This window comes from Nicotiana tabacum, chromosome 3 (assembly GCF_000715075.1).
Source record: "Nicotiana tabacum cultivar K326 chromosome 3, ASM71507v2, whole genome shotgun sequence".
Lineage (NCBI taxonomy): Eukaryota > Viridiplantae > Streptophyta > Magnoliopsida > Solanales > Solanaceae > Nicotiana > Nicotiana tabacum.
In genome coordinates this window covers 187690175-187834353 of record NC_134082.1, presented here as the reverse complement: position 1 = coordinate 187834353, position 144179 = coordinate 187690175, and the positions used below count along the sequence as shown (strand labels likewise).

At 38.7% G+C, this 144179-nt stretch overlaps 7 protein-coding genes, 1 long non-coding RNA gene and 2 pseudogenes across 9 annotated transcripts; 4 read left to right on the top strand and 6 right to left on the bottom strand.

Moving 5' to 3' along the window:
• Positions 1-1722: 1722 nt before the first annotated feature.
• Positions 1723-2650, bottom strand: LOC107827079 (SKP1-like protein 1). The gene is made up of 2 exons (XM_075248004.1): positions 2412-2650; positions 1723-2115 (listed from the first exon to the last, which is right to left on the bottom strand). The coding sequence occupies exons 1-2, from the start codon at positions 2493-2495 to the stop codon at positions 1723-1725; spliced, it is 477 nt and encodes a 158-aa protein (XP_075104105.1). The 5' UTR covers positions 2496-2650.
• Positions 2651-59733: 57083 nt separating this feature from the next.
• Positions 59734-62669, top strand: LOC107827081 (uncharacterized). Of its 2 annotated transcripts, none has more exons than XM_016654143.2 (3): positions 59734-59898; positions 61094-62252; positions 62339-62669. In XM_016654143.2, exons 2-3 carry the CDS (start codon positions 61323-61325, stop codon positions 62342-62344), a joined length of 936 nt encoding a protein of 311 aa, XP_016509629.1. In that variant the 5' UTR covers positions 59734-59898; positions 61094-61322; the 3' UTR covers positions 62345-62669. The 2 variants fall into 2 exon arrangements, with proteins under 2 accessions (XP_016509629.1, XP_075106409.1); XM_075250308.1 differs by having other exon boundaries at positions 60981-62252.
• Positions 62670-71820: 9151 nt separating this feature from the next.
• On the top strand, positions 71821-75896 carry LOC107826143 (uncharacterized). Its single transcript, XM_016653125.2, has 2 exons — positions 71821-73788; positions 75520-75896. Exons 1-2 carry the CDS (start codon positions 72032-72034, stop codon positions 75524-75526), a joined length of 1764 nt encoding a protein of 587 aa, XP_016508611.1. The 5' UTR covers positions 71821-72031; the 3' UTR covers positions 75527-75896.
• Positions 75897-76124: 228 nt separating this feature from the next.
• On the bottom strand, positions 76125-80399 carry LOC107826056 (uncharacterized). Its single transcript, XM_016653029.2, has 5 exons — positions 80258-80399; positions 79388-79686; positions 79139-79261; positions 78268-78558; positions 76125-76730 (listed from the first exon to the last, which is right to left on the bottom strand). The coding sequence occupies exons 2-5, from the start codon at positions 79649-79651 to the stop codon at positions 76524-76526; spliced, it is 885 nt and encodes a 294-aa protein (XP_016508515.1). The 5' UTR covers positions 79652-79686; positions 80258-80399; the 3' UTR covers positions 76125-76523.
• An 858-nt stretch (positions 80400-81257) lies between these two features.
• LOC107825971 (beta-galactosidase 6-like) lies at positions 81258-90630 on the top strand (annotated as a pseudogene).
• LOC142179563 (uncharacterized) lies at positions 89570-95829 on the bottom strand. The gene is made up of 4 exons (XR_012708070.1): positions 95755-95829; positions 95481-95543; positions 94512-94572; positions 89570-89695 (listed from the first exon to the last, which is right to left on the bottom strand). It is a non-coding gene; the product is annotated as an uncharacterized LOC142179563 (long non-coding RNA).
• A 3427-nt stretch (positions 95830-99256) lies between these two features.
• LOC107826123 (uncharacterized) lies at positions 99257-100858 on the bottom strand. The gene is made up of 3 exons (XM_075247988.1): positions 100429-100858; positions 99767-100296; positions 99257-99616 (listed from the first exon to the last, which is right to left on the bottom strand). The coding sequence occupies exons 1-3, from the start codon at positions 100856-100858 to the stop codon at positions 99257-99259; spliced, it is 1320 nt and encodes a 439-aa protein (XP_075104089.1).
• Positions 100859-120697: 19839 nt separating this feature from the next.
• Positions 120698-124556, bottom strand: LOC107826126 (glucan endo-1,3-beta-glucosidase). The gene is made up of 3 exons (XM_016653075.2): positions 123245-124556; positions 121022-121346; positions 120698-120898 (listed from the first exon to the last, which is right to left on the bottom strand). Exons 1-3 carry the CDS (start codon positions 124280-124282, stop codon positions 120870-120872), a joined length of 1392 nt encoding a protein of 463 aa, XP_016508561.1. The 5' UTR covers positions 124283-124556; the 3' UTR covers positions 120698-120869.
• An 872-nt stretch (positions 124557-125428) lies between these two features.
• On the bottom strand, positions 125429-126021 carry LOC107826124 (aquaporin PIP1-1-like; annotated as a pseudogene).
• Positions 126022-134325: 8304 nt separating this feature from the next.
• On the top strand, positions 134326-134712 carry LOC142178453 (uncharacterized). The gene has a single exon (XM_075247983.1). The coding sequence runs from the start codon at positions 134326-134328 to the stop codon at positions 134710-134712; it is 387 nt and encodes a 128-aa protein (XP_075104084.1).
• Positions 134713-144179: the final 9467 nt, after the last annotated feature.

Genomic DNA, 144179 nt, shown 5'->3' with positions numbered 1-144179 from the left:
AATAAATTTGCATAAATCATGTCAGATTAGGAAAAGTATTCTTACATAAACCATATCAAATAAGGAAAGGGGAGTGTTTTTCTTTTATAAACATTTTTAAAATACAGTTTAGATGTACTTCGTAGATTTTAAAAAAACAAATAAATACTTTTAGAGTTAAAACCGCCAAAAAATGAGATTGAAGCAAAAAAAACATTGTTTGTTTATTCCTAGTAATTTAATTAGCACAAATCTATCCCAATTCATACGATTCTGGTTCCATTTTATGATATTTTAAAAGTGCAACATCATATTATTACTAATATTTACAGGAGTGTTATGTTTTACAGATTTACGTAATTTAGTTAAATCTATTTAATTCACAAAATTTAAATTTGGATATGATGTTTTTCTTTCAATTACTACTCTCTTCTGTCCATAATAAGTGACATTTTGATCTCTGGCACACCCTCTAAGAGAATACCAGCTCCAAGAAAAAATAGGCATTTTAATTAAATTACTCATAATTAAAATTTTGTATATTATTAACTTTAATACATTGGGATATGTAAATAAGAATAAATTTTGAAAAAAAACAAAGTTAATTCCTTAGTTATATAAAAAAAAATTATTCATTTTAAACTAAAATAAAAAGGTCAAAAAGTCACTAATTATGGATGGGAGAGAGAACTATTTTACCTTTAATTTGCTGCCGGCTTCTCACCTCTGTTCATGATTCCAAGACAAAAACACATAACACTCTGTAATATTTATTTGACTGACGTATACATTATTTTCGATTCGTATATTAAGTCCCTTTGCTGAGATGACCAATTTAATCCTTAAATTGAAGAGCACAAAAAGGTCACAGTCTTCTCCCTATGAAATCCACGAGTAAAATTTCTTTATGTGGCGTATATTATGATTCGGTTCGGGTTTCAATTTTTTTTAGTGAGATAATTAATTTAATCCTTAAACTAGAAAGTTCACAGCTTTCTCCCAATTGAAATTCATGAGTAAAACTTCTTTGTGCATCAAAAAAGCACCCCGCGTAATGTAATAACGACGATTTAAGTCTTTTTTTGGTCATTATTGAGCTAAGAAACTTTTGTTACAACGATTCAAGTCTTAGCATAGTGCAAGTTGTCCTGATTTATTTATGTTAGGAATTCAATGAATGCTTTTTTCCAAAAATCTCATGTAGGAACTGAACCATATTTGCTTCGTTATAAAAAGTTTCTGCCGTAAATAATTTCAAAATTAGTGTATCTTCTTTTATCTTAAACTTATACTACATTACAAGATTATTGCATTCATTAGATAGCAAAAAGATTTATTATTATCATAAAAAATATGATAGATATAGTTCATTAATTATTTTATCTTATTTGATTTTGTAATAATGCATAGTAATACACATACCGTAGTGTATATACAAATAAGGAAGAACAAACAACGTAGAAGCCGAAGCAGATAGGTACCGTCGATTCTCTTTGGCTATTCATAGCATTTGCTAGAACAAAATAAACTAAAAAAAATAAAAAAAATCATCAAAAACGCATAAGCTACAATGACAAAATAAGGTACTTAATTACTAGATATAAATTTAATCATTAAAAATTGTTAAATCAATCAAAACCAAATTCTAATAACAAAATATCAAGAACATCGAACTCAAAAAAATAAAAATAGCTTAGACAGTTTTACTTCTAAACAAAATAAATAGTAAACACTGATATAAAATCAAGCGTAGGCCCAAGCATTCTCTTGACGGATTTGCTCCTCTTCTTCAGGGGTAAAATCATTCTTGATATTAAATGCTTTACGTATTTCCTCTGGCGTCTTCCCTTTCATCCTATCAGCAGTTTCTTGACACAATATATCCAATAGCTCCTTATCATTAAGATAATTAGCAGCTAAAATTAGATCATACAACTCCGTGTAATTCAGCACCTTCACATAATTCTTGTCAAAATCCTTCAACTCGTCGCCTTCCTCGGAGTGTCTTTTCCAGTATTCAATCACTTTGGTCATTGTTTTGCTGTCGACTTTAGGCAGAGGAATGGTGTTTGAAGCGCAGTCATCTTCCACCATGTTTTTTGTGAGACAACCGTATAATTTGGTATTGGGTATAACCTAGGACTCCTTTAAACTCTATTCCTAGCCGTCATATATTATGTAGTGTTTGTATATAACTATCCTACTAGCCTTATATTGTGGAAGGATAACTTCTAAGAGATATAAGACAGCATATACATGTAGTTGTGATTAACATAATCACTGGTAGATAGAGATACAATAGCTAAATATTAGCTAGAAGGAACTCTTGTCAAGATGTATATATACATCATGTAACTCTAAGTGTGAAGGTAAGCAGAAGCATTCTCAACTTCTAAATCATCCTTATTCTAAATTTCTTCATTTGTAATGGCTTCTGACCTCATGGCCACTGTCTTGTCGAGTTCGAATTCCTCGCCGTCGCTTGTCTTTAAGACCAAGAGCTTTTTGGAAGACATTGTGAAGATGAAAAATAGAAAAGGAGTGTTTTGTTGAGATTAATGAGAAAGAATATGAGAGAGCTTTGAATGATTTTCAATGCATGAGAATTGAATGGCTTTGGTGTGTTTTTATAGAGTTTGAGGCTTTCAGTTTCCTCGTTGAAGTAGGAAGTAGTAAGGGGAAAAGAATTACTACTATAAAATATGCAAGGGTGGCTCTAGGGTAGGGCAAGTGAAGCTTTGCCTTAGGCCCCCAAATATTTAAGGCCCCAAAAATATAAAGTACTACTATATCATTATATAATATATGTAATTTATATTTATACAATTATTGATAAAATATTTTAAATTCTAATATTTATTTAAATTTGGTAGGATTGAATGAGTTAAAGAGGATAAAACTTTTCTCTCACTAAATTAAATAATAGTATATTTATCTTCTCATCAATTCTATTTTTCTTTCTTTCTTTTTTCATATTTTTTACTTTCTAGTTTTAAATCAAATTCTCTAAATTAGCTATTCCTTTTTGTCACATTTGATTGATCCACATATCAGTAAGCAAGTTCTTTTATATCTAATTTTTTTAATTAAGAAATCCAGAGACAAGTATCATAAGGTTCAAAACACGATCGATAATATGTTCAATCCTTTTACCAAATCATTTAATGCTATATGTATTTTTATAGGGAGTTCAATACCATATGACTTACGCCTAACCCCCATATTATATGTTGTTCTCTCACCACTTTTTTTGTCTCAATATTATATGGATTTTATGAAAGAAATTTCAGGATCTTTTAATATATTTTAGTTTTAAGCCACCAGTTCCGTTGAATCGCCCTCATTAATGATCAACAATTATTTATAGACCACTGCAAATGAACGTGTTATTCAACTAGCTTCATTCACATTTGGTAACCAAATAACACATCCACTGATTGTTGTCTTATCTTATTTGAGACTCTATAAAATTTGATTGAGAATAGCAGAGGGGTGGACATGTGGCTCGATTAGGAGACTAGTAAAGCTTTAATTTAGGTCCCCAAAATTTTTTAATAATGGATTTTATGATTTTATTTCAAGTTAGACAATATTAAAGTTTGCAAGAAAGAAAGACTATCTACTCTTTGATACTAAAAATATTTTAGAACTTTGAATTAAATTAATTAGATCTTCATATTAGTAACTATATTTTTTACAATAATATCAAAGGTACATATTGAAAAAACATGTCTTACATCCAATTTATTTAAATTACCTCTTACTAATATAAATGACAATACTACCATGTGAAGTTAAATGTCTTATCATTTAAGCATGTTATAATATAAATAACAAGTATGAAAAAATGGCAACACTATCTTTTTTCTGCATATGTGTGTATATGTACTAATAAAAAAGTATACGGTCTCTTATTAAATTTCGCTTTAGGCCATTAATTTTATAGAGCCGCCATTGAAAATATGGAAAACTTTTCCTTTGCAGTTGGGAGTGAAACGGGAATCTACATAATCCATGTTAGATTTGGAAAAGGGCAAGTATCTTTTTTTCCATTTTTGACGAAAATAATGACATGAAGAATGGAAAATTTTAGAGCTTAGCTTCCTTTTAGTTTCCTTTACTCTCCTAATTTCTTTATTTTTTTTGTGTGTACAAGGAAATTAACAAATTAGAGCTAATTATTCATATTTTAGGATTTAATATTGACATATAACTTAAAGTAATTAATCAAAATTAGCAAAAAGGAAAAAAAAAAAGGCAAAATTGACATTTTGGCATTAATCACAAAATGAAGATCGACAATGTTAAGATGTTTTATGTTTTTTCTTACCAAATAATACTTCTTGAATTGGCCCAAGCTAACTTGTGAAAAGTGCAATGTTATTACTAGTCCCATTCGGGATGGCTTGGTTGGTTTGGAGGGCAGTCATCCATACAGTTGATCTGGGATCGAACCCCTCAATGCCTTTTTGGGTCGAGCCTGTTGCACAAGACTTGCCTAATGCGGTTTACATTTCCTGTGTAGTTTGCTGGCTATTACACAGTGGAGGATTTACTCAGAGTGCTAACTCGAAGGGCAGAGGCTGTAGCGACTGCAGGTCTTCCTGGGATTCCAAAAAAAAAAAAAACTTATTACTAATATTAAATGTTATTTTCTTGAGTTTTAAATCAAATTAAAATAATTTAATTAATCCAAACTAATTTATATTTGATTCTTTTTTGATATATTATATTGTTTAGCCATTACTTAATGAACTCTATATGTACAAAAAAAATGGTAACTGATTACATTGAGGAAGTAGGAAATATAAGAAGCGTACCCAATTCTAGTGTAGAAGACTTGTATCGATACCACTATACTATAAATCTCTTTGTGGTTCTTTTATTGATACTAGTCTTCGATTACGCGTGTTGCATGTGTACCCCTTATCAGTGAATACAAAATTGTAAATGACATAGATATTAGTTATAAAACAATCAAATATAAATTCCTGAAAATGATAAGTTGTTCATTCTAGCTAAGTCAAGAGAGGAAGAAATCCTACCCTATATGTGAAGTCCTTTGGATATTCCGATCCATAGTGTAATTTAGTTTGTTGATTTTTGTATGTTTTTGTGTAGAAGTTCGAACCAATAGGAAAAATATGTTGGCTTATATGTAATTCTAAAATTTGTATCGATTAAGATCAATGGGTGAATTCAAATAAGTGGAAGTTTAAAAATCAAACTCATTGCCGAAGTGCAGAAAAAAATGTAAAGGAAATTTTACCAACTAATTAAAAATATTTTAACAGAGGCAAATTTTTCCAAAAATATGAGTACTAATTAATAAGTGTACAAGCACTATCATTAAGAGCTTGCAAAAAAGCATCAAGTTATAGGACAATTACCTTTTGGAATCACAGTGTTTGAAGGTAAACATCCTAATTAAACAACCCAAAATTTACTGATAGATTCATGCTACATATAATTCTGCAGAGAATATTTTTCCGAAGTATTCTATATTTGACGTACCAGCAAAGAAGCAAAATTTGGTCAAAATATCACCCTTGAAAAACTTAATATACCCGAAATCACCAAAATAAATCAATGACATTGTAAAATATTTGAATTATAATCCACAAAAAATAAATAATATTTTACATATAGTCCGAAAAATAAACCTTGCAAGATGAATCACAAGGAATAGTCATAATTGTTGGCAAAGTGGGGGTAGATGATTGAGTTCTTCCAGGATTGGAAGAGGAAAAAATAGTCGGCGATGTCTATTGTCTAATTATAAGACATAACTAGGAAAACTTTTCGCGCTTCGCGCGATTACACAAAATTCACTAATTTAAAAGTTATTTATTACAAATTTTAGTAAATGGGAAGAGAAAAAATTCTTTATATATATGCATACAAAATATAATACATATTGGTGTAATCACAACTTAGTATTTTTCTAATTAATATATATATAGTGTGTGTGAGTGTGTGTGGGGAGGAGGGGGGTTATATATTAGAAGCATGAATACAGGTAATTGTCATTAAATAGTAGTAAAACTGTTTCTTTTTTCTTTGTAAAGCTCTTCTATTTAAATAAAAGAAACATGAAATGTAAAGGGAAAAAAAACTAATAACAAAAGGAAAACAAAATAGAAGACCTTTTCCCTATTCTTTATCTGTTTTAAAAAATTTCTTTTCTTGTTAATTTGTCTTTTCCACTTTATTCATAACCTGTCATATTCCCCATTCCCCATCCCCAAAATAAGCTACTACTTCCTCCGTTTCAATTTATGTGAACCTATTTTCTTTTGGGTCTGTGCCAAAAAGAATGACCTCTTTCCTTATTTGGAAACAATTTACCTTTATGCAATGACTTATAGCCACACAAAATATATGTGCTTCATTTTACACCACAAGTTCAAAAGTCTTCTCTCTTTTCTTAAACTCTGTGACCAGTCAAATGTGTATATCATAAAAGTCGCATTACTTCCCTTTTCTTCTTCCTTTTTTTCTCACATTACTTCTTTTATGATTCTTTTCCTCTTGTTCTCATTTTGCTCCCTCTTACCTATTCACAAAATTCATCAAAATGAAACTGTAAAATAATTTTCTACCCTAGGCAGGTCCGGAAAAATAAGAGAAAGAAGAAAAATCATCTCAGGAATACTCAAAACATACTTTGACAATTTTGACATTGAATGCCAAATACTATAGAAAACAAATAATAGAGACATCACAGAGAATGTCTTCTTTTTGTTTTCCGCCATTTCTAATATAGATTGAGGTTTTTTATGCAACATGTCATGTATAAAGTTCATTAATTCAGTCATAAGTTTATTAGATGTCACTACTTGTAGACATGTAATTTTTTATCCTCCCCGATATTTTATCTTTTAGCGTTTAAATATTTAGTTTAGGTCTTATATCGTTATTTTAACTAGTTTTAACTCTTTTACTTTATGCTTATCACAAAATTGAAAAATACAAAAATAGTTTCATTTTTCTCTATTTAATTAAGGTATTAGATATTATTAGAAAAATATTATTGTTAATCCATTTTCATTTTTAGCATAATCCTTGAAAATATCAAAAATAGTTTCATGTCATAATATAGTTGTTGTAGTTAATTAGGATTAATTTTACATTTTTATTGTATTATCTTAGAAAAAAAATAATATTTTTAGTCAAATTGCCAGAATTATGAAATTAAAAGTCAAATTTATAACTCAATTCACCAAGCCCAATATGTTTGGCCCAATTGACCTATTAGCCTAACCCTAATACCTAAGATATCCTCCCATTTCATGGATCTCTTTCACTTGGACAAGGGTCTAGAAGCAATCGGCGCCCCCACCCCTGACCCTATTCTCCAAGAACTTAGAACCTAGTATACACAAAAAAGGCAGCCTTAGATCTTCATCTCCGCCATTCCCGCCGCCAACTTCACCCTCTCTAAGCATCCAGCGACGACCACCCTTTTCCCTTAACAAAACCAGCAGCCGCTGCTGCTTACCGACCTCACTCCACATGCCACCAACCTCGGCGAAGAACTAGCGGCAGCACTACCCCACCAAAATTGCGTCGCTCACTACGTCCCATATGCAGCCAGCTTCTCGCTTGTCATCTCAACTTCCAATATAGCAGCCAATCGACGCCGGAAAAGTTTCTGCTGGAAACGAAAAGCTACTGATCTTAAGAAATTTTTCACTGTTAACTTCGAAAATAAAAAAACAAAACACAAACACTTTAGCTTCTTTCTCCGTGATTCTGGCTCCCAACTATGGAGTTTGATTGAGCGAAGTTTTTTGAGAGCCGAGGTTGCCGTTCGAGGTGTCAATTTTGAATTCGCGATTTCTGCCCGTCTCTCATCGTTGTCCTCTCAGTTGAATTTGTGGAGCCAAACTTTCTGTATTTGCCGGTTTTTAATCTATTGAAAGAACTCCAACAGGTCCCTCTAAACTTCCCTCTCTTATTGTGTTTGATCTCTCTTTTTGCCATGTTATTTTGCGTATGATGATGAATTCTCCATGATACATGTTCATAGAAGAAGTTTTGTATCGTTGCAATTTGGGGCTAGGAATCTTAGACTCACTTAGTTGTAATTACTTTTTTTTTTGTAGAAAATGGTGTTGATTACTTGATTTTAGTGTTCGTTGGTCTATGATGCATCTTCATTTGAACTAAGCTTGAGGTTTCACCTTAAAGGGAATAATCAATTTCTTTTATAGTCACATACTTAAATCAGTAGTATTAATATTTGGTGTTAGTATTCTGCATCTTTCCTTTTAAAACTAGAATTTAAGCTTTCAATATATCAGTGGTGGATTTTCCAACTTTGGGTTGAGTATGAATTGTTAACGTTTATTAGATTTATTTGGAGAATTGATGTTTATTAGTTAAACATTTTTGGTATTGAAAATACGTTAGAATGGCATCCTATTATGATTTGGTAAAATTTCTTTAAATCTTTTAGTGCGTTAGTCCATTTCTTGTCCCCATGTAGATAAGTTAATTTGTCTCTTATTGACTTAGTTTGTTAAATAAATATGGCAAAGTAAGTTGGTTTTGATTTAAGTTGAAAGAGCGTTAAGGAATCTTGCAGCTCAGTTGTGGCATAGTTGGTTTAAATTGACTTGGGATCGGGGCTTAAATATTAAAAGACAACGAAAAGAAATATTCTTATTGCGCGTGTTTTATTTTATTTAATTGGCCCGCTAGTAGCATGTTTAGGCCGACCACTTGGGTAGGCAATATTAGGACGCTTTATTAGTTTTCGAGGCGAGAGGTTGTTCCTTTAGTTTATTATCTGGGGAATGCCCTGCGAAATTTGTATATATTTTTATCCGGGGTATGCCTCGAAGCATTTGTATTTGGAGGCCGAAAGTAGAACTTGTAGTATTTTTATTTTATTTTTCATTTTTCATTTCTCTTTTATTAGGTAGGGACGACCTCGAGCCTCTTGTGTGTTTATCTCATTTTGTGTGTTTTGCCTCAATTTGAATATTCTAAAAGCCAACTAGATCGAGTACGCAATCGTGACTTTCACGGGACTCAGGGGAATGCTTAACACCTTCTCCCCTAGTCAAATGAACCCCCTTACCTTGAACTCTGGTGCAGACTTAGTTTTGGGAGTCTAAAGTGTTTTAAAAGGCAGAAATCATTTTTAAAAAATGGTGACCTGGCACACCGAAATCAATGTTAGGTGGCAACTCCGAGAAGAATCCTTTTGAATACAAATTTTGTCACTTTCATAATTGAAACCCTTTTCGAGCTTTACAATCCTTTATTTATTTTTAGAGGGGTTAAGTGAAGAGGTGAAAAAAGGGGCGTGACACCACTCTCCTGCAATGTGTTGAGGTTCAACAATTAGTATGAAAGCACAGTTAGTGACACTATAAAAATTGATCAAAAGAAAAATTCTAGGACAAAAGCTGTAACAAAAGACTGACTCTGAGAAGTGGTCGTCTTTGCTTAGAGGCAGGACTTCTTTTGCCTCCTAACAAAATAATACAAAAATGTTAGAACTATCACAATATTTGTAGAAAAAATCAAACTTTATAAGAAAAACAGAATAGTACTCTTCAGAATATTTGCTCTGATTATTTGTATCGGAACCAGCAAAACAAAAAGTAAATAATAGGCAATACAATTCAATGAAGAAAATGAAACATAGATTCAACAGAGCTAATAGCATTATCACAAAATATATCTCTAGAAGAATCAAAACACATAAAGATAACATAATTCTGTAAGTTTAAAAATATTTTTATCTTATCATAAAAAGAAGGAAAAATATTGCTTTGTCCTACAAATAATAGGCAGTTGACCCAAAAAAGAAGAATAATCACAAACTCAATACCGGCATAAGATGAATCACAAGTAACAATGAAGCAAAAAGTAATTTGTACTATAGAAGAAACAAACATGTAGCTGGTTTTAAAAAAAAAAAAACTTTTCTGGATATACTTATGTTCCTTGGAGTATTGTGAAGAGGAAAAAGGGTGAAACATCAATTGTGAAGAGGAAGAGTTTCTATATTGCTTTACTACTTTAATCCACAATTATATTGATAATTGTCGTAACTTGTGGCCGTTCATATTCTGGCATCCTTAGAAGTTGCACTTATTAGTATTAATTGATTGATGTAACCGTTGCAAAATTTTTGGAAGAACGTGACTATTGAGAAAATAAATCTATATATACTATATTAAAAGCACGAAGGCCCTTAGCGAAATGTCGTTCGTCTTTTTTACCCTTTTAAAAGAGAGTTCGCACTAGACAAAATAGTCATTTAATTATTCCCATAATATTTACAATTTTGAAGTCAATTAAAACTTTACTTATTAAAGTTTTTCTTACACAGAAAATCATAATATTTAGGACATCAAAATCAATTAAATTTACCCTATAAAAATCAAATAATTAGTTTATAATTTCCTTCTTCTTATTCTACGTGCATAGAATATTTTAGGAACGTGCAGAGCTCCATTTCAATATAGTACACTTTTCTTCCAATAAAATATTTAAACTACTCTATATACATCAATTTATATTATTATTTACTTGAAAATATACTTATGTAATTAATTGTAGTTTTCTTTTCTATCTATAACTTTAGCCCATTCTAACCATCTAAAAATCATGAGTACTATGAAAAACTTAAAATCGAAGTTTTGAAATAATACTCGACAACTATACAAAAAAATAATGAAAAATAAATAGTATACAATTCAGTGCAGTTGAAAAACAAAGTAAAATACTCTTAACTTAGCCACTGGATAAAGTTATAATTTAATATTTAAAACTTTTAAATCAACTAAAATTTTAGTTATTAAACAACTCTTTATTATAACTATATACAAAATTCTAATATTTTAAATATTAAATAAATTATTTACTTATTTGAAGTGTGTAACACATCTATAATATCTTTCATGTTAATTTTTTAATATCTATAATTTTGAAATCAACTAAATTTTATCTATTGAACTTTTGTATAATAGTTGAAACTACACTCAATAATTATTTCGACTTCCAAACATCATTTATTCTCAATGTGTAGAATCTACTCACTAATTATAAAACAACATACAATCAATTATTATTTTTTATTAATTTATGCAAACTTAAAACAATAAAGATAAAATAATAGAAGAAAAAATTGATTCTACATGAGTTGTCGATAATTATCTTTTTCTTTTTGCAAATATTTTAATAAATGAAAGCTTCTTATATATATATATATATATATATATATATATATATATATATATATATATATTATTTTTAACATTTTTATTTTCACATATCAATTTTTTTCAGGCCAACCTCGTCATGATAAAAATAATTAATTTTAATTATTTGATCATTACCAATGCATAAAATAACAATAATTATCGTAAGATATTCTTATAAAACTATAAGGACTTTCATTGCGTTGAATATAAGATCAATATATATAGAAAGTTATACATTTTATTTTATTTTTTATTTTAAATCAAAACATTGTTTAATATTATTTATGTAATTTTTAAAGAAGTTATTTACTTATTGACAAGGGGAACACGCACAAAGTGGGCACCATACTTTTAGCGAAATATAATTCGTGTTTTTACTTTTTTAAAATAGAGTTCACACTGGATAAAATAGTCATTTGATTATTTCTTAATATTTAGGACTTTGAAAAAAACTAAAATCATTCTTATTAAATTATTCCTTTTTGAAATAAGTATGAAGTTACAATATTTAGGACTTTAAAATTAAATAAACTTTTACCATATATATAAATTATTAAAAAGAACGAATAATCACCAACGACCCAAAATTAGCAACTAAATCACAAAATCTTTTCCACGTTTATTCTGCCAATCTCCCCAATCCTTCATTAATAAAGATGCCGTACCCTTCATATTTTCAATTCCAACAATATCAAGAAGAATATTATTAATGAGTTAATATTTACCTACAATTAATAAAAGACTAGAATTAAACCTTTGAAAATCTATATATATATTAAAGCAAGAAAGTTACCATATATAATTGACATTATGGTTAAGCCAAGTGGCAAGTTAATAAATGTCAATAGTATATGGTAACTTTATTCTATATTTGACTATTTTAGTTAAATACAAATATAATATAACACACACACACACACACACATATATATATATATACACACACACACACACACACAGAGTTTGAATTAAAAGATAATTTTGAATTTATAGATAAAGTTTTAAAATTTGAATTTAAATTAAAAATAAAATTTATCTTTTTTTATCATGTTATCATACTTAATTCGGTTAATGGTCATATGCAATCATGTTAGGAACTTTTGTTATTTTTTCTAATTATTTAAATACTACTTCACCTCTAGCAACAACAAAAAACTACTCCATATAACTATAAAACTCTTTCACATTTAAAATCTTATAAGTATAGTTGTTTGAAACACTGTAGTTAGATTTGAATAAAACGAATTTCTTTTAAAATAAATGTAATATATAGGGTACACGTCTATGTTTATCCAAATAACAAAAAAGAGTTTACAAAACCAAATAAAAGTTTACTTACATATATAATAAAGTAAACATACATGCTGGAGAAAGAAACGTCACAAAATCAGTCAATATTAAAAAAAAAAAATCTTCTCGAAAAATATTTGTTTGAAGAATCAATTTGCATAAATGGACATCAAACAAATAACAAAACTCTGGTTATACAATTGCTATCATTAATTTCAAATTGAAGGGTATAAGCTAAAACCCCTTCATTTAGCTGTAGTCAAGCCAATATTGCAAGGGAATAATATTTTTTTCGTTGAAGAATATTAGTTTTGAATCATTAGATTATGTGAAAGGTTTTTTTTCAAACTCAACAAGAGAAAAATTGGTTTCTAATTGATAGTTTCTATAGCGACTTTTAAGTGTAACAAAGAGTATATATAAAGAAAAAATTGGTATGACGTAAATTTTTTATTAAAATGGAAACAAATTATTTCGAAAAAACTCTTTACTTTTTGTACTTCAAAGATAATAAAAAGATAAGATATTTTTGAACACTAGTAGTTTGTTTTAAAATTATTATAACAGAATTTATATCATGCATAAACTCAAAAAAACCAAAATCTTATGGAATATTTACATAATATCCGGCCATATTTATTGTTTACTTTTTATAGATAATATAAATAGATGATATACCGACAACACACGATTATACATATATTATATATGGATTATATATAAATTACACATCATTCAATTTTTTAATTTAAGTGGTCGAGTGAACATCTATTTAGGTTGATTAGATAAAGCCAAAAGGAAAAATATGAAATAACTTCAACCAAAGACTAAAAATATAATTAAATTTCATATGTAAACAATTTTTATTAAAACTCATCCTTTTATAGTGTCACTCCGGATTTTCCACCCTCGGAGTCGTGATGATGCCTACTAGTGTGAGCTAGGCAAGCCAATTATTGAACAAGTTACCTTTTTACCCGTTTTATACTCTTTAACATTTGTAAAACAATAACGTGTAAATAGCGGAAATTTAGAATAAGCGGAAGAAAAGCAACAAAAATATCTAAACATGTGCTAATACAAATGTTTAAGCCTTAACCACCCAGAACAGGTGTCACAGTGTCACAGACGATCTAAGATTTACTACATACAAAGTCCGAAAAAAATAAATGATACATTGTTTCTGAATGAAGGAAATGAAATAGGGATAAAGGGATAGAGGGATACGCCAGGGCTTGAGGACGCCTGCAGGACTACCTTTGATCTCCGCGTGGACTGAAGGTAGCCACCCAATCTATGATCCAAAAGCTACTCCGGGATCTGCACATAGTGCAGAGTGTAGTATCAGCACAACCGACCCCATGTGCTGGTAAGTGCCTAGCCTAACTTGGCGAAGTAGTGACGAAGCTAGGGTCAGACCATCACATAAACCTGTGCAATTCAACTATATACAACGGAAAAGAAGAACAGAAATAAACAGTCAAATATGGGAGGGATAGCATGTTGCGGGGGAGATATCAATTCAGAATAAAAAACAACAACAGGTAATTGAAGGAAACAATAAATCTCGGATATCAACAAAGAACCAGAAATCAATAAGTGCGTGGCATCACCTTTCGTGCTTTTATTCTCGTCCTTACCAAAGCAATCAATTAATGAAAATGTGTACGACATCACCCTTCGTGCTTTTACTCTCGTCCTCACCATATAATCAATATAATCGCACGGAATGGTACATCGTGCGGCACGAAATCACCCTTCGTGCTTTACACTCTTTCCTCACAAATCATACACGGCATCACCCTTCGTGCTTTAACACTCTCTCACCAAAATAATACATGGCATCACCCTTCGTGCTTTAACACTCTTCCTCGCCCAAACAACAATCACAAATAATAGGGTAAGGGAATAAATGGAATTATAATAAGAATCTCATCAAGGGAATAATAGTTCAACAATCAAGTCCCGGCAAGGGAATAATATCAAAAGAAGCATCAACATCCCGGCTAGGGAGATAATCATCAAAAACAATAAATTCCCGGGAAGGGAGATAATATAGTGATTCTCTTCTCTTTTTCACTTTTACTTCATAACTCACTTCACAACTTTGAGCCAATGCTCTAAAAGGTTCAATTTCCACTTATACTTTCACATTTCATTGAACAACTTGAGCCAACGCTCCTCAATACTCAAATGTCACAATTACTTCCACAAATTTTGCCCAACAATAGAAGTCATCATCAAAGCATGAATAATACAACGAAGCCATAATAATCACAATATAAGACTCACAGGCATGCTTGACACCAACGTATAGATACTCGTCACCATGCCTATACGTTGTACTCGACAAACACCACGTAGCAAATATGACTCGACTCCTAATCCCTCAAGCTAAGGTTAGACCAAACACTTACCTCGATGCCACGAACACAATTCACGTCTCAACTATCGCTTTACCCCTTGATTCCACCACCAATTCGTTCGAATCTAGCCACAAGTTACTTAATTACATCAATAAACGCTAAATGAATCAATTCTAATGCATGAAAATGAGTTTTCTCAAGTTTTACCCAAAAAGTCAAAAATTGCCCCGGGCCCACATGGTCAAACCCGAGGTTCGAACCAAAACCCGATTACCCATTCCCCCACGAACCCAAATATATAATTTATTTTGAAATCGGACCTCAAATCGAGGTCCAAATCCCCAATTTTTGAAAAACCTAGGTTCTACCCAAAACACCCAATTTCTCCCATGAGAATTATTGATTTTGAGTTGAAATTATGTTAAAAGATGTTAATAATTGAAGAAAATGAGTTAAAATTGACTTACAATCGATTTGGAAGAAGAGTTTTTCTTGAAAAATTGCCCAAGAGTGTTTTGATTTTGAAAGAGTGTGAAAAATGGGAGTTTTTTGGCTAAGTATAAAAATTGCAGGTTGTAGATATGGGAATTGCGAATAGGGTTCGCATTTGCGAAACCCGACCTCTGCTATGTTGGGAATTGCAAACAGCCTCTCGCATTTGCGAGCTAGGACTTGCGAAGATCGCGTCGCATCTGTGACTACTGGCTAGGAGGGGAGGCATCGCATTTGCAATAGATTTCCTCGCAATTGCGAGATAGCTGGCCTAGGCCATCGTTCGCATTTGCGATAAGGCCTTCGCATTTGCGAGCCAGGCTTCGCATGCAGGACTGCATGCACAGCTGAAAGTCTGCAATCCTCAAGTTCAAAAATTCATCACGTGGCATATCCAAAACTCACCCGAGCCCTCGGGGCTCCAAACCAAACATGAACACCAACCTAAAAATATCATACGGACTCGCTCGTGCATTCAAATCACCAAAATAACATTAACAACTATGAATTTAGCATCAAAATCATGAAATTTTCTTAAGAACTTCAAATTTCCAATTTTCTAAAAAATGATCCGATTCACGTCGTTTCAAGTCCGTTTCTTACCAAATTTCACAGACTTATCGTAAACCACATATAAGACCTATACCAGGCGCCGGAACCAAAATACGAGCTCGATACCATCAAGTTTTAATCACAATTCATTTCCAAAACTCATAAACAATTTTAGAAAATAATTTTCTTTAAAAAATCATTTCTCGGGCTTGGGACCTCGGAATTCGAACCTGCCGGGTATGCCACCCGACAGGGATATTGACTTCTGCATTGATTTGGCTCCAGGCACTCAGCCCATTTCTATTCCGCCATATCGTATGGCCCCGCCTGAGTTGAAAGACTTGAAGGAGCAGTTGTAAGACCTGCTTGAGAAGGGCTTCATTAGACCTAGTGTCTCGCCTTGGGGTGCACCGGTATTGTTTGTTAAGAAGAAAGATGGATCGATGCGAATGTGTATAGATTACCGGCAGTTGACCAAGGTTATAATCAAGAATAAGTATCCATTGCTGAGGATTGGCGATTTGTTTGATCAGCTTCAGGGTGCCAAGGTATTTTTGAAGATTGACTTGAGATCTGGCTACCATCAGTTGAGGATTAGGGCATCCGATGTCCCTAAGACAGCTTTCCGCACTCGGTACGAGCATTATGAGTTCTTGGTGATACCATTCGAGTTGACAAATGCCCCAACAACTTTTATGGATTTGATGAACCGAGTGTTCAGGCCTTACTTGGATTAGTTCGTGATAGTCTTCATTGATGATATTTTGATCTATTCCCACAGCCGGGAGGAGCATGAGCAGCATCTGGGAGTGGTCCTCCAGACTTTGAGAGATAGTCAGTTGTATGCTAAGTTTTGAAGTGTGAGTTCTGGTTGAGTTTAGTTGCATTCTTGGGTCATGTTGTGTCAACAGAAGGTATTCAGGTAAATCCGAAGAAGATAGAGGCAGTCAAGAACTGGCCTAGACCAGTATCAGCTACAGAGATCCGGAGTTTCTTGGGATTGGCAGGCTATTATCGTCGGTTTGTAGAGGGGGTTTCATCTATTGCAGCCCCGATGACCAGGTTGACCTAGAAGGATGCCCAGTTCAGGTGGTCGAACGAGTGTGAGGCAAGCTTTTAGAAGCTCAAGACAGTTTTGACTACGGTGCTAGTGTTGGTTTTGCCCACAAGTTCAGGGTCATATACAATTTATTGTGATGCATTTCGTATTGGACTTGGTGCGGTATTGATGCAGTATGGCAAGGTTATTGCATATGATCAGTTGAAGATTCATGAGAAGAATTATCCAGTTTATGATTTGGAATTAGCAGCCATTGTTCACGCGTTGAAGATTTGGAGGCATTATCTATATGGCATGTCATGTGAGGTGTTCACGGATCACAAGAGTTTGCAATACTTGTTCAAGCAGAAGAAGCTAAACTTGAGGTAGAGGAGGTGGTTGGAGCTATTGAAGGACTATGGTATCACCATCTTATATCATCCGGGAAAGGCCAATGTGGTGGCCGATGCTTTGAGTAGGAAGTCAGCCAGTATGGGCAGTCTTGCTTATATTCCAGTCGGTGAGAGACCACTTGCTTTGGATGTTCAGGCTTTGGCCAATCAGTTCGTGAGGTTGGATGTTTCTGAGCCTAGCCGCGTGTTAGCTTGCACAGTCGCTTGTTCTTCTTTACTGGAGCATATCCGAGATCGGGAGTATGATGATCCTCATTTGTGTTTCCTTAGAGACACGGTGCAGCACGGAGGTGCCAAGCATGTTACATTAGGAGATGATGGAGTTTTGAGGCTGTAGGGTCGAGTTTGTGTGCCTAATGTGGATGGGCTCCGGGAGTTGATTTTAGAGGACGCCCACAGTTCTTGGTACTCTATTCATCCGGGCACCACTAAGATATATCAGGATTTATGGAAACATTATTGGTGGAGGAGGATGAAAAAGGATATTGTTGCATATGTGGCTCGGTGTTTGAATTGTCAGCAGGTTAAGTGGGAGCATCAACGGCTTGGTGGTCTGTTCCAGAAGATTGAGATTCCTGAGTGGAAGTGGGAACGTATCACTATGGACTTCATTGTTGGACTCCCACGGAATCAGAGGAAGTTCGATGCAGTGTGGGTTATTGTTGATAGGCTGACCAAGTCAGCACATTTCATTCCTGTGGCAGTCTCCTATTCTTCCGAGAGGTTAGTTGAGATCCATATCCAGGAGATTGTTTGTCTTTATGGTGTGCCCGTGTCTATCATTTCAGACCGAGGTACGCAGTTTACCTCACATTTCTGGAGAGCAGTTCAGTGAGAGTTTGGCACACGGGTTGAATTGAGCACAACGTTTCATCCTCAGACGGACGGGCAGTCTGAGCGGACTATTCAGATTTTGGAGGATATCCTCCGAGCTTGTGTCATTGACTTTGGAGGCTCGTGGGATCAGTTTTTGCCTTTAGCAGAGTTTGTCTACAACAACAACTATCAGTCGAGCATCCAGATGGCTCCTTATGAGGCTTTATATAGTAGACGGTGTCGGTCGCAGGTTGGATGGTTTGAGCTGGGAGAGGCTCGATTGTTGGGTACGGATCTAGTACAGGATGCCTTGGACAAGTTCAAGATCATTCAGGATAGGCTTCATACAGCTCAGTCCAGGCAAAAGAGTTATGCCGACCGTAAGGTTCGTGATTTGGCATTCATGGTCGGTGAGCGGGTATTGCTTCGTGTGTCGCATATGAAGGGCGTGATGATATTTGGGAAGAGGGGCAAACTTATCCCTAGATTCATTGGCCCGTTTGAGATTCTTGATCGAGTGGGAGGGGTGGCTTACAGACTTGTGTTACCGCCGAGCTTATCAGTCGTGCATCCAGTGTTTCATGTGCCCATGCTTCGGAAGTATCACGACGATCCATCCCATGTGTTAGATTTCAGCACTATCCAGTTGGACAAGGATGTGTACTATGAGGAGGAGCCAGTAGCTATTCTAGACCGGCAGGTTCGTTAGTTGAGATCAAAGAGTTTTCCTTTTGTTCGTGTTCAGTGGAGTGGTCAGCCTGCTAAGGCATCGACCTGGGAGTCCGAGTCCAATATGTGGATCCGTTATCCTCATCTTTTCCCCGATTCAGGTACTTCCTCCTTATGTCCGTTCGAGGACGAACAGTTATTTTAGAGGTGAAGGATGTGATGACCCGAAAGGTCATCACTTATTTTAGAAACAAATAATGTGTTCCGAGGCCTTAAAACCTCCTTTTTATCTCACCTAGATTTGTGTGCATGATCCGGACGTATACCCGAAAAGCTTTTATATGAGAATGTGAGAAATAGAAATTTCTAGAGTTAAATTTGATTATGGTTGACTTTGGTCAATATTTTGAGCAAACGGGCCCGAATCTGTGTTCCGATGATCCCAGGAGGTCCGCAGTAAAATATGGAACTTGAGCGTATTCCCGTAAAGGAATTCCGAGGTCCCAAGCCTTAGAAATCAATTTTTGAAAGAAATTGTTTTGCTGAATTATTTATGAAATAAAAAAGAGAATTAATGTTTGAAACCATTGGTATCGGTCTCGTATTTTGGTTTCGAAACCCGGTACAAACTTGTTAAAGTATTTAAATGATAACTGTGAAATTTGGTGAAAAATAGAGTTTATTTGACGTGATTTGGACCTCCGGTTGAAGAGTTATGAACTTTAAGTGTTCTTGATGAAAATGATGAGTTTTGAGGTTTAATTCATAGTTTTACATGTTATTTTCATGATTCGATTGTATGAGCAAGTCCGTATGATGTTTTTAGGTTGGTGTGCATGTTTAGTTTGGAGCCCCGAGGGCTCCGGTAAGTTTTGGATAGGCCACAGAGTGTTTTGAACTTAGGGAAAAATTGTTGTGTGTTGCAGGTCTGCAGGCTTCGCAATTGTGAAGTCTGGCTCGTAATTGCGAAAAACCTATCGCATTTGCGAAGATTGGGCTGGGTAGGTAACCTTCGCAATTGCGAAGCTTATGTCTCAATTGCGACCTTAGCAGGCACCGCATTTGCGACCAATGGTTCGCATTTGCGAAGTAAGTAGAGATAGGCATCCTTCGCAATTGCGAGTTCGCATTTACGAACATATTATTGCAATTCCGATACCTGCGCTTGTGTAAATCATAACTTAGCCGAAAATTTCTCATTTTTCAAACTTTCTCAAAACCTAAACATCTTTGGGCGATTTTTCAAAGGCAACTCTTCTTCCAAATCGATTGTAAGTCAAACCTAACTCGTTTTCTTCAATCTTTAACATCTTTTCATATGATTTCAACTCAAAATCAAGGGTTTTTATGGGAAAAATTGGGTGTTTTGGGTAGAACCTAGGTTTTTCAAATTTTGACGATTTGGACCTTAATTTGAGGTTCGATTTCAAAACAAATTGTATATTTGGATTCGTGGGGGAATGGATAATCGGGTTTTGGTTCGAACATCGGGTTTTGATCATGTGGGCTCGAGGGCGATTTTTGACTTTTTGGGAAAAACTTTAGAAAACCTATTTTCATGCATTAGAATTGATTCATTTAACATTTATTGATATAGTTAAGTAACTTATGGCTAGATACGAGCGAATTGGTGGTAGAATCAAGAGGTAAAGCGATAGTTGAAGCTTGAATTGTGTTCGTGGCATCGAGGTAAGTGTTTGGTCTAACCTTAGCTTGAGGGATTAGGAGTCGAGTCTTAATTGCTACGTGTTAACTGTGGAGTACGACGTATAGATATGGTGACGAGTATCTATACGTCGGTATCAAGCATGCCCGTGAGTCTTGTATTGAAATTTTATGACTCTGTTGTGGTTTATTCGTGTTTCATATGAGAATTATATTATTGTTCCTTTGCCGGGATGTTGTTGTAATATTATTGTTCCCTTGCCGGGTATTTGTTATTATATTATTGTTCCCTTGCCGGGATGTTGTTGTTACATTATTGTTCTCTTACCGGGTTGTTGTTGTTATACTATTGTTCCCTTGCCGGGATTCTTTTATGATTGGTGTTGATAAATGAAATGGGAGCGAGTTGCACGCCTGCAATGGTAATATATGAAATGAGAGCGGGTTGCACGCCTGCAACGGTAAGATATGAAATGGGAGCGGGTTGCACGCCCACAACGGTAATATATGAAATGAGAGCGGGTTGCATGCCTGCAACGGTAATATGTGAAATGGGAACGGATTGCACGCCTGCAACGGTAATATGTGAAATAGGAGCGGGTTGCACGCCTGTAACAGTACTATATGAAGTGGGATCGGGTTGCACGTCTGTAACGGTATTACATGTGTACTTGTTTCTTATTTCCTTTTCTTTTGCTGATATTTGATTTATGGCGTTCTTTACATTTTTCTACTGTTATTCTATTGTTACCTTTTACTCCTCGCAGCATGTTTCCCCCGCCCAACTTTAGTTGCAATTATCTGCTTTTATTTCCATTGTATATGATTTAACTACACATATTTATTTGGTAGTCTGGTCCTAACCTCATCACTACTTCGCCAAGGTTAGGCTAGGCACTTACCAGCACATGAGGTCGGTTGTGCTGATACTACAATCCGCAGTGTGTGCAGATACTGATACCGGAGCGTTTGGATCGCAGTGAGGGTGTTGTCTTCAGTCCATTCAAGCGACCCGAGGTAGTCATGCAGACGTCCGCGGGCCTTGGCGTCTCCTCCTATCATTTCTCTTTCTGTTTTTACTTATTCAGAGACAGATTTATGTATTTTCATTCAGACCTTATTTGTAGCATTCTTAGATAGTCCGTGACTTGTGACACTAAATTCTGGATAGTATTGTACTTCAGATTATGTAGCAATGTTTGGCTGAATTATTAAGTTTTCGTTTTCCGCATTTCCAATTATTTAATTTACTCCACTGTTTAATCCTTATTATTTTAAATTGTTGAACATGTTTAATAAAAAAAAGGGTAATGATTTTATAATATTCGGGTTGCCTAGCTTCCACGAGTAGGCGCCATCACGACTCCTGAAGGTGGGAGATCCGAGTCATGACAAATAGGCTAAGATTCAACATCCAACTTTAATTTTTTAAAAAAAATTGCTCAAGCTTTTAAGTTAATTTTCGAATCAGTAACTGTGACTCAAATATTAATTCAACAAATCAAATCTATTTGGGTGGTGAAAATTAGATTTTTAACAAGCTTAAATATGTGGATTTAAATTTCGAATTTGATTTTATGAGAAATTTAGAATGGGTGTTATTTAAACTTGTTAGAAATAGTATAAGGAGGTTGTATATAAAATTTGAAGTCATTTAGGGAAGATTTGGACTGGTTTTGAACAAGAATTGCAGCTGAAAATCGTGAAAGAAATTCATCTACATACGTTTGTATAAATGTGTATAAAAGTATATAATAGTGTATAAGATGTGTTTATACACTATTTTACAAGATTCTACATAATTATATAAAAAAATTGATTTCGTCTTCTTTTTTGCGTCTTTTCTGAAATTTAACTCAAAACTTGCTCAAATCTACTCCAAATCACTTCAAATTTAAACTTTGAACTCCTTTTGATATTTTCAATCAATTGGAACAACATCCAATCTAAACAACTAACAAACTAAAAAAATTCTATTTTCTAAAGCAAGGCTTTGAATGACCTTCAATGGTGGACTTCTACTCTTTAATTTTCTTACATTGCAACCAGGTGACATAGGGGGAGAAGCAGTAATGGCGGACGGCCCTTTGAGGCATATGTAAAAGATGTGAGAAGAAGAGAGAGTCAAAGCAATAGTTGTGAGAACACATATTTAACTCCATAACTTTTAGAAGCAATGGTTATAAGAATAAAGATTTTGAATTTGCAAGAGCTAATGTTTTCAAAATATGTACAATCTAGTGTTAGGGTACACACTTTGCGCGTGTATCTTGTCTTAATAAAAATTATTTTTAAAAATAATAACATAATATTATTAAAAAATGTGAATTGTAAAATAAAAATAAAAAGTCAAAAAATCTGAATTTTTTAAAATCATGAAAGTTGGTCATATTTAACTAATTCTACAAAGAAAGAAACCGTACACCAAAAGTCTCGGGATTGCCAATAATCATACAACATTAGAAAAAAGCAAAAACTACTAAATTACATAACTTGAAATTTAAAGAAATTATTGTCTATATGAAATTTAAAGGGAAAGCGACGGCAGAGGTGGGAACTAAAAGGTTGAATTCGTCAATTGTTGCAGTTTCGAACAAATTGACTAAGAGCGTGTTTGTATCTTTGTATTTGCATAGCTATATGTGTGTTTTTTCCTTTTTACGTAATTATGTTTTGAGTGAAATGCTGATGTAACAACTAAATTTTGTTTCTCAAAAATAATAATGAAGACAAGAAATATAGCGATAAATATTATATTCGATTTTAAGTGATGAGGTTACAATCTCTAAAATATTTTTAAATCTAAAGAGATGTAGTCATTTGATTCTTCTCCTCATTGATGATGGTTCAAGAGCTTGAAATCTTGATCTTGAACTTGACGGATTTCATATTTGTAGTACATCACGAACAATTTAAAGGTCGTCACGAATCAGGATTTGGTGTCGGGTTATCACGAACGGAAGGTCTAAAGCTGCCCGCCTATGACTTGAGTTCGCCTTTGGAATTTGACCAAAGACGATGATTGCAGATATGAATGGAGACCTTGATGCAATTCTTCGGAGCTTCTTTAGCCTTTCCTTCTGCTTACTTGTTTATCCCTTAGCGTTCTCCTTTAACCCCTTTATATAGGCGTGGGGTGGAGTAGTCTCCAAAAAAAATTCTAGTGGATCATTGGGCTTGAGGCTTATGGGCTGACCCATTTGATAGAAGATCAACTAATGGGTTAGTCCAATGGTATATTGGATCTTTATTTAATTGGATTTAAATAATTGACCCATTTATATTAACCCATGATATTTATTTGGACTAATATATATTTAATATGTGATAAAATCCAAATTACTTGTGGATTCAAATTTAATAAAATTTTAATTGTCTACGGCTGATTAAAAATTGGTGTCTCGTAACCTTAATTTGGTATCTTTGGCTAATCGTGTGATAACATGTGAATGTTATAGGCGTGTTTAGAGGTTTTATCTCGGTATACGACTTGGAGTATTTAGGTAGTTTTTGAAGGGATAATGAGTCTATTCAACATGGTAGATTAATAGAACACTTCAAAGTCCTAAATATTAGTTTAGGTAAATTTTTGATAGATGATAACAGAACAATTCATAATATGTCAAATGAAAATGAAAAACATAGAATTTTGACATAGTAAAATAAAATAAAAATGAGATAGAGTGCCACCAAAAATCACATTATCGATAATTTTAGAAAGGTAGATTAACCTGAGCTATCGCGCATCTCTTAAAAATTTAGCCTTTGCCCAATTTGATGGGTTTAACATATTAGTTTTATCTTATACTGTAGTTAACAAAGCTAATAAATAGATTCTAAAAAGCTAAAACGTTTAAAACAAAAGGCTGCCTTCACCAAGCAAATATTAAGGCTGGCAAAATATTTGCATTTTGCTAACTCGTGTTTCCCGAAGAAAGCGGAGCACCTGATAACTTTTCGGAGTACGGTGGTCAAGACCCAAATTGACTATCTGCTTCTCCGGAAATTGGATAGAGGTCTATGCACGGATTGCAAGGTCATCCCGAGTGAGAACCTTATGACCCAGCATATGCTTTTCATAATGGACTTAGAGATCAGGTGGACGAGGAAGAGGAGGGCCATATCTAGTATTCCAAGGGTCAGTTGGGGTGCATTGAATAAGGACAGGGCCCAGGAGTTGGGGGAGAAGTTTTTGGCTCTGGAAGCCTGGAGGAGTAGCGGGGACGCGAGTTGTATGTGGTCAATTATAGGAAAGTGTATTAGAGAGGCGGCGAAAGAGGTGTTAGGCGTCTCAAAGGATTTTTCTGGTAGCCATAAAGGGGACTGATGGTGGAAAAAAGAGGTGCAAGGAAAAGTGAAAGCAAAGAAACCGGCATATTTGAAGCTAGTAGAGAGTATAGACGAGGGGCATAAGAGTTCCAACATGGAGGGGTACAAGAAGGCTAGGAGAGAGGCGAAGTTGGTAGTTACGGCAGCTAAGGCCGCGGCGTTTAGTCATTTATACGAAGAAATTGGGGTTAAGGGCAGGGACAAAAAATTGTACAGGCTAGCAAAGGTGAGGGAGCAGAAGACCTGGGATCTGGACCAAGTGAGATGCATAAATGACGAGGAGGGAAGAGTTTTATTGGAGGGGGCACAGATCAGGCAGAGATGGCAGGCATACTTCCATAAACTCTTGAACGAGGAAGGAGATAGGGGCATCGCGTTGGGGGAGTTGGAGTACTAGGAGGGGCAGCGAGATTATGGGTACTGTAGACGCATACGAGTGGGGGAGTGGAAGAGGTTATGCGCAGGATGAGTAGGGATAGAGCGACTGGCCGGACGAGATCCCGTTGGAATTCTGGAAGAGTGTGGGCAAGGAGGGCTTGGAATGGCTTGCTAGGTTGTTTAGCATCATTTTTAGGACGAAGAAGATGCCCGAAGAGTGGAGGTGGAGTACGATGATCCCGTTATACAAGAACAAAGGAGATGTTCAAAACTGCAACAACTATAGGGGTATCAAGTTGTTAAGCCATACGATGAAAATGTGGGAGAAGGTGATTGAAGGGAGATTGAGGATGTGTGTGTCTATTTTCGAGAACTAGTTTGGTTTCATGCAGGGGCGGTTGACTACTAAGGCCATTCACATTTTGAGGAGATTGGTAGAGCGGTATAGGGCGGTGAAGAAGGATTTGCATATGGTGTTCATTGACCTGGAGAAAGCCTATGACAAAGTATCGAGAGAGGTTCTATGCAGATGTTTGGAGGTGGGAGGTGTGCCTGTAGCATATATTAGAGTGATTCAAGACATGTATGATGGGGCTAAGATACGGGTGAGGACAGTAGCAGGAGGAGACTCTAACTATTTTTCGGTTGAGATGGGGTTGCATCAGGGACCAACACTCAACCCGTTTTGTTTTCCCTGGCAATGGATTCTTTGACGCGTCACATTCAAGGGGAGGTGCCTTGGTGCTTGTTATTTGCGAATGACATAGTCCTGATTGATAAGACGCGAGGTGGCGTTAATGAAAGGCTGGAGGTCTAGAGACATACTCTAGAGTCTAAGGTTTCAAGTTGAGCAGGACCAAGATAGAATACTTGGAGTGCAAGTTCAATGGTGTTACCCAGGAGGCAGACGAGGATGTGGGACTCGATATGCAAGTCATTCCCAAGAGAGAGAGTTTCAAATATTTGGGATCTATAATTTAGATGAATGGGGAGATAGATGAGGATGTTACTCACCGTATCGGAGCAGGATGGACGAAGTGGAGGCTCACTTCCGGTGTCTTGTGTGATAAGAATGTACCGTTAAAACTTAAGCGTAAGTTCTATAAGGTAGTGGTCAGACCGACTATATTGTATGAGGCAGATTGTTGGCCAGTCAAAAAGTCACATGTCCAGCATATGAAAGTAGCAGAAATGAGGATGTTGAGATGGATGTGTGGGCATAGTAGATTGGATAAAATTAAGAATAAAGTTATTCGGGACAAGGCGGGAGTGGCCCTGTGGAGGCAAAGATGCGTGAGGAAAGGTTGAGATGGTTTGGGCATATTAAGAGGAGAAGCACAGATGCCCCAGTCAGGAGATGTGAGAGGTTGGCCTTAGGAGGTGAGAGAAGGGGTAGAGGTAGACCTAAGAAGTCTTAGGGTGAAGTGATCAGGCGGGACATGGCGTAGCTTGAGCTGACAGAAGACATGACCCTAGATAGAAGGGTGTGGAGATGGAAGATTAGGATGGAAGGTTAGTAGGTAGTCGTGCGTTTCCCTTTGTCTTCCCTAGTTCGAAAATATTAGTGCTAGTATGGTACCCTTTTTTCCTTAGTTTGCTATAGCTGCGTGTCTTGTTCTGTTACTACTTATCTTCAGTAATTCCGCAGTTTTCTAGTAGGACTTCGTCATATTCTCATGTGCTGCCTTGGACTTATTTGTCTAAATATACTATCTTGCCATTACTTGTTATCGGCACTCCTTCCATATTCTTTGTTGTTATCTCTGATTTAGTTTTCTAACTATTTGCCTTGCTATCAATTGCTATCAAGGCTTCATTTACCTTCTTTATCCGAGAGTCATTCGGAAGCAGTCTCCCTACTCTGGAAGGGTAGGGGTAAGACTGCGTACATCCTACACTTCCCAGATCCCACTTGTAGGGATTATACTTGATAGTTGTTGTTGTCAAAGTAGATTAATTGTTTTTTGACAAAATAGGTTGTTTACAACTTAAAGTAACAAATCGATATGCTTTTGAAGACACTATATTTGTACCTGTATGTTTTACCTCACTCCACATTCGTTTCATCAAATTAATCAATATTATGTTTACCTTCTCATTACCCTTTCTTAAATTATTTTTACCAAGAAATATTCAATATGATAAAAGAAAAAAACAATAATATTTATGCCAATATAATTAAGCTACAAATATAATAAAAATACAAAACAAAAGGCTTAACAAAATAGAGATGTGTGTTTCTTAGACTGGACAATCTTGTTTGTCAAAGAGATCTTGTGATTACAACTCTACTTGACGGCATAAACCCCTTCACCAAACCTTACTAAATACTAACATAAAATCTATTCATCATAAGATTTATTCAAAGTGCTTATTGCCAAACTATAGTGTTACGATCAGAATAAAGTGAGGATTAATACACAGTCACGTGAGAGGCACGTGAGCAGCAGTTAGTTAGTTTCCGAAAATTAGTTACAGTTAGTTAGTTGTTGTTAGTTTGTTACAAGTTAGTTACAGCTGGATTTTCTTCATATAAGCTGAATTCACAGCTATTGTAAGCCCCATTCATTTTGTAATTAAATCTGAAAGAAATATCTCTCTTCTCTCTCTAAATTCTCGGAATATCCTCTTCTATAAGTCATCTGTTCAAGAGTAATTCTCCTTATTTGCTCTTTAGGATAATTAGATTTTCCTGTAAGTTCCTGAGTTGATATCATTGGTATCAGAGCAGACATTTTCCTTGGATCTGTAAATCGAAAATGGGGGAACATAACACCAGAATTCAGGAACTACGTCGATATTTGGATGGTTTTCGAGGATCATTCGAAGGGATCATTGGATTAGTGGAAAAATTGCGTAGAACTATGGATGAAAAGCTCACCCACTCGATGGAAGAATTTAAGAAGATTCTGCTGACGAATGGGGAAAATGCACGAACTATTATTAAAGAAGAAACAACAACACCAGTAGAAAAGGGTCAACGAAGGGAGGAATATGAACTGCCCACCAGAAGCCATCAGTTGGAATTCCCTAAATTTGATGGAACTAGGCTTCGTAATTGGCTGTATCAGTGTGAACAATTCTTTGAAGTTGATCAGACTCCTGAAGCTTCGAAGGTGAAATTGGCTTCTTGTCGATTGGCTGGAAAGGCTCTTCAATGGCACCAGGTGTACATAAAGACTCGATTGTTTAGGGATTGGCCTAATTTGGGGGGAGGAGTATGTGAGGTGCTTATATGCAAGGTTTGGATCAGAATTTTTCGATGATCCAATGGGGGATTTGTAGGACCTTAAATAGGTAACTTATGTGCAAGATTATGTGGATTTATTTGATGAACTATTAACTAGAGTTGAGTTAAATGAAGAGTATGTTCTTAGTTTCTTCCTTAGAGGTCTTAAACCTGAAATTGGGCTGCCTGTCAAAATGTTTGCACCTAGATCCTTGCAGAAAGCCATTAGTTTTGCTAGAATCCAAGAGCAGACCTTATTCATACAAAAGCAAACTCTCAAAAATACCCCAGTTCTTTCGACACCTAGACCAATTCATAAACCAATTGCCAATCCTAATTACCCACAGAACACACACTCTAACTACTCTAAACAAATTTTTCCTTACCAAAGAAACCAAGGCTCCTACTTAGGAACAACCAAACCATCCTACAGAAACCCAAGGCTTCTAACTCCTACTGAAATAGAGGAAAAGAGGGCTAATGTATTATGATTCAATTGTGATGAAAAGTATGTTCCAGGTCATGTATGTTCAAAGAGAAGGCAGTTATTTTCTATTGAGTTGATAGAACCTGAGGAGGAAGGAAATGGTGAAGAAGATATCTTGTTTGATCTTTCTGAGCTACTGAACATGGAAGGATTTGCATATGATGTTGACTCTGATGGGGCTATCCTACCTCATGTTTCTGTACATGCTATGATTGGTACTGAAGATTTCAGAACCATGTTCAAAACCATGAGGGTGACTGGATCAGTCAAGGGCAAAACAATGAAGATGTAACGACCCGACCGGTCGTTTTAAAAATTAACGCCCTGATCCCCTATTAACTATTTTTTCGTGTTTTTTCTGCTATTGTGAGTTGTTGGGAAGATTCATTTTGAATTTCGGAGTGTTTTGGGGTACTTAGTCCCTAAATAAGGGCTTAAGCTTTAGAATTAAGACCGTAGTCGGAGCAGTATGAAGACGACCTCAAAATGAAATTTTGTTGATTTCGTTAGCTCTGTTGGGTGATTTCGGGCTTAGGGGCGTGTTCGGATTGTGTTTTGGAGGTCTGTAGCTTATTTAGGCTTGAAATGCCGAAAGTTGAATTTTTGAAGTTTCCGGATCGATAGTGAGATTTTGATATCGGGGTCAGAATCCGATTCCGAAAGTTGGAATATATCCATGGTGTTGAATGTGACTTGTGTGCAAAATTTGGGGTCAAGTTCTTTAGGTTTGGATTGGAGGGTGATTCATCGTTTTAGCATTGTTTGATGTGATTTGAAGGTTGGACTAAGTTCCTAGGATGTTTTAGGATTGGCTGGTATATTTGGTTGAGGCCCCCGGGGCCTCGGGTGAGTTTCAGATGCTTAACGGAAGTGAATTTAGACTTAGGCAAAAATCTGAGGTTACTGAACCTGTCATAATCACACCTGCGTGTGTTGGACCGCAAATGCAGCACCGCAGAAGCGGTTTGGGAACCGCAGGTGCGGCACCGCAAAAGCGGTTTGGGAACCGCAGGTGCGATTTGAGGCAATAGTAGAGCTGGTCGCAGATGCAGTCCAAGGACCGCAGAAGTGAACCGCATCTGCGGGTAAATGGGCGCAGGTGCGGAGCTTGGACTTTTAATGAAAATTCGCAGGTGTGGAGTAGGAGCCGCAGAAGTAGGACCGCATATGCAGTAGGACCCTCGCAGATGCACAAATTGCGGGGGAAAAAAATAGAAAATCGAGGGTTTGAGTTCATAAGTTGGAAAATCGATTTGGAGCTCGATAGAGGGCAATATCTGGAGAGATTTTGAAGGAGGAAGATTGGGTAATGAATCCTAACTCTAATTTGGTTTTAATGCATTAATCTATTGTTAGTTTTATCATTTAATTCGGGATTTGGATGAAAAATTGGGAAAAAGTTGAGAAACATTCTTAGGCCTAATTTTGGGATTTTGATCGAGTTTTTGGTATCGGATTTGAGTGGTTTTGGAATGGTTAGACTTGTGAGTGAATGAGTGTTCATAATTTGTAATTTTTACCCAATTCCGAGACATGGGCCCGGGGAGAATTTTTGGGCATTTATCTATTTTCTTACCTTAGCTTCGATTCCTTTAGTTAAATTCGTTGTTTGTAGTTATATTTACATTATGAAATTGATTTGAATAGATTTGGGACACTCAGAGTTGGATACTCGTGGCAAGAGCGTGGTTTCGGATTGATTTTGAGCTGATTCAAGGTAAGTGGCTTGCCTAACCTTGTGTGGGGGAACTCCCCTTAGGATTTTGGTACTGATGTTATATGAGTGTCGTATGCGTGAGATGATGAGTGCGTTCACATGCTAATTGTTGAAAAACTCTATTTTCATTAAGTAAATATATGTGTTTTTCTTGTAATAGAGCAATACTTGTACTTGAAACCTCCCATTTAGCTTAGGAAAAGAATGCTTAAGTGATTTAATTGTCTTACCTACTTTAACTGCTTACTTGTATTCTGTGCAGCATGTTTAGAGTAGAATTCCTGTTTATTCTCGAATAGAACTGTAAATTCTTTCTTGAAACTGTTGTGTATTTACTTTGGGACTACAGGACGATTTCTCGGGAGATCCCCCTGTATGTTTATTTTGGGACTACGGATCGGTATTCCAGGAGATCCCCCTGCACTTTTACATTTGGGACTACGGGACGACACCTGGGAGATTCCCCTATACTGGATATTTACTTTGGGACTACGGATTGGTATTTCGGGAGTTTTTTCTGCATATTTATGATTCGGACTATGGGACGATATCCCGGTAGATCCTCTGCACATTTACTTTTGGGACTACAGGACGATATCCTGGGAGATCACCTGTTGTTATCTCTGTGTATTGAGTATATTCTGTCTGTGATTTTACTCGTTATCGACTGTTATTTTTCTTTAATTATACTATCGCACTTCATATTGTTTTACCTTATTTCATATATATATATATATATATATATATATATATATATATATATATATATATATATATATATATATATATATATATATATATATATAATATAACCAGTAGGGCCCTAACCTTCCTTGTCACTACTCGACCGAGGTTAGGCTTGAAATTTATTGGGTACCACTGTGGTGTACTTATGCCCTTTTATGCACATATTTTTCGTGTGCAGATCCAGGTTCTTCTACTCAGCCGTTCTATCAGTGAGGCAGTTGATATCAGAGATTTCGAGGTATATCTGCCGCTTCCGCAGATCCATAAGTCCCTCTCTATTCTCCCCTTTAGCTTTAGACTTCTTGTATTTAGTTTTGATTAGACATTTTGGAGTTAGAACACTATGTAATTTTCTATAGCTTTTGATTTCATGAGATCCGGGTTTTAGGAGTTTTTGATTCAGTTTTGAGAGTGTATATTTGTATATGTCGAGCGACATCTTAAACATTTTTATTATGGTTTATCTATAATTTTTACTAGTTTCGTATTTTGTTTCCTCTTTCCGAATTTGTTAGGCTTACCTAGTCGAAGAGACTAGGTGTCGTCACGATAGTTCACGGAGGGCGAACTTGGGTCGTGACAAGTTGGTATCAGAGCTCTAGGTTCATAGGAGTCATGAACCAAAAGTCGGTTTATTAGAGTCTCGCGGATCGGTACAGAGACGCTTGTACTTATCTACGAGAGGCTATGTAACTATTAGGAAAATTCCACTTCATTTGATTTCCTTGTCGTGCGAGATTTTTGATATCGAAATTCGAAACTTCTGTCTTCTATTCTCTTACAGATGGTGAGGACACGTGCTACCGGAGATGACCAGGCACCCGCACCCTCTGAAAGAGCCGTCCGAGGTCAGGGCCGGGGTAGAGGCTGAGGATGCGCACGTGGTGCAGCCAGACCACCTGCGCGAGCTGCCACCGAGGAGCCACCAGTAGCTCCAGCTGAGCCCAGGAACCTGATACGGCTACTGCTACTACTATTCCAGCTCTCCAGGAGACCCTTGCATAGTTCATGAGCATGTACACTACTCTAGCTCAGGCAGGGTTGATTCCTCTTGCTGCAGCCACATCTCAGGCCAAGGGAGGCCAGGTACACTACTCCCGCACTCCTGAGCATCGAGTCTAGGTTGATTAGATCCCAGAGGTTATACTGGTACCGCCTGTGGCCCTAGTTCAGACCGAGGACAGGGCAGTAGCTTCCGAGGAATAGCAGCGGAGGCTTGAGAGGTTCAAGAAGTATAAACCTCCTATATTCAGTGGTCTAGCATCAGATGATGCTCTGGGAATCCTCTTATATTCAGTGGTCTAGCATCAGATGATGCTCTGGGATTTCTGGAGGAGTGCTACCGTATCCTCTGCACTATGGGTATATCAGGATCGAGTGGGGTTTCTTTCACTGCCTTCCAACTTCGAGGAGCAACCTATCAGTGGTGGCGTACTTATGAGTTGGATAGCCCAGCTAAGGTAGCTTCCCTTACATGGACCCATTTTTTAGATATGTTTTTGAGGGAGTATGTTCCTCAGAGCCTCAGGGACGCATGGCGCGCGGAGTTTGAACATTTGCACCATGGTACTATGACTGTTTCAGAGTATGCTGTCCATTTCACTAACTTGGCTAGGCATGCACCAGCCTTGGTTTCTACAGTTCGTGAGAGAGTTTGCCGGTTCATTGAGGGGCTCATTCCCAGCATTAGGTCTAGCATGGCTTAGGAGTTGGAGATGGATATTTCTTATGAGCAGATGGTGAGCATTGCTAGGAGAGTAGAGGGTATGCATGCTCAGGATAGAGAGGAGAGGGAGGCCAAGGGGTCTCGAGAGTCGGGCCATTATTTTGGTGCTCGTGATCCAGCTACAGTTCTTCATGGTAGGGGTTATATGAGTCGCCCCATTCATTCAGCTTTTCTAGCAGCCAGTGGTATTCCAGCTCCTTCTAGACCTCAAGAGCCTTATTATGCACCTCTAGTATCTAGTCTGCCTCCTGCACGGGGTAAGTCCAGCAGACCTGGCCCGAGCCAGTGACAGGCGCCACGTCCTCCCAGAGCTTGTTTTGAGTATGGCGACATATGCCATATGGTGAGGGATTGCCCCAGACTTGGGAGGGGTGCACCTCCACAGACTTCTCAGCCTCAACGTGCTCCGTAGAGTTCTCAAGCTATGATCACAGCACCAGTTGCTGCCCCACCTACCCAGCTAGCTAGAGGTGGAGGTCGGGGAGGTAGAGGTCTCCCTAGAGGAGAGGTCAGGCCAGATATTATGCACTTCCTGCCCGTACCGAGTCTGTCGCCTCCGATTTTGTCATCACAGGTATTGTCATGGTTTGTCATAGAGATGCATCGATTTTATTTGATCCAGGCTCTACTTATTCTTATGTGTCCTCTTATTTTGCCCTGCATTTGGGCGTATCTCAGGATTCTTTGAGTTTTCCTGTTTATATTTCTACTACTGTGGGAGATTCTCTTGTTGTGGACCACGTTTATCAGGCGTGTTTGGTTGCTCTTAGTGGTTTTGAGACTAAAGCCGATTTATTATTTCTCAGCATGGTAGATTTCGATGTTATCTTGGGCATGGACTGGTTGCCACCCCATTATGCTATTCTTGATTGTCACGCCAAAACCGTGACGCTGGCTATGCCAGGTGTACCGCAAGTAGAGTGGAGGGATACTTTGGATCACACCCTCAATAGAGTTATTTCCTTTCTTAAAGCTTAACGAATAGTTGAGAAGGGGTATGACCCATATCTAGCTTATATAAGAGAAGTCAGTATTGATACCCCTACAGTTGATTCAGTTCCAGTAGTGAGGGACTTTCCAGATGTGTTTCCAGCTGATCTTCCGGGCATGCCACCCGACAAAGATATTGATTTTGGCATTGATTTGTTGTCGGGAACTCAGCCCATCTCTATTCCTCGATATCGTATGGCTCCTCCTGAATTGAAGTAGTTGAAAGAGCAGTTACAAGAATTGCTTGATAAAGGCAGTGTGTCACCTTGGGGTGCTTCTGTCTTATTTGTGAAGAAGAAGGATGGTTCTATGCGGATGTGTATAGATTACCGCCAGTTGAACAAAGTCACAATGAAGAACAGGTATCCATTGCCTCATATTGATGACTTATTTGATCAGTTACAGGGTGCCAAGTGTTTTCTAAGATTGACTTGCGTTCAGGTTACCATCAGTTGAAGATTCGGGAGCCAGATATCCCGAAGACTACTTTCAGGACTCGGTATGGTCATTACGAGTTACTTGTTATGTCATTTGGGCTGACCAATGCCCCATCAGCCTTTATGCATTTGATGCACAGCGTGTTCCGGCTATATCTTGGCTCGTTTGCCATTGTCTTTATTGATGATATTCTATTATACTCCCGGAGTCGGGAAGATCATGAGCAGCACCTGAGGACAGTGCTTCAGGCTTCGAGAGAAAAGAAATTATATCCAAAGTTCTCAAAATGTGAGTTTTTGTTGGATTCCGTGGCATTTTTGGGTCACGTGGTATCGAGTGAGGGGATAAAGGTGGATCCAAATAAAGTGGAAGCAGTGCAGAGTTGGCCCAGACCATCCTCAGCTATAGAGATCCGCAGTTTTCTTGGCTTGGCGGGTTATTACCGTCGATTTGTTAAGGTATTTTCATCTATTGCAGCACCTATGACCAGGCTGACCCAGAAGGGTGCTCCGTTCCAGTGGACGGAAGAGTGTGAGGAGAGCTTCTAGAAGCTCAAGACAACTTTGACTACACACATCAGTTTTGATATTGCCTACAGGTTTGAGGTCTTATACAATCTATTATGATGCTTCAAGGATTAGCCTTGGAGCGGTATTAATGCAGGACAGTAGGGTGATTGCCTACGCGTCCAGATAGTTGAAGGTACATGAGAAGAATTATCTTGTCCATGATCTCAAGTTACCTGGTATTGTTCACTCCTTGAAGATCTGGCGTCATTATTTGTACGGTGTTCCTTGTGAGATCTATACTGATCACCAGAGTTTGCAGCATCTGTTCAAGCAAAATGATCTTAATTTGCGCCAGAGGAGGTGGTTAGAGCTGCTGAAGGACTATGATATCACTATCTTGTATCTCCCGGGCAAGGCCAATATGATGGACGATGCTTTGAGTTGTCGGGCAGAGAGTTTGGGGAGTTTAGCTTATTTACTAGTAGCGCAGAGGCCCATGGCGATGGATGTTCAGGCCTTAGCCAGCCAGTTTGTGAGATTGGATCTTTCAGAGCCTAGTCGGGTTCTAGATTGCGTGATTTCTCGGTCTTCCTTGTTTGATCGTATCAGATAGCGTCAGTATGATGACCCCCATTTGTTCGTCCTCAAGGACAAGGTTTTGCATGGTAATGCCAGAAATGTGACTATTGGTGATGACGGGGTATTGAGGATGCAGAGTCGGGTATGTTTACCCAATGTTTATGGGTTTCGGGAGTTGATTTTAGAGGAGGCCCATAGTTCGCGGTATTCCATCCATACAGGTGCCGCGAAGATGTACCTGGATTTGAGACAACACTATTGGTGGAGGAGGATGAAGAAATATATAGTTGGGTTTGTAGCTCGGTGCCTCAATTGTCAGTAGGTGAAGTATGAGCACCAAAGACCGGGTGGTTTGCTTCAGCAGATAGATATTCCGGAGTCGAAGTGGGAGCGGATCACCATGGACTTCATAGTTGGACTCCCACGGACTTTGAGGAAGTTCGATGCCATTTAGGTAATTGTGGATCGGCTGACCGATTCCACGCATTTCATTCCGGTGTGTACTATCTATTCTTCGGAGCTGCTGGCGGAGATTTATATTCGGGAGATTGTTCGTCTGTATGGTATTACAGTTTTCATCATTTCAGATAGAGGTACACAGTTCACATCACGGTTCTGGAGGGCCGTACAGCATGAGTTGGGTACTCGGGTGGAGTTGAGTACAACATTTCACCCCCAGACGGACGGACAGTTCGAGCGCACTATTCAGATTCTTGGGGATATGCTCTGTGCGTGTGTGATGGAGTTTGGAGGTTCTTAGGATCAGTTCTTGCTACTGGCGGAGTTTGCCTACAACAACAGTTATCAGTGCAGCATTCAGATGGCACCGTATGAGGATTTGCATGGTAGGCGGTGTAGATCCCCGGTAGGTTGGTTTGAGCCGGGTGAGGCTAGATTATTGGGCACAGACTTGGTTCAGGATGCCTTGGAGAAGATTAAGGTGATTCAGGATAGACTTCGCACAACCTAGTCCAGATAGAAGAGTTGCGAACCGGAAGGTTCATGATGTTTCCTATATGGTTGGAGAGCGGGTCTTGCTTCGGGTTTCACCTATGAAGGGCATTATGAGATTTGGGCAGAAGGGGAAATTGGGTCCAAGGTTTATTGGTCCTTTTGAGATATTGTGGCATGTTGGGGAGGGTGCTTATGATCTTGCCTTACGTCCCAGCTTGGTAGGAGTTCATCTGGTATTTCATGTTTCGATGCTCCAGAAATATCACGGTGATCCGTCACACGTATTAGATTTCAATTTAGTCCTGTTGGACAAGGATCTATCTTATGTTGAGGAGCCAGTGGCAATATTGGATAGGCAGGTTCGAAAGTTGAGGTCAAAGAACATTGCATCAGTGAAGGTTCAGTTGCGGGGTCAGCCGGTCGAGAAGGCGACTTAGGAGACCGAGCAGGATATACGCAGTTGTTACCCTCATTTTTCACCACTTTAGGTATGTCTCTATGCTCGTTCGAGGATGAATGACTGTTTTAATAGGGGAAGGATGTAACGACTCGGCCGGTCATTTTAAGAATTAACGATGTGATCCCATATTAACTGCTTTCCCCATGTTTGTTTCTGCTATTGTGAGTTGCCGGGAAGATTCGTTTTGAATTTCGGAGTGTTTTGAGTCACTTAGTCCCTAAATGAGAGCTTAAGCTTTAGAATTTAGATCGTAGTTGGAGCAGTGTGAAGACGGCCTCAGAATGGAATTCCGTTGATTTCGTTAGCTCTGTTGTGTGATTTCGGCTTAGGGGCATGTTCGAATTGTGTTTTGGAGGTCCGTAGCTTATTTAGGCTTGAAATGTCGAAAGTTGAATTTTTGAAGTTTCCGGATCGATAGTGAGATTTTGATATCGAGGTCGGAATCCGATTCCTAAAGCTAGAATAGCTCTGTCGTGTTGAATGTGACTTGTGTGCAAAATTTGGGGTCAATCGGACTTGGTTTGGTTGGTTTCGGCATCTGTTTTAGGATTCTTGTAGGTTCAAGTTCTTCAGGTTTGAATTGGAGAGTGATTCGTGGTTTTAGTGTTGTTTGATGTGATTTGAGGGTTGAACTAAGTTCGTATGATGTTTTAGGACTGGTTGGTATATTTGGTTGAGGCCCCGGGGCCCTCGGATGAGTTTCGGATGCTTAACAAAAGTGAATTTGGACTTAGGCAAAAATCTGAGGTTGCTGAACCTGTCATAACCGCACCTGCGTGTGTTGGACCGCAGGTGCGGCACCGCCGAAGCGGTTTGGGGACCGCAGGTGCGGTCTGAGGCAATAGTGGAGCTGGTCGTAGATGCGGTCCAAGGACCGCAGAAGCGGACCGCAACTGCGGGTAAATGGGCGCAGGTGCGGAGCTTGGCCTAAAATCGCAGGTGCGGAGTACGAGCTGCAGAAGCGGGACCGCAGGTGCAGTATGACCCTCGCAGATGCGAAAATCGCTGGGCGGAAAAAGAGAAAATCGAGGGTTTGAGTTTATAAGTTGAAAAATCGATTTGGAGCTTGGTAGAGGGTGATTTCTGGAGAGATTTTGAAGGAGGAAGATTGGGTAATGAATCCTAACTCTAATTTGGATCTAATGCATTAATCTATTGTTAGTTTTATCATTTAATTTCGGGATTTGGATGAAAATTTGAGAAAAGTTGGGAAAAAGTTCTTGGGCTTAATTTTGGGATTTTGATCGAGGTTTTGGTATCGGATTTGAGTGATTTTGGTATGGTTAGACTCGTGAGTGAATGAGTGTTTATAATTTATGATTTTTACCCGATTTCGAGACTTGGGCCCGGGGAGCATTTTGGGGTGTTTATGTATTTTCTTACCTTAGCTTCGATTCCTTTAGCTAAATTCATTGTTTGTAGTTATATTTACATTATGAAATTGATTTGAATAGATTTGGGCCACTGGAGTTGGATACTCGTGGAAAGAGCGTGGTTTCGGATTGATTTTGAGATGGTTCGAGGTAAGTGACTTGGCTAACATTGTGTGAGGGAACTCCCCTAAGGATTTGGGTACTGATGTTATATAAGTGTCGTGTACGTGAGGTGACGAGTGCGTACACGTGCTAATTGTTGAAAAGCTCCATTTTTATTAAGTAAATATCTGTGTTTTTCTTGTAATAGAGCAATACTTGTACTTCAAACCTCCTGTTTAGCTTAGGAAAAGCATGCTTATGTGAATTGTCTTACCTACTTTAACTTCTTACTTGTATTCTATGCAGCATGTTTAGAGTAGAATTTCTGTTTATTCTCGAATAAAACTGTAAATTCTTTCTTGAGACTGTTGTGTGTTACACTTTGGACTATGGGACGATTTTTCGGGAGATCCCCCTGTATGTTTATTTTGGGACTACGGGTCGATATTCCAGGAGATCCCTCTACAATTTTACATTTAGGACTACAGGACGACACCCGGGAGATTCCCTTGTACTGTATATTTACTTTGGGACTACGGATTGGTATTTCGGGAGTTTTCCCCGCATATTTATGATTCGGACTACGAGACGATATCTCGGGAGATCCTCTACATATTTACGTTTGGGACTACAAGACGATATCCTGGGATATCCCCTGTTGTTATCTCTATGTATTGAGTATACTCTGTTGTGATTTTACTCGTTATCGACTGTTATTGTTCTTTAATTATACTATCGCACTTTATATTGTTTTACCTTGTTTCATATATATATATATATATATATATATATATATATAACCAGTAGGGCCCTGACCTTCTCGTCACTACTCGACCGAGGTTAGGCTTGGCACTTACTAGGTACCGATGTGGTGTACTCATGCCCTTTTCTGCACATGTTTTTCGTGTGCAAATCCATGTTCTTCTGCTCAGTCGTTCTACCAGTGAGGCGGGCGATGCCAGAGACTTCGGGGTACATCTGCCACGTCCGCAGATGTAGAAGTTCCTCTCTATTCTCCCCTTTAGCTTTAGACTTCCTGTATTTACCTTTGATTAGACATTCTGGATTTAGAACACTGTGTAGTTTTCTATAGCTTGTGATTTCATGAGATTCCATGTTTTAGGAGTTGATTCAGTTTTGAGAGTGTATATTTGTATATGCCGAGCGGCATCTTAAACATTTTTATTATGTTTTATCTGCAGTTTTTGCTAGTTTCGTATTTAGTTTCCTTTTTCCGTAATTTGTTAGGTTTACCTAGTCGTAGAGACTAAGTGCCGTCACGACAGTTCACGGAGGGCGAACTTGGGTCGTGACAAAAAATCTTGATTGATACTGGCAACATCCACAATTTTATGGACCTTGACAATGCAAAGAGATTAGGGTGATACTTAACAATGATTCATCGATTTGTTGTATCTATAGCTGATGGGAATAGGATGTATAGCAAAGCCATTTGTAAGGGGTTCATTTGGAAAATACAGGAAGTCCAATTCATGTCTGATATGCTGACTCTTCCTCTTGGAGGTTGTAACATGGTATTAGGGGTGCAATGGCTGGTAACATTGGGAGATATTATGTGGAACCTCAGGAAATTGAAGATGGAGTTCACAATTGGAAGTCAGAAGGTGTCAATAAGGGGCACCCAGTCTACTTCTATGAAATTAGTAGGACAAGGTCAAATGGACAAACTTTTGGCCAACCCTGCTGAATTATCAATGATGTCCTTAGAAGTGGTGGCTATATAGCGTGAAACTGAACCTTGCCTATGGGGGCTAGGAGAACAGGTGGACAGTACAAGGAAGGGTTACAACAATTGTTGAAGGAGTACAATGATTTGTTTGAAGTTCCTAAAGAACTACTCCCACCAAGGCAGCATGATCACATAATTGTTTTGAAGGAGGGAACTTCTCCTATCAATATTAGACCTTATAGGTATCCTACTATACAGAAGGACGAAATTGAGAAGATGGTGGAGGAGTTGTTATCTACTGGTGTAATCAGGAACAACACAAGCCCTTATTCATCACCCATTGTCATGGTTAAGAAGAAGGATGAGAGTTGGAGGATGTGTGTAGACTATAGGGAACTCAATAACTATACTATTAAGGACAAGTTCCCAATATCAGTAATAGAGGAATTATTGGATGAGTTGCATGGTACCAGATTCTTTTTAAAGTTGGATCTAAGATCAGGGTACCACCAGATTAGGATGTGGGAAGATGACATTCCCAAAATAATATTTAGAACTCATCATGGTCACTTTGAGTTCTTGGTTATGCCATTTGGCCTTACCAATTTCCCCTCCACTTTTCAGAGTTTGATGAATCAGATTTTTATGTCTTATCTTAGGAAATTTATCCTAGTTTTCTTTGATAATATTTTGGTATATAGCTCTTCTTGGGAGGACCACCTATCATATTTGTAGAAAGCCTTTCAGGTCTTAAGGACCAAAGTTCTGTTTGTAAAGCAAAGCAAGTGTGCTTTTGGAGAAACTCAAGCGGACTACTTATCACCCCTCCTTTTTACTACCCGAAGGGATATAAGGGAGTTTTTCAATTTAAGTGACAATCAAAATAGGATTATTATTTCAGATCAGAGTCGACACTTGGGATAATTTATGGTGTCCCAAATCACTGGTTTAAAATCCCGAATCAAGGAAATTTGACTCTATATTCATGTTTGCGAACACAGAAATACGGGTAAAGAATTCTGTTAACCAGGGGAGAAGAGGTTAGGCATTCCCGAGTTCCGTGGTTCTAACACAGTAGCTTTGATCATACTTGGCTTATTAAATTGTCTAATTACTCATTTTAGAACCTATGTGCATTTGTCTCTTTTAATTAATAAATTATATTAAAACGAGTCACACGCACGTGTACCCATTTGTTTTGGCACGTCAAAAAATTATGTCACGCGAACGTGTCCGCAATTAATCACGCTTTATTAATATTAAGAAAGTTTAGTCAAAGTTACGCAAACACATACTCCGATTTTGTTTTTAAGATCGTAATTATGTCACGCGAACGTGTACACAATCACGATGATTGATTTATTAATATCCGCCTAAAGTATACTAGCTGTGTATAGTTATTGAACATATAGGCCAAAGATAGTTTTTAGTTCTTGTTAGTCTCATTACCCAAATTCTATTCGAGCTAAAATGGTTACTTTACTAGGTCAATACAGCAGGACAAAGCCAAACCTCCATTCGCTCCTATTAGCACCAACTCCATAGATCCGATTTACCTAATTAAACAATTTACATTAAACATTCATTATCTTACCTAAATGATGAACAATAGACAACAGTTAAGTATTTAAACTAAACTACAACAAAGCAATTATAAAAAAAATAGAATTATAACAAAGCAATACAAGTAAAAACCATATTAATCAACAAAGGAAATTAAAACGGAAGCCAAGGCATGAGCAAACTGCAATGGCAATTTAAAAATTAGAATAAACTAACCCAGCTCTGCCTACAGTATAAATCAACCCAATCAAACAGTAATATTCTTATGCACAAAATAAGATACTCCATAGAACAAAAATAAACCCAATCAAACACAACCTTCATTTAGAAAAAGAAAGCAAATCAAATACTACTGAAAGTGAAAACAAATAGCATCCTTGGAGCATTCAATTTCCTCCTAGAATTCAATCATCGTGTGTCCATGATAACCCTATAAATAAATAGATTCCCCGTAAACTATATATGTGACATTGAAAAGAATTATAAGCTTATAAATTATAAGAGTATTAATGAAAAGTTCAAATAAATCCTATCGAATCCTAATGGAAACTTTTTAGAACCAACTCAATACCAAACCATCACACCGTTTTAATGCATCAATCACAGTTCTAACCCTCTCAAAATAATTGTCGAGTTATTCACATAGCAGAACCGATTTGAATTCTTAAGAAGAGGAACTCATTTGTTCATTACCAGAGAAACCCAATAGCAAAACCAAGCAAAATACCGAACACGGATAATTAGTTCAAGAAACTATGAGTTAATTACAAACCATAACGAGAAACAGTACCTCAGTTTGGTCCGATAAGATGACATAGATAGCATGTAAAACTGAATTTACAATAACCGATTCTTCAATATATACAATGGAAAAAAGAAAATCTTTGATGCGGCGGATATAAAACGAGCTAACGACCTGAATCTTCGAACCGGTAAAGGAACCTCAAACTATTTAAATTGAATGAGTTGGACGAACAATTTCGAGCTGATTTTCACACTAATTTGGTGTAGTTTCAGGGCATTTTTAGAGCTGGGTTTACTGCTGAGTTTGAGCTCCGTTTCGCTGGACTAACTGGGGGGTCACCGGATTAACTTTCCCGTCAGATTGAAGGTGAAGGCTGGATGCGCCGTTGGTCTATGCGGCTGTGTATCTATGTGTATGTCTATTAAGAGATGAAGGAGGATTTAAAGCCCTTTTTTGAAGGTCTGCTACTGAAGCTTTAAGCCAAAGAAAGAGCAGCCATGATTTTTGAACTAGGTTCCTTTTTTGTGTGGTATCGTGTATTATGCTGAAGATGATGGGTGGGGTCCTTTTTTGGGTGTTCAGCGGCGGATCCTTGGTCTATGGTGGTCGTTTTTTTTGCTGAAGGAGATGAATGGAGTGGGGTCTTTTGATTAGGTTAGGTGCTGCTCTTTTCAGATTTTTGCGTTAGGTAGTCTAGGTCTCAGAGTCTATCTTGTGTATTTTTGGCTGATTGTAGAGTGTAGGGATATAGGTTTTTGTAGGTTTTTTTTAGGTTAAGAGGTATGGGTCTAGGGATTATGAGCTTGGAAATTATGGGCTAGATCTGAAAATTAGGCCTAAAAATGGGTCGTTTGAGCCCAAATTTTATTCTTTCCCAACGAACGAGACTAAAAATACGATCTCATTTATTAATTAATCCTATTTAAGTAAAATAACTATAAAAATAAGAATGATCGTTAAAACAAAACTATTTTTGGTATTTTTCAAGGTTAAAAATGACTACAAAATATTAATAAAACTATTTTTTTGTAATTTTTATTTTCTTGTAATAAAATAAATTAAAAGAGCCAAAATTAGTCAAAATAGCGATATTAGGCCTAAATTAAATATTTACGTGCTAAAATATAAAAAAATCTTGGGGATGGTCAAAAATCACATGTCTACAGTTGCCCCTCTTTGACTGGAAACGCGAAGAGTTTTTAGACAAAGAATGACTAGACAAGTTTTTTGACCCGACCCTTATTTAAGGAGACCAAAAATTAAGAGGAAGGTGAATGTGTCTGAGCCCTGGTATCTGAGCTGCCTACATATCCTTGGCTATAAAGGAATCAGGCCATGTGTAGTTTAGAAGTGAGTGAGATGATGGAGTATACCGAGGTGGAGAGCCGGTCGAGGTGCTATTCCATCGAGGTTCCGGTCCGCGGTCCTGTTATTACATCAAAATCAAAAAATGAAAAAGACTAACTAAGCCTGTCAACTATGAGTTACAAGATTCCTATATATAAGTCTTTTGAAGCTTGATCTTGAGTCTTGAATGGTTCTTCATGCAGACTTTAGATTTGAACCTTGACGCTCGCTAACGGCAGGTACTAGTTTATTCTTCTTCGGATCAAGACCGGACATGCAATGCTCGTGACCTCAGTCATGTCTTGAGCAGCTCACATTTTTCATCAACTTCTGCATTTGGATTCACTTCTTGACTTTCTCTTCTTTTTTTATTTTGGATTGTGACTAACTTCCGTTGATCATCTCAGATTGTTGACTCGCATTCTTGCTGCAAGCTTTTTTTGTTGCTGACTTGAATTGCATTCTGAAGTGATTTCCCTTATTCTCCAGGTGGTGCCTGATTGCCAACATTTGAACTGTATTCCCTTGCTCTCCAAGTGGGCACCTGATTGCCAAAACTTTAAATTGTATTCCCTTGCTCTCCAAGTGGGCGCCTGATTGCCAAAACTTTAACTGTATTCCCTTGCTCTCCAGGTGGGCGCATGATTACCAAAACTTGAATTGTATTCCCTTTGTTACTTTAAACTGTTTTCTCTTGAAACCTGTATTGTCTTCCTTTAAAACTCGAACTGCTTTCCTTGTTCTCTAGGTGGGCGCCTGATTGCCAAAACTTTAACTGTATTCCCTTGCTCTCTAGGTGGGCGACTGCTTGCCAAAAGTTTAATTGTATTCCCTTGCTCTCCAGGTGGACACCTGATTGCCAAAACTTTAACTGTACTCTCTTGCTCTCCAGGTGGGCGCCTGATTGCCAAAACTTTCAACTGTATTCCCTTGATCTCCAGGTGGGCTCCTGATTACCAAAACTTGAATTGTACTCCTTTCTCTCCAGGTGGGCGCCTGATTTCCAACACTTGCACTGTTTTTCCTTGAAACTTGAACTGCTTCTTCTTGTTCTCCAGGTGGGTGCCTGATTTCCAACACTTGCAGTGTTTTTCCTTGAGACTTGAACTGCTTCTCCTTGATCTCCAGGCGGGTTCCTGATTGCTGAACTTGAATCGCCTTCCTTTGAACATTGTTGCTTTACCTTTGTTCTCCAGGTGAGTGCTTGATTACCAACATTTGAATTGTATTCTTTTTCTCTAAAACTTGAATTGTTTTCCCTTGTTTGCCAGGTGGGCGCCTGATTGCAGACACTCGAACCATCTTCTCTTGCTACTTGGAACTGTTTTCCCTCAAAACTTGCACCATTTTCCCTTGCTCTCCAGGTGGGTGCCTGATTACTGAACTTGAACTTGAGTTGTTCTCCCTTGTTCTCCAGGTGGTCGCCTGATTGCTGAACCTGAACTGCTTTCTCTTGGGATTGCTTTTCCTTGGAATTATCTCCCCTTGTTTCTCCAGGTGGGTGCCTAATTGGTGAACTTGAATTGTCCTCTTCTTGAAACTGCTTGTCTTTGAACTGTCTTTTCTTGTTTCTCCCGGTGGGTGCCTGATTTCAACAAAACAGACAAAATGAAAGAAATTTTTCTGCCCCAGTTTGATATTGGGAACATATGTAAGTGTTAATCGATTCTTGTTATCAAAATAAGTTCTAATCTAAATTCCATTATCCTAAAAATTTCAAACCAAGTCTCATCTCAAAAGTAAAACACTTTAAATGCTAGATTATACTTCCCCAAACTAGAACTTACGCTAAATCTTATTATCTACGAAGGTATTGAAATTTAACTAGGTCCCATTATCTAGGAGGGTCCTGAGAACCCTTCTTTTTATAAAACATCCATTATCCAGGAGGGCCTTGAAAATTTTAAATTAAGTCCCATAATCCATGAGGGTACTAAGAAGCCGAGAATGAACTTACTTGAGCCGCGCTCTCTTCCTGGAGGATCTCTGCAGAACAAACAAAATTTCTTGCCCCTGAATCATGCTTTTCCTCATTGAGGGTTCCCGCAGATCGAACAAATTTCTTTCCCCTTCTAAAACCGCCTTTGTGCTGACATAATTTGGGCATGACATTTGAAAAATTCAAGCTTCCAAGCTTTGATTTGGGAATAGTCTCACCCTTGTTTCAAACAAAGAAAACTTGTGAGTTTAAACATGGTGGTTGGTTTGTAGCCTTGACTTTGAGGGCGATTGCTCCTTCACTTCCCATGATAACTTTGATTTCAACTCGAAAGACCTTGCTTGTTTTTGACAAACCATTTTCTCTGTCACCCTTATCCCAGAAGATACCTTTGATCCGTTCAAACCCAACATCCTCTATTTTGCTCATGATTGGACATTTATCGAACCTTTGTATTTCACATGAATCCCAAAACACGTTAATTTTTACCAACTCGATGTGCTTGCTGTTCTTTCCTGGCCTTGGCCTTGAGGTCCATTGCTCCTTCACTTGTCATGATAACTTTGACTTCCGCTTGGAAGATCTTGCTTGTCATTGGTTAACCACCTTCTCTGTCAACCTTATCACAGAAAATACCTTTGATCCGTTCACTCAACATACTCTATCCGTTTCATTGTTCATGAATTGACATATACCAAACATTTGTATTTCACATGAATCCCAAAGCATATTGATTGTTACCAACTTAGTGTGCACGCTGTTTTTTCCTAACTTATGCCACTTTGATGTGCTAGCCAGATCCCATTTTGTGCAATTGGAAAGCTGGTGGCAAATTTTGAAGTCATTTCTCACTTGTTCTGACCAAACAGACTCAGGAATAGGAAGTAAAAAAAGAACAGAGTAAAGGACAATGGAAAGAGATGATTCCTAACAAGAAAACTACAAAATAGAAATTTATCAAATGTGGATACAAACTCTAATGACCATGACATGAACCTGTGGCCTAATCTGTCAAGCAAGTCTGATGTTCAACTCTTATTATACCCCTAAACTATAAAACTGGGCTTCAATCACGATCCTTATTCGACTTGTAGTGCTCGAAGGGTTTTCACCATTAAGCCTCTCTCATTTTGTTCTTTCTCTCAACTCACTATCGCCTTATGGTGCCTGTGAAGGTTTTCACCAATAAGGCTCTCTCATTTTGTTCTTTTCTTCTTATTTCCTCCAATTCTGCAGAGGACAAGGCATTAACCATGGTAAAAACGTCATATACTCTTGGCATGTCTAACCCGGCACTCTCAATGATTATCTGGGAAGCCTTTTTGGACTGTAATGTGGCTTTTGGATAGAGTTAGAAAGAAAGGATATTATAAAGACTCAAAATAACTAAGATAACGGGGTTAATTTATTTGCAACTTTTGGAATCCATTCTAAAAACTTTGCCCCAATTTCTAAAATAATGGAATTTGATTCTTTTATTTTTCTTTTTCTTTTGATGGAGTTACTAAGAAAGACTGCCCCACTCTCGACTTCGTGTGATTATGATATTTTATTTGGTATGATCGAACCGTAAGGCTGCCTACGTATCTTGTGGTGGCAAGAATCAGGTCAAACGTAGTTCACAAGACTATTTTTGTTACTATTTTCCTTTTCTTTTTTTATTTTTTCTTTTTCTTCTCTTTTTTCTCTTTATCTCTATTTTTCTCTTCTTCTTTTTTGACTTTTCCTTTTGGAATGAACTTTCTAAAACAAACCTATGGGGACATGAACTATTTTTTTTTCTTCCTTTCGTATGACTCTAACTTGATTCCAAAAGAGGGGAGGTCAAAGAAATCAACACATGCTCAAAGGGGTGTCAAAGGGTATAAAGTGTCTGGGTAGCTAAAAGAGGGTCTCCCAATTCCTGAAAATGCCAAGTACAACACATGCAACTTGAAATAAAAAAGGATGAGCACTAATAACTAGGGATTTTGACGTATTTTATACTCCTTCTTGCTTACGCTTTGATTATAAATTCATACAAAATAGTCCCAAAAAGGCTCATAAGTTGTGCTTGATTGCAGGTTTGATCAATAAAGTGACAAGATGTTAAAGATCAACTCAAAAGGAGTGAAACTTGCACGAGTACCAAAGACAAGACAAACTCAGGAAAAACAGGCCTAGTGTGGCCGCATTACACTTTGTGCGGTCCGCACTAGGGAGGTTCAGAGAGATGGTACTTCAGGCATTAAGGCAGTGCGGCCGCAGAAGGTTTTGTGCAGTCCGCACTGAAGGCAATGCGGCCGCACTACCATTCTGTGTGGTCCACATAGCCAATGTTCAGAAAGGGTGACGTTGGAGCTTTCAAGCCTGTGCGGTCCGTGGTCCAGTTTGTGTGGACCGCACTAGAAGCCTCCGCGGCCGCGGTCCATTCTATGCAATCCAGGGAGCCTGAGTTCAGAGAGCCAAGTTTTCAAGTTCAAGAGCCTAATGCGGACGCACACCATTTTGTGCAGTCCGCACTGACCCCGTAGGGGCATTTTTGTCCAGTTTTTCCAGCTTAGTATAAATAAAATCTTTTTCCATTTTTTGGGCATCAAACATTTTAGAACAGTTGCTGCGCTCGTGGGAACATATCTTGTAGCCATTTTGGGCATTTTTACTTACTTTTTATCATTGAATCTTTGTATTTAGCTTAGCAATTAATTAATATGTGTTCATCTTCATCTATTTCTCTATTTTTCTCTTCAAGTATGAGAAGCTAGACCCATTATCTAGGGTTGTGGCTCAACCCTAGTGTGGTAATTGATGGGTGTTGCAATTTAGGGCTAGATTGACTATAAGTGTTTTCTATTTGGGTCAATTTCATGGTTTAGTTACTGAATTAGTGGTTGAAAATACTAGTTTGTGCTAAGTTGACTTGGGCTCTTCTTGAGAAAGAGAGCCTAAGTCTCCGAAATCAATCCAACAAGGAATTGGGATGGACTCAAGATAATTGATAGTCCCAATTAAAGGGTTAAACCTCGAGAGAGTAATACCCGACTTGAACCTTAGTTGCTTGAGCAAATATGCATACCCAATTGGTTTTAAGAAAGTCAATTGGGCAAAATCATTCTCTCTACCGAGAGGTGTGAGAGTAGGTAATATCGAGCAATGGTTATAACATATTCCCCAATCATGTCAATCGTGTCTTAGACGCAATTACCCGTCAATTGGCCACCTAGGTGAAAGTCACCACCCTAGTGCCTTTTAGAATATTTGAAATCCTTGTAGCATTTTACTCTTAGCTTAATCTAGTTACAATTATAATTTATAGTTTGATAATAGTAGAATTATAAAAGAAAACCCAAAAATGAATAGAAGTGCAATTTGGAACCAATACGCAATCCCAACCTAAAAATATACTCAACTCCCTTTCTAGCTCTCTGTGGAAATCAATCCCGACCCAAAATCGGGCAAAAGCTATTGCGGCCCTCTCTCGCTACTTATTAGTGGTGTAGAGTTGGCTGCGATCAAGCACACACAACATTTCTTTTACAGCTCCAGCATTGATATCACTGATATGCTTTCCACTTTTCTTTAGCGCCTTGTCAAGTACATAACTCTCGTTGGGCAATTTCTCCTTCACAATGGATACCCTCCGTCAATTTGGAGAAAACTTTCTTGACTTTATCTTGTAACTTGAGATGCACTTGAACTCAAAGTTTCTTGCTTCAAATTGTCCGGGATGCACTCTCCTTTAACGAATCCTTATCATCCTATTAACTTCCCAAATTAACTGCCCCAGTTTCACACAGTTCGGGCTTCAAATGATCTCAAAATGTCCAAATCTGTACTTATTTCCCTCAAGTGCCGCTATCATCTTCAAAATTGTTTCATTGCTTCATAATTAAACTAACTTTTAAGACCAAGCCTAGAGTTATGCGTGCATGCCATGTCATTAGAGTCAGCATGAAAAGGACTATCAAAGGAGAAGAGAACAAAACAAAAAAATGACTACAAATAACAGAAAATAGAAAATTGCATTTGACAGACGGTGAAAGAGTTTGAACAACATAAATTGGGGTTACAATCTTGGAACAAGCCTAGATAACACTAAAAGAGTTACTACGACTAAACCAACTAGGCAAAATAAAAGGATAGAAGGGTTTGACTCACAAGACAATATCCGGATTACAACCCTGAAATAACCCGGATAACAGAAATAACAACAAAATGAACCACCAAGACTCCTCCCTGGCTAGCCAAGAAAGGAGTGTCTTTCCAATTGCCAAACTCAACATCTTATCCAGTGAATTCCACATCAATATTACCAAGACCACTACCAATTTCAATATCATTAACTTCAGCAAGTGGCTCATTGGCTCCTTTGACCAATCCTTCGTCATTGCAAACCATCCCAACAATTTGTGCGTTGTCATGTACCTGTAGAGGATTATGTGTGATACTTGGGGTATTACTGCCTTGGACCACAATTATTACTTCTTGAATTATTCTTTCTATTTCCCTTTTCAAAGCACGACAATCATCAACAGTGTGCCCCTGGGCATTGGAATGGTATTCACACCTTTTAGCAGGGTCGAAGCTTCTCGCACGTGGGTCTATATAATTTAGAGGAATAGGTGTAATCATATTGCAATGCTTTAATCTCTCAAACAAGCTTGCATAGGACCCTCCTATTGGTGTAAAATTATCTTTCAGACTTTGTTCCTTTCTACACCCTTGGCTTGAATGTGGGTTATAGTGCACTTGAAAATTTTGTGGAGACTGGTGAAGCTTTTGCGGTGCTCGTGCTCGCCTTTTGGAGTGACCCAGTGGTTGGACAGATGGCCGGACACTGTTCAGAGGATAATACTGGGGTGGATTATGTGGAGCTCGGGGATATTCATGGGTCGGTATTGAGGCTGAAAGCGTTTAGCAGGAATGCCCACTAGATCCTATCGTTGGCGGGACTCAACAATATTTTTTCTATCAATGGGAGGACTGTCCCGAGCAACTTGTTCGTTCCATCTGAACCAAAATTCCCTAAAACTTTCCTTAGGTTTCTTTTCCATCTGAGATAGAGAGGAGTGGTCTGGGACAATGTCTATATTTTACTGAAAGTGTCGCGTAAAATCTTGAGCCATGTCATCCCATGTATGCCACTTACCGACATCTTGACGAGTATGTCATTCCAAGGCTTCCCCAGCCAGGCTCTCACTGAAATACGCCATCAGTAACTCATCTTTCTCGCCAACACTTCTCATTTCACTACAATAACCCCTTAGATGGGCTATTGGATCTTCACGCCCATCATACAAATTAAACTTTGGCATCTTAAACCATTTCAGCTTTGTGGATATCTCATTTTGCTCCACTATCTTAGAAGGCTTTGCAGTCTCACCGGGAGGCTCAAAATGAGGAGCGTAAGAGTATGGACCCGAGACCTTGAAAATTGATTCTGAAGCATAGTGTTGGGCCTCGGGAATTTTGAATACAGTCTCGCTAGAGGATCGAAGAAAGGTAGTAGGTGGGTGAGCTACAAAAACATGAGTTGTAAAAGGAGCAGGATATGAGGTGGTTCTGGGGGGTGGAGTGTGAAAAGGTTGTGAGGATATCCTGGACTTGTGACAGTGGTGGAATGGTGACAAGGCTCCCAGTGTAGTGAGTGGAAAACAATAGTGGAGGACGCCCACTAATCCAGACTTGGTATATTTCGGCCATATGCCCTTTCAACCTTAGGACCTCTTCTTTCAGCTCAAATTCTGATTCAACAATCCCCTTAGACGGATCAATAACACCCGTGTTCAACTTTTTGCCAGCCATGACTACCCTGCTCTTTGACTTTGTGTTGTATGGATGAGTTACCTTAAGAACCACAAACCAACCACCGTTCTGCTCAATGGAGATAACAAAAGGAATAAGACGAAGTCATCATGTTAGCGTTAGGGCATTTAATAGCTAAAAATATCACATTGCGTGCAATGCATCTAACGGTTCTAGAATGACTTCGAGGGTCACAAGGTCACTTGGCATCATCCCAATTTGTTCATTTCAATCCTCTCTTTTCTTTGCTTTTTTAGCACTTGCTTGCTCATTTTCCTTCCTCTTGTTTTTTTTCTAATTATCACTCTTTTCTTTCCTGTCATTTCTCACATCCCCAAATTTCATCTCTCTCTTTTTTGATTTTTTTTATTTAAAAAAAAAAGAAAAATGATTCGATCAAACCCTATGTAGGTTGCCTACGTATCATGACGCCGCATGAATCAGATCTTTGCGTAGTTCGGAAGATCGGGAATAAAGTAAACAAACTAACATTCTCATTTTCTTTTCTTCTTTTTTCTCATTTTTTTACCTGAGAAATTATTAAGGAAAAACCCCTAGAAGAGAAAAATATTTTTTGATTCTTTTTTTTTTAGGAAGGAAATCTAAAGGGTGAACCAAAGAAAAATATTTTAAATTTTTATTTGATATCCTGAAAGAAAATTTCGAATTAAGAAATGAAAAAGATAAAAAATATTTTTGGATTTCAGTTTTGATTACCTAAGGGAGAAACACTCAAGATAAACCAAAGATAAAGTATGTTATTTGTCTTCTATGTACATGTCCTAAAGTTCTAGTAAAATAAAAGGAATTTTTTTTTCTATTCATTTTTCATTAATTTCCCGAAGAAGAACCTCAAAAGAAAATCTTTTAGGTAATATTTTAAAGAAAACTTTTAAAGAGGTACTAAAAGAAAATTCTTTTTTTTTTGAAGTTTTAGTCCTAATATACCAAAGAAAATATAAATACAATTTTTATTTTAAGTTCTAGATATTAATTGCCTAAAGGAAAACCACCTCAAATGATTTTTTTTTAATTCCTAGAATTAGTATTCTAAAGAAAACTTCTAACGAAAATAAAAAAACGCAAAATTTCTTCTTTTTTTTGTTTTGGATTTTTGAGTTGTAACACATTTCCAAATACATGATAAGAAATACAATAACAAAAGACTCGGCAAACTTAACTAGACTATGACAAACTCTAACATCACCTAAAAGACTCGACATTACCGTACAAAACTAGAAGGTAAAAGATGACATAAAAAAGAACAACAAATTAAATCTGTCATGCTCAAACTCCGTAAGTAGATCCACACCTGTATGAGAAAACTAAAACCAATACTATGTGAGACAATAACATTCCCTACTAGACACATGCAAGATATGGTTGAGGCTATTTTTGCAAAATGGCTTATGTGGCCAAAAGGTGGCTAGAAATGCAAAATTTTGGCTAAGACCCCGCAAAGCCAAGAACCTAAGATTTACTAGGAAGACCGGACCCTATGTGGGTTGCCTACGTATCACGTCCTGAAAGACGAGAATCAGGTATGCGTAGTTCGGGCAGATTGGATACGAGCAAGAATTAAAAAAAAACAATTAATTTAGAGAAAATATGTTTTTTTTGTTTTTTTGTTTTTGAAAAAATGATGAAACATGTAAACTCTTTTTTAATTTTTTTTTCCTTTTTTTTTTATTTTTGATTTTCGAAAAATGATGAAAAAATGCAAAATCTTTTTTTTTTTTGAATTTTCATTTTTTTACTTAACAAAAATGTGACAGAAAACATAATTAAGCCCTACTTGCTTTATTTTCACACTTCCCCCTTTTTTTCCTTTTTTCTTTGCCCTCAACTATCATTGATCCGTCAAATGACCCTTTTACCCTTGAAGAAATGCAACATGTAGCACATATGATGCATCAAGATGGTCTGTAATTTTGGGTACACCTATCCTAGACGGACCCAACCCCTGTGTTGAGTCCCCAAAGTCAAATGCACGTAATACAAACAAACGTTCCTACTAGGGATCCGACATGAGGCTGTATTTTTCTAGGTTTAAATTCTGGGGTTGTGTTCTAGACTTGGGTTACCCGAGCGGAAAACTAGGGCCGAAGAGGGGGCAACGTACCGGGAGCACTGAAGTCCCGGCCTTGTTGTTGGCCCAGCCTCATTCTATTTGGCATAACTTCTACAAAAAAAGCGGGCCACGCGAGCGTGTGCACCATTTTCAAAAGACTCAGAGGGGTGGCGTAAGAAGACAGTTATATACAATTCAAATATATCAAAACAGCAAATAGACAGCAGTTAGCATAAAAGGTTCACAAAGTACAGTAATATTAAACAATAAATAGAGCCAAGTAAAATCATATTAACAAGCTCGAATTCTTGAACCCTGAACTGAAAGTTCTGGGTTCTTATCCCCAGTAGAGTCGCAAGAGCTGTCATACCTCCTTTTTACTACCCGAAGGGATATAAGGAAGTTTTTCCAATTTAAGTGGCAATCGAAACGGAATTATTATTTAAGATCATAGTCGCCACTTGGGATAATTTATGGTGTCCCAAGTCACCAGTTTAAAATTCCGAATCGAGGAAATTTGACTCTATATTAATGTCTGCAAACACAGAAATTCGGGTAAGGAATTCTATTAACCCGGGAGAAGGGGTTAGGCATTCCCGAGTTCCGTGGTTCTAGCACGGTCGCTTTGATCATACTTGGCTTATTAAATTGTCTAATTACTCATTTTAGAACCTATGTGCATTTACCTCTTTTAATTAAGAAATTATCTTAAAACGAGTCACGCGCACGTGTACCCATTTGTTTTGGCACGTCAAAAATCATGTCACGTGAACATGTCCGCAATTAATCACGCTTTATAAATATTAAGAAAGTTTAGTCGAAGTTACGCAAATGCATACTCCAATTTTGTTTTTAAGATCATAATTATGTCACGCGAATGTGTACACAATCACAATGATTGATTTATTAATACCTGCCTAAAGTATACTAGCTGTGTATAGTTATTGAACATATAGGCCAAAGACAGTTTTTAGTTCTTGTTAGTCTCATTACCCAAATTCTATTCGAGCTAAAATGGTTACTTTAATAGGTCAATACAGCAGGACAAAGCCAAACCTCCATTCGCTCCTATTAGTACCACCTCCATAGATCCGATTTACCCAATTCAACAATTTACATTAAACATTCATTATCTTACCTAAATGATGAACAATATACAACAGTTAAGCATTTAAACTAAACTACAACAAAGCAATTATAAAAAAACTGAATTATAACAAAGCAATACAAGTAAAAATCATATTAATCAACAAAGGAAATTAAAACGGAAGCCAAGGCATGAGCAAACTGCTATGGCAATTTAAAAATCAGAATAAACTAACCCAGCTCTGCCTACAGTAAAAATCAACCCAATCAAACATTAATATTCTTTTGCACAAAATAAGATACTCCATAGAATAAAAATAAACCCAATCAAACACAGCCTTCATTTAGAAAAAGAAAGCAAATCAAATGCTACTGAAAGTGAAAACAAATAGCATCCTTGGAGCGTTCAATTTCCTCCTAATTCAACCCATCGTGTGTCCATGATAACCCTATAAATAAATGGATTTCCTGTAAACTATATATGTGGCATTGACAAGAATTATAAGCTTATAAATTATAAGAGTATTAATGAAAAGTTCAAATAAATCTTATCGAATCCTAATGGAAACTTTTTAGAACCAACTCAATACCAAACCATCACACCGTTTTAATGCATCAATCACAGTTCTAACCCTCTCAAAATAGTTGTCGAGTAATTCACATAGCAGAACCGATTTGAATTCTTAAGAAGAGGAACTCATTTGTTCATTGTCAGAGAAATCCAATAGCAAAACCAAGAAAAATACCGAACACGGATAATTAGTGCAAGAAACTATGAGTTAATTACAAACCATAACGAGAAACAGTACCTCAGTTTGGTCCGATAAGATGACATAGATAGCATGTAAAACTGAATTTACAATAACCGATTCTTCATTGTTGAACACCTTAAAACCCCTTTATTGCTGCATATTCTTCAATATATACAATGGAAAAAAGAAAATCTCTGATGCGGCGGATCTAAAATGAGCTAACAACCTGAATCTTCGAACTGGTAACGGAACCTCGAACTATTTAAATTGAATGAGTTGGACGAACAATTTCGAGCTGATTTTCACACTGATTTGGTGTAGTTTCAGGGAATTTTTGGAGCTGGGTTTACTACTGAGTTGGAGCTCCGTTTCGCTGGACTAACTGGGGGGTCGTTGGATTAACTTTCCCGTCAGATTGAAGGTGAAGGCTGGATGCGCCGTTGGTCTATGCGGCTGTGTATCTGTGTGTATGTCTATTAAGAGATGAAGGAGGATTTAGAGCCCTTTTTTGAAGGTCCTGCGGCTGAAGCTTTAAGCCAAAGAAAGAGCAGCCATGCTTTTTGAACTAGGTTCCTTTTTTGTGTGCTATCGTGTATTATGCTGAAGATGATGGGAGGGGTCCTTTTTTGGGTGTTCAACGGCGGATCCTTGGTCTATGGTGGTCATTATTTTTTGCTGAAGGAGATGAACGGCGGGGGAGTGGGGTCTTTTGATTAGGTTAGGTGTTGCTCTTTTCACATTTTTTTGTTAGGTAGTCTAGGTCTTAGAGTCTATCTTGTGTATTTTCGGCTGATTATAGAGTGTAGGGATATAGGTTTTTGTAGGGTTTTTTTCTATGTTAAGGGGTATGAGCATAGGGATTATGGGCTTGGGAATTATGGGCTAGATCTGAAAATTAAGCCTAAAAATGGGTCGTTTAAGCCCAAATTTTATTCTTTCCCCGCAACGAGACTAAAAATACGATCTCATTTATTAATTAATCCTACTTAAGTAAAATAACTATTAAAATAAGACTGACCGTTAAAACAAAACTATTTTTCGTATTTTTTAAGGTTAAAAATGACTACAAAACATTAATGAAACTATTTTTTTGTAATTTTTATTTTCTTATAATAAAATAAAGTAAAAGAGTCAAAATTAGTCGAAATAGCGATATTAGGCCTAAATTAGATATTTACGTGCTATAATATAAAAAAATCTTGGGGAGGGTCAAAACTCACATGTCTACACTACTTGGGCCATGTGATTTTTGAACAAGGGGTGTCTATGGACAAACAGAAAGTAGCAGCAGTATTGAGTTGGCCTCCACCCACCAACATTAAGACATTGAGGGGATTCTTGAGTCTCACAGGTTATTACAAAAGGTTCATAAAAAGCTATGTTGCTGTTTCTAGGCCTTTAACTGACCTCTTGAAGAAATGATGCTTTGCATGGAATGAAGCTGCAACTATGGCATTTGAAGCATAGAAGGAAATGATTACTTTAGCTCCTATTTTTTCTAAGGAGTTTGTTGTTGAAACAGATGCATCAGAAGAAGGCATTGTTGTAGTGCTCACTTAAGATGGTCGACCTATAGCTTTTTCAGCAAGGAGTTATCAGAAAGAAACAAGGCGTTGTCAGTCTATGAAAGGGAGCTTGTGGCTTTGGTCTGTGCAGTACAAAAATGGAGACCTTACCTGCTAGGAAGACACTTCACAGTCAAGACTGACCACCACAGTCTTAAGTATCTACTTGAGCAGAGGATTACCACACCAAGCTAGCAGAAGTGGCTAGTCAAGTTGCTGGGATATGATTACAGTATAGCCTAGGAAAGAAGAACATTATTGCAAATGCCCTATCTAGGAATGAAGAAGCAATGCAATTGTGTAGCATTTCTGTTATACATATGGACCTATTAGAAAAAGTCAAGCAATCATGGCAACATGATGCTGTTTTATAGAAGTTAATGGAGAACTTGCAGACTACAACAACAGTCAAGGCATATTACAAGTTTCAAGCTGGAATCTTAAGTAGAAAAGGAAAGATAATGGTGGGAAACAATGAAGAGTTGAAGACCAAATTGATAGCCTTTTATCACAGCAGTTCAATTGGAGGACATTCTGGGATTACTGCTACTTTGAATATATTGAAGCAAGACTTTTACTGGAAAAAAATGAAGCAGGCTGTATACTCCTATGTGAGGGAGTGTGACATTTGTCAAAGGTGTAAGAATGAGAATGTGGCTTATCCAGGATTGCTACAACCCTTAACTGTCCCTGAGAAAGTATGACAAGATATATCTATGGATTTCATTAAAGGATTGCCAAAGGCCCATGGTAAGGAGGTCATTTTTGTAGTGGTTGATAGCCTGAGCAAGGTTGCCCATTTTATGGCACTAAAGCATCCTTATACTGCTTTAGAGGTGGCTCAGATTTTCATGGACAATGTTTTTAAACTCCATGGGATACCTAAGACTATAGTTTCTGACATGGATGTGGTCTTCACTAACAAATTTTGGAAGGAGTTGTTCAAGTTGCAGAAGGTCTCTTTGGTGACATCAACTGCTTACCACCCTCAGACTGATGGCCAAACTGAGGTGGTCAACAGATGCTTAAAATGCTATCTTAGGTGCATGACCTTTGATCGACCAAATGAATGGCCTAAATGGTTGTCTTTGGCAGAACGATGATTCAACACTACCTATCATTCAGCTATTAAAATGACACCCTATGAGGTGGTTTATGGGCAGAAACCACCACCCTTGCTACCTTCATGCCTTTTGACTCCCAATTGGATGTAGTTGACAGAAGTTTACAAGCAAGGGAAGCCACCATTCGAGCTGTGAAATCTCATTTGCTAATAGCTCAAAACAGGATGAAATCCCAGGCTGATAAGGGCAGAACTGATAGAATTTATGCAGTGGGTGAATGGGTTTATGTTAAGCTACAACGATACAAATAATTATCCTTGAAGAGCCACTCTTTTTAGAAGTTATCAGCTAAGTACTTTGGTCCCTTTCAAATAATAAGAAGGGTAGGACAAGTTGCATATACCTTGGCTTTGCCTCCTCAGTCCAAGATCCACCCTACATTTCATATCTCTCAACTCAAGAAGAAGTTGGACACTCATACTTCTGCTCCTATTCTTCCAGTTGTTCATGCTGAACATGGCCATATCCTACTTACTCCAGAGGCAATCCTAGACAGGAGACTAGCACCAAAGAATGACAAGGCAACAACACAAGTCCTAGTTAAGTGGTTGAATGCTACTGCTGAAGACAGTACCTGGGGAAATTGGCAAGAATTCCACCTCAAATTTCTTTCTTTTAATCCTTGAGGACAAGGATTGTTTCAAGGGGAGGGTAGTGTTACGATCAGAATAAAATGAGGATTAATACACAGTCACGTGAGAGGCACGTGAGCAGCAGTTAGCTTCAGTTAATTAGTTTCCGAAAAGTAGTTACAGTTAGTTAGTTGTTGTTAGCTTAATTCACAGCTATTGTAAGGCTCATTCATTTTGTAATTGAATCTAAAGAAATCTCTCTCTTCTCTCTCTAAATTCTCGAAATATTCCCTTCCCTCAGTCATCTGTTCAAGAGCAGTTCTCCTTATTTGCTCTTTAGGATACTTAGATTTGTTTCTAAGTTCGTGAGCTGATATCATATAGCTGCCAATCCTACTCTTAGATCTCATCTTCGGAAGAAACACCAAACAACATTGTTAACATCAAACTTTGAGAACACATTAAGCCTCCGATCTTTGAGAAACTTTTACAACTATTCTTTATATTAATTTGTTAGGATTTATAGAAGTAAAATCCTATTTGATTTTAAATTCCTAATATAATTCGTAAATCTATCATACAAGGGTAGATTTAGTCGGGGAAATTTTAGTTGATTTAAAATTTTAAAATAAGAGAAATATTTAAATGACTACTTTGTCCAGTGTAAACTTTATTTAAAGGGATAAAAAAGGCGAACGACAATTCGCTAACGACCTTCGTGCTTTTAATATAGTACCTATATAGATGATATGCTATGATATGATGATTTATTAAATATGTAAATTAAATTACTATTTTATACTTCATAGTCAATTAAATGGTTTCACATAGTAGGTGAAAAAAGAGGAGTACTCCATGTACATTAAAAGAACTTAATTAAATTACCATGATACAGTGAAAGAATCTTATCGTCAAAGACAAAAATAAAGAAATATCTTTTCATGGGCAAAAGGTAGCAGTACTGATTTCTTTTCCTTTTTTTAAAAATAAAATAAAAATTAAGGTCGGAATATCTCTAAGCATTGTGAATCCTCAAACCTGACAACAAACAAAAATGATGAGAGGCTTTATATGTTAGAGTACTGAACCAGGGGTCGCTGAATTCCGAGGCAGAAGCCATTGAAGCACATATTGCGGTACTATCTCATTCCAACAAAATTTTCAGATGTTAAATATTCTCAAAATTTTCGAGAATATTGTGCAAAGAAATGAAAAAGAACTGTTAAATCTGTCTTCTGGAACTATAACGATTAAAAAGTCGATCTATTACCAAAATTCCGTCAGAATACATGTTACAAGGGAAATTACAGTGTTTCTGGTACTTAAATCAATTAAAATTACTTTTTATTCTTCTGGATTTAAAAAAAAAAGGGAAAAGTGGCTGCGGAGTCGTATCTGGCTTATTCATGATTGAATTAGAGCTGATGAGAATTGGGGAATGGAATGTTTTATAATGATTTTGGTGTCATTTCCGTCCATCCAATTTAGTTGGCTAAAAGAAATTGGGGTTATGAGTGAGTTAACTTTTAGTCCCCTTCTGTTAAAATCCTTGAGAAGATTGAGAGAGATTATTCTTCATGTTTACTAAGTAAATGATTTTGAGATTCATGGGTGAGTTGGGTTTTATCCCTTCTGTTAAAATCCTTAGCTGAAATGGTTGAAAGATTGTTACTTTACTACTAGGTATATGATTTTGAGATAATGGATGAAGAATATGTTCAATCTTACTGTAACTTAGAAATGTTATATGTTATACTTCATCATTAAGAGGTTCATTGATTTATCCATGTGCTCTTGGCACTTGATCTTGCTCTTAACAAGATGCTTCTGTAACATTTTAGTAATTTACTTCATGGACGTACACCGTGTCTGACAGTTTGAGGGGGCTGAGTCGCTAGAGCGTAGGTTGAGCCTACTATGGCTAGCTGGTTTTTACATTCTACACTCATTTATGAGGCTCAAGAATGAAAATTGGTGGTGCAGATATAAGTTAAATGTTTTCTTGTGTATAAATTTTGTCATTTTTGGAGTAATCATATTTGTTTAATTCACCTTAGGATGTTATCAAGACTCTAGTGTCCGAGGTTTAGAGGATTGTATAATTCCCAATCAGAACTTTCCACTTTGACATAGTTTTGTACAACTTTTAGCTTATTTTGATAATTATGTTGCTTAGCTGTTTCTCATATTTCTATTCACATGCTCTCACGTTTAATAGGGTAGCTCAACTTGAATGTGGATCTGTAATTGGTTTATAGATTTGGACTTTTGGCTTGTATTTCCAAATCGTTGGATATCTGAATGTAAAGTGGTCCTTCATTTTATTTTCAGCTTTGAGCATCTGCAAAGCCTTTAGTTATTTGTTGGTCATACAACCACAACCACAAGATAGATACCCCTTAATCTGCCATCTGTGAGACACTGCTGCACTTGCTTCTTCTAGTTATCATTATCTTTTTCCAGCATTTGAGCTCTCAATAGGGGTTCACTCAAGCAATAAGGTGGTACAATACCAACTCGTAGTGCAGCATAAGAGACTGGCAGAGGGATATTCAGACTCATGATGAAACTCTTCGATTCTCATTGTCACCTCCAAGATCCAAAGATCATTAATATGGTCCCAAAAATTATTAAGACCACAGTTGAAACAGGAGTTGTCCATTTTGCTGTCAATGGTGTGTCGGAAAAAGATTGGCATTTGGTCAAGGAAATGAGTGATCACTACCCTTGTATTGTTCCAAACTTTGGGATCCATCCCTGGTTTATTACTGAGAGGACTCCTAATTGGCTGAAAACTTTGAAAGGATTTTTGGAGGCTACTCCTGCTGCTGCAGTTGGAGAGATTGGTTTAGATAAAGGTTCGTTTGGAAGGAAGATTGATTTTGCTGATCAGGTGGATGTCTTTGGACAGCAGCTTCAGCTTGCCAAAGAGTTGAAAAGACCAGCATCCATACACTGTGTTCGTGCTTTCGGGGATCTTCTTGAATTATTGAAATCTGTCGGGCCATTTCCTGCCGGTTTTATTCTGCACTCTTACCTTGGTTCTGCCGAAATGGTTCCTGAATTTGCAAAGCTTGGTGGTTACTTCTCATTTTCTGGGTTTCTTATGTCCATGAAAGAGAGCAAAGCGAAGAAAATGTTGAAGTCAATTCCTACGGACAGAATCTTGTTGGAGACAGATGCACCAGATGCTTTGCCAAAGTTGAGCGATCCAGAGTCTCTGTATTTGATCGAGAGAGAAGCTTCAGTAGCTGATGGAACTTCAAGTGGAGGAGGAAACAACAACGGAAATCTGTCCGAGAACCCATCGCAGGAGGACAAAGGCAATGAACAACAGGCACGAGAAATCCCTAACCATCCTGCAAACATTCATCATGTACTTTCCTATGTTGCATCATTACTCGAGCTGACAAAAGAAGAACTTGCTGAGATAAGCTTTGCAAATGCATCACGGCTATTTTCTTATGAAGGTTCAAAGGTAGTGCAACAGGTAAAGTTATCCTGCCTAAAACATGCAGTTGATACTATGTTGCATGCCCGGTATGTTTTTTCTAACCACGTCCTCTTCTGTAACAGGTTTGAAGTGGAAACTGGAAGTTTGTGACACTAAGCAGGACAACCTAGAGCATTCTTCTGACTTGTCATAGCTTTGTTAGGCTAATATATCTCAGTTGTGTTGAACCATTGTATCAAAGTGTGGTTGCATTAGTACATGGAAATCTGTGGTATATCTTAAGATTGCTTATTTTCTCTTTAAATTTTGGCTTTATATAGGTTCTTCAACTGTACCGCATGTATATATCCATTTGTCATTGGAGCACCACATACTTATCCTTGTTGAGTTTTTGTTTAAGATGAAATAGTCTTAAAATTAGAGTGAATGGAAAATGGGATTTGGATTTGGATTCGGATTTGGTCAAATGATCGATCGATTGATTAATTTTTTGGACCAAATTTATTTGTTAATAGTGAATATTAACGTGATATAATCCGTGTTTGTAACGGATGTTTTCCAATCCGTGTATTGTGTTGCAACACTAAGCAATAAGCAGCCTAGTGCACCTCCCACAATGGTGCAAGTGCTCCTCCCACCAAGCAAGTGTACATTCCACCATGTAAGTGTTTCCGATAGCCTAGTGCTTGTTGCACCATGGAGGGGGCGGATTTCTCTCAAATAACTGCTATAAATAGAGCATAAGTTGGAGAGAAAGAAGAACACATCGGAAAAAACACTCGAAACACTCTGTATACACTTAATATACACTCTGTATACATTGGATATACACTCTGTATATACTGGATATACACGCTGTATACACTGCGTATACACTGGAAAAACGAATTGCAATCTGATATTCTCTTCAGTAAGAATTCAACATTGGCTATACTTTGCATTCCTTCCTCTCAGAATTTCCATTTGACTTCTGAGTTTTCCTCCCTTGTTCTGCATTGTTTTAAACTACAAACAAAGCATCCGTAAGTGTGATTTGCTGCCGAACTTTGTGTTCGCTGAAACATTGGGGTTTGAAGTACCGCTACACCAGTGTGTAATTCGTTCTATCCTGAGAGGAAATAATCCATAACCTTGGGTACTAGGAGGAAATTAAATTCCTTAAGGAAACACTGTGAATTCAGTGGGCTCGAATTAATTTCTGTTTTATTTATATTTACGTTTATAAGCTAACGTTCTAATTTCCAGAATCATTATTTACAAGTACAAAAGGAACAACAAGCTTAAGGAATTTAATAATTTTAATTTCTGTATTTGTGTTACTTTTATTATTCTGGAAACTATAACCTTTGTGGTTTTTGTGTACTCCCGTTTGGAGAGTAAAGCCTTCGTGGCGGTTTGTTGGAGATTAAAATCTACGTGATTTTTACTCCAGTTTTAAAGCCTTCGTGGCGTTTTGTTGGAGATTAAAATCTACGTGATTTTTCACTCCAGTTTTAAACGTTTATTAAACGTTTGATTGTGTCATTTTTACAGTAAAAATGGCGAATGACGGAAATCAAGCTGTTTCGATGATGACTGCCAACGCATAGACAAGTCGAACTCCGGCGTTGGCACCGGCAGAGAAACCCGGAAAATTTTCCGGGATGGATTTCAAGCACTGGCAGCAAAAGATGTTCTTCTACTTGACTACGTTATGTCTACAGAAGTTCATCAAGGAAGATGTTCCTGATCTTCCAGATGAAACTCCAGAGAATGATAGCTTTCTCGTAATTGAGGCGTGGAAGCATTCTGACTTCTTGTGCAGGAATTATATTCTTAGCGGACTGGAGGATAATCTGTATAATGTATACAGTGGCGTGGAGACGTCAAAAGAATTGTGGAATGCACTTGAATAGAAATACAAAACTGAATATGCCGGGATGAAGAAATTCGTCGCTGCAAAATTTTTGGACTACAAAATGGTAGATAGCAAGTCTGTTATTACCCAAGTCCAGGAGTTACAAGTGATTATTCATGATCTACTTGCTGAAGGTATATTTCAAATAAATGCTAATGTTGAAAGTAAATTTTTTAGTAATTTTACTAACGGAATTTTCATTGAAGGTTTTGTCATCAATGAGGCATTCCAAGTAGCAGCAATAATTGAGAAGTTGCCTCTATTGTGGAAAGACTTTAAAAATTATTTGAAACACAAACGAAAGGAGATGTCCCTTGAAGATCTCATTGTTCGATTGAGAATCGAAGAGGAGAATAAAGCTGCTGAGAGAAGAGGCCGTGGAAATTCAACAATAATGGGAGCAAATATTGTTGAAGATAACAAAAAGAGAAAGAAGGCTTCTGGTCCGAAATACAACCCAAGGAAGAAGCGGTTCAGTGGAAACTGCTACAACTATGGGAAAACCGGACACAAATCTACGGAGTGTCGTGCTCGGAAGAAAGACAAGCAAATGGGTCAAGCAAACATGGTAGAAAAGCATGATGATGTTGTTGACTTGTGCGCCATGCTTTCTGAATACAACCTGGTAGGAAACCCAAAGGAGTGGTGGATTGATTCTGGAGCCACTCGCCATGTTTGTGCTGTGAGGGAAGCATTTTCTACATATGCTTCTGCTTGCCCCGAAGAGACGCTCTCTATGGGAAATGCTGCTACAACAAAAATTGAAGGATACGGTAAGATATTTCTCAAGATGACTTCTGGCAAGGTCATGACTTTGAACAACGTCCTTCATGTTCCCAAGATTAAGAAGAACTTAGTCTCTACTGGACTTCTTGTAAAGCACGGTTTCAAGTGCGTTTTTGTATCTGACAAGGTAGTGATTAGTAAGAATGAAATGTTTGTAGGAAAATGTTACCTTACTGAGGGCCTTTTCAAGCTGAATGTAATAGTTGTTGAAACTAATAATAAAACTTCAGCTTCTTCTTACTTACTTGAGTCAAATGATTTATGGCATGTACGTTTGGGTCATGTCAATTATAAAACCTTGCGAAAAATGATAAACTTGGAAGTATTGCCTAAGTTTGAATGCGAAAAATCAAAATGTCAAATATGTGTGGAATCTAAGTATGTTAAACATCCTTATAAGTCGGTTGAAAGGAATTCAAATCCTTTAGACTTAATTCACACAGATATTTGTGACATGAAGTCAATACCATCTCGCGGTGGAAAGAAGTATTTCATAACTTTTATTGACGATAGTACTCGATATTGCTATGTTTACTTACTTAATAGTAAAGATGAAGCAATAGACGCATTCAAGCAATACAAAAATGAAGTTGAAACGCAACTTAACAAGAAAATCAAAATGATAAGAAGTGATAGGGGTGGTGAATATGAATCTCCTTTTGAACAAATATGTTTAGAATATGGAATTATTCATCAAACAACAGCCCCTTACACACCCCAATCCAATGGGATTGCGGAAAGAAAGAATCGTTCATTAAAGGAGATGATGAACGCATTGTTGATAAGTTCTGGATTGCCACAGAACTTGTGGGAGGAAACTGTTCTTACGGCTAACCGAATACTAAATCGAGTACCCCATAGCAAAACACAATCCATTCCATATGAAAAATGGAAAGGAAGGAAGCCCAACTTAAATTATTTTAAAGTGTGGGGGCGTTTAGCAAAAATGCAAGTTCCTAAACCCAAAAGGGTAAAAATAGGACCGAAAACAGTTGATTGTGTTTTCATAGGATATGCGACTAATAGTAAAGCATATCGATTTCTGGTTCATAAATCAGAAAATCCCGACATTCATAATAATACGGTTATAGAATCAGATAATGCTGAGTTCTTTGAAAATATATATCTGTATAAAAAGGAATGCGAGTCGATTGGTGAAGGATCTAAACGACCTCGGGAAGAAACAAAAGAAAGTACATTTAATCAGAGGGATCCAAGACGTAGTAAACGTCAAAGAACGTCTACTTCGTTTGGACCAGATTTTGTGACTTTCTTATTGGAAAATGAGCCTCTAACATTTAAAGAAGCTATGTCTTCTTCGGAATCATTGTTCTGGAAAGAGGCAATCAATAGTGAAATAGAATCCATATTGAACAACCATACATGGGAATTGGTTGATCTTCCTCCTGGAAATAAACTTTTGGGTTCTAAATGGATTTTTAAGAGAAAAATGAAAGATGATGGCACTATTGATAAATTTAAGGCAATACTTGTTGTCAAAGGGTATAGACAACGAGAAGGTCTTGACTACTTTGATACATACTCCCCAGTTACAAGGATTACGTCCATACGGATGCTAGTAGCATTAGCTGCAGTGTATGGTCTTAAAATTCATCAAATGGATGTTAAAACGGCCTTCTTAAATGGAGAGTTGGAGGAAGAAATTTACATGGAACAACCTGAAGGGTTTGTGGTTCCAGGTAAAGAAAATAAGGTATGTAGACTTGTTAAGTCCCTTTACGGACTAAAACAAGCACCCAAACAATGACATGCAAAATTTGACCAAACAATGTTGTCAAATGGTTTTAAGATAAATGAATGTGATAAATGTGTGTACATTAAAAATGTTCCAAATCACATAGTCATTGTTTGCCTATATGTGGATGATATGCTGATAATGAGTAATAACATTGCCAACATAAATGCTACTAAACGTATGCTAACTAGCAAGTTTGATATGAAGGACTTGGGAATTGCGGATTTAATTCTGGGGATTAAGATCCAAAAGACTCCTCAAGGTCTGGCATTGTCACAATCTCATTATATTAAGACAGTACTTGAAAAATTCAAGCACTTGGGCTTTAAAGTTGCAAAGACTCCAATTGACGTAAATCTTGCACTAGCAAAGAATAAAGGCCAAAGCATATCACAATTGGATTATGCTCGTGTGTTGGGATGCTTAATGTACATCATGAATTGTACACGACCAGATATAGCTTGTGCTATAAGTAAACTAAGTCGATACACGAGCAATCCAGGTCAATCTCATTGGATGGCAATGAAACGAGTTTTGGGATACTTAGAACATACCCAAAATTTTGATTTGCACTACAGTAAATATCCAGCGGTGATTGAAGATATTGTGATGCAAATTGGATCACCGGTTCAACTGATTCGAAGTCCACAAGTGGATATGTATTCACTATTGGTGGAGGAGCGGTATCTTGGAAGTCGTCCAAACAAACATGTATTGCCCGCTCTACAATGGAGGCTGAGTTCATAGCCTTAGATAAAGCCGGTGAAGAAGCTGAATGGCTCCGGAATTTCTTGGAAGACATTCCATTTTGGCCCAAACCGTTGGCACCAATATGCATACACTGTGATAGCCAAGCGGCAATTGGAAGGGCTGAGAGCGTTATGTATAACGGTAAATCTCGTCATATACGACGAAGACATAAAACCGTTAGGCAATTACTCTCTAGAGGAATTATCACGATTGACTATGTAAAGTCAAGTGATAATGTATCGGATCCACTTACAAAAGGCCTAACTAGAGAGGTAGTTGAGAAATCATCGAGGGGAATGGGGCTATGGCCGAGAACAAGTCATTGTGGCGGTAACTCTACCTAGAAGACTGGAGATCCCAAGATCTAGGTTCAAGGAGATCAAACAAAGTCATTAATGACAGTTCAACATTGTCAACTAAAATTTTAGTCCATTCTAGTGATGAGACAATGTTCAGTACCAAGGATAAAACATTAAGGCTTTTTAATGATTTCTAATTTGATACGTGGTATATCAAATAATATATCTACATGATGACACGTTTAGAAATCACCTATGTAAGTGTGAAGTGTTAGCCGCTTCAAGGAGAATTCTGCAAGGCCAATTCTCTACGCACTTATGAAACCAGGCGGTGTTCATGGCTGAAACGAACACAACAATGAGAACCAAAGACGGTTAAGGGTTGATTGTATGACTTATGGTTGTCTAGGTATACACTAAAGTTCGACGGTTCAAAGATATCAAATCTACCGATTGACCGAGTATATCCGACACAAGTTCACTACAGAAAGTTCAAAGGGAAACCTACTTATCCAGATGCAATTAATCCTTGTTTGCAAATCACACAAGTTTTTCATGCATACTTCCGTGATATAGCCATTCCCCATTCATGTGGGGGATTGTTGAGTTTTTGTTTAAGATGAAATAGTCTTAAAATTAGAGTGAATGGGAAATGATATTTGGATTTGGATTCGGATTTGGTCAAATGATTGATCGATTGATTAATTTTTTGGACCAAATTTATTTGTTAATAGTGAATATTAACGTGATATAATCCGTGTTTGTAACGGATGTTTTTCAATCCATGTATTGTGTTGCAATACTAAGTAATAAGCAGCCTAGTGCACCTCCCACAATGGTGCAAGTGTTCCTCCCACCAAGCAAGTGTACATTCCACCATGTAAGTGTTTTCTCCATGATAGACTAGTGCTTGTTGCACCATGGAGGGGGCGAATTTCTCTCAAATAACTGCTATAAATAGATCATAAGTTGGAGAGAAAGAAGAACACATCAGAAAAAACACTCGAAACACTCTGTATACACTTAATATACACTCTGTATACACTATATATACACTCTGTAGATACTGGATATACATGCTGTATACACTGCGTATACACTGGAAAAACGAATTGCAATCTGATATTCTCTTCAGTAAGAATTCAACATTGGCTATACTTTGCATTCTTTCCTCTCAGAATTTCCATTTGACTTCTGAGTTTTCCTCCCTTGTTCTGCATTGTTTTAAACTACAAACAAAGCATCCGTAAGTGTGATTTGCTGCCGAACTTTGTATTCGCTGAAACACCGGGGTTTGAAGTACCGCTACACCAGTGTGTAATTCGTTCTATCACGTGAGGAAATAATCCATACCCTTGGGTACTAGGAGGGGATTAAATTCCTTAAGGAAACACTGTGAATTCAGTGGGCTCGAATTAATTTCTGTTTTATTTATATTTACGTTTATAAGCTAACGTTCTAATTTTCAGAATCATTATTTACAAGTACAAAAGGAACAACAATCCTTGATCCCCAAAATCACTGCAACAACTACGCCTCAGTTCCTAACTAGTTAGGGGCCGGCTATATGTATGGTTGCTATTTCACTTCACTCCATTTGCTATACATGGAATTCTTTAACACTAGAGGTTCTTTACCCACTAACATACAAATTTCTAAACTGACATTATTTTGTAACTAAATATTTTTGTTTGGACCACTAATAGCACTTTCCCTTGCGTCCCATGAAGATCCATTCAATCATTTTTTTCTTTTTCCTTTTTTCTTGGCAATCTATCCATGGTAAACGCAAAATGAGAAAATATAAGAAAGACTCAGCGACATGCTTTGAATTAAAACGTGACATCTGAATTGTTCATTAAAAGAAGTTCAAATTTTGCGATCCACATCGTAGTAGAAGCTACCTTAGAGTTTACCCATCAAAAAAAAAAAAAAAGAAGAAGCTACCTTAGAGTAGTTTTTTGTTTTTCATAAAGATTCATCAAAGGCAACCAGTTCCCTTGTATAAGAACAAAGGTGATGTCCAGAGCTGTAACAACTATAGGGGAATCAAATTACTAAGTCATACTATGAAAGTTTAGGAGAGAGTGGTAGAAATGAGAGTGCGAAGGACGGTGTCTATTTCAGACAACCAGTTCAGATTCATGCCGGGACGATCTACCACAGAAGCTATCCACCTTATTAGGAGGATGGTGGAACAGTACAGAGATAGGATGAAGGATCTCCACATGGTGTTTATTGATCTGGAGAAAGCGTACGATAAGGTTCCTAGGAAGGTCTTATGGAGCTGCTTAGAGGATAAAGGGGTCCCGAGTAACTATATTAGGGTGATTAAAGACATGTATGATGGAGCTAAGACTCGGGTTAGGACAGTAGGAGGCGACTCTGAACACTTTCCAGTTATTACGGGGTTGCACCAAGGGTCTGCACTCAGCCCATTCCTATTTGCCCTGGTGATGGATGCACTGACTCATCATATTCAAGGGGAGGTTCCATGGTGCATGCTATTTGCTGATGACATTATTCTAATTGACGAGACAAGAGGCGGCGTCAACGAGAGGCTAGAGATTTGGAGACATGCTCTTGAGTCTAAAGGTTTCAAGTTGAGTAGGACGAAGACGGAATACCTCGAGTGCAAATTTGGAGTTGAGCCGACGGAAGCGGGAGTTGAAGTGAGGCTTGACTCTCAAGTCATTCCCAAGAGAGGTAGTTTCAAGTACCTTGGATCGGTTATTCAGGGGATCGGGGAGATTGACGAGGATGTCACACATCGTATAGGGGTGGGGTGGATGAAGTGGAGGTTAGCGTCAGGAGTCTTGTGTGACAAGAAAGTACCACCGTTACTAAAAGGTAAGTTTTATAGAGCAGTGGTTAGGCCTGCCATGTTATATGGAACTGAATGTTGGCCGGTAAAGAACTCACACATCCAGAAGATGAAAGTAGTGGAGATGAGGATGTTGAGGTGGATGTGCGGGCATACAAGGATGGATAAGATTAGGAATGAAGATATTCGAGAGAAGGTGGGTGTGGCCCCCATGGAGGACAAGATGCGGGAAGTAAGACTTAGATGGTTCGGGCACATTCAGAGGAGGAGCACTGATGCACCGGTGAGGAGGTGTGAGCGACTGGCTGTAGTGGGCACGCGGAGAGGTAGAGGACGACCTAAGAAGTATTGGGGAGAGGTGATCAGACATGACATGACGCGACTTAGGATTACTGAGGACATGGCCCTTGATAGGGAATTATGGAGGTCGAGCATTAAGGTTGTAGGTTAGGGGAGAGTGTGAATATTTCTACAACACAATAGAGTGAGACTATCCAGTTAGGAGTTAGACTAGGAATGTCATTGGTCGTCTATTGATGCAGGGCTTTACCTTCTAGTTGTACTATACCAACCATCTATTTCGTATTTCGTATTTCGTATTTCGTATTCTGTATTTCATATCTCTTATATATTGTTGTTATTTTTATTATGCATTTTTATGGTACTAATATATCATCTCCTATTGCTTTTTTGAGCCGAGGGTCTCCTGGAAACAGCCTCTCTACCCTTCGGGGTAGGGGTAAGGTCTGCGTACATATTACCCTCCCCAGACCCCACTTGTGGGATTATACTGGGTCGTTGTTGTTGTTGTTGTTGTTGTATAGGCAATACTTAGTTAAGAATATGTTTATGAATAAATAAGAAAGCAAAATACTTTGTTTAATATGCATTTGATAAGGAAAAAAATTAGGCGCAATTACAATGTCAATGTGGCAAAACAAAATATCAATATATCATGTCTCTTTGTCCCTATTTATATAATGTATTTTTCTTTTTAGTCTATCCAAAAATATATATTTTTTATTTAAAAACTAATTTTACTTTAAGTTTCTCATTTTGCATTTAATAAGATGATTTAATTTTTTTTTAGAATGAATGATTTACTGTCAAACAAATATCTACAACTTATTTTAGATCATAAATTTTAAAAGTCTTTTTTAAATTTGTGCCCAAAATACATCACACAAATAGAGAAGGGAGTACATGACAAGAAAGTTTTTGGAGCAATGGTAAATGTGTTTTCTTATGCATAATAAGATGGAATTAAATAAACAAATTTGAAAGGAAAGTTTATTGCACAAAAATCAAATTTATAGACCAAATGGGATAATATTGAGCGAGGGAGATCTTCTTTTTCTTTTGTGTTCATTCAGTCATCTAGAATTTGGAAAAAACACACGTAGCAACAAATATCACAAAAATCTTCAAAAGCCTTTCGTTTTAACTCACTAGTAGCGCGACTTATATTGCCGATTTTTTCAGAAAACCTTGCAAATTCTCAATATGGATCTCTTACAGTCCTACGCCGACGATGAAACCGCCGAATCGCCGCCACAAAACCCTAACTCCCAAACTTCCGACCAAAGCCCTTCGCCGGATTCATCCCCAATCCGCATGCTCCCTTCAAAATCCGCCGCCCCCAAAGTCGACGACACGATGCTAACCCTAACAGTCGCCGGCGAAGCTGCCAGAGCTCAATCCAAACCCCTCGATCCGACCCAGCACCTCGTCGGTTTCAACCCGACATACGAGCAACTCTGGGCACCAATCTACGGGCCAGCTCACCCCTACGCCAAGGACGGGTTAGCTCAAGGGCTCCGAAATCACAAGCTAGGGTTTGTTGAAAACGCCGCTATTGAACCTTTTGTATTCGACGAGCAGTACAACACTTTTCAGAAATACGGGTACGCTGTTGATCCCTCTGAAAATAGTTACATTGGTGACTTGGATAAAATGAAGGAATGTGATGCAATTTCTGTGTATAATATACCTCAGCATGAACAAAAAAAGAGGAAATTAGAGAAAAAGAAGGAAAAAATGGAGGAGGAGGGTGATGAGGGTGACGTGGACATGTCGGAAGTTGAGAATCCGGCGACGGACACGTGGCTGATGAAGAACAGGAAGAGCCCATGGGCTGGAAAGAAAGAAGGGTTACAAGTAGAATTAACTGAGGAGCAGAAAAAGTATGCTGAAGAGTATGCTAAGAAGAAGGGTGAAGAAAGAGGTGGTGGAGAAAAGCCTGAGCCTTTACTTGAAAAGAGTACATTCCATGGTAAAGAGGAAAAAGATTATCAGGGTAGGTCGTGGATCGCTCCACCTAAGGATGCAAAGGCTGCGAATGATCATTGTTTTATACCAAAAAGATTGGTTCATACTTGGAGTGGGCACACCAAAGGGGTTTCGGCTATTAGGTTTTTCCCTAAGCATGGTCATTTGATTTTGTCAGCTGGGATGGATACAAAGGTGAAGATTTGGGATGTTTACAATTCTGGTAAATGTATGAGGACTTATATGGGACATTCGAAGGCGGTGAGGGATATTTGGTTTTGCAATGATGGGTCGAAGTTTTTGACAGCTGGGTATGATAAGTACATTAAGTATTGGGATACAGAAACAGGACAGGTGATCCAAACGTTCACCACAGGGAAGATACCCTATGTTGTGAGGCTTAACCCTGATGAGGATAAGCAGAATGTACTTTTGGCTGGTATGAGTGATAAGAAGATTGTGCAGTGGGATATAAATAGTGGACAGATTACACAAGAGTATGATCAACATCTGGGGGCAGTTAATACAATTACCTTTGTGGATAATAATAGGAGGTTTGTGACCTCTAGCGATGATAAATCACTACGTGTTTGGGAATATGGTATTCCCGTTGTTATTAAGTATATTAGTGAACCCCATATGCATTCCATGCCATCTATTTCGCCCCATCCGAATGGGAATTGGATTGCAGCTCAGAGTTTGGATAACCAGATTCTTATTTATAGTACACGAGAGAGATTTCAGCTGAATAAAAAGAAAAGATTTGCTGGACACATTGTCGCTGGTTATGCTTGCCAGGTCAACTTTTCACCTGATGGACGGTTTGTCTTATCAGGAGATGGTGAAGGCAGATGCTGGTTTTGGGATTGGAAATCGTGTAAGGTCTTCAGAACTCTCAAGTGTCATGACGGGGTCTGTATTGGTGCAGAGTGGCATCCTCTGGAACAAAGTAAAGTTGCTACTTGTGGTTGGGATGGTTTGATCAAGTACTGGTAAGCTTTATGATCCTTGTCTTTATAACTATGATTATGTAGGTTGATCTTTTATTGCTTTGTTGTCATAGAATTTACTTGTAAAGGTAGTTGTGATGTGGATCAGTAAAAATGCTCTCCTTATATAAGCATTATATATTTCTAACATAAACAATTGTAGAAGGTTGTCTGAAGAGTGTCTTGGATACCATATCGTAGGATTTTAATCCTAGGGTTTGTTTAGCTTTAGTCATGCTAAACTGGTTTGTTGATTGGAAGCGCTACTAATCTGTCCCTCCTACCTTGATCCACGTATGTACTCTCCTGATAAATGAAGCAATCTCAAATTGTAAGATGGTCATATAGGAATGACGACTTGCAATGTTGTTAAAGGCACTCTTAAACCCTGAAGCTAGGTGCTGTTATATTGGGTATTTCGTGTCGCTTTATATGATGCTCTACTGCAAGAAGAAAAGCACTTAGGTATGCACCTAACACCAATAGCATCCCTCTGCCAGAGAGTGGCTGGCACTGAATAATAAATAGAATTCTAAAGTAATATATTAGGTTAAGAAAATGTTATGGATGCATAGGTTAGTGATTTTAGAATAATAAACTAGAAAAATTAGTATACAATAGTCCTGATTAAAAACTTGACTTAATATTGCATTTTGCATTTATTACTCCCTCCATTTCAATTTATGTGAACCTATTTCCTTTTTAGTCCGTGCCAAAAAGAATGACCCCTTTCCTTATTTGGAAACAAATTACCTTTACACAATGTTTTATAGCCACACAAAATATATGTGCCTCATTTTACACCACAAGATCCAAAGTCTTCTCTCTTTTCTTAAATTCCGTTCCCAGTCAAATGGGTTCACATAAATTGAAACGGAAGGAGTAGTAATTTAAAATGATAATTTAAAAAAAGATGATACTTGAAACTGATTAAAATGGTTTGTACTTCGTATATTTCACGTTATTGATTTTTTATTCTTCTGTCCATATAGTAGTTTGCATTTATAGTTACTCTTCTGGGGGTAGAAGTACTTGATCTCCTATAGATCCTGTCTTATTAGACCCCCTGCCCTTTTCTTTACTGCCTTTTCGTAGTTAGTACAGCAATGCAACCCTTGGATATTTAGCATTGTGCTGTTGAAATTTTGATCTAGGACATATTTTTTCTTGTCTTTGTATTCACTGAGCATTCTTTCTCATTTCAGTTGGTAACTATTTTTTCTTGTCTTTGTATTCACCGAGCATTCTTTCTCATGTCAGTTGGTAGCTTCCTTGTTGCCTATTCATTCGGCTATCTACCTGCCTAATATCTTAGATCGTTGGTTGCATTTCTCTCATGGCCATTTTTCTTGTTGAATTTTTGAGACCATTTGTCAATGTCCTCAAGTATCTCCTCTTGTAATTCCCTTTGAATGATGATGAATTTCAACTTCCTAGCAACAAGAGAGGGTTAAAGCACATCTACTGCTCTTTTGCTTGCCATTAGTCATTACTTTATGCAGAGTATCTTATGGGCTTGATGAATGAGGTCTATTTGGATTTTGGGGGGAGAAATATTAATGGATAGATCTCTTATCCAAAATATCAAATAGATCATTCTCCTCTCTTCCTCTCTTAGTCATCACTTCTCTCATTGTGCTGCAGTCTTGTTTGTACATGTGTGCTTATACTTGAGGCGGATGCTCATTTATTATTCCTGGTGTTTAACACGCTAACCTCATCTCTCGTATGCAGGGACTAGTTCTGGAGCAATCATTTCTGCCTGTCCATGTAAACAACGCCAAGTTGTTCAACTCCAGTTGGCTAGAGGAATAGAGACTCTTTATGCATTGGGTGTTCAACTTGTCTGGGACACATTGGCTGGAGGAATCAAGCTATGTATTACTTGGTTGGTTAATTCTAGTCTTTAGCTCTGTAAAGCAGGTTTTCTGAGATGGTTTTCTTTTTGTTATTAAAGTTGAGGTTGTACCAATAGTTACTAACAGAGGGACATGTAACTTCCAATCAAGTTATGATATTCCAGTAGACAATAGACGGAGATCAGTTATTGCATTTTTGAGTGTTAATGTGATGTACGAATTAAATTTATGTTGTATATTGTTTCTTTAGAAGTTGCAGTTCTTATTTCACGTCTTTTGTTGATGAAATGATAAATAGGCATCTGGTGTTCTGTCGAGTTTGATTCCAATGTCTGGTTCCAAAAAGACAGGATTAAAGTGGAAGGGTACACAAACATGTGAGGATAGGTGAAACAGATATCCATGTTTCGATGTAATGCATGTCAATGTCCCGTGAAGACGCAGGGCAAAACCACTGCCAGCTCATGCTAGTCATCAGAATTGTTCAAGAGAAAAGCGTTCTCATACTAATATTTTCAAGGAAATATACAAAGCGTATACTTGGGTTATGCTCACAATCAAGCTTCTCTATGTGCTGCATAGCAATTCTTAGCCTCTCATGAGGCAAAATTACTGATGCAACTTCAAAATTACTGATGCAACTAACTTCAAGAAATCCAAATCACAAGAGAGAAAATTGTTTACAGAAAATGATAGAAATCCTATCTTCCTCGCTGACACAAGAAAATTAGTTAGCTTAAGATGAGCATATTTCCTATTTCTCTGATCTGCATCAATAGGTTACACGACAATAAAAACTTGCATTACACACTGTTACGGGTGAAAGCAAGATCACACAGTGGAGAAGTGTCAATCCACACCAATGTCATCTGCACCAACTTATTCATTCTTTTTCTGCGAAAGCTTTGCGTGGACATCTCCACTGTAAGGTGCCACGTGGTATGCGTATTGCTGCATGACAGAAAAGAAAACCATCTCCACACAAATTAAAACATTCTGAATGGCTTCCTGAAGGTGCTCCACATCCAACCAAAAATGGTGAGATTTGATGACACCCAATGCAACTAGAATTTTAAGCAGTAATCCCTGCAAAAAGTCGGAGATGAATAGTTTATTGCACTAGTGGTAAAAACAAACTTCAGTCAAGCAAAAACATCAAATGGAGAGAGGCTTCCTTACAACAACAACAAAATGAAGAAACCAATACCTCCTTTTCGAGAAGTTCAAAGAACTTAGACAGTAATGGCATGCAAGTAGTGGCGGAGCCACCTTTAACCAAGTGGTGTCAATTGAAAGACTCCTTTGCCAGAAAATTACAATGTGCTAGGTACTTTCTTTGAATATATACATAATACATGTTGAATCCCCTAGGCTTTGTTGTGTGTTTAATGGAGTTTGGCTCCATTGCATATGGTTTCAGTACATGTAAGAGAATAAGTAATAGAAGGCTTGCATACGGCAAACGAATTGAAGATGTTATCAGCCAATAAAGCAATCTATGCCCCCTATCCACCCTAACCCCACACCATGAACATGCAATGAGAATAACAGAACTGAAGAAGCTCGATAAGTATTGGTAGTTCATAAACATCTAGCATAAACTTCTTGTATGCAAATCCAAACCCTAATACCATTTAGAATTGCACTAAAAACTTATGTTTCTTCAAACTTAACCTACTTAACAACAAAGAAAATAACCTTCTCATGTGAACTTTGTAAGGTCTCTGAAAAAGTGTCTTTGACTACAACTACCATATTTGAGGCATTTACATCAGTAAAACTCTTTCCAGGTGTATCCTAATTCCTAACCATGTCCCTTGGTGGTAAACTAGTAATTGCCTTTACAAAATCACCGTGGGCTGCTGATCATGTGTATATTTTCAATTGACACTGGTAGCTTTGAGTAAGCTTGCCAGCATCTTGACTAGTTCACCAGGTATGTCTGCTACAGTACATAAACACATGTACAGGCCTCCAACTGAGAAAGCACATAAGCTTTATACTTTGTCCTGGGGATTCAAACCTGGAATCTCCAGCTTGTCACTCTTGCACCTCAACCACTCAATCATCCCCTTGGGACTAAGGCTGCTATATACTTATGCTTCCCCTTTAGATTACAAACATTTTCATCTTTTCTTTCAAGCAATGTTTTTAAAAGAGAAAAGCGGAAAGAAGCAACAGCTAACAAGCACCACAGAACTAAACAGCCCAAATTAGATATCAACAAAATTCCATATGCCACAAAAGATAACTAAGATTAATTATTAATTTTCAATGTTTATTTAATTAACTGTAAAAAAAGGAATTAATAATCAATTTTAATGTTCAATTGCTCTAGCCACTGTAGTAAGAAAGTAGAAAGATAAGTCCAAAATTAGAAGTAGTGGAAGCAAATGACTCACATACTTAGAAGAATAGAAGAAAGAGTAACAAAAGCAGAAACAGAAGTTGTAGAAGAGGAAGCATTACAAAGAGAAAAAAAGACAACAATAACAACGAATTGATGAAGCATAAGCGGAGGGTAATCTTAGTAGACAAATAGCAAATGAACCTATTTTTTCTCTCTCATCCTTTTTGATCAAATTCAAAAAATCAAGAGAAGAGTGTGAGACCGAGGATCTACCTGCCAAAAGCTGAAGAAAACAATCCCTTTGATGCAAATGAACTTTGATAGTGGTTTGTGTGGCTGCAGTTCCTTTGAGAAAACATGGTAGAAAATAACCAAGGAGTACATGGCCACTGAGAAAGAAATATTGAGAATGATGGTAAACGTCCAGCTGAGCCAATTTGGATATAACCCAAGAATCTGTAATGCAATCATCAAGATAGAGCATACTGGACGGATAATGACAAACTGCCATGTCCAGTGCTTGAGAAGTTTCAGTGTCTGGTGATCCAAGCGAGCAGTATGAGGCTGCAGTTGGCAAAAAGACATACATACATCACGATAATCTACCAAACCACTACTAATTTATCAATCATTCTACTGAAATGGAGTAAGAAAAGGTGTAAGCTCAATTCAACGACTGCCAAAAGTAGGAAGACAAACTTCAACCTAATTTCTCGCATCAGCCAAATTATATGAAAATTTACATAATGCGTTAGCAAGCCAAGTCTCAAGTCATCCAAATCTGAAAGAACAAGTACTTGAACTCCAAGCTGGATCTACTAAATATAATTTCTTTAGTATTTGCAGATATAATTAATAATTGGCTATGTCTGGTATTAACCTAATCTTGGACGACTAAACCCCTGTTCTTTAAAGCAAAAAAAAGAGAAGGATACTCTGTGCGCGTGTGTGTGTGTGGGGGGGGGGGGGGTTCACCTTGCCCCTAAAATTTCTTCACAATGACATTATTATACAGAAACAATAAAACGGAGGGAAGTGCAATAGCAGCTACATCCAAGCACACTGGTTATCAGTTAAAAATACACCGATGCATTATCATCTGGCACACGTGAAGAGGAAAGCTAAAACATAAGCATAATAATACCTGAAATAGAGTCATTGGAAATGAATGATGAATTTCCCTCCCTTTGATTTCATCTGGCACAATGTTTTTGCTGATGGATATATTCAAATAACTATACATCAAGGCCAAAAATTTGGCAATTGCCTGTAAATAAAACAACATTAAATGCTAGAAAGAAGCTGCATTAAAACACACACAAAAAAAAGAAGCAAACTGCTAAACGCTATATGCACCCTTAACAGATGCACGCCAATGACACTAGCAACTCACCACAGCCTCATAGCATTCTTTAACTGAATCTAGAAACATGAAAAATTCTTTGCTTCCACGAATATCTAACAAACCCACGAACGAGTCAACGGCATAAAGGGGAGCCATAATTATAATCATGATTATTGCCTTTTGCTCCTTTGGATTTTTCCAGTAGAAGAGGTGTTGTGACAAGAGCTGTATTGTGAAATGCATTGAAAGCAAAGCAGAAAACCCTGATCCCACCATAGTCAGCTGTGCACTATCCATACTAGCAAAGTCCATCTTTTACCAAGCCTTCCAAGAACACACAGCTCCACCTGCAAATCAAATTACCAAACTCTCAAAATCTCTGTACTGCTGTGCACCAATTTTTCAATTATCTGTTATAGCATTTTTCAACTAGAGGTATCTTCAATGTAGCCAGTTCAAGGCCATACTACACAAAGTTATCAACTTTATTAACATATACAACTAATTAACAAAATAAGTACATCAAATTTGAGAAAACCTAAGCTTGATATTTATCCACCAATTTTATTTGAATATTAAGGGCCATATTGTCAAAAGCCAAAACTGAATTTCTAGTTAAAAACCAGATTTTGCTTTTCAGAAATCAAAATGAATGGTTTAACTGAAAACGAGAAAACAACCCAAATCAATCACAGCAAAAGCTGAAAATTAAACAATCAAGAAACTTGTATTCAATACAAAAATCCGAAAACCCTTAATATCAATTTCCTTTTGACTTCTGAGGCACCAGAAATTTAACAAGAAAGTGATAGAAAAATCAAGATCCAGAAAACGGTATAAATTCAAATAAATGGGAAGCTAAGCGTTAAGAATAAAATAAAACTGCGTTTCTGCCTTCTGGAGCAATTTTGGACTTACAGTGAATCAATCAAGATTAGTGACAACAAATTCTTCCGACTTTTTGATGAGTAAGCCGTAAGAGCTGGAAAATTGTGAATCTTTATTATCATCTGCTTTCTAATTTACTGTGTCTAGTCGTCTCAGATTTTTCAATCTACTCGTCCACTTGGCATCAGATATTATTTAAGTATTGCAAATGTTTTCTTTTTGTGGTAGAATAGTATTTCAAATGTTGAATAAATATAAACATAATTTTGATTAAATATATGTTTCCATTTCAATTTAGATGAGCTAATCTGACTCACGAAGTTTAAGAAAAAAGAATTTTTTTTTTTAAATTTGTTGTCTTAAAAGATTAAGGGGTAAAAGTTTTGTGGGGTTATGACATTTGTGTGGATATAAAAGTTTCTCGTTAAGGGTAAAATTGGTTAAATAAAAATTTAAAGTTATATTATTTACAAATTTAAAAATGTGTCATTTATTTTGAAACTTACCTCATTTATGATGAAATGGAGGGAATAATAATATTCTATATAAACTTTTTATTTTCACGTTCAAACATGGTTCTATTTTGTTGTAGCTTTTACCTTGTATTTGGATTGGATTAACTTAAATAAATTGACACTGTAAAGAAGTTTTACACTGAATTATAACATGTTACAGTAAATTGCTCGTAAAAAGAATTTAAATTATCTAATGTTAGCTTTTAGCATCAAAGTTTTTCATCCTTCTACTTGTTGTTCTCTCATTTGTCATTTAGCTTAGCCTATCTCATACAATTTGTACGTGCGAAAATAAAATAAACACTAATTAGTAACTTGAAAAAATGGTAAGTATCCTTTTACTTCTTCAATTTTAACATTTCTCTTGTTCCATATTTTGTAGTCTAGTTCTTGAAATATACTGGTGACTTTATCAGTACTAGGGACATCACTTGAATCCAATCTTGGTACATAGTTATCACCTCAATGAATCCAAAGTTAAAGTCCAAAATCTGGGGAGAAAATAAAGTAATATATTCACCATTTTCAGTATCAACACCTACTAAGGACAATATCATCCTTACAACAATTATTCGTCCACAATTATCATTGGATGTTATAAACTCAGTGCTCTATTCTTGTTTGTAATCATCCAGCTGAATTATGGAAAGAAAGAACTTGTTACTAATATTTCTGTTTATGGTTTTAGTTTTTGATGGCTATTATTTTGAAAGCGGGGCTTCAACGACAGTAACATATGATCATAAGGCATTGGTCATTAATGGGAAGAGGAGAATTTTGCAATCAGGGTCAATACATTATCCAAGAACTACACCTGAAGTAAGTGTTTTCTTCTTACATTATGCCTAGCATTAGTATATGGCAATGTGGTGCAATTTTTCTTCCTTGATTTTCGAATTGACAATATGTAATATGGACTAAGAAGGAGTTTTCTGGTTGAGTAGATATGGCCAGAGATCATTAGAAAGGCTAAGGAAGGAGGATTGGACGTGATAGAGACTTATGTTTTCTGGAATTATCATGAACCTGTCAAAGGAGAGGTATGAACTCTTTTCTGTTTTGGTAAATAGCAATGGATTTAACTTATATGCACTGATAGAATAAAAGTTTTTCCACTACCGTTGTATTTTAACCTGTTGTAACATGTCCTCTGCCTTATTTTTCAGGTTATCAGTCCCAGTTTTTAACTGCCAGTAGTTATTTCTTAAGTGACCTAAATTTGTAAATGTTATACTTGCGGTGTATACAAGTTAAACTCAATGAAATTAAGAGAAATTTGTTAATAATGAGAGAAAGGGCTTGTACTGAAGTGTTAATTGCAAGTCTGATTGCTTTCCCTTATGATGCTCACTAGTTGGTGTTTAATACACTTCGGTTTTATTTCAAAATTTTACTACAAAGAACTCTTTAAATAGCTAGAAAAAGTTTTCTGATGCATAAACTGTCACTGTGTTTATAAAATTTCTTGGTTTATGCTGTTTGCTTTTTCCTTATTGCTGCAATTTCTAGCTTGTGGCATATACGATTTTAAGGTTTTCATGGACGATTATGTGCTATCGCATTTGGGGCATGCAGTCTTTTGTTAGACATGTAGTCTTGCGACTCATCATGTATTACCACAGCTAAAGATTTCTCCTTTCGCCTTATCTCTATAAGTAATTACCACTTCCTACTATTGCAGTACTACTTTGAGGGCAGGTTTGACCTTGTACGGTTTGTGAAGACAGTTCAAGAAGCTGGCCTCTATGTGCATCTGAGAATTGGACCATATGCCTGTGCTGAATGGAACTACGGGTCTGTAGTTCATCACACCAGACTTTCTTTTTCCTCGTTCATTTTACAAGCGATAATAGCTAAAAAACTATTATTCTCCACAGTTATCAGATTCAATTTCATTAACTTATTTGGACACTTCATGCAAAGTTTTCCATATATTGAAAAGAGGCAGTGACTCATCTTTCCAATGGATTAAGCACAAGTCATTTTCTTATTTTTATCGACTACATCCTAACAGTGTCTTTATTTATTTGTTTAATATCTTCAATTTTTATCTCTGTACAGGGGTTTCCCAATGTGGCTACATTTTATCCGCGGAATACAGTTTCGGACAACAAATGAACTTTTTATGGAAAGTGTTGACCAGTAATCATGTATTTGCTTTGGAGAACTATTTTCTAAAGATACCATTTTTTCCAATTATTTGATCCTATTGAATGTTTATTAATTGAAAAACTTTTATTGTTTCCAATGCAGAATGAAATGAAGCTCTTTCTTGCCAAGATTGTTAATCTTATGAAGGATGAGAACCTCTTTGCTACACAAGGAGGTCCAATTATTCTTGCTCAGGTTATTTACTTTTTCTCATTTGGATGGTTCACCATGTAACCTCATCTTATTACTTTAAATGTATCACACTCTTTTCCAATTTTGTGGTAATGGATTGCGGTATATTAGATCTTCTTCCTGGATAGTACATTCTTATTACATTGATAGCGCGCCTTCCTCTTTTTCTTGCTCTTTTTGTGTTAATTGGTGATCCTATCCACTTAACAGGTAGAAAATGAGTATGGAAATGTTGAGTGGGCATATGGAGTCGGCGGAAAACTTTATGTAAAATGGGCTGCAGAAACTGCTATTAGTCTTAATACGACTGTCCCTTGGGTTATGTGCGCGCAACAAGATGCACCTGATTCAGTTGTAAGTGTTTATGGTATTCATAGTGGCATTTTCCACATGTTACCTTACTGTCTCTTCCTCCACGATCTCTATTATTTGCAGTGTAACAGAAGCAAATTTGTTAGCTATCAGTAGGATTTTCCTAAACCGATGTTTAGAATAGATGTTAGATGTTACAAAAATGAGGCATCTCAGGACCCTTTTTGAACTAAATTTCCTGCTGATGTTACTATTGATAGTTTTGTTTCCTAAACCAACAGTCAAAAGAAAGACAATTAGTATAATTCAAAGTGATAACTGCAAACATGTTGAATATGCAGATAAATACATGTAATGGATTCTATTGTGATCGGTTCACTCCAAATTCCCCATCGAAGCCAAAGATGTGGACAGAGAACTACGTCGGATGGTAAATGCTGCCTCCTTTTTATTATTCTCACGGAACTCTGATTCCTGGTATGGTTTTTTTCTTCATTACTTAAATTTTGAAAATTTCAAAGTGTGTTTCCTTTTGCAGGTTCCTTGCATTTGGTTATGCTGTTCCTTATCGACCTGTTGAAGACTTAGCTTTTGCTGTTGCACGCTTTTTCGAAACTGGTGGTACTTTTCAAAATTATTACATGGTAAAAGCCTGTTAATTTTCTACAGGTGGTTGTTAATCACTGTTGTTGCTTTTGAGATTTAATGCTGCAATCTTTTCTATTTAGTATTTTGGTGGCACCAATTTTGGTCGAACAGCAGGAGGCCCTCTAGTAGCAACAAGCTATGACTATGATGCCCCCATAGATGAGTACGGTATGATATCTTACATAAGTAAAATACCCTCTGAATTCCTTCTATTTCAGATAGGAATCTTTAGTTCCACAACAGAATGTAACTTCAAGGCTGGAAGCTATAGTACAGAAACTTTAGAAATGAATGGAGAAGTAGTAAAAGTTCTGGAAAAATCTATCTCCTAAATTGTGTAAAGGAACTGAAGCTGCCTGAAACCGATGTCTCTCTCCAATTCGACGCTCACAAGAGATAAGATTTTCAGTGACGACTTTCCGTGATGACTTCCTTAGTCGCCACATAAGAAGTGCCGAGTAACAATGCATTGCCGTTTTGAGTAGCGACCCGCCTTAAATATATTTTGTGGCATATGCTTACTTTTTGTGACGAGCCTTATCGCCAAAAAGCTAATTTGTTTTATTATTGGCTTTTGTAGCGACTTTTTTAGTCTCCACTAAAAGTAATTGCCGAGTAACTATATTTCGCCGTTTTGAGTAGCGATGTATTTTCTAACGCGTATGCTTACTTTTTGTAACGAGCCTTGACGCCACAAGCTAATTTATTTTACTAGCTTTTGTGGTGACCTCTTTAGTCGCCACTAAAAGTAAGTGCCGAGTAACTAAATATCGCCGTTTTGAGTAGCGACTGCCTTAAATATATTTTTGCGGCGCATATGCTTACTTTTTGTGACGAGCCTTGTAGCTCCAAAAGCTAATTTATTTATTATTAGCTTTTTTGGCTACTTCTTTAGGCCAACAACAAGTGCCAAGTAACTATACATTGCCATTTTGAGTAGCGACCAACCTTAAATATATTTTGTGACGCATATGCTTACTTTTTGTGAGGAGCCTTATTGCCACAAAGCTAATTCGTTTCATTATTAGCTTTTGTGGCGACCAAACTTGCCACAAAATGTACACAAATGTGCCACAAATAGGTTTAAAGTAGGTCGCCACTCAAACAGTGACATAGCTTCTGCTCAAACCATAATTTATTGTGGCAACCCGGCACTTACTTTGGATGGCGACTTAAGAGGTCATCACAGACGTAGTCACTTTGTAGTGGCTGTTACTCTTCATTGTTATTTTCACATCCTACAATGCTAAGTGCACTGCAGTTTGAGCAATGCGCCTCACTTTGGTGGTTACTTCAGTGCAAGAACCATGGTGCTAAGGCGTGCCTTGAGTGCCTATGAGCTCCTCCTTGAAGAGGCAGAGTTAGACATATATATAGCTCGCAAAGTGACATGTTAATGGTCAAGTAAACTTTCTGATGAATATGTTAGCGATTTGGAATAATAAATCAGAAGTTTAGTATTATAAGACTCATCTCAATTAGAAATTTAATAGAGGGGATCTCACGTAGAAGTAGACGGACCAAACTCTGCATTTTCTTTTCTTATCTGTGAGTAAAGAGGAGAAACTGATTAATCATCCAGGGATTCTCCTAAGGTCTCTTTTGAAACTTCCATATTAGAATAGAAAATTAGGCATATCGCTTACTCCATTAACTGACTTGGAAATGACTTCTGCTAATAAGAGGAAACATCTTAATCTAAAAGCATATTTTAAAGCTGCCTCTTTGAGGTTATCAATCTTATTGGCGGTACTTGTTGCAGGTTTCATAAGTCAGCCAAAGTGGGGCCACCTGCGCGACTTGCACAAGGCGATAAAACATTGTGAAGAGTATTTGGTTAATGCAGATCCAACTCATTTGTCCCTTGGTTTTAAACTTGAGGTAAACAACATCTTCCAGATAACAATGATAATTGAATCTTAATCCAACTTATTCTCTAAAAGTTGTGAAGAAAATGGACCTTAAATCTAGCTATTTGGAAAAGTTTGATCAATTCAGAAGTCTTTTTGACTATGCATAACTATATTCTTTAATGTTGGATCAATGTCACTTGTTCTTTTAAGTTTGACGCACGAAATGTCTACCAGGCACATGTATATTACAAATCCTCCAATGACTGTGCAGCCTTTCTTGCTAACTATGGTAGCAGTTCAGATGCAAATGTCACATTTAATGGGAAGTCATATTTTCTTCCTGCTTGGTCTGTTAGTATTCTTCCAGACTGTAAGAATGTCATATTCAACACTGCTAAGGTACTGCATTCACATCCGTACATTTTTCCTCCTCCAGTGTCACTTTTTATCGGTTTGGAGGATCCCCTCAATGATCTTTCTGGTGTTATTATGGCGTTGTACGAGCAATGATAGACTTCAGTAGTTAAACTCTGTAACTCATTAAACTTATTAGTTGTTTTACTTTAATTTGCTTAGCCTATTTTGCCTTAACTTTTGATACTACCATCTAACAAAAAAGTTTCCCTTTACTCATAATGGAGAAAGGTTGTTTCACAAAAAACAACTGGAAATACAGCCTTTACTCACAACACAGTTACAATTGAGAATTCCCTGGAGTCAGATCCTTGGGGCTGGTACAAAGAAAAAGTTGGTATATGGAGTAATAATTCCTTCGCCAGATCCCACTTACTGGAGCAGATAAATACAACAAAAGATACCAGTGATTTCCTTTGGTATACAACAAGGTAATTTATTATATTTCCTTCACTTACTGCTGCTAATTTACCTTTCTTTACCTAAGAAGCTTCTTCAGGGATAGGTAGTAAGTGAAGATGGTGATACTGCCATATGTCACTTACTCATTTGTTCGATATGATAAGTACATTACTTCATTCATGTAATATCTCTAGATTGCTTTTTCTTTTTCTTGCCAGTATAAATGTGGAAGAGAACACTAAGAAGAGAAAAGCAAAAGAATTGCAGTTAATTATTGGAAGTTTGGGACATGCAGCTCTTGTTTTTGTAAACAAGAAACCAGTAGGTAACTATCCCATCTAATGTCTACTTCTTCAAGCGTGTTTAATGACACAGCCAAAAGTTCCAAAATGATGCTAACAGCATATTTCTACTTTCTTTAGGATTTGGTTACGGTAATCACGATGATGCAAGTTTTGTTTCAAGTAAATCAATCCATCTTAAGAAAGGAAACAATACATTGGACATATTAAGCATGATGGTTGGTCTGCAGGTAAGTCTATCTCAGTAAGAGGCTTTTCCAATGCTTTGTATGTTGAAGCATATCTCTTACCACTTCCACTTTGATTACATTTTTTCATACTCATTTATTATGTGATTCTCCAGAACTATGGACCATGGTTTGACATCTCTGGAGCAGGGGTATTTTCTGTTATCTTCAGCGATTTGAAGAGTAACAAGAACTTTTCTTCCACGGAATGGATCTACCAGGTTGTTGATGACTACTTTGGTAATTAAAATCTTTTTATGGTTAACTGTCTTGAAACTTTCTCAAACTCATCTGATTGCCTGAATTCAATGAGTTTTCAACTTGCCATCTGCTCTACGATCTATACATCAGAGCGAAAGATCTTTTTATATTGAAGCCAGGGAAACAAAAGAAGAAAGAGTCTAAGCTAACAGTGCTCTACAGTAAACTTTTACTTCTGCCACAGATTATGTTTATGCCATGCAGACTTGATATGCTATCTTTCTCATTTTAATATGACTTCACCTTCTCTAACTATTCTTTTAGACATATAAGTAATTCCACAATGTCAAAAAGCAACTCAGCACTTAAAGAAAACTAGGTAATATGAAAACGGACAAAGGAAGTAACAACTCAGTGAAAATCCAATATAGTTAGGTGAAACTGCCTCGAATGTCTTCTCACTAGAAAACTTCGCGAAAAGGCATAACAAAGCAGCATAACTAAAGGTATATCAATTCCACCTAATGCATCTTAAAAATACTCTTCAATGAGATTACCACATAGAACACTTGAAATTCAATAAAAAAGTTGTACTTTTACCTCAAAGGAAGAAATTCTACGAATTTAGCTTCTGATAACTGGGTGTTCTCCTACCATACAAATTGAGGTCAGCACTCCGCTAAAAGATGTAAAAGGGATACATCATCAATTGATTGAGGAAATGCGTTGTATTATTTCATGGTCCTCCTATATTTACAAAAACAAGCTTGCTGAGGAGAGAATACATGTTGGTTGCAGAATTCCTTTTCTTTTTCGGATCCTCTTGCGGCTGGAGGGGGGTGATTTGTTGTCTTCTCTGTAAATTCATAAGGTTGTGACCTTGTTTTTATAAGATCACAAGGATAACATGAGACTTGATTGCTTAAATTCAGGTAGGACTTGAAGGAGAGTACCTTGGACTTGATAAAGTTAGTCTTGCAAATAGCTCGCTGTGGATTCAGGGGAACTCTGTTCCAATAAATCAGAGTTTGATATGGTACAAGGTGTGTGGAATTGCTTGTATTTCTGGTTCACTTGCTTTATATCAGCTACTTATCGTTTAGGTTCCTTTCGAGGAATAGAGTGGCAGTTAATGCCTATGCTGGTGCTACATGTAGTTATTTCATATCTGTGGTCATCCTTTTGAAGCTCATTACTAATGAATAGTCCACTGGATAAATGATAACTGAAAAAGAGAAGGCTAGGGAGACCACTAGTTGCTTCTTGTATATGTCCTCAATGCTAATCTTTGTGTTGATTTATGTCACATATAGAATCTGTGCCCTTCAAGCTTCATTTAGTCTCTTGCTATGCAGTCCCTTTATTTGCAATTAGCATCTGATAAACAAAGGTGGTAATTTGTTACATCTGTTGTATTCTTGTCTTGATTCTGGATTTCTTATTTCCAGGCTAGATTTTCTCCTCCAGAGGGAAAAGGTCCTGTATCGCTAAATCTCTCCAGTATGGGTAAAGGTCAAGCATGGGTAAACGGGTAGCATGTAGGGAGATACTGGTCTTCTTATCGTTCACCCTCAACTGGCTGTTCAGATAGTTGTGACTATAGAGGAGCTTATAATTCATGGAAATGTCTGAAGAAATGTGGTCAACCAGCTCAAGTTTTGTGAGTCGATAGCAATGGCTAGTCCAAAGCTTTTCTTTCCTTTTTCCTTTCCCCTTTTGCATATCTGCTCCTTATTGTGCTATCTGGTGTCTAGTTCATATGGCAAAGGTAGAGGGATTGCACCCCTTTTCCTATAGACAAGTTGGTAGTGCTGACGGTTAATACCCTTAACTAGCATCCTATAGTGAGATATTCAAAGGAAAAAGTACACTTGGTTTCTTATTCTTAAGAGTAAACAATCTTTGCTTTACATTACACTGGAAGATGACAGAAGGAAATGAGCTTTATTTGATTGTTTCATTCACTTACTACAGTGTAACTCCCCTTTAGTTTCCTTGAGTTAATGTAGTGCAGAATTGTACAACAGTGAGGACTACATAACAATTAAATCTTCAAATAGGTACCATGTACCCCGCAGTTGGTTAACACCTGGAAAGAACCTGCTTGTGCTGCATGAAGAACTTGGTGGTGACCCTTCAAAGATATCTTTCTCAACACGATCTGGGCAAAAAATTTGTGGGCATGTATCTGAGTCTGATACTCCACCTGTTGATAATTGGAAGCCAAATAAAGATCTTGCATCTCAAGAACCTGCATTGCGACTGAGTTGTGAAAAAGGATGGAATATCACTGCAGTTAACTTTGCTAGCTTCGGAACTCCTAAAGGAGATTGTGGAGCATTCATTAGAGGAAGTTGTCATTTGGATGTCCTATCAATAGTTCATCAGGTAATACTAATATATGCTCCTTTAACTTCTACATCTACTGGTGATGACTCCAGAAAGTTCCCCTATGCTGCTCAAACTTTGTCATTCAAAGCCTGAACTAAGCCCATTTTTTTTGCCCCTCAATAAGAAGCTGAGCTACATGGTCCGACAGGTGTTCAATTGAATCCCCTTTGTTAGAAATTATGCTATCCAAATAGGTCAAAACCACTTTTTTCGCACATATATAAATTGTTGAATTCACTTTGTTGAAGACATAATTAACTAAATAAAAGTGTGTCCTCTCTAACAGCTTAAGCTTTTAGATGAGATGGTCACAGACTTCGATATCCTTGACATAAGCTAAGCTTTTAGTATAGTGATAAAGGTGGCTTAGCTATTGCTTTAGGTTATAGGTTCGAATTCTAGGTATGGAATTGTTGCATTTTTTTGAATCCCCTTGTCAGAACTTCTTACTCTGCCACCACCCTCAGCATTGAATTTTAACTTGTCAAGATGTGATCTCACAAGTTTAAATCTGAACATCTTGAATGACTCTGCAGGTGTGTGTTGACAAGCCAGGATGTTCTATTCCTATCACCACAGCTAAGTTTGGTGACCCCTGTCCAGGAATAGTAAAAAGTCTGGCTGTTGAAGCTTTTTGCAGTGTTTGAGAATCATCAATTGCTATGGTCATGCATTAGCATGGTAACCTTCTTGTCAAATTTTATGCTTTTAGCAATCAAGGTAATGATCATTTTAGCCAGAACCAGCTAGATGTGCAATTTGTAATTCCTGAAAAGTATTAGTACTACGTTAAGAAGTAGGAAATCCCACTTTTCTTAGGATTGGGATTCTGTACCCACATTTGATTAATCTTGACATCAAGATGTTTTTAGTTCAATGAAAATCCTATAGTGTTCAAAAGAATTTTTTATTTCAACATTAATCTCAACTCTACGTCAATGTTCTCTTTTTTTTTTTCTTTCCGTGTGCTAAATCATATGAAACAACAACAACAACAACGACTCAGTATAATCCCACAAGTGGGGTCTGGGGAGGGTAATATGTACGCAGACCTTACCCCTACCCCGAAGGATAGAGAGACTGTTTCCAGGAGACCCTCGGCTCAAAAAAAAGTAACAGGAGACGATATATTAGTACCATAAAAATGCATAATAAAATAACAACAATATAAGAGATATGAAATACATAATACGAAATACGAAATAGATGACTGGTATAGTAAAAACTAGCAGGTAAAACTCTGCATCAATAGACGACCAATGACATTCTTAGTCTAACTCCTAACTGGCTAGTCTCACTCTATTGTGCTGTAGAAATATTCACAACTTTCCCCTAACCTACAACCTTAATGCTCGACCTCCATAATTCCCTGTCAAGGGCCATGTCCTCAGTAATCCTAAGTCGCGCCATGTCCTGTCTGATCACCTCTCCCCAATACTTCTTAGGTCGCCCTCTACCTCTCCGCGTGACCACTACAGCCAGTCGCTCACACCTTCTCACCGGTGCATCAGTGCTCCTCCTCTGAATGTGCCCGAACCATCTGAGTCTTACTTCCCGCATCTTGTCCTCCATGGGGGCCACGCCCACCTTCTCTCGAATATCTTCATTCCTAATCTTATACATCCTTGTATGCCCGCACATCTACCTCAACATCCTCATCTCTGCTACTTTCATCTTCTGGATGTGTGAGTTCTTTACCGGCCAACATTCAGTTCCATATAACATGGCAGACCTAACCACTGCTCTATAAAACTTACCTTTTAGTAACGGTGACACTTTCTTGTCACACAAGACTCCCGACGCTAATCTCCACTTCATCCACCCCATCCCTATACGGTGTGTGACATCCTCGTCAATCTCCCGATCCCCTGAATAACCGATCCAAGGTACTTGAAACTACCCCTCTTGGGAATGACTTGAGAGTCAAGCCTCACTTCAACTCACGCTTCCGTCGGCTCAACTCCAAATTTGCACTCGAGGTATTCCGTCTTCGTCCTGCTCAACTTGAAACTTTTAGACTCAAGAGCATGTCTCCAAATCTCTAGCCTCTCGTTGACGCCGCCTCGTGTCTCGTCAATTAGAATAATGTCATCAGCAAATAGCATGCACCATGGCACCTCCCCTTGAATATGATGAGTCAGTGCATCCATTACCAGGGCAAATAGGAATGGGCTGAGCGCAGACCCTTGGTGCAACCCCGTAATAACTGGAAAGTGTTTAGAGTCGCCTCCTACTGTCCTAACCCGAGTCTTAGCTCCAGCATACATGTCTTTAATCACCCTAATATAGTCCACCGGGACCCCTTTATCCTCTAAGAAGCTCCATAAGACCTCCCTAGGAACCCTATCGTACGATGTCTCCAGATCAATAAACACCATGTGGAGATCCTTCTTCCTATCCCTGTACTGTTCCACCATCCTCCTAATAAGGTGGATAGCTTCTGTGGTAGATCGCCCCGGTATGAACCCGAACTGGTTGTTTGAAATAGACACCGTCTTTCGCACTCTCATTTCTACCACTCTCTCCCAAACTTTCATGGTATGACTTAGTAATTTGATGCCTCTATAGTTGTTACAGCTCTGGACATCACCTTTGTTCTTATACAACGGGACCATTGTACTCCACCTCCACTCTTCAGGCATCCTATTAGTCTTGAATATAACACTAAACAATGCAGTAAGCCATTCCAAGCCTGCTCTACCCACACACCTCCACAGTTCAACCGGAATTTCGTCTGGCCCGGTAGCTCTGCCCCTTCTCATCTTACGCATTGCCTCCATGACTTCATCGATCTTAATGTCCCTACAATTACTTAATTCATCGTGACTGTCGGCATTCCTCAATTCCCCAAGTATAATATCCTAATCCCCTTCTTCACTTAGAAGTTTATGAAAGTAGGTCTGCCACCTCCTCTTAATCTGGTCATCTCCCATCAAAACTTTGTCGTCATCATCTTTTATGCACCTCACTTGGTCCAGATCCCGAGTTGTCTTCTCTCTCGCCTTAGCGAGTCGGAATAACTTCTTCTCCCCACCTTTGTTCCTTAGTTCCTCATACAGACGAGCAAAAATTGTCGTCTTAGCCTCCGTCACTGCCATCTTCGCCTCCTTCCTAGCTACCTTATACCTTTGACTGTTCTTTCTCTTCTCCTCCTCGTTAGTGCTCCCTACTAACCGTAGGTAAGCCGCCTTCATATGATTTAGAGATTCACTCTTCTTAATTGGAGAAAGAAAAACTCTGAGTCCAACAATCAGCTCATCATAAGGCCTCCACACACTATTACAAACAAAACAAGTAAAGAAAAAAAATAACACAAGATGTATAATTATTAAATTGTCAAATTGAATCTAAATGTTACCTGATCAACAACCATGCTATCGAGCGGATCCCAGCATAGTGTTGGATTTTGCATCTGTTGTTACTGCTACCGTTTTCTAGAATAATTAGTTGTTTAGTTTTAGGAGAAGTCTGCTAGAAGATTCAAAATTTTAATTATAGTAAAAGTTTAGTAATTTAGTTGTAGGAGGAGTCTACTACTTTATTATTTGACTATTTAAAGCCCTATGATTAATAAAATTTCAGAGACAGTTTTTCAATCCTATTTTTCAACCTTCTTGCTGCTTGTATATTTTCTAAAATCCATAACAGTGGTATCAGAGTCTCCATTGATTGATCTTGACGGATATCTGAATTCGCTGAAAAACAACCAATTTCAACCACTTTTAAACCATACGCATTTTTACCCATACCGATTTTTAACCAAATTTTTAACAATGGTAAGCTGCTCTCTTTGAATACCCCACAAACTTTCACTGGTGAAAACTATCAGATTTGGTCAGTGAAGATGAAATCGTATCTTGAAGCTTATGATCTATGAGAAGTTGTAATGGAAGACAGACTTATGCAACCACTTCCTGCAAATCCTACCCTTGCCCAAATCAAAGCTTATTCAGATGAGAAAACCAAAAAATACAAAGCCAAAACTATAAATCAAAATTCAGTTGCAGATTCAATCTTCTTTAAAATCATTACATGTGAGACAGCAAAAGAAGCTTGGGAAATACTCAAACAGGAGTATCAAGGAAGTGAACGAGGCAGACAAAATCAGATTTTAAATTTGAAAAGAGATTTTGAATCTCTTAGAATGCAAGATGATGAGACCATCGCTAAGTATTCTGACCGAATTTCTTTAATTGTCAATAAAATTAGGTTGCTTGGCGAGGATTTCAAAGACGACAGGATAGTTGAAAAAATCTTGTGACAATTCCCGAGAGATTTGAATCCAAAATTTCTGTCAGGACCCATTTTCTGAACAAGTCGGGACTGACACTCGATCACTAAACATGACCGAGCGGACCATTTCTGCTTATCAAATCTATTATAACCTCAAACTTTATATGCCACAAGGCACTACTGTAACCAAACACTTTTAAATAATTTAAATATCTAAAATAAGCCAACTTCAAAACTTTATTCGTAGTAACCAATAAAATGCTGCTAAGTTACTATCAAAAATATCTGAATCTTAACCCAACGACTATGTCTATGAAGCCTCTACTGATAAACTGACGCACTGCTCAGGACATAAGATTTCCTGGCCAGTTCTCTAAGTAACAAAGAAATAACTAAATAAAGATGACTCTAAGGAATATTCCACAAACAAAAGCGGAGCTCACCAATAGCACTGGAAGAGAAGGAAGTCCTAACTCGTAGCCTGCTTGCCTGCAAATCCGGTTCCTATGTTGTACCGCAGACCAACGTAGGTTCCCAAAAGAGAACGTCAGTACCATCCATTATACTCAGTGAGCCTCAATAACAGGGGGCGAAACTTTAATAACATATACATTATGAGCAAAGGTTCTAAATGCATGTAAAACATAAAGCTTATAAGAATAATTCTAAAATAATAGCATAATAGCAGTTCATGAATATTCTAAAAGAAATTCTTTTCTTTTTCTTACTTATAAAAAAAATACTTCACTTTATACTTTGGGAGTTCCAACTATCCTGACTTAATTCTGTCTCAGTCACCGTGTGATCGGCACGGGTTCGATCCCAAGCTGATCGAATAGGCCCAATCCACGAGGTGTCACTCGCTTCATGGTTCTCAGCGCTCATGTCTCATACCTTAGCATGGCTAAGTAAATTCTCAACAATGAGACCCTCGGCTCGTCTGCTCCCTACTTTGGCACAAGTAGTTTTAGAAAGTCAACGCCTTGGTTAGGACCCTAGGCCTGGATAATGACTCCTTCTCAGAATAAAGGATACTCCCAAAAATCTGTTCTTTCTAAAACTTCTTCTTGTGACTTTTCAAGTCTAAATCTTTTATACATACTCATATTGATATCCTTAAATGTAAGGCATGACATAAGAATGAAATAAACATTCAAAAGTATTTATAAAGGTTCTTGATCCGTCATGAATTTTCAACATGAAAATGGCATATAAGAATAACATAAAAATCTGAAATTTATGCACATATATCCAAATAATCATCTAAACTTTAGCTAGAAAATAATTCTAAGCTAATAGGTACTTACTACTCCCATTAAGTATATATTAACTCTTTTATGCAATTCATCAAACACTTTGTGTGCGCGCTTTTGTGAGTTAAACCACTTTAGTAAAGGGTTATATCAACTCACCTCAATACTCCTTGATCCAATACGTAGACCTCAGCCCAATTGACACCAGTCAAACAATCGATTCTACAACAACCAGTGCATTTGGATCAATTTCAAAGTACTACCCCTAATTATGAAATTTATTGATGATATAGAGGAAGAAGGGAATTAACTATTCAATTCTTACCTATTACTACTATATGGTACGTAATTGACAATAGAAATTTTATATACCTGGGTTCAAGAATTAGTGATTTGCAAAAAAACCTAGAATTTTTGTTGCCTGTGTGAGTACCTCGCTTAACGGCGCCTCTGTTTCTTGGCAAACAGAATGTGAGTTCTGTTTTTCTTTTCCTAAGGCGTAGGCCTTTTGCCAGCCAACTACCAAGAGCCTTTTATGGCTTTAGTTTGCACGTGATTTCTTTTGCTTTTTTTTTTTTGACTTAACTAGTATTTAATTATTCCTACTTTTAATAATTAATAATAACAAAACTATTAATATTCCCCTAATTGTACATCCAACTATTTAAGTGTATATATATATATATATATATATATATATATATATATATTCACTATAGGAAAGAAAAAAAAAATAATTTAATTCTATAAATAGTGTGTCTCGAAACTTTTATAAATTTGAGGAGTGTTACAATTTTCCTCCTTAAAAACATTCGTCCTCGAATGTTGCTAGGGCCTTATTATTAAGCTAACAATCATTCCTTATGTCCTTGAACCTCTTAAGTTTTCTTAGTACTACTCACTTTTCCAAGGGACTCAAAATTTTGGCTAACTCCCCAAATTTTCAAAAATTTCGGCAGAGTTTCCCTTGTAAATTGGACTATAAAAAAATAAATATCCCGGTCACAAATACCACAACTACACCAATAACAACCAAATATACCATAACAGGCCATTCATAGGCACCATACATAGCTCATAAATTAATTACGCACACTCCGGCAAGGAGGTACCACAATAACTAACAAGAATTTAAAGCACAACACTTTAGCAAAAGTAAATCACTTTAATGAATTAAATATACTCTGCATAAACTAAATCACTACAACAACTAAATATAATCTAGGAAGGACATAAACACTTGCTAACTTGTATTTAATAAATGAAATATAAATGTCAAGCCAAACCTAGGTTCACATACGTTGTTACTCAAATAGATAAGGATACTTCTTCCTCATATCTTCCTCGACCTCCCACGTAGCTTCTTTTGAATCATGATTACTTTACAAAACTTTTACCAATGCTATATCTTTTGTTCTCAACTTTTTTACTTGTCTATCGAGAATTTCTATAGGTACCTCTTCATAAGTCAAACCTTCTTTAATTTCTATGGTATCGGCAGGTATTATATGCGACTCATCATGAATGTACTTTCTAAGCATAGACACATGAAAAACAGGATGAACAGAGGACAACTCAACGGGTAGCGCTAGCTTATAAGCCATGTTTCCTTTCTTTTCTAGAATTTCATAAGGTCCGATAAATCTAGGGCTAAGTTTCCCTTTCTTACCAAACCTCATAACTCCTTTCATTGGTGAAACTTTCAAAAACATCTTATCACCAACCATGAACTCTAACTCACGATGACTCTTATCAGAATAAGACTTTTGACGACTTTGAGCCACTTTAAGTCTTTCTCTAATTAGCTGAACTTTATCCAAGCCCTCACAAACAAACTCTGGACCAATCAACGACACCTCTGCTGGTTCAAACCAACCTACTGGAGACCTACATCTCCGTCCATACAACGCTTCATAAGGAGCCATACCAATGCTGGCCTAATAGTTGTTATTGTAAGAAAATTCTATAAGTGGCAAGTGATCATCCCAGTTACCTTTAAAATCTATAACATATGCACGCAGCATATCTTCGAGAGTCTGAATAGTCCTTTCTGCCTGGCCATCGATCTGTGGATGAAAAGCGGTGCTTAAATTGACCTTGGTACCTAATCTTTTATGAAATGCCTGCCAAAAATGCGCCGTGAACTGAGGGCCTCTGTCAGATATGATTGAAACTGGAGTACCATGCAATTAGACTATTTCTTTGATGTACAACTGTGCATACTGCTCTGCGGAGTCTGTCGTCTTTACTGGTAGGAAATGTGCGGACTTTGTCAGTCGGTCTACAATAACCCAAATTGAATCATGTTTATGGTATGTGTGAGGTAGACCTACTACGAAATCCATATTAATCATCTCCCACTTCCACTGTGGTATCTCTATGTCTTGATCTAGGCCACCAGGCCTCTGATGCTCGGCTTTGACTTGCTGGCAGTTTAAATATTTAGCCACATGATCTGCTACTTGTTTCTTCATGCCTTTCCACCAATACAACTCTTTCAAATCTAGATACATTTTGGTAGCACCTGGGTGGATAGAGTACCTCGAACTGTGAGCTTCCTCCATTATGGCCTTCCTAAGACCATCTACATCAGGCACACATAACCGATCATTCAACTTTAAAACTCCGTCACTTCCTAGAGTGAAAGCAGTGATTTCTTTGTTTCTGACTCCTTCTTTTAATTTCACTAAGTATGGATCTTCGTCTTGCTTAGCCTTAACATGCGCAACAAGGGAGGATATTGCTAAGGCATAAGCAATTATATCTCCTTTTTCGGTCTCATCCAATCTAATTCCATCATTGGCTAGTTTTTGAATTTCTCGACCCAAAGATCGCCTTTGTACACCAAGATGGGCCAAGACACCCATTGACTTCCTACTAAGTGCATCTGCTACCACATTAGCTTTGCCCGGGTGATAAAGGATATTGATATCATAATCTTTCAATAGCTCGAGCCACCTTCTTTGTCTCAAATTTAGTTCTTTTTGCTTGAAAATGTACTGGAGGCTTTTATGATCTATAAACACTTCAGAATGTTCGCCATAAAGGTAGTGTCGCCATATTTTTAATGCAAACACCACTGTTGCAAGCTGCAAATCGTGTGTGGAGTAGTTCTTTTCATGACTCTTTAACTGCCTAGAAGAATAAGTAATAACTTTTTCATTTTGCATAAGAACACAACCAAGGCCCACTATGGAGGCATTATAATACATTGTGAACCCACCCGAACCTATCGGCAAGGTTAATACAGGTGCAGTGGTCAACCTTTTCTTTAACTCTTGAAAACTCTGCTCACAAGCGTCTGACCACTGGAACTTAACTGCTTTCTGGGTCAACTTAGTTAATGGAGTTGTGAGTGAAGAAAACCCCTCAACAAACCTTTTATAGTAGACAGCTAACCCCAAGAAACTCCTGATTTCGGTTGGCGTTGTCGGCCTAGGCCAGTTCTTGACTACTTCTGTCTTCTGAGGGTCTACTTTTATTCCTTCACTAGATACCACGTGGCCTAAGAATGCTACTGACTGCAACCAGAACTCACATTTTGAAAACTTGGCATAAAGCTCATTCTCCTTCAAGGTCTGCAAGGCTATTCTAAGGTGTTCTGCATGTTCTTCCTTGCTCTTAGAGTATACCAACATATCGTCTATAAACACGATAATAAAGGTATCCAGGAATGGCTTGAAAACTCTGTTCATGAGGTCCATGAATGCAGCTAGAGCATTTGTCAACCCGAAGGACATCACTAAAAATTCATAGTGCCCGTAGCGAGTTCTAAAGGCTGTTTTAGATATATCCTCTTCTCTGATTCTTAACTGATGGTACCCCGACCTCAAGTCTATTTTTGAAAAGTACTTTGCTCCCTGAAGTTGATCAAATAAATCATCAATTCTTGGCAGTGGGTACTTGTTCTTAATTGTAACTTTATTCAACTGCCGTTAGTCGACGCACATTCTGAGAGACCCATCTTTCTTCTTGACAAACAGGATCAGGGCACCCCACGGTGAAACACTCAGTCTGATGAAGCCCTTGTCAAGAAGGTCTTTCAATTGTTCTCTCAACTCATTAAGTTCTGCTGGAGCTATCCTATAAGGAGGTATAGATATGGGCTGAGTTCCTGGCATGAGATCAATGCCAAAGTCGATGATTCTTTCAAGAGGAAGTCCAGGAAGGTCATCTGGGAAAACTTCTGGAAATTCTCTAACAACTAGCACTGACTGAAGAGTTGGTGGTTCTGATTCTGGATTAATAATGTGAGACAAATAGGCGAAACACCCCTTATCGATCATTCGGTGTGCCTTAAGATAAGAAATAAACTTACCTACAAGCGATGCTGAACTACCCTTCCACTATAAGGCTTCTTCATTTGGAAATTGGAACCTGGCTATCTTGGCATGACAATCTAACATGGCATAGCAGGAAGACAACTAGTCCATACCCATAATCACATCAAAATCCACCATTTCAAACTCTATGAGATCGGCCTTGGTGTTGCGATCTTGGACTGAAACTATACAACCTCTATAGACTCTGGTGACTTTCACTGACTCGCCAACTGGAGTAGATACTAGGAATGGCTCACTAAGTTGTTTAGGTTCTAGTCCGAGGTTAATTGCAAAGTATAGAGTCACATATGAAAATGTTGAATTTGGATCCATTATGGCGTAAGAATTATTTGAGCAGACTAAAAGTATACATGTAATAACTTCTGCAGATGCCTCTGCGCTCTGATGATCAAGTGTAGCAAACAAACGGGGTTGTCCCCCTCCCTGAGTAACTCGGTCTGCACCTCTGCCCGCTCTATGCCCGGTCTGATTATGAGAACCACGAGCCTGAGGTGGTGCAATTGCAGTAGTTGAGGAACTAGAAGGACGAGTTGATCTACCACTGAAATTACGTTGCAACTTTGGGCAGTTGGCATTTATATGACCAATGTCTCCACAATGGTAGCAACCATGAAAGCCGAGCTTGCACTGACCTGAATGTTGCCACTTACATGTTCCACAAAGACCTTGCTGGTGTGAATATTGCTCAGCATGACTCTGGCTATGTAAGGATGATGTCCTAAAATTCTGATTCTAGCGAGACTGATTTCCATAACTCTGAGTACGTCTGAAGGAAGACCCACCACCTGACTGATGACTGGACTGAGCTGGTGCTAATGACTCCTTATTAGAGGAATCCCTTCCATCTCCGCTGGATGTACTATTAAACCTGCCCGTTGTCCGGGCTTTCTTGTTATGCTCTTTTTCTTCTCTCCTTAGTTGGCTGTCTTTCTCTAAGTGCTTGGCAAATCCCATAACAGAGGAGAAGGCTTCTATCCCTACTGTTGCAGCTGATGTCGTATCCTTAATGTGGTAAGCTAAATCGCCAACAAACCTGCGAATCTTTGTTTTTTCAGTCTTCACCATGTGAGAAGCATGCTTAGCTAACCTTATGAATTCCATGTAGTACTCTTGCACACTTTTATTCCCTTGCTTGAGCTGTTCGAACTCTGTAGCCTTAGCTTCCCTATCCTCTTCTGGGATAAAGTTATCCATGAAGGCCTCTTCAAATTCTTCCCAAGTAGGCAAACCATCATCTTCATCTCTTTCCTTTTCCCACAACTCAAACCAAGCGCCGTCCACATATCTAAACTGGTAAGCACCTAGCTCCACAACTTCATCATCAAATGCTTTCATCACTCGGAGGGCTTTCTTGACACCCTCCAACCACAACATCTTATTTTCATCAACTATAGAACCATGGAACACTGGAGAACTCAACTTCAAAAATTCATTCACTCTTGAGGACTCAGAATTGTTCTATCTATTTGATTGAGGTGGAATCTCATCTCTTCTCTCGTTCTGGTTGGACATAAAGGCTTTAAACATCTCCATAACACTGTTGACAGCATTAAACATCTGATCCACCTCGGAAGATATAGTTGCCTGAGCCGGAGCTGTTATTAGGGGTGGTACTAGTTGGGGGCGGTACTGGATCATCATGCTCCACCCCTACTTCTTGTTCAACCCGGGGTATTTGGACTCCCTTTGTGGATTTTCCTCTCCTTTTCTGAGTCGAAGCCTTCTTAGTTCTACCTTGAGCCACACTAGCAGCGATAGTTTCTTGAGCAGCATCCTGAGTATCGGTGTCAGAGTTGCGAGTACGAGCCATTTTTGCGAGTTTTGGAGAAATGAATAAATTAGATAATTTCTTAGAGGTAGACTCTATTGCACGATCTAAAGTATGACAAAAAAAGACTTTTCCTAAATGTTTGTAGCCTCCTGTTTATAAGTATGGCGCGCTTAATACACATAAAGAAGACTCTACTAACACGGCTTCATAGACCCCTAGGACTCCATAAACCTGAGGCTCTGATACCAAGTTTGTCACGACCCATTTTATGAACAAGCCGGGACCGACACTCGATCACTAAACATGACCGAGCGGACCATTTCTGCTTATCAAATCTATTATAACCTCAAACTTTATATGCCACAAGGCACTACTGTAACCAAACACTTTTAAATAATTTAAATATCTAAAATAAGCCAACTTCAAAACTTTATTCGGAGTAACCAATAAAATGCTGCTAAGTTATTATCAAAAATATCTTAATCTTAACCCAACGACTATGTCTATGAAGCCTCTACTGATAAACTGACGCACTGCTCAGGACATGAGATTTTCTGGAAAGTTCTCTAAGTAACAAAGAAATAACTAAATAAAGATGACTCTAAGGAATATTCCACAAACAAAAGCGGAGCTCACCAATAGCACTGGAAGAGAAGGAAGTCCTAACTCGTAGCATGCTCACCTGCAAATCCGGTTCCTACGTTGTACCGCAGACCAATGTAGGTTCCCAAAAGAGAACGCCAGTACCATCCATTGTACTCAGTAAGTCTCAACAATAGGGGGCGAAACTTTAATAACATATACATTATGAGCAAAGGTTCTAAATGCATGTAAAACATAAAGCTTATAAGAATAATTCTAAAATAATTGCATAATAGCAGTTCATGAATATTCTAAAGAAATTCTTTTCTTTTTCTTACTTATAAAAAAAATACTTCACTTTATACTTTGGGAGTTCCAACTATCCTGACTTAATTTTGTCTGTCACCGTGTGATCGGCACGAGTTCGATCCCAACCTAATCGAATAGGCCCAATCCACGAGGTGCCACTCGCTTCATGGTTCTCAGCGCTCATGTCTCATACCTTAGCATGACTAAGTAAATTCTCAACAACGAGACCCTCGGCTTGTGTGCTCCCTACTTTGGCACAAGTAGTTTCAGGAAGTCAACGTCTTGGTCAGGACCCTAGGCCTGGACGATGACCCCTTCTTAGAATAAAAGATACTCCCCAAAAATATTTTCTTTCTAAAACTTCTTCTTGTAACTTTTCAAGTCTAAATATTTTATACATACTCATACTGGTATCCTTAAATGTAAGGCATGACATAGGAATGAAATAAACATTCAAAAGTATTTATAAAGGTTCTTGATCCTTCATGAATTTTCAACATGAAAATGGCATATAAGAATAACATAAAAATCTGAAATTATGCACATATATCCAAATAATCATCTAAACTTTAGCTAGAAAATAATTCTAAGCTAATAGGTACTTACTACACCCATTAAGTATATATTAACTCTTTTATGCAATTCATCAAACACTTTGTGTGCGTGCTTTTGTGAGTTAAACCACTTTAGTAAAGAGTTATATCAACTCACCTCAATACTCCTTGAGCCAATACGTAGACCCCAGTCCAATTGACACCAGTCAAACAATCGATTCTACATCAACCAGTGCATTTGGATCAATTTCAAAGTACTACACCTAATTATGAAATTTATTGATGATATAGAGGAAGAAGGGAATTAACTATTCAATTCTTACCTATTACTACTATAGGGTACGTAATTGACAATAGAAATTTTATATACATGGGTTCAAGAAATAGTGATTTGCAAAAAAACCTAGAATTTTTGTTGCCTGTGTGAGTACCTCGCTGAACGGTGCCTCTGTTTCTTGGCAAACCGTATGTGAGTTCTATTTTTCTTTTCCTAAGGCGTAAGCCTTTTGCCAGCCAACTACCAAGATCCTTTTATGGCTTTAGGTTGCACGTGATTTCTTTTGCTTTTTTTTTTACTTAACTAGTATTTAATTATTCCTACTTTTAATAATTAATAATAACAAAACTATTAATATTCCCCTAATTGTACATCCAACTATATATATATATATATAGGCAAGAAAAAAATAATAATTTAATTCTATAAATAGCGTGTATCGAAACTTTTATAAATTTGAGGAGTGTTACAATTTCCTCTCTGGAAGAGTCTAAATATCTCTCTACCATCTCTGTTGCAGAATTAGTAAGTGCTCTTCAAGCACAAGAGCAAAGAAGGGCCTTCAGACAAGATAAAGTTACCGAGGGTATTTTTATGCGAAACACCAAAAAGAAAATGTCGATTATCCTTATTGCAAAATATTGCAAAAAGAAAACACACTTAGAAAATTTTTGTTGGTGGAGATCTGATGCATTATGTGGAAATTGCAAGCAAAAAGGTCATGTTACAAAAGTGTGCAAGTTAAAAAATGCTCATGCACAAGCACTAATAGCAGAAGAAGGAATTGAGGATGGCCTTCTTTAGACTGCAGCAACAGAAGCAAAGAGGAGTGTTGGATTTTGCATCTGTTACTGCTACTGTTTTCTAGAATAATTAGTTGTTTAGTTTTAGGAGGAGTCTGCTAGAAGATTCAAAATTTTAATTATAGTAAGAGTTTAGTAATTTAGTTGTAGGGGGAATCTACTAATTTATTTATTTGGCTATTTAAAGCCCTATGATTAATAAAATTTCAGAGACAGTTTTTCAATCCTATTTTTCAACCTTCTTGCTACTTGTATATTTTCTAAAATCCATAACACATAGCGTAAGTAGCTATCTGATAGCTCAATTCCAGGAACTCAGTGAAGAGTTCGAGGATCGAGCAGCTAAGTCAGGAGCTTGCAGAGAAGCTCGAGATTATGAGCAATGGAGATCAAAGAAGAAGAAGAAGAGAGTAGACATAAAGATAATTGTAATAGCTTTTCTAATATCTTTGTAATGTGTACACTGAGATCATTTATTGAAAATGGATTACATTGACTTGTGCAGCCTACTCTAAGTGACTCAATTGACTTCCCTTTCAACTAACTAACTTTTAACTGCTTCTGCTGATGTGGCTTCACTATCTAACTAACTTGCACTTCCAACTCCATGTTGCATATCAATACTGCCTCCTACAAAAGATCCTTGACAACAAGGATCAAAAGATGGAAATCTGGTCTTCAAAGCTTTGAAAAACTCCCAAGTAGCACAATCTGCAATTAATCCTTCTCATTTGATGAGGACTTGGGCAACAACTTTATTGCTCTTCTTCACCATTTTTCTTTGTAAAACAGAGACTCAGAATTGGGACAACGAGGACTGGCCAAATCAGCACATGAAGGGTAGGAAATCTGAGTAGGTAGTTGATAGCATTTCTTAAATAATGAAACATGCACAGTACGGTGTATCTTGACTAAAGGTGGAAACAAAAGTTTGTAAGCAACATGTCCCACTCTTCTAGCAATTTGAAAAGGTCCATAATACTTGGCAGCCAACTTGTGAAATTGAGGTGTAGCAATGCTCAATTGCTTATAAGGTTGGACTTTAAAGTAGACCCAATCCCCTACTTCAAAACTTCTATCGCTCTTGTAGGAATCAGCTTGTTGCTTTATTCTTAATTGAGCTTTAAGAAGGTGGTGTTATAGTAGCTACAACTTTAATTCTCTATTGAGTAGTGTGTTGTCAACATCTGGTCCTTTACTAATACATTCCCGCCTTATTGGTCAAGTTCACTTCGTTTCTCATCCAAAAAGTCACAATAGGCTTCTTGGGAGGTGTAGGCGGCATTTTTGGCCAAGGCAGGATGTGGATATGCTCTGTCGTAGAGCTTCACTAGCAGTGTCAAAATAGGAAAACTCGCAAACACCACTAGACCTGGTCGTCGGTTGAACGTCACATCTGAAGAGCTTGATTCTCCTAGAAAGTAGGGAAGATGCAAGGAAGGTAGTCTCGCATAAAGAGCTTCATGAGGAGTAGTTTTGATAGTAGAATGATCGGAGGTATTATACCAATATTCTAGCATAGGCAAACAAGAATACCAATCTGTTGCATCATCAGAGCAGAAACACCTCAAATATGTTTCTGAACACCTATTCAACTTCAGTCTGGCCATCACTTTGTGGGTGGTAAGATGAAGAGGTATTCAATTATACTCCTTGGATAGAAAATAGCTCCTACCAAAAAGAACTCATAAAGACTACATCTCTATCACTGACTATTGATTTTGGAGGTCTATGTAGTTTGAAAACCACATCCATAAACACCTTAGCAATAGACTGAGCAGTATAGGGATATTTTAGAGGAATGAAGTGGCCATACTTGCTGATCCTATCCACAACAACTGAGATTATTTCATGACCATGGGATTTGGGAAGACCATCTATGAAATCCATACTAATTTAAGATCACACCACCTAAGGTATTGGTAGAGGTTGCAAGAGTCCTGGATAAGCTGCTAAGTCAGCATTGTTTCTTTGGAAAATGTTAGACCATTGTGCAAAAGTCTTCACATCCTTCCTTATATCCTTCCAATAAAACAGTGTCATTAACCTTTTAAGTATTGCTTCAATACCATATGACCACCTTGAGGGGTGGAATACCATAAAGCAATAATATTCCTCCTTAGCTGTTGGACCTTACCCCTACCAGTTTTCCATTTCTCCTCAATTACTTATGGTAACAAATGAATCGAGGGTGAGCAGCTGGATTTGCCTGAAGCTACTCAATGAGAGCTTTTAGTTCCAGGTCAGTATCCCAACAGTTAGCTATAGCTTGCATTAGCTCAGAGCTGGTAGTAAAAATGATTAAAGAAAACAGGTCAGCCACAAATACTTTTGCAAGTGAATCAACCACTTTATTTTCAGCTCCTCTTTTGTATTCAATCACATGGTCAAAAGGCATTAGTTTAATCAGCCACATTAGCTGAGAGTTGGTATGCAGCTTTTGTTCCATTAGGAACTTTAAAGCTCTTTTATCTGTCTTGATGATAGACTTTTGACCAAGTAAGTATTAAGACCACTTAGTCACTGCATGAATAATAGCCAAGAGTTCCCTATCATAGACTGAAAGTGCATCATGTCTGGGAGATAATGCTCTACTGATAAAGGCAATGGGGTGACCTTACTGCACTAAGACAACACCTATTCCCTGCCCACTTGCATCAATTTTCACAATGAAGATCTTATTAGGATCATGTAGTGCTAATACTAGGGCCTGAGTCAAAGTAGTCTTCAATTGTTCAAAGGTTTTATATGCAACAGGAGTCCATTTGAAACTTCCATATTTGAAGAGGTCAGTTAAACGCTTGCTGATAACTCCAAAGCCTCTGATGAATCTTCTGTAGTATCAAGCAAAACCAAGGAATCCTCTCAATTGTTTAATTGTGTTTGGCAAAGGTCAATTTTTCACAGCTTCCACCTTTTGAGGGTTTGTTGACACATCTTTTGCAGTAATAAAATGACCCAAATATGCTATCCCTGGGACTCCAAAGAAGCATTTACTTTACTTTGCAAATAGCTGATGTTTCCTCATTTTTACAAAAGACAGATTTAAGGGGCAACAAATGTGCCTCTATATCCCTACTGTAAACCAGTATGTCATTAAAGAACACCAAGACATACTTCCTAAGGTTTGAAACACCAAATTCATTAATCCCTGAAATGTGGATGGAGCATTTGATAATTCAAAAGGCATTTAACATGCACGAGTTCTAAAACAGTTTTTGGCACAACTTCTATTGTCATTCTCAGTTGATGATAACCAAACCTTAGGTCTATTTTTGAAAAGACCTTAGCCTCTCCCAACTCATCCAATAAGTCCTCAACAATTAGAATTGAAAACTTATTTTCCACAATGTTCTTATTCAAATCTCTATAGGAAACATATCGCCTCCGTGATTCATTTTTTTTCCAACTAGCACTATAGGAGCAGCAAAAGGGCTATTGTTTGGTTGGATAATCCCCTGCTCTAGCATTTGTTTGACTAGTGACTCAATAATATCATTTTTGACATATGGATACATATAAGGTCTTTTGTTTATAGGTTCAGTTCCAGCTTGTAAGACAATTTTATGATCTTATATCCCCCTAGATGGTGGTAGATGTGTGGGTTCAGCAAACAAGTCTTTAAATTATTCTAACAATTTCACCAACCTAGGATGTGTGTTAACTTCTTATTTAGACTCTAAAGAATATCATTGAAGTTCATTACACATTGCAGGTACAACTTGAATTATGCAAAGTTGTGATTGTTCACCTCACATTCTTGACAATTTCTCTGCTCCAGAAGTTAGGATTTGTGTTCAAGCTCCCCTCAAGACATGCTTTCTTCCTTGATAATAAAACTCCATAGTGAGTATCCTAAATTTCATTTTGATATCCCCTAGTGTCAATAGTTATTGGACTCCCAGAACTACACCACCAGACCCTAGAGGTAATAACAAGAAATTTGCAGAGAACTCAGCTCCTTGCAAAAGCCAGAAGACCCTGCACACCTTGTCAACCTTCATCATATTCCCATTGGTTGCTTCTACTAGCTGAGGTGTAGTTGACATAACCGGGAAATTCAATTTTTTCACCAATTCTGGATCTATAAAATTATGAGAACTCCTTGTACCTACCACTATGTGCAATGGTTTCTTTGAATGGTACCCATTCACCTTTAATGTTTTATACCCTAAGGACTTCTCTCTTGATGAGACCTTCCTTCAGAAGGTTCACCTTCATCTGGTAATGGAGATTTGTATTTCTGGTGTTCCCTTGAATTAGTTAGTTTTTTCTTTAATTCAAGGACTGCCTGATCCAATTGCTTCAGATGCAAAACTTCACTAGATAAAGCCCCTACATCAGCTATTAATTTTTGCATCAATTCACGTAGGTCAGCTGGTTCTTCAGCTGAATTATCGGTTGATCGTGTGACTTTCGCCATGATTCCAAGGACCGAAGGCTCTGATACCAATGATAGCTCAATTGCAGGAACTCAGTGAAGAGTTCGAAGATCGAGCAGCTAAGTCAGGAGCTTGCAGAGAAGCTCGAGATTATGAGCAATGTAGATCAAGAAGAAGAAGAAGAGAGTAGACATAAAGATAATTGTAATAGCTTTTCTAATATCTTTGTAATGTGTACACTAAGATCATTTATAGCAAATAGACTACATTGAATTGTGTAGCCTACTCTAACTGACTCAACTAACTTCCCTTTCAACTAACTAACTAACTTTTAACTGCTTCTGCTGACGTGGCTTCACTATCTAACTAACTTGCGCTTCCAACTCCATTTTGCATATCACTATCGCTCCTCGACGTCATGGCTAATTTTGATGACCCACTTCCTCGCATGGGTAACGGTGGTGCATCTCGTGCCCATGGGCGAGGACGAGGATTGAATTGAATAGGTAATAATCTCTCCCACACCTATACCTAAGTTTCATTAAATTATTTGATGAAATTAGGATCCACTAGCTAGTTTCACGTCATCAATATGTCACATATTTTGATCTTTCAATATATATATTTTTGGTAATAAATGTAAATATTACCATTGACCTCCAAAACCATTGCAAAATAAAGAGCACCTAAGTTTTGAATGCAGACTTTAAGCCTCAACAAAACATAGTAATCCTTTAATTATACCGTATATCCTAAACTAGCCTTCTACATTTCTGTGCTTTTATTGATGGACTTAGCATCTCTACTCTTTCCTTAATCTCCATTTTTATTAGTTTTATCACCTCATTACTATGTACATTTACTTTACGAAACAAATTCCAATTCTTAACTCTCTAAGTATGATATATCACGGTCGCATATATGGCTGCTACTAGTTCCTTCTTGAATTCCAGTGTTTCCTTTTTATAGATTCCAGCATGATCTTTGTATCAGCAACCTGTATAGTTATCCCTATCTGTTGCAGCATAGCCTGTCATACTGGCTTACTCCAATCACACTCCTTGAATAGGTGTGCATTGGTTTCCAATACCCGAGCATTGCATAAACAGCATCTGGAATCCTCCACCTGAATGTGGATTTTAAGCATCATTTCTTTGGTAAGTAGTCTTCCTTAGACTACTATCTGTTTGACTCAAAAGATGTTAAGACCTTTTTGAACAAATCAATCGAAGATGAAGGGGTAAATCGTAGCTGAAGATAATAATCTCTAGAATAATAATAGGTAAAAGAAAGAGAATTACATAGTTTCTTTTCATTCAAGATTGACAAGTTTTTTTCCAGTGCCTCTTCTACAAGGTCTTTTGTCCCCCTTATATACTAGAGAGGAACCTTCCCAATTGTACGAAACAAAAAATATAAGGAATATTCTTAATGTTCCCTAATGGGTTTACACTTCTACAAGGGTCGTACAGTTTTCCCTTTCGCCTTGGGGTCGTCTTCCTTGGGACGTCGGTTACCTGGTTATTTATCGTACTCGTTATAGGTCGTGGTCGGTCAAATTTGGAATCATACAGTTAGTCACTTCGCTAGTCGAGGTCGCGACCGGATGCGTCCTCGATGAGCGGACTTCATGCATTCTCCTGGAGACATTTGACCAGTGGGAATGTTATGATGTGGCCAGTGGGAGATGGTCGTCGTGCTCAGCAAAATGTCGTGTGGTACAATTCTTCGGGAAGTGATGTCAGCCTTACGTGCATCATTATTATGCAGGTTTTTGAGGTGGGGACTAACGACTTGGTGCTTCGATTCTTGCGCTATTTCGAAGCATGTCGCCTCGATTCTGGCGCCTCCCAATCCTATAAATAGGTGGGAGATTTGATTTTTTTGAAAAACTTTAGCCATTCCTCTCCCGAAGACCTCTCTCACTCTTTCTCTCTTGCTTTCATATCCTTTTGTTCTTCTTTCGTTCCTCACCTGAAGCTTCTTCTCCCTTTATCTTTTTGTATTGATACTCCTTTAAAAGATATTATGCCGAGGTCCCGTCGTTCTCGCAAAGAGGTTCCTGAAACCTCCCTATCATCTATGGTGCCTCCTTATGACAGCGGAGATGTGGTGTAGAAGAGAGTGACAACCCTTATACGGTGGGGGAGCTACTACCGAGGCACCCCTCATCCCGAAGTAACTTCCTCAAAGATCCACCTCCTACCTCGAACCCCGTATTTTTTGAGACGGAGCAGGTCCATATTGATGCCCTTCATATAAAGTATGGCATTCCTGCTCATATAGAAATGATTCCAGCGAGGAGAGATTACATGGACGTCTAGAGACCTAGATACTGTGCTTTCTATGAGTATCCTTTCATGATCGACTATACCCTTCATCTCTTCCCCTTAGCAGAAGAATTCTGTAGATTTTACCAAGTTTGCCCAGCAAAACTTTCGCCATACACACTCAAGGTGCTTCTGCTATTGACTAAGTATGAAGAGTTGGCGGAGTGTAGCGTTTCTGTCCACCACCTTTTGCACTTGTTCACGCTTGGCTTCCTCAGGGGTACCATTGTGCATTTGAGGCTTCGTGATACGAAAGAGCTGGTGGTTGGAACATACGACCGGGTGAGCCATAAATTCTGGCACAAGTACTTCTTTGTCAAGATCGATCACGTCATTTCTGACTCCGCCGGATTTTTGGAGCGGTGGAATGGAGCTCATAAGTGTCGTCATTCATTATGTTCCTCTCTATCTTATGTATTTACTGTAAAGTTTATTCACTTGTCATTTTGAAGCTATGGGCTATCCACCTCGCCCCATTATGGGTATCAGAGATTGGGTAGCCCGCCTGTTGCCTCATGCAGCAGAAACTCGAACTTGGCACGACTTTGTGCAGCATTATGGCCCTAAAGTTTCCTCAGGTAAATGTCTTGCTTACTACTTCGTTAGCCATATTTCCTTACTTAATGGTACGAACTTTTGTGATGACAGCTCGAGGTGTTTCCAGGTGGAGGGCGCCAGTCCCCGCTTTTCGACAAGTCGTTACCACAATAGATACACAGTTTGTATTGAGTGAGTCTATTCGAGAGGGTCGTCCTCAACCTATCCAATTAGGAGATCCGTCTTGAGTCGTAGCCGCGAGGGAAGAGGTTTCTTTGGTACTGGCCTCACATCTTTTGGATGAATCCTCTAATGGGGACGAGCTGTTGTCGAGGAAAAGGAGGAGGCTTAAGCTGGGGAAAGGCATGGCTATGGACGATAATGGCAGCAGGGCATCCTATACAGCCCCTGTGCATGTGTTCATGGCCGATGCCATTTTGTCGGGGAGATCTCCCCAAGTGGAGGGCGTTGGCCCAGGAGTTGGTTCAGTACGCTCTGTTGAGGGCGGTGCGTCATCCAACGTTGGGTACATCGTTTTGAGGGTGGTGGCTCGGGTTCGAATATCGACCTAGAGGATGTTGATGAGTTTGTGGGTCGCCATACCCATATGGAGGTTAGGATGGACGGATCCGACCGTCATGTGGTCGTTCCGGGGAACTACAACTTGTTGCTAAACAGCGAGCAAGTGGCATCGGCCCTAGCTCATCTATGTTCCTCTACTAAAAGCGAGATGCTTAGGGCGATGAGTGGCGTGGAGTTATCTCAGAAGGTCGCTGGTATGGCCCTACAGGTAGGTGTCTTTCCTTCTCTTTTCGTTGTTGGGTTGGTGCGATAATTGTCATTTTATACTTTGTTTCTGACCTCTTCCCTTCTTTTTTGTCAGACCCTCGTCATGGAGGTAGAGAGAGAGCATCGAGAGAGGATAAGGACAGGCCTTTATGAGAAAATATCGTCCAAATATCATCAGTATCGGGTTAACCACAGGGCGATGGCCGATATTTATCATCAGGACCCTGAGTTTTAAGTTTTCCGTGAAGGGCTCAAGTAGCGGGAGGACCAGTTGAGCACAAGATTGAGGAGTTGAGGGAGAGGGATGAAGAGCTCATAAAGATTGTCGCCCATAATAGTGAGTTGGAGGTCTCCCTTGAGGCGAAGGAGGATGAGCTCGAGTTGAGCAGGGGGTGATGGCTGAGAATGCCGACTTACAAGCGAAGGTGTCCGACTTGACTACTGGGTTGAGTACTAAGGTAGCGGAGATTGAGGGGCTTAAGGGTGAGCTGAACGTTAGTGCTGATAAGCTGGTGGCATCTATTTCTAAATCGGTATCTTTGGAAGATGCCCTCCGCATTTCTAGGTCGGAGTTGACTAAGGAGAAGGAAGCCTCTGGTCATCGGGTGGTAGGGCTCGAAGGGTGTGTCAAAGAACTGGAGATGGAGCGGACCGCACTAAATGGACAAATGGACTCGCTGAGGGCGGAGGATGCGCGTCGACGTTCTCAGCCTTCTACGTCTCGCGCCTCAGCCGATCCGGTTGTGCCCTATCGTTTATACAAGTTGTGGGTCCATGCAGAGTTTCGACTTGATATGTATAAGGATTTTCACGCCGAGGGAAGGGCTATTGAGGCAGAGGTTCAGGTTGTGCATGCTGAAGCTCGTGCAGCTCGTGAGTCATGCGGGTACGACCCCCTCACACCTAACAGGGATGATATCAACTCTGATGATGTGAATCGCCTTGCTTCAGATTTGTGGTACGAATATGCTTACCCCACTAGGGATGATGTGTAGTCTTAGTTTGTATTTGCTTTTGTTTAGGGATTTTTGCACGGGTCGTACTTGGGCCCATTTGTGGAGGCCAGTGTAAACGATGTTTTGCTGTAATGTAAAATTTACTTTTGTTGGCTTGTTTTTTTATTGCATTCATCACACACATGATATTGTTGATGCCCTCAGCTATTGGGATGTTGCATCGAACTGTCGTCGAGGCGGGATCCCATCATAGTTTGAACGAGGTCGAACTTATGTTTTCGTCGATGGCCTTGGCTAGTGGGGTATTTCTTTGACCTGTCATCGAAGTAGACTCTCGTCGTAGTTCAAATGAGGTCGAACTTACATTGTCATTGATGGCCTTTGCCATTGGGATGTTGCTTTGAACTGTCGTCGAAGTAGAATCCTGTCGTGGTTCGAACGAGGTTAAACTTATGTTTTTGTCGATGGCCTTAGCCATTGGGGTATTGCTTTGAACTGTCGTCGAAGTAGAATCTTGTGGTAGTTCGAACGAGGTCGAAATTATGTTTTCGTCGATGGCCTTGGCCAGTGGGGTATTGCTTCGACTTGTCGTCGAAGTAGATTCACGTCGTAGTTCGAACGAGGTCGAACTTACATTATCGTCGATGGCCTTGGCTATTGGAATGTTGCTTTGAACTGTCGTAAAAGTAGAATCCCATCGTGATTCGAACAAGGTCGAACTTATGTTTTCATCGATGGCCTTGGCCATTTGGATATTGCTTTGAACTGTCGTCGAAGTAGAATCCCGTCGTAGTTCGAATGAGGTCGAACTTATGTTTTCGTCGATGGCCTTGGCCATTGGGATGTTGATTCGAACTGTCGTCGAAGTAGAATCCCGGCGTGGTTCGAACGAGGTCGAACTTACATTGTCGTCGGTGGCCTTGGCCATTGGGATGTTGCTTCGAACTGTCGTTGAAGTAGACTCCCGTCGTAGTTCGAACGAGGTCGAACTTACATTGTCGTCGATGGCCTTGGCCATTGGGATATTGCTTCGAACTGTCATCGAAGTAGAATCCCGGCGTAGTTCGAACAAGGTCGAACTTACATTGTTGGAGATTTGATCATATTCCCATAGGAAGACGTCACATGTCGACTAGTGGAGATCTGGTTCTGCACATACAATGGAGGTTTGATTCAGTAGATACAATGGAGATTTGATTTCGTACATACAATGGAGATTTGATTCCGCACATACAATGGAGATTTGATTCCGTACATACAATGCAGATTCGATTATCTATATGTAGTCCCTTCATTACCTTGATCCGGAGGTCATATCGACGGGTCGAGGTAATGAACAACATGTTGCTCCTTATGGCGCCCCCCTTTCCATCTCGTTAAAAACCTTCCCGGGAAAACCCGATTGGGACAAAACCCGGGTGAGGGAAAAAGAGTACGACTTAGGTGACGCCTTCTTTTAGAAGTGGAAGTACTTGAAATGGGCGATGTTTCAGTTGTTTTGAAGTAGTTTTCCCTCCATTATTTCTAGCTGGAATGCTCCTTTGTTTGCTGCTGCTACGATTTTGGATGGTGTCGTCGAACGTTCTTTTGTAGAGATCGCCATTTACTAGGTTATACCAGGCTGCCTGCACCCGGAGTTTTTTGGCTTTTTTTGTCTTGCGGGAGCGTTCCATCCTGCAAATAGGCTACGAAGCGGTTACGCCAGTCCCAAGTTAAGGTTATAGAATGTACCTCGACGTGGTCTATTGCGGAATGAAGGAGGGTGACCACATTTTCTTTGTTGATATTCTTTGTGGCCGCAGCCAGTTTAGCGACTCCATTTGCTTCGATATTTTGCGCCCTGGGTATTTGGTCGAGGCGGCATTCATCGAATTCTGGCAGTAGTTTGTGGATTTCTGACTGGTATCTTTGTAGCCTCTGCTCTTTGATTTGGAAAGTCCCTGTGACCTGATTCACCACGAGTTGGGAGTCACAGTAGAGGACGAGTCGTCGAGCGCCATATTTGAGGGCTAACTTCAAACCTGCAATCACAGCTTCATACTCGGCCTCATTGTTAGTCATCTCGGGGAATCGTATGGACTGGAGAAATACTTCACCTGTAGGGACCTCGAGGACGAGTCCCAGTCCCGATCCCGAGGCATTAGAGGCACCATAGGTTTAGAGGACCCAGAGGTCGATATGTGTAGAAGTGCGGAGTGCTTCCTGTTCTACCTCGGGTAATTTTTTTGTGATGAAATCAGCGATGAAGTCTGCGAGCACCTGCGACTTGGTGGCAGTTCGCGGTTGGTACATTATGTCGTGCTCGCTTAGTTCTATGGACCATTTGTCTAGTCTACCAAATAGTTCAGGTTTATGTAGGATACCCCTTAAGGGGAAGGTTGTCACCACTTTTATAGGGTAACATTGGAAGTACAGTCTAAGCTTCTGTGAAGCTATGACCAATACTAGAGCTAGTTTTTCAAGGTGAGGGTACCTCGTCTCGACATCGATTAAAGTTTTGCTGACATAGTAAATCGGAGATTGCATACCTTTATTTTTACAAACCAAGACAATGCTTACTGCAACTTCGGAAACTGCTAGATACACAAGTAGGCATTCACCTGGGTCTGCTTTGACGAGCAGTGGTGGCGAGGATAGATACGTTTTCAGCTTTCTCAGGGTGTCGATGCATTCATAGTTCCATTGAAACCCATGGTCTTTCCTTAGTACATTGAAGAATTTATGGCATCTATCCGAGGATCGCAAAATGAACCTTGATAGGGCGGTTATTCGTCCCGAAAACTTCTGCACCTGTTTTTTCCCGGTTAGTATTTCCGGTATTTCATCAATGGCCTTGATTTGATCTGGGTTGACCTCGATTCCCCTTTGTGACACTGGGAAACCGACGAACTTTCCAGAAGTCACGCCGAAGGCGCACTTTTCAGGATTCAGTTTCATTCTGTATTGCCTTAATATTTCGAAGGCTTCCTTCAGATGACCAATGTGATCTTCTTTCTTTGCTGACTTCACTAGCATGTCATCGATGTAAACCTCCATTGTCTTACCGAGTTGTTCATTGAACATTTTGGTGACCAACATTAGATACGTGGCCCCTGCATTCTTAAGCCCTAACGGCATCACCTTGTAGTAGTACGTACCTTGGTGAGTAATGAAAGTGGTCTTTTCTTGATCTTCTTCAGCCATTAGAATTTGGTTATAACCGGAGTACGCGTCCAAGAAGCTCAGTAGTTCGTGCCCCACTGTTGCATCGATAAGTTGGTCGATATGGGGTAACAGGAAAGAGTCCTTCGGGCATGCTTTGTTCAAATCAGTGAAGTCGACACACATTCACCACTTCCCGTTATTCTTTTTGACCATGACCATATTGGCGACCCATTGGGGGTATTTCGATTCTCTGATGGAACCGTTGGCGAGTAATTTATCAACTTCTTCGCTGACCGCCTCATTGATTGCGGCATTGAACTTTCTCATCATTTGTCGTACCGATGGATAAAGTGGATCGACATTTAGCTTGTGTGTGGCGATCTCCCTTGGGATTCCTGGCATATCTGAGCAGGGAAAAGCAAACAAATCGGTGTTGTTAGTTAAAAACTCACGATACTCACCTGGCTTCGAGAGGTTGTGTCCAACATAAGCCTTTTTGGTGCGGTCGGTGTTATCTAATGGGACGGGATCAAGATCTTCTACGGTTTCTTTGCAAGCTTCTACAATGTCCGGATCTTTGATGGCCTCTACTTGTATGTCAGGTTTGGTGCCCGACATGGCTGACTACTATGTTTTCGCGCTTTCCCCTTTTAGCTGTTTGGTGTGTGTGCAATCTTGGGCGATCCGGTAGCATTCTTGGGTGGTACGTGGCTCGCCTCGGATGCTGAATATCCCCCATGGGGTGGGAAATTTGATCACTTGATAGAAGCTTGAAGGGACGGCTCACATTGTGTGTATCCATGGTCGCCCTATGATAGCGTTGTAGGTCGTTTCCTGGTTTATGACGTGGAATGTTGTTTCCAGGGTGACCCTTCATGCTAGGACAGGTAGCACTATTTCTCCGGATGTCCGCTCTACTGCATTATTAAAACCCGTTATTGTTAGGTATTATTTTATCCTCGAGCCTCATTTGCATGAAAACTCGCGGGTGAACAATACACACGCCGCTTCCGTCATCTACCATGATTCTTTTTACATCGGTGTCAGCGATGCGTAAAGTTATAACCAAAGCATCATAGTGAGGGAAAGACAAACCGTCGGTATCTGACTTATCGAAGATGATATTATCTTCGAGGTCATCATACTGTTCGTGGGCGACTGTCCATTTGAGTTTGAGCGTGGTGGTGAACTTCACATTGTTGATTACTGTATCATCGCCGCCTTCAATGATCATTTGTATGGTGCACGCTTGTGATGGTGGCTTTGGAGGTCCTTGAGATGGGTCACGCCTTCGAGCGGAGTTGGACCTTCCTTTATCGCTTAGTAGTTCTTTCAGGTACCCCTGGTTCAACATCCTAACTATTTATTGCCGCAGACCTATGCAATCTTCGGTCTTGTGTCCTCTTTCTTGGTGGAATTCATAGAGGACGTTCGACCTCCGGGTGCTTGGATCCGATTTCATCTTTTGCGGCCACTGCACCTTCGTGCCCAGTTTCTCCAGTGCATACACTATTTCTGAAGGGGAAACACAAAAATTATGAGCAGATAGTAGTGGAGGCATACCTCTTTCGTTTCGAAGGAGTGCCGTATGTCGTGGCGTGACATCCGCGTATCGTAGAGGGGACAGGTTGGATGTGCGGATATAGGGCTTATGAATTTCTCGATTGAAACGTGGTGGTTGATCTCTTCGCCCATCGTTACGTCGATCTCTCTTTGTCTCGGTCTGGACTGATGTTAATCACTGAAGCGGCCCATTCAAGTCATCCTCGTCTGCCCTTACCTCGGTGCAATAGGCGTTGTGGATTTCTTCCCATGTGGTAGGGGTATTTCATGAGTCTACTGAGCAGTTTTTTGGTCGCCTTTGATCCGTTCCTATTTAACCCATTTTGAAAGGCTGCTACTGTCATCCCTTCTGATACGTTCGGTAAACTCATCCTTACTCTGTTGAATCAGGCCAGGAAATCCCAAAGTCTCTCGCCCGTCGTTTGCCGGACGGCGAAGATATCATTGACCCTAGCCTCAGCCTTCTTCGCTCCTACATGGGCGGTGGAAAATTTATCCGCCATCTCTTCAAACATCGATATCGATCGCGCTGGTAGCTGGGAGTACCATGTCAATGCTCCCCCTATCAAAGTCTCACCAAACTTTTTTAACAGCACAGACGGTACCTGTTCTTTTGACAAATCATTGCCCTTTACTGCAGTAACATAATCATTAGGTGATCCTCCGGGTCCGTGGTCCCGTCATATATTTTCAAGTATGGTGGCATCTTGAAGGTCATTGGAATAGGATGAGGAGAAGCCCTTCGATGTATGGTTGTTCGACGAATCGGCCCACATCGCATTTTGGTAATAGCTTCAGAGCGCCCGGTAATTTGTCAACCCTCTCATGATGTTCCTTTATTTGGCCGCGGAGTGTTTTGTTCTCATTTTCCATCTCTTCCATTTTATTTAAGATGTCCATGAGTGCATCGTCACCTACATTAGTATCAGTGGGGGTGTTACTTGTTCGTGTAGTGTTTGGCTCATCAGTGGCAGCTGCGATTTCTGTAGGTGGCACGTCTTTAACATCTCCTTGAGTGGGTTTCTCGAGCATGTTGCTCAAAGCACTCGTTAACCATTCTTCTAGTAGCCTTTTGACTGCTGGTGGGGCTTCCCCGCCGTGGATGTTGAGGTTCCCTTTTCGCGTAAGATCGTTAGATCCCCCTGTGGAAGAGGTGAGATCTCTCCCTCCGGTGTAGTGCTTGGTGTTGTATTCTCATTATCTTCTTTGTCGGCTTCGTTGAGGGAGTTCAGGAGATTATTTGAGACATCTGCTACCGCCTTCAGCCTCGCTTCCTTTCCCGCCATTGTTGGTTTTTATGAGGTTTGAAGAAAAGTAATTATCCCTTTCGGGAATCTAGATGGGAACTATGATTTCAGCTATAGAAATCCCCACAGACGACGCCAAATTGTTTGACTCAAAAGATGTTAAGACCTTTTTGAACAAATCAATCGAAGATAAAGGGGTAAATCGTAGCTGAAGATAATAATCTCTAGAATAATAATAGGTAAAAGAAAGAGAATTGTAGAGTTTCTTTTCATTCAAGATTGGCAAGTTTTTATCCAGTGCCCCTTCTACAAGGTCTTTTGTCCCCCTTATATACTAGAGAGGAAACCTTCCCAATTGTAAGAAATAAAACATACAAGGAATATTCTTAATGTTCCCTGATGGGTTTACACTTCTACAAGGGTCATACATTTTCTCCTTTCGCGTTGGGGTCGTCTTCCTTGGGACGCCGGTTCGGAATTACCCGATCGTTTGTCGTACTCGTTATAGGTCGTGGTCGGTCAAATTTGGACCCATACACTAGCCACATAATGAATATGTGCTTTGGTTGAGCCAAAGTTGTCCACACCAATGTAGCTATCTCAAGCTTGTTGTGTTTGCCAATTAGGGCAAGGTAACTCCGAGTGATTGGGTACCTTCCTCTGCTCGTGAGCTTATACCTGCCTTGAATATACCAATCCTCCATTGCCTCCTTAAGAGAATTCAATTTCTTCCAGTATCAACAACAGTCTAGGGGAGCTTTAAATATAAAATTAATGTATAAAGTAGAAATTTGGGAGTGAGAAAAGCTCTAATATCGGGCTTCTATGGAGGACAAGAGGGGATCATTGACTGGAAGGGAAAGTGGGAGTGACCGTTTGAAATATAGCCCTGTTTGACTTAGCTAACGACTATTACATCGCTATACATATTCTTCTACTTTTTCCCATTAGTTTAGTTCGTGGAAGTTTTGGACTCTTTGGTAGCTCGCCAATTAAAAGGGAAAAATTAGAAATATCGTGATTTACAACTGGTAATTAAAAAATAGTCACGATTTAAAAATAATTAAAATTTGATCATTTTTTCATGTAAAAATAAAATCTGAATAATATCGCCCTTAAAAACCCTAAAACATTTCAGCATAGTATGCTTGAGTTTGAATTTCTTACAAATAAGATTCTAACATAATGTGATGGAATTTCATAATGTGTTGTAGTTCCAACATAATATGCTGGAAGTTTATGCGCAGAAACTACATAATCCAGCCTATTATGCTAGAACTTTCCGTGTTTCAGCTAAAATGGTAGTTACTATTTTTCAATAACTTTGCAAACGCTAACTATTTTTCGATTGTCAGTCCGAAAACTGACTAGCCCTTGCTATTTTCACCCAATTAAATGAGCTAGCCCCATGTATTAAAATTTTCTTTTATTTAAAGCAATTTAATTGAATTTAAATAATCAGCCCAATTATATTTATTCTTATTACTTATTTGGATTAATAAACTGAATTTAAGATAAAATCCAATTTTCTTATGGATTTAAATTTAGTACAATTTTACCTATCTATACTTACATCGACAAAATTAACTCTAGCTAAATAAAAAAAAATTAAATATTTAAAAAGGGGCAAACCGTAATTTAGGCCTTAAAAAATTAATTTCACAAGTTCAAAGATTGACCTCCTTCCTTGGATCCTTTTGACCAGTACGTTGTCACCAAATCTAGATCTTTCTTCATGTTAAAAACAGAGAAAATGACGAGGGAGAATACGGGAAATTAAGCGGGCAAATTAAATAAATGATACAAGTATGCATTACACTAGCATAGGAACACATTTATACACCAATACAATTAGATTAATTTGAGTAAACCACAGTACATAAACATAAAGATTATATGTTAAAACTAATCCTTCAAATGTAGGAGTAGTTGAAAAATCTTTTTCAGATGCACACGTACATTCAGGATTGGAATTTGCATGTGCCATAACCTACAAAAAATACAAAACACATGGAAGGCGTCATTAGAATATTAGTATAGTGAAAACTATATGGTAAAAACAATTATTCATTAGTTGTACAAACGAACAATTTCAACTCGGAATGTGACTTACTTGGATCAGTAGAGGCGACGACACCAGTACCGGCAAAGTCGCAGTTGAATGCGTTGCGGCCCTCCCTTTGGTAGTATGAGTTCATGGCAAAGGCAGCGTGAGACCTAATAGTGTTGGGATTAAAGCAGGGACCTCCAGCTTGAATTGGGGTGCAATCCACTCCTTGGCTGCACACATAGTTTATGTTGGATTGTAATTGTGCATCCGTAGCGTCGGCTTTCGGCATGCAGAATTTTTTGCTCTCTGCTGGTCTTACTGGTGATGTTGGTTGCCCTTTGTTGCCACTACCATTTCTTGGCGCGGGCAATGCTGGTGTTGGTTGAGCCTGTGGGTATCAAAATCACAAAGATGGTATAAAAGTAGTTCGTCAAAACAAACAAATAAATAACTAAATGAAGATTATGTAAATGATTAGAGGTGACAAATGAATGTATTGGTTCTAACTTGGATATACCAAGTCAATAAACCGATTACTCCCTCCGTTTCAGTTTATGTAAACTTATTTTTTTTTTGGTCCCTTTCTAAATTTGGAAACAATTAAGCTTAAAATTTTAATTCTACCCTTAATGAGAAACTTTTATAATCACACAAATACTTTGGACCCCTTTCTGACATGTTTAGGACCACAAATTCCAAAAGTCCTCATTTTTTCTTAAACTCCGTGCTCAGTCAAACAAGTTCACATAAATTGGAACAGAGGGAATATTACTAAATTCACCCAAAATTTGTATGGGTTAAAATAGGTCAAATAACGGTGATCCTAATATTATCCGACCAACCATTGGATCCATTTAAAGATACAAAAAAATGATGCTCAAATCTTTTTCTTTTTCATTTTCTAAAAAGACATCTCAGAAATGGGCATAAAGAATTCGACAGCACATGTTCATTAGGTCGTAACCGCTAGAACTTTCCAGCACGCTACCCTTTTTTGTGTACTGAGAAACGATAGTACCGTTACTACTATCTTTTTAATGGAAGGGGAATCCAATGTAAAAACTTATTATTGTATGTGGTGGGACTGGTGTCAAGTTTATGAAGTTCCAGCTTGCAACGTATCTGGTTAATTTTTTTGGTTAAATATCAAGATTTAGTTCGAGGATAGCAAAACAAACAATGAGCTAACAATACAAATCTAGCTACGCACTACACCAAAATAATTTTGAGGTCCATATTCTAAAGTGTTCGTCTATAAAAGTATTTGTGTTAAACTAATGGAGTAGTAAAAAAAGTATTTGCGTTAACACCGTCAATTTTGAATCAATTAATTGTCGGTTGCCCTATTCGACAGACAAAGTACACCAACCGGAATAGGTGATTTTATTCACATGAAGCCAAGTGTCCCTCACATGGACAACATATTCCATCTTGAGTGGGAAAATGCAATACAACCAGCTGTGATCAACTGAAAAAGCTACTAGCAGTTCAAAGATTTTTGAAGCTACGTCCCAACAAAAAACAATGGGGCGCAAAGAGAAAAGAATAGGAAACACCTTCCATGTAACAGGAAATACGTGAAACAAATTACAAAAGCTTGTCATAATTATAGCTGGACAAGTCAAATTCCTATTAAACTCCTCAATTCAATTTTCACATCCTCTTAAAATGACTTAAATGCCCTCATACCTTCGAATTAGTAAGTGTCGTAAAGTTGGTCTCCCAAAAACATTAAATGATCAGTTAATGAGGTATCAGTTTATTTATACTTAACAAAAAGAATTAATTAATAATTACTCCCTCCGTTCAACTAATTTGCTTAGAAAATACTAAATTCTATACAAAAATATATAGTATGACTAAACTATCTTTAACTAAATATTTAATGTGTGGAGTAAAAAAACCTTTTAGGAATATCTAAATAAGAATAATTTTGTAAAAACAAATTGAACTTTTTCTTGATTACCAAAATAAAACATATGGACCGCAATTACTTAGCATGAATGGCTAAACAAGAAGGTGCGTGGCGTGGTTTAAAAGAGGTTCCCTTGTTTTAGCTGGATGTCAGAATGGTGTCCAAATTGGACATTAAGCAGCCAGAAGAATATGAAAAAGAAAAGAAATTCAACTTAAGCCTATAATCAACAAACACTATATATATGCAAGAACATTCGTCGAACACACAATAATTTAACGCGAAACGGCCAACTTCTTAATTACCAGCAATACAAATTTTGAAGTGATGATAAAATGTAAGTGGTAATTAATGAAGAAAGTTCAAGTTACCTGCTCTCCTTTCAAGACTCCAATATTGTAAACCGGGGTGAAATCCGGGCGAAACAATCCGAAATTCCTCTCAGCAATTGAACCGGGTTTAGTGTTCTCGTTGAACAATCCGAATATGTATGTCTCAATCTTCCTGTGCGGCATCAATGGCGTCCCTGTCTCAGAGTTGTACTTCCTCAACAGCCCACCATTGTAAGAAGCCGCATTTTCCACCGTACATTGAGGCTCAAATGACTCACCCTGAGATGGCCATCCTGTCTCCGCCGCTACAATCTCTACATCTGGGTATTTAAGCCTTACCATCGACATATACACCGCATCTAACAACATGTCGAACGAGTTTGTGTACCATTTCTTAGAAAACCTGTCGTAGACACCTTTGTTTTTCCTGAATAAAAGGAAGTCCTCCTGTTTTGGGTTGTACCCAAAGTATGGGTAAGGGTTTACCATAAAAGGTCCTTTTGTCTCGCGCAAGAATTGGAGCATAGGGGCCAGAATACCCACATCCCAACCAGGCCTAAACCTCGCGGCGCTAGGTGGGTTGGATCTTAAAAGGATACCCAGAGAATGAGGAGAGGAGACCTTGATATCCTTTAACCCGGACTGACCAAGAGCTTGGTAAAAGGTTTTCATGGCAGGAACCAGCTTCATCTGGATATCTGGTCCGTCCCAGTGGAGGACTTCATTTCCCACAAGAATAACATCAATCTTGGTTTGTGGGTAAAAGGGTTTGATGTTGGCGTCGATATATCGGCGAGCATAACTGATGTCCAAGAGGTTGGGGATCTCTCCGTTTGGAACAGTGACGGTAACTGAGATTCCTGTGTTGGCGAAAGCTCGAAGGATGTCGGGGTTGATGTCGAAGATTTTGATACGGTCTATGACGGTCTTGTCTTTGAGAAACTGAGCAACTTGAGCTGGCGGAGGAAGGTTGTTCCCTAGTGTGCCATAATTAACACCGATAGAATTAACAGCCGGGAAAAACAGAGGAACAACAAACAATATTAGCAACAACAGGGACGGTCTTTTGTCTGGCATGTTTTTACAAAGGGGTTTGGTGAAGAAGGGAGAGGGAAAATGGAAGGATTATTAATGAAGTGGAGAAAGTGAAAGAGGGTCAAATTTGGATTTGGACTAGTTTGAACAAAGGAAGAACGTTCAAAGGCTGTTGGCGATGGAGTTTTCTAGTTTTGAGCTTCGTTTAATGCCTTGGGAATCGAGGGGGGCCTATTATTTTTATTTTGAATATTGAGGGAGCATCCTATAAACGTGTCGTGGCAACAAAGGTTAAAAGAGATGCCATAATTATTCTGATTACGCGTATGTTGCGCAACGCCACTTGTAAAATGAATATGTCCGAAAAGCGACAACGGACTCTATAGATTTACAGTAACACCTCATTATCCAGCACATGGGATTAACATCATGTTACCCGTGCCGACACGCCCCAAAATGGAAATTATAAGCTATTTTAGTGTTACTTGAAATTTTAATCTTATAATATTTCGTATTATTCTTATACTATGCTTCTTTACAATTTTAAAATTAAAAAGTTAATATTTTTAGATTTCTTGTGTAGGCAGATAGGCTAAATGTCACCTATATTTGTGTCACTTTGTCATTTCGGTTTCTGCATTCGATGAAGTTTCATCCAGACACCTTAACTTAGTCAAAACATGTATTTTAAACCCCTCTGATCGTTGACTGAGCTTAGGTGTCATTCATTTTGCTGAGTCAGAAAAATGAGTGGTTACACGTAGGGGTGGGCGTTCGGTATTTAAGAATTTCGGTTCGGTATTTCGGTATTCGGTTTATCAATTGTGTATACCAAATACCATACCAAAATATTTCAGTACGGTTCGATATTTCTTATTTTGGTTCGGTACGGTTTCGGTTTAACAATCAATGAATAATCAATATTTCGGTGCACTGTTTTCCGATATATAATAGTGCACAACTGCACATGGCTGATCTGAATCTGATGGCACATGCACAATTGAATAAGTGAAAAGCAAAAGCTGAACAAGACAACAACTTCTTTACAAGCAAAAACTGCACATTACACAACTTAACACTTAACACAATACACAATTGAATCTGTACACAACTACACAACACATTACACAACTTAACACTTAACACAGTACACAGCCAAACCATCTTAACAGCATCTGCAAGCATGAACTAAGATGCAGCAGCAGAGAAACCAGTGATTGGAATTGTGGCCAAGTGTACCAGGAACACAGCAAATCCAATAGGCAATGGTGCCAAAAGAGGGACATGTGAATCCCTAGCACTACGCTTAGCATCACCATGTAGAACACTGCCCTTGTCAACGACAGTTTCCTTGCCAAGAACAGCCCAAAGGTCACTGTTGGATTTATGTGTCCTCCAGAAATGCCAGCAGTACAGTAGACAAGGGCAAAGATCATGCCCACAAAAGCCCAAGCAATGCCTTGAATACCAACAGTGGAGCATTTGGACTTAGACTTTGAAACACCCATCACTGTTAAGATAGTGATGTAAAGGAAGAGGAAAGTGGCCATGAACTCAGCAATTCCAGCACGATAGAATGACCAAGACGTCAATTCTCCTGCCTCAAATAGTGGCGCTGGTGGTGGCTCTGTATAATCCTTGTCACTCTGTGCTGCCGTCCCAATCGCTTGCCTCTCTGAATATTTGTTTGCTCCTAATCTTACATCTTCTTCTTTGTTCTCCATGTTTGTTTTCTCAATTCACAGGAAAATTTACTCAACTTGAGGAAGGATTTATGTTTGGCCGTTGATGGGCAGTAACACAATATTAAGTCCATTAGCCCGCCGATTAACATATAGTCATATATCAGTCTGAATAAAGTTGAAGATTCCACCAAGTCTAAAGAAGATTTTAACAAAATAGAAAGAGAAAACAAAATCTTTTTGTAATCATCTTAGTACAGTTTCTATCCAGTTAATATGATCTATCCAAAATTAATTAGAGTACTATGTCCATTGCTAAAGAATAGAGAGCAGCAGCAGCAGAAATTAGTACAGTTTCTATCCAGTTAGCTCTAGTAAGATACAATTACTACAGTTTGTGCAACGGGCTACATAAATTAATCATTTTCCTATATCAGTTACTTCAATCAATATCAATACACAACTGCCAACGCCCAACGCTTACTGCTAAAGAAATTTCACTAAACTACTATCTTCATTCCCTGTTCTACTGCTATACCTAATAGGATTTTCATATGTCAACCTACTTTATACCTAATCAAACACTTGATCCAAAAAAATGAGTTTCGAATATAAAATTAATCTTTGCTAAAGAACATCGCTATAAATCTTCATCAAATTCATTTCCATCGCTAGAAAGTAGAAACATACCTTTGAAAATTGAAACTATCGCAAGTTCGCAACAACAACATCTTCGTTTGCCCGGAATTTGTGAGGAGTGAGGACTGAGGAGTGAGGAGTCGGAGCTCGGAACCTTGGTAAATTCTTTACGATTAGCAACCTTGGTAAAAATCCAACAAATCCCATCACAACAAAACCGATCGTTGTACGAGTAGCAACCTTGGTAAATTCTTTACGATCAGGCTTGTGACATCTTTTGACGAGCCTAACACTGTCTTTGGCGAAATCTCTAAGAGGATCGAACACAGAATCGAGAGCGTCCATTTGAATTAGATCTGATCTGAAAGAAGAAGCAGATCAGGGTTTCTCACTTTCTCTTTTGTATCTGAATTGGACAAATGACCTTTAGAGTTTAGGCTTGGGCTTGGGCATTTGGGGCTGGGGCGGGCGATGGGCTGGGCAGTAATAATTAAGAAAATATCTTTTAAAAATCGGATTTTTGGTATTTCGGTATACCGAAATTTCATAATTTTAATACCGAAGACCGTACCGAAATACCGAAATACCTAAATTGCAATACCAAATTGGACCGAAATACCGAAAAAAACCGAAACCGAAATACCGAATTAATTCGGTCCGGTTCGGAATTCGAATTTTCGGATTTTATGCCCACCCCCAGTTACACGCTCTAAAAAGGAGAGTGCATATATTTATTTTGATTTAAAAATATTAAAAGGAATAAAGAATAACCATAAAAAAGAAAAAGAGTAAATTAATTTTCCAACCCAAGTATCTCTACCCGTTTCCCAATCCTTCGGCCTTATTTCACCCCGTTTCTCCCCGTATTCATCTCCCCCTCTTTCCTATCGTAATCCTGTTTCTCCCCGACCTTATGAAAAGAAGAACCACCAACTAGAAAGCGTTTTGTGTAATTAGCAGGTCTAAGCAATAGGTATATAATTGAAAACAAAGCAAGAAAATAGGACGCAAATAACCAATTGCTGAAGAAGAAGAAGAAGAAGAAGAAGAAGAAGAAGAAGAAGAAGAAGAAGAAGAAGAAGAAGAAGAAGAAGAAGAAGAAGAAGAAGAGTACACTTATTACCTGCAAAATCATATGTTTAAGGATAGAGGCGCTAGATTGAACAAATTGTCAAATCGCAAGTGGAAATTGCTAAGGCGTTCTGAGATACTACATTCATATATACACGACATTAATTCTTAGGGTTTAGTAACGCTCGATTGTATCCATATAACACCTCTCCCAGCTTCTTGCTGCAAGGAAATTATTCCGGAAAGGCTCTACAGTATGTGAATTTTCATCTTCGTTCTAAAGAGAAGTGGTTAAATAAGGAGTGAAAAAGGGAAGTTGAAGGGTGGTGTTAATGGCGTTAGGCCTAGGAATGGAGAAAACGATGATTGGCCAGCAATTGATTTTGGGGCTGCTTGGTTTATTGAGATCCCCAAAATGCAACTCACTTACCTTCAATCTCTTCAACGTTTTAGCCAATGCAGCAACAATGAACCTAGCTTTCTTCTTAAGGGTTTCTTCAAGCTCTGAACTTTTATCTTCAATCGCTTCTTCAGATGCACTTGTGTTAACTTTATATTCCAGAAAAAAGAGGGGTTTTTCTTGATTTTCCCAATTACTTTTTCCCTTAGGTGTATTAAGTGGATGATGTGGCATTGATTTATCTGATATGGACATGATATATTTTCCACGTCAGGCGAGTGACCAACATGTAATGCCGAAGGGGTTTAAAATGCATGTTTTGATTGAGTTCATGTGTCTGGATGAAACTTCATTGAATACAGGGACCAGGATGATAAAGTGGCACAAGTATAAGTGCCATTTAGGCTATTCTGCCTTCTTGTGTATAAAAGTTTACGTGTAAAAGTAAATCTAACATATAAAAAAATACAGGATCATAAAACTAAAAACAAGTTTGTAAACTGCCACAAAATCAACTGACCTTAATATTTCAAGTAGAATTTGCAAATTTATATAAAACACAAAGTATGGCGATAGAATGTATAGGTCAAAATTTGGACGATTACGACCGATACCAAGTGTAACAAAGAGCAAGGTCCATACAACGCCGCATCTTAAGAATCCTTATGATGGACGACAACTAACAGTGGTTGGAAAATGCACGACGTCTGTGGTCGTGTTAGCATGATAGAAAACAATGGGAATATGCCTTTCAAATATTCCTTGTGTTGTACCTTTTTTTCTTTTAGGGTAAAAATGAGGGATTGTCTCCTATAAAAGGGGACCAAACACTCTATAAAAAAGGGTGATTCTTGACTTATCACAATTCTGAGAACTATATACGATTTTTACTTTAAGCTAAGAACATCCATTGCAAAATCTTTCTACATTCAAAGTTGTCATATTCATACTTTATCGTTCGGTTCTGAGATATAAAGAAACATTGTTCATATTGTTCACTCTTTGCATCTTTCAAGCTAGATCTTATTATACTTGGCTGAGATTTACCCCTTCAACTTCTTTAATTGATTTAATCAAAAGGGTTTCAAGATCTTTTGGTCAAACAATTTGGCGCCGTCTGTGGGAATTTCTTTATCTAAGATTTTAGCCTCATGAGACTCTTGAAAGGGATAATCACCTCCTCCTAGCTTTGTACAAACTAACAATGGCAGGGAAAGGAGATGCAAAACAAAAATTAATAGTAGGCGTCACAACCAACCTCCTGAACACCATCAACAATGATAGCAGGGAAGATAACAAAAATGAAACGCCAGACATCACACCTAGGGGAGACATTTCACCTCCCCCGCACGAAAGCGTAACTGCTTCACGCGAGAAGGAAGCCTCCACATCTGCAACAGGAAAGGCACCACCAGTAGTGTGAAGACTGCTGGAAGAATGGCTAACGAGTACTCTGAATGCCATACTTGACAAACCCGCCCAAAGGGATAACAAGAATGTTACACATGCAGATGTCACGATAAACATTGATGAGCAAGATGCCCCCCATACAGGTAACATTCATGTTGCTAATGACGCAGGTAATGATACGCTTGCAGCTGTTTTAAAGAAAATGAAGGAGATGGAAAATGAGAATAAGGCACTCCGTGATCAAATGAAGGAACACCAAGAGAGGGTTGACAAAATACTAGGTGCCCCAAAGTTGTTTCCAAAACGCGATGTTGGTCGATTCATTGAGCAGCCATACAGCGAAGAAGCGGCCCCATACGCCATTCCTAAAATATTCAAAATGCCTCCCTACTTAAAGATATATGATGGTACTGCTGATCTAGAGGATCATATCATCCACTACGTTACAGCCATAAAAGGTAACGTTCTTTCAAAAGAGCAGGTACCATCGGTGCTATTAAAAAAATTCGGAGAAACCCTAACAGGGGGAGCCTTGACATGGTACTCTCAACTGTCGGTGCGCTCGATAGCAACATTCGAGGAAATGGTAGACAAATTTATCACCGTCCATACAGGAGCCAAAAAAGTAGAAACCAGAGTAAATGATATATTTGTCGTAAGACAAATGCACGGCGAGGGACTTAGAGACTTCTTAGCTCGGTTCAATATGGTGAGAATGAGCTTGCCAAATGTGTCAGAAGGAATGGAAGTAGTAGCCTTCTAGAACGGACTAAACAGGAACGGGTCGAGAGCGACCAGAAAATTGCTAAGCAAGCTCATGAAATACCCTCCAACTACTTGGGAAGAAATCCATAACGCTTACTACGCCGAAGTACGAGCTGGCGAGGATGACCTCAACGGCCCGACCTAACGGTTAACGACCCTTCAAACTGAAGTAAGGAAATATCGTCGCAACGACGGTCAAACAGATCAATTGGGCCTCACCTCGGCCGAGAAAGGCATCAACCTTACGTTAGGACGTCTGCTCCGCCTCCACCACGACACGCGGATGCTCCTCCTCGATATACAACACCATATTGACACGAGAAAGGTATGCCTCCGCTCCTATCTACTCAATATTTTTGTGCTTCTCCTTCAGAAATAGTGTATGATCTGGAGAAACTCGGTCCAAAGGTGCAATGGCCGCAAAAGATGAGGCCAGACCCCAGCACTCGGAAGTCAAGTGCTTTCTGCGAATTTCACCAATAAAGGGGTCACAAAACCGAAGATTGCATAGGACTATGATAGGATATAGTGTGAATGCTAAGCCAGGGACGCCTGAAAGAGTTACTGAGCAATCGAGGATGGGTTAACTTCGCCTGCGGACGCGAACAGCCCCAGGGACCTCCAAAACCACCTTCTCTCGCTCACACTATACAGATGATCATCGATAGAGGCGATGGCACAGGAATCAATCATGTCAAGTTCACCACCACACATAAGCTCAAACGATCAATCACCCATGAACGATGTGATAACCTCGAAAACAGTATCATCTTCGATAAGTCAGATGCCAACGGTTTGTCTTTCCCTCACTATGATGCCATTGTTATCACTTTATGTATTGCATATACTGATGTAAAAAGAATTATGGTAGATGACGGGAGCGGCACATGTATTATCCACCCTCGAGTCCTCATACAGATGAGACTAAAAGATAAGATAATACCGCGCTGCATAGTGCTGACCGGTTTCAATAATGCAGTTGAACGAACTTCTAGAGAGATAGTGCTACACATCCTGGCCAGAGGAGTCACTCTAGAGACGACGTTTCACGTCATGAACCAAGAAACAACCTACAACGCCATCATAGGGCGCCCGTGGATACACGCCATGCGAGCGGTCCCCTCCAGTCTCTATCAAGTTTCCTACCCCATGGGAAGTATTCAGCACTGAGGCGAGCAACGCAACCCACAGGAGTGCTACCGCATCGCCCAAGATTGTGTCCACACCTAACAACTCAAAGGGGGAAATGCTAAAGCATAACAACCAGTGATGTTGGAAGCCAGACTTGAGCGGATAGACACTATCAAGGACCCCGACATCGTGGAAGCGTCTGAATCAATGATAGAAAATCTTGACCCCGTCCTACTAGACAGAAACGACAACACAAAAAAGGCCTATATCGGACATAACCTCTCGGAACCACATAAATTTCATAGGTTCTTGATTGACCATGCCAATCTGTTTGCCTTCTCCTATGCAGATATGCCACGTATCCCAAAAGATATCGCCACACACAAGCTGGATGTCGACCCCCTATACATGCCAGTACGACAAATAAGAAGGAAGTTCAATGCCACGATCAACGAATCCATGAGCGAAGAAGTCGATAAGCTGCTTGCAAACGGCTCCGTCCGAGAGTCAAAGTACCCTTAGTGGGTCACCAGTGTGGTCATGGTGAAGAAGAAAAATGGAAAGTGGCGGATGTGTGTAGACTTCACAGACCTAAATAAAGCATGTCCAAAAGGTTCTTTTCCACTGCCACACATCGACCAGCTCATCGACACAACGGCAAGACACGAGTTACTGAGCTTCTTGGATGCCTACTCGGGATACAACCAGATCCTCATGGAAGAAGAAGACCAGGAGAAAACCACTTTCATCACTCACCAAAGAACGTACTGCTATAAGGTTATGCCGTTCGGATTAAAGAATGCAAGGACGATGTATCAGATATTAGTCACCAAAATGTTCAAAAACCAACTCGGTAAAACAATAGAAGTCTACATCGACGACATGCTGGTTAAATCGAAAAGGAAAAAAGATCATATCGATCATCTGAAGGAAGCCTTTGATATATTAAGACGGTATGACATGAAGCTGAACCCCGAAAAATGCGCCTTCGATGTAAGCTCAGGTAACTTCCTCGGTTTCCTGGTATCCCAAAGAGGCATCGAGGTCAACCCAGAACAGATTAAGGCCATCGAAGGAATACCCGAAATGTTGACCAGCAAAAAGTAGGTACAAAAACTGATGAGACGGATAGCCGCCTTGTCGAGGTTCATCTCACGATCATCGGATATATGCCATAAATTCTTTAATGTATTAAGGAAAGACAACAGACTTCAATGGAATTCAGAATGTGTAACGCCCTAAGGAAATTGAAGGCATACTTGTCTTCACCACCCTTACTCGCCAAGGCAGATCCAAGAGAATGTCTCCTAGTCTACCTGGCTGTATCCGAAGTTGCGGTAAGTGTAGTTTTAGTTCGAGAAGACAAAGGTACGCAATCTCTAATTTACTATATCAGCAAAACCTTAATTGACGCTGAAACGAGGTACCCCCACCTCGAGAAACTGGCTCTAGCATTAGTCATAGTTTCACGATAGTTTTGACCGTATTTCCAATGCTACCCCATAAAGGTGGTGACAACCTCTCCTCTCAGGAGTATATTACACAAACCTGAATTATCGGGAAGGTTGGCCAAATGGCCATAGAATTGAGCAAGCATGATATAACATATCAACCATGAACTGCGATAAAGTTGCAAGTGTTCGCTGACTTCAGTGCGGAAATACTGCCTGAAGTCAAACAAGAAGCGCTTCTCACTTTGACTAAACGATCTGACCTCTGTGTCCTCTACACCGACGGCGCGTCCAACGCATCAGGATCGGGACTGGGACTCGTACTCGAAGTCCAACTGGCAAAGTAATTCTCCAATCCATACGATGCCCTGAAATGACTAACAATGAGGCCGAGTATGAGGCCGTAATTGTAGGACTGAAATTGGCCCTCAAGTATGGTGTTTGGCGAGTCATCCTCCGTTGTGACTCTCAACTTGTTGTAAACCAAGTTATTGGGACTTTCCAAATTAAGGAGCAGAGGTTGAGGAGATACCAGACCGAAATCCACAAGCTGCTGCCAGAATTTGATGAATGTCGAATCGACCAAATACCCCAAGCACAAAACATTGAAGCAGACGGTCTCGGCAAGCTGGCAGCAGCAACTAAAAACATCACCAAGGAGAATGTGGTCACCCTCCTCCACTCGTCAATAAACCAAGTCGAGGTACATTCTATAAATTTAACTTGGGACTAGCGTAATTGCATCACATCATGCCTACAGGAAGGAATACTCCCATAAGATAAAAAAGAAGCCAAAAAGCTCCGAATACAAGTGGCTAGATACAGCCTCATAAACCACGAACTTTACAAAAGGACGTTCGGCGACCTCTTATCCAAATGCCTTGGACCAAATCAGACAAGGCATATGCTCGCAGAGGTACACAAAGGCCACTGCGGCGCCCATACATGCAACCGGGCCCTCATCAGGTGTCTTATTCGTGCAGGATAGTACTGGCCCACTATGAAAAAAGAGGTTGCGGAGTACGTCAAGAAATACGAGCAATGCCAGAAATATGCCCCTATGATACACAAAGTGGAAGAACTCATACATTCTGCCACCTCTCCATGACCGTTTATAAAATGGGGGATGGACATCGTCGGGCCCTTCCCAGCAGGGTGAGGTAAGATACGTTTCCTTTTGGTTTTAACTGACTATTTTCCAAATAGGTGGAGGCAGGTATGTTCGCTCAAGTATACGAACAAGAAGTCATCGCGTTCATCCGAAAAAACATCATATGCTACTTCGGCATCCCCAAAGAAATCAGTTGCGACAACGAACCCCAGTTCACTAGGAAAAAGACGACTTAATTCTTCAAGAAATGGCACATCAAGCGGATACTCTCCACGCCATATCATCCTGCTGTCAATGGTCAAGCGGAATCCTTCAATAAAACAATATTGAACATATTAAAGAAAAAGCTTGAGGACGCCAAAGGGCTATGGTCGGGATTGCTACCAGAGGTGTTATGGGCTTACCGCACAATGCCGAAAACCAACATGGGTGAGACACCGTATTCTCTGGTCTACGGCACTGACGCAGTCATACCTGTTGAGGTCGGGGAACCTAGTCTGAGGTACTCCAACGAGAGTGGACCAAACAACGACGAAAGAAGATTACAAGACCTAGATGAGGTCGAAGAACGAAGGGATATGGAACACATAAGAATGGTGGCCCAAAAGCAACAAGCAGAAAGGTATTATAAAAAGAAAGCCAAAGTACGACCACTCAGAGCCGGGGACTACGTACTAAAAGCCAAAATGCAAGCAGCGAAAGACCCGAATGAAGGGAAATTGGGAACAAACTGGGATGGGCCATATAAAATCACAGCAACAACAAGCAAAGGAGCATTCCAACTAGAAACAATGGAAGGAAAACTACTATAAAATAACTGGAATATCGCCCACCTCAAGCACTTCTACTTCTGAAAAGCGACGCCGCCCAAGTCGTACTCTTTTTCCCTCGCCCGGGTTTTGTCCCAAACGAGTTTTCTCGTGAAGGTTTTTAATGAGGAGAGGAGTGGGACGTCTCGAGGTTTGAGGCATTGTTCATCGCCCCACCTACTGATTACATCTCTAGGCCGAGCAATGAAGGGACTAGATATAAAAAAATCTCCATTATATGTACAAAATCGACATGTACCGCCATTGTACGAGCAAAGTTGACATGTATCTCCGACATATGAATAAAATCACTCCCTTATGAACACAAAATCAACATTCGTCTCTAATGCATGAATAGAACTGACATCTATAACACACCAACAAATAAAATAGAATGTCACCCTCACGATGGGATAGTACTTCGGCACCAGCTCGAAGGTAACATCCCAATGGCTAAGGCCATCGGCAAAAGAGTGAGTTCGATATCATTCGAACCGCGACGGGATACTACTTTGGTACCAGCTCGAAGGTAACATTCCAATGGTTAAGGCCATCGACAAAAGAGTGAGTTCGATATCATTCGAACCACGATGGGATACTACTTCAGTACCAGCTCGAAGGTAACATCCCAATGGCTAAGGCCATTGACAAAAGAGTGAGTTCGATATCATTCGAACCATGACAGGATACTACTTCGGCACCAGCTCGAATGTAACATCCCAATAGCTAAGGCCATCGCCAAAAGAGTGAGTTCGACTTCATTCGAACTACGGGGGGATACTACTTCGGCACCAGCTCGAAAGTAACATCCCAATGGCTAAGGCCATCAACAAAAATTGAGTTTGATATCACTCAAACCACGACGGAATATTACTTCGACACCAGCTCGAAAGTAACATCCTAATGGCTAAGGCCATCGACAAAAGAGTGAGTTCGATATCATTCGAACCACGACGGGATACTACTTCAGCACCAGCTCGAAGGTAACATCCCAATGGCTAAGGCCATCAACAAAGAGTGAGTTCGATATCATTCGAACCACGACGGGATACTACTTCGGCACCAGCTTGAAGGTAACATCCCAATGGCTAAGGCTATCGACAAAAGAGTGAGTTCAATATCATTCGAACTATGACGGGATACTACTTCAGCACCAGCTCGAAGGTAATATCCCAATGGCTAAGGCCATCGATAAAAGAGTGAGTTTGACACCATTCGAACTACGACGGGATAATACTTTGGCCCCAACTCGAAAGTAACATCCCAATGGCTAAGGCCATTAACAAATAATGAGTTCGATATCACTCGAACCACGATGGAATATTACTTCGACACCAGCTCAAAAGTAATATCTCAATGGTCAAGGCCATCGTCAGAGAAAACAGTTCGGCTTCATACAAACCATGGTGGGACATTATTTTGGCACCATCTCGAAAGTAATGTCCATACAGCTAAGGTCGTTGCTAACGAAAATAGTTCAACTAAACTCAATACAATAAGTTTAGCATTTCAACAAAGCTTTGGAGCGACGTGACTGCGGCAGAAGTCATCGTCAAACAAACCAAAGAAAGGAAATGACTTAGAGATGCACGACCAAAACGATCTTTATTTACAACAAATATACTACAAATATTTGTCTTTACAAAGGGCTCAAAGACACCCTTACAAAAATCGCGAAGCAAAAAGTAAGCACAAAACAAATACTACACATCATTTTCGGTGGCATACACGTCTTCGTGCCAAGAGTCGGAGGCAAGTCTGTTCACATCATCAGAATTAATATCATCTCCATCAGGCATGAGAGGATCGTACCCTCGGGCCTCACGAGCCGCACGAGCCTTGGCGCGTACATCCTGAAGCTCCATTTCAGATGCCCTCCCATCAATATAAAGAGCCTTGTACAAATCGAGCTGAGCCTCGACGTAAACCTACAACTCATATAAATTTCGAGGTACGACAGGATCAGCTGGAGCATAAGATGTAGAAGGTTGCGATTGTCATCGTACTTCCTCCGCTTTCAAATAATCCACTTGCTTGTTCAGTACGGACAGTTCCACCTCCAACCCTTGAATGTGCCCCTCAAGTTCCGATGTCTTAAGCGCAGACGTCTCCATCTCCTTAGTCCGCTCTAACCTACAAACACGGAGAGCGTCTTCTGAAACCGCCACCTCAGAAATGCCAGACGCCCTCTCCCTCTCAGCGTGGGCCAATCTATCAGCATTCACACTCAAGTCACCCTTATTATCATCGACCTCAGTTGTCTTCATATCCAGTTCGACAGTCAAACTGGCTACCTTTGCTTGAAGGTCGGCATTTTCGGCCACTACTCCCTTACTTAGATCAAGCTCATCTTCCCTGGCTCTGAAGGCTGCCTCAAGTTCACTACTACGGGCAACGGCCTTCATAAGGTTCTTATCTTGTTCCTTCAACTCCTCGACTTTACGTGTCAGTTGATCATCACTCTACTTGAGCCCTTCGTGGAGCAGTTGGAAGTCGCGATCCTGATTGTAGATGTCGACCATTGCACGATGCTTGGTGCGATATTCTTGGTACTTAGAAGACATCTTTCCATAGATGGTCGTCCTCCTCCTATCTCGACGCTCACGCTCGATCTCCATTATAAGGGTCTAGCACGAGAAGTAAAAGTTAAAACAAATGGGCCAAAAATAGTAATACGGATCCAATGACGAAATAAAAAGAAAGACATTTACCCATAGAGCCATGCCAAAAATGCTCTAAGACAACTCCACATTACTCATCTCTCTAAGTGCCTCGCTCTCAGGGGCAGCACACAAAGGAACAAAAATAGATGCCACTTAATCACAGTCCGACAGTAAGTCGTAGTCCCCAAGAACGCCTATGTGTTGATCAGAACCCTCCATTCTGACCTCTACGTGAGTGTGATGCTCCAAAAACTCACAAACATCCCACCGGGTCGACATCCGAGCCCAAGCCTTCGCCCTCGATGCGTGGGCCCACTCCGATATTGGAAGATGTGCCACCCTCAGCGGAGCGCACGAAACCACCTCCCTTGTAAACCCCTTCTATTTGGGGAGACCTCCCTGCCAAGATGGCGTCGGCCATAAACGCATGCACAGGTGCTGTCTGCGACGTACCCATCCTACTCTTACTGGTATCAACGACCACGCTCTTCCCGAGCTCTATCCTCTTCTTCTTTCTCAACGAAGACTTATCCCCATTAGAGGACTCATCCACGAGGTGATGGATTGGTAAAGAAGGTATCTCCCCCTTACAACCATATCGCGAGAGGAGTCCCTCGCCGGTACTGACTGGGCACGACCCTCTCGGGAAGATGATTGAGGCCAACCCTGCACTACTATTGAGTAGCGAGAGAGGTCGAAGCAGCTTTTACCCGATTAAGGTCGGGATTGATTTCCATAGAGAGCTAGATATTAGAGTCGGGTGTCTATCTAAAACAGAGTTGTGTATTTGCTCTTAATTGCACTTCTAAACATTTTGTTCATCATAACCATCATTTTGGAATCCACTACAATCATTGTCAAATTGCTCTGAATTACCTTGGTTTTGTTGCCCTCTTTGTCTTCTTTTGTTAACAAGCATAATGACACCCTCTATAACATTCACTTGGCGATGATTTTGAACTTGTTGCACCTATGCCTTCGCTAGTTGGTTCATTGTAGTTGTCAACTCAACAATAGCCTATCCATGATCATGTAACTCTTTGTGCAAATGAGTAACCGTGGGGTCACCTTGGGTCACATTGGCTCTACTTTGCCAATCGGAAGAAGTGTCAGTCATCTCGTCAAGAGTGTCACAAGCCTCATCATAAAACAGCTTCATGAAGTTGCCCCCAGCAAGTTGGTTCACTATGCATTGGTCTGTGGTGTTAATACCCCAGTAGAAAGTCTGTTGGATCATCGCCTTGGCCATATCATTGTTGGGGCATTCCTTCACCATTGTTCTATAATGCTCTCAAATCTCATGCAAAGGTTCCGTGGGCTCTTGCTTGAACGCTAAGATTTCATCTCTCAATGCAACCATATGCCCCGGTGAGAAGAATTTCGCAATGAACTTATCCGCCAACTCACCCCAAGTAGTGATGGAATGGTTGGGAAGTCGCTCAAGCCAATCAAGTGCTTTCCCCCTAAGTGAAAATGGGAAGAGTCTCAATCGAAGTGCATCATCAGACACATTTGTTTGCTTGCTCCCCCAACATATATCCACGAACCCCTTGAGATATTTGTAAGCATTTTGATTTGCAACGCCCGTGCAATACCCACGCTGCTCTAGCAAAGTCAGCATCACATTGGTTATTTGAAAATTACCCGCCCGAATTCGGGGTGGGACAATAGCACTTGCATAGCCTTGGTTCGGAAGCACTCTAGGAGCCACTCTTGGAGGTGGCGGAGGAGGGTCTGGAATATTGCCATTTACATTAGCATTGGCCTGGCGGCCTCTATGTTGTCCTTGAGGTACAAGAGCCACCTCATCATGTCCGACGCCATCTACCTCCTCCCCTGCAATCACATTTCTAAGAGGGTCATTGGCATTGTTTGCTGCCATTTGGTACCTGAAGTTGTGACACATACAAATTAGTAACAAAGAAGGAAAGAAGAACAATACACAAAACTATTTAGATAGATAGACAAAATCGTTAGCTCCCCGGCAACGGGGCCAAAAAGGTGATTAAGGCCAACCCTGCACTACTATTGAGTAGCGAGAGAGGTCGAAGCAGTTTTTACCCGATTAAGGTCGGGATTGATTTCCACAGAGAGCTAGATATTGGAATCGGGTGTCTATCTAAAGCGGAGTTGTGTATTTGCTTTTAATTTCACTTCTAAACATTTTGGGTTTGGATTTACTTGTAATTTTATAAATCTACAATGCTCAATTAAACTAAAATAAGCTAAGGTTAAACTAGCGCGAGTTGTTCAAATGGGAGTAAGGCACTAGGGTAGTGACTTTCGCTTAGGTGGTCAATTGATGGGTACTTGAGTCTAAGGTATTATTGTCACATTTGAGGAGTATGATATAACCATTGCACGACTCTACTCACTTTACACCTCTCGATAGTTCGAGTGATTTTGCCCAAATTGACTTTCTCAAGACCAATTAGGTATGCAAATTTGTACAAACAATCAAGGTTCAGGTCGGGTATTACTATCTCTAGATTTAACCCTTTAATTGGGGCTATCAATCTCGTGAGACGCTCCAATTCCTTGTTGGACCAATTTCAGAGACTTAGGCTTTCTTTCTCAAGAAGAGTCAAAGTCAACTAAACACAAACTAGTGTTTGCAACCACTAATTCAACAATTAAACATGAAATTAGTCCAAATATCAAACACCCATAGACAATCAAGCATCAAAACACAAGACCCATCAATTACCCACACTAGGGTTGAGCCACAACCCTAGCTTATGGGTCTAGCTACTCATAATTAGAGAAGAAAACAAAGAATTAGATGAAGAAAAACTCATATTAATTAATTTCTAAATTAAACTTGAAGATTCAATGTTGAAATGAAGCTAAAATTACTCAAATAGCTAAAATATTTGAAGTCACGAGCGCAGCCAGTGTACAAAACTATCTGATAACCTAAATGGGAAAAGAATCTATTTATACTAAGCTAAAAAATCTGGACAAAAATACCCCTGTGGGTTTAGTGCGGACTGCACAAAATCATGTGCGGCCGCACTAGGGCTCTGAACTTGAATAAACGGCTCTCTGAACTTGGGCAATGTAGACCGCACAGAATCGAGTGCGGCCGTGATGGCTTCTAGCGCGGTCCGCATGAATGGAGTGCGAACTGCATTGGGCTTCAAGCTTGGAACTGGAAGATCTCTGAACCTTCTCTCTGCGGACCACACTAAATCAAGTGCGGCCGCATTGATCCTAGTGCGGACCGCACAAAACCTCGTGCAGTTGCATTGCCTTTTTGCCTGAATAGCAGCCTCTTTGAACCTCACTTGTGCTGACCGCACAGAATCGTGTGCGACCGCACTGGCCCTGTTTTGCCTGAGCTTTGTCTTGTCTTGATACTTGTGCAAGTTTCACTCCTTTTTGAGCTGATCTTTGACATCTTGTCACCTTGTTGATCAAACCTATAATCAAATACAACTTGTGAGCCTTTTGGGATTATTTTGTACACATTTCTAATCAAAACTGAAGCATGAAGGAGTATAAAATGTATCAAAATCCCTAATTATCAGCAGACTCATCCAAAGTGAATTGCATTCCTGCGGAGGCAACGGCCTGGCGAAATGCAGGGACTGGGGTCCCCCGCCTAGAAGCTCCACGACCTGTCATCATAAAGAGTCGTATCAATAGACAGTGGTATATAGCTGAAGAGTGATATAGAGGAAGACACTCACCCGATGAAACGTTCGCCCCAAAGTGTTTCACGAAAGCAAGCCAATCTCGAGTCTCCACTGCATGGGGCAGCAGACGGGCTACCCAATCCCTTATACCTATAATGAGATGGGGTGGGCGCCCCATAGCTGCGAAAGAGAGCCACAAATACACACTAAGGTGAATGAAGAATAAAAAAAAAGTAAACAAGTGGTGACATTTACGATTCTCGTTCCACCGCTTAGGGAATCTAGCAGGGTCAGACATGATGTGTTCAGTTCTGACGAAGAAGTACTTATGCCAAAATTTGCGACTCGCCCGGTCATCGGTTCCGACCACCAGCCCTTTCATCCCACGGTGCCTCAGATGCACCATAGTACCTCTGTGAAAGCTGTTTGAAAACAAGTGTAGGAGGTGGTGAACAGTAACTTCGCACCCCGCCAATTCCGCATATTTTGTCAACAATAGGAGTATTTTGAACGTATACGGGGAGAGTTGCGTCGGGAAAACCTGATAAAATCGACATAATTCTTCCGCTAACGGGAGAAAGGGAAGGAATGACCAATCACAAAGGGGTACTCATAAAAAGCACAGTTCCCCAATCTATGGACTTCCACGAAGTCCCTTCCCCCTGGAACCATCTCAATATGAGTGGGAATGTTATATTTTGCACGGAGGGCATTGATGTGGACTTGCTCAGTTTTAGAAAGTTACTTCGAGATATGGGGTGTCTCGGCAGTAACTCATCCACAGTGGGAAAGTTATCCCCTTCCTCCACCGTCAGGTCCTTACCACCGGGAGGGGGCGCCACGGATAGCGGAGTGGCGTCAGAAACCTCCTCACGTGATCGGTGTGTTCTAGGCATGTCTGTGAAGGGAGATGTGCTAATGGAATGAGAAAGACCAAGAACAATGAACAAGAAAGAGGAGATGAAGAAAATCGCAGAAGCCAAGCTAGAAATATGAAAGGAAATGATCATAAGAGAAATAGCCAAACATTTTTGAAAAAACAAACCCTTCCCCTATTTATAGGGTTCGGTGGCGCCAGAATCGAAGTGAAAAGGCTTCCCGTGGCAGCAAAATCAAAGCGACAGGCCATAATGTTATTCCTCAGGAAGATGCGCCATGATGACGCACGTGGAGGTGACGTCACTCCAAAGATAGCACACATCACCCAAGGTATAGCGAAGTGCATCGTTCTTCCGTCATCAGCCGAAATCGTCATGGTTTGCACATCAAATTTCTTCGTAATCATGGGCGACGTCCGCTTATCAAGGAAACTCCAAGTTGAGACCTCGACAAGCGGAAGGACTAACTGTATAGGTCAAAATTTGGACGACTACAACCGATACCAAGTGTAGCAAAGAGCAAGGTCCCTACGACGTTGCATCTTAAGAATCGTTATGATAGATGACAACTAACAGTTGATGGAGAATGCACGACGTATGTGGTCGTGTTAGCATGATAGGAAATAATGAGAATATGCCTTTCGAATATTCCTTGTGCTGTACTTTTTTTTCTTTTAGGGTAAAAAGGGGGATTGTCTCCTATAAAAGGAGACCGAACACTCTGTAAAAAAAGGGATTCTTGACTTATCACAATTCTGAGAACTATATACGATTTTTACTTCAAACTAAGAAGATCCATTGCAAAATCTTTTTATATTCAAAGTTGTCATATTTATACTTTATCGTTCGGTTCTGAGATATAAAGAAACATTGTTCATCTTTCTTTGCATCTTTCAAGCTAGATCTTATTATACTTGGCTAAGATTTACCCCTTCAACTTCTTTAATTGATTTAATCAAAAGGATTTCAAGATCTTTCGGTCAAACATAGAATACGTCCAAGAATTATGTCGAGTGATATATGTTAAACTAGTTATGATTAATCCGGGTTGTGCTCAAGCCCAATTGCCATAGTTTAAGCTATAAAGTTTTCTTTTCCTTAAGTATAAATTCTCTAACCAACTACGTTTGTTACATCATTTTCATTATGTTTGATCTTGTACATATATACAAATCCACACGAGACGCAATAGTTACATCGAGCAACTTAAACAATTACTGTTGGGTTTTTTAAGTTTATTTTAGCTTATAAGAGGGTCAATGAGAGATGGAGGGAAAATAAAATATTTGAGTTTCTTTCCTTGACAAAGGAACATTGTCCCATATTGGAGGAGTAAAAGACTTTTGATGGGTATATATACAATTGCTCTTCTTCTAGCTCTTAAATAGTTAAGAAGAAGTGAAGCATTGCGTCGTCGCTTGGCTCGGCTTCGACTTCGGTCATTTTCATTTTGCATAAATAGCCATATGTTACGGCCGTTTTAAAAAAAGATTTTTTTTTAAAAAAAATGCCCAACGGATAGATTTTAAAATCTGACCGTTGAGCTTCAAAATTGGTCCGATTTTTCATACGAAATTTCTGAGTTCTCCTCTTCTTTTCTGCATTGTTTTCTTACAAAACAAACAACGTAAGTGTGATTTGCTGCCGGCTATTTTTGTTCATTGAAACACTGGGGTTTGAAGTACTTTTACACTAGTATGTAATCCATTCTATCCTAGGAGAAAATAATTCACTCGGGTACTAGGAGGGGATTAAGTTTCTTAAGAAAACATTGTGAATTCAGTGAGCTCGGATTAAATTCTATTTATTCTACATTTCTGGGTATACGTTATTTTTCTTCTCCAGAATTATTTTACAAATACAATATACTAACAAGCTTAAAGAACTTAATTATTTTCTGTATTTGTATTATACTCATTGTTCTTGAGACTAAAACCTTTGTGGTCTTCTACTCCCGTTTTGGACATTAAAAGCCTTCGTGGTTTTCTACTTCATTTGTTTACTTTAACGTATATTCTGTTTTGGTTTATTATCTGTTATTCGGAGATTAAAATCCTAGCAATTTTCTACTCCATTGGAGATTAAAATCTACATGATTTTCTACTCCAGTTTTATTCGGTTTGAAGATATAAAAACTTTGTCATTTATTAAATGTTTGTTTGTGTCATATTTTTACAAAAATGACGAATGAGAACAGAAACCAGACTGTTCCTATGGTGACTGCCAATGCATCGGCAAGCCAAACAACATTGGCACCGGCACCGGCAGAAAATCCCGAAAAGTTTTTCGGG

What these genes read in the sequence shown, in the direction of transcription:
- LOC107827079 (XM_075248004.1), bottom strand. Translation starts at nt 2,495, where the DNA reads ATGTCTTCCAAAAAGCTCTTGGTCTTAAAGACAAGCGACGGCGAGGAA. An exon ending in CAGTGGCCATGAGGTCAGAA is followed by an intron (nt 2,116 to 2,411) that starts GCCATTACAAAT and finishes AAGGAGTCCTAG; the next exon opens with GTTATACCCAATACCAAATT.
- LOC107827081 (XM_016654143.2), top strand. Translation starts at nt 61,323, where the DNA reads ATGATGAAACTCTTCGATTCTCATTGTCACCTCCAAGATCCAAAGATC.
- LOC107826143 (XM_016653125.2), top strand. Translation starts at nt 72,032, where the DNA reads ATGGATCTCTTACAGTCCTACGCCGACGATGAAACCGCCGAATCGCCG.
- LOC107826056 (XM_016653029.2), bottom strand. Translation starts at nt 79,651, where the DNA reads ATGGACTTTGCTAGTATGGATAGTGCACAGCTGACTATGGTGGGATCA. An exon ending in TTCCAATGACTCTATTTCAG is followed by an intron (nt 78,559 to 79,138) that starts GTATTATTATGC and finishes TGCCAACTGCAG; the next exon opens with CCTCATACTGCTCGCTTGGA. An exon ending in TTTTCTTCAGCTTTTGGCAG is followed by an intron (nt 76,731 to 78,267) that starts GTAGATCCTCGG and finishes GACTTTTTGCAG; the next exon opens with GGATTACTGCTTAAAATTCT.
- LOC107826123 (XM_075247988.1), bottom strand. Translation starts at nt 100,858, where the DNA reads ATGGATAACTTTATCCCAGAAGAGGATAGGGAAGCTAAGGCTACAGAG. An exon ending in TGGTGGGTCTTCCTTCAGAC is followed by an intron (nt 100,297 to 100,428) that starts GTACTCAGAGTT and finishes GGCAACATTCAG; the next exon opens with GTCAGTGCAAGCTCGGCTTT. An exon ending in TTGAAATGGTGGATTTTGAT is followed by an intron (nt 99,617 to 99,766) that starts GTGATTATGGGT and finishes TCTTATCTTAAG; the next exon opens with GCACACCGAATGATCGATAA.
- LOC107826126 (XM_016653075.2), bottom strand. Translation starts at nt 124,282, where the DNA reads ATGCCAGACAAAAGACCGTCCCTGTTGTTGCTAATATTGTTTGTTGTT. An exon ending in GAGTCTTGAAAGGAGAGCAG is followed by an intron (nt 121,347 to 123,244) that starts GTAACTTGAACT and finishes TGATACCCACAG; the next exon opens with GCTCAACCAACACCAGCATT. An exon ending in CGTCGCCTCTACTGATCCAA is followed by an intron (nt 120,899 to 121,021) that starts GTAAGTCACATT and finishes TATTTTTTGTAG; the next exon opens with GTTATGGCACATGCAAATTC.
- LOC142178453 (XM_075247983.1), top strand. Translation starts at nt 134,326, where the DNA reads ATGGGTGAGACACCGTATTCTCTGGTCTACGGCACTGACGCAGTCATA.